This window comes from Pyrgilauda ruficollis, unplaced genomic scaffold (assembly GCF_017590135.1).
Source record: "Pyrgilauda ruficollis isolate IOZ18807 unplaced genomic scaffold, ASM1759013v1 scaffold57, whole genome shotgun sequence".
Taxonomy (NCBI): Eukaryota; Metazoa; Chordata; class Aves; order Passeriformes; family Passeridae; genus Pyrgilauda; species Pyrgilauda ruficollis.
The window spans coordinates 2,319,858-2,464,036 of record NW_024527377.1 but is presented as its reverse complement, the minus strand read 5'-3'; the positions used below and the strand labels follow the sequence as shown (position 1 = coordinate 2,464,036).

The following is a 144,179-nucleotide window of genomic DNA, read 5'->3' as shown; positions in this document are numbered from 1 at the left end:
ATGCTTTATGAGTTTGGCCAGCTTCCTGCTTGCAGATAAAAACTGCCAGATGCCTCAGTGAAGAGAATTCCTTCCTGGGAATGCTGATTCCAGGGTTCCAGGCCATAATATTGATTAGACAGGAAGATCAGAAATTAAAGGCAAGAGGAAAACCCTCAGCACTGCTTCTCCAAATCCCAAACATCCCTGCTTGCCACGGCCACTCTGCTAAGAGCATGTCACAGTATGTAGTTTCACAAATGTGTCCTTGCTACCATAAACTCCCACTTTGGAGCTATTGACACAGAACCTCCATACTTGATAAAGAGCCCACTTCAGGAAGTATCTGGAAATAAAATTAAAAAATAAAAAAGGAGAATGTGTTTCCTGGCAGAAGTTATCACTCAACAACATATGCAATTGACTTTGCATGATTTACTCTTGCAGTTTAATCAAAACTGGGGTTTGAACAACTGGGTGTTCATAGAACAAGAGGACACAGCCCCATGTTGCACCAGGGGAGCTTTAGGTCAAGAGCCCACTTCAGGAAGTATCTGGAAATAAAATTAAAAAAGAAAAAGAGGAGAATGTGTTTCCTGGCAGAAGTTATCACTCAACAACATATGCAATTGACTTTGCATGATTTACTCTTGCAGTTTAATCAAAACTGGGGTTTGGACAACTGGGTGTTCATAGAACAAGAGGACACAGCCCCATGTTGCACCAGGGGAGATTTAGGTATCACCATCCCTGGAGGGATTTAAAAACTAGTGGATTTTGTGCTTAGGGACATGGGCTAGTGCTGCACCTAGCAGTTAGGTTAATGGTTGGACTGGAGGGTTTTAGACATCTTTTCCAACCTAAAAAATTTTATGGCAATGAGTGTAACAGGCAAGGAAATTACCAAGGAAATTCATTTATACAAGGGAACTTTCCCTCAATACCAGGAAAACTCAAAAAAAAAAAAAAAAAAAAAAAGGAAAAAAAAAAAAAAAGGCAAAAATACCCACACAAGTAGTGGAAAAGAAGCATTCTTCCAACACATCCTATAACCATCCCTACCTATTTTTCTTGTTCTAACTACAAAATATTTACAACACATTTCTGGAAAATACATCTCAAAGATTGCTTTAAAACCCTAACTGTAAGAGCCCTGTTAACACCACAAAAGCAAGTTTCTCACACGTTTTGTCTCTTCCAGCCACAGACAAGTCCCTGCACTTATAAAGGATGAGTGTTTTTGTTAAAGTGTGCTTTATTGATTAGCCACTTTAGTCAAGAGCATCATCATAAACTCATCTACTTATTAATTTCAGCTTTATCTGAACACTCTCCCCTAGACTACTTCTTCCTCAGGCAAATCTGTCATTTCTGTCAAGAGTGCTTCCAATTTAGTGGCCAGAGAACCTGGGAAGTACTGACTGTGGAAAAGTGACATTGGCAGGGATTTGTGAATTGCAATAGAGATAGAGAAAATAATAAGCAGCAAACCAGAGGTAAATTGGTGTTCCTTGCACCAGGCTGTATCAGCATGGGCACAAACCTACAAAACAGTAGCTGCAACAATGATAGAAAACATTGAAAACAAACATGGTGTTAACAGAATGCAAAATTAGGCTGAGAGACTCCTACACACACCCTGACGGTGAGGGCAGTGTTGCTATTAGGCAGTGTCAACTAAGCAGAGAAACAGCACCAGGATTTATCTGTTCTGGGAGCAGAAAATGTATTTTATTTTATCTGTTTTATACAGTTGCAACAAACAGAATGAACAGCTCATTAAACACAGTATTATAAAATACAGGCAGGGCCACACAGATTTGTTCAAACCCATTCCCAGCTGAACCACAGGCACTGCTCTTGCAGCCAGGTCAATACTAATACACTCGGTGGTATTTACCATAGTTTCACACTGAAGTCAATTATAAGGGCTGACCATAAGCCAAAGTTCAGTGTTTATCCCAGCTTCTGTGGACATCAGGCTAAGCCACAGAAGACTGAAAGGCTGGGTGGAGCCTGTGCACAATGGCATGAACATCATCACCTCAACGAGCCAGGGTGGGCTGGGACCAGCCTCCTGCTCTCTTCCTTTCCAGCCAGGGGTCCCAATAAACCAAACAGTGGCAGAGATCCAGCACATCCCAGGAAAACATCAGCAGAAACGTGAGGAATGCAGTGGCAATAGCATTTAACTTGCATTACACACTTATTCCCAATCCAGCTCATGTTCCTGCAGCTAATTCATATTTGAAAATGCCATCCAGACTCATGGCAAGAGCTTGAGAATGCCAGAGTGGAGATCAGCCCTGCTCCTGCTGCCTTGGCTCTGCTCCATCTCTCTCTCTGGAAGGTGCAGAGAACAGCTTAGTGCAAGGCAGCATCTGGCTTTTAATACCCATTTTCATCTTAAAACATGAATCCAAGTTACCCCTACTTCATGAATATTTACTATCAAGGAAGTCAGTAAGTTCAATGAATATTTGGCAGACCTCAGTCAGATATTGTGGCTGGTAGACTTCACATATTAAATCATCCAAATACTTAAATACATCTAAAAACACTTGCAAGAGTATCAAAAGCTGCCTTAGGACTATTCCCTGATTGCTATTGAAGCATTTGCAGGTTAACTAAACATCACAAGCTATGGGAGATAAAACAAGCTTTTTGAATCTTTGGAGTCTGATCTTTCTAGATTTGTGATTAACTGCAAAAAGTATTATTTTAATGAAAGTAGTTACACGCTCTTAAAAGTACACCTTTCAGAGATAAGCTTTGAGAATATAAAACAGGAAGACTTTTCAATGACAGCAACAGTAGGAAAAATAAGAAACTACATTTTATATGTCTGTGGTCTTAGTCTTAACTATGAACAATCTAATCCTGAGTATTGGAATAGCTGGAAAGGAGGGAGCAACCAATCTCTCTGCAGAGCTATTGTTGAAAATGCACACAAGATTTATTGTAAGAACTGTGATAAAATCCATAAAAGCAAAAGCAAGGAACAAAACCCAAGGAAAGAATGGGAGATATTTACTACTCAGGGGAACTCTTTAGCCAGGAAATACTCTTCTATATGCATCTGAGTGGTTGGGATAGAAAGATCTAGGGAATTTTTCAATTTTCAAGATCACGCTAGGGAGATCAAGAGGGTTTTTGGGCATACAGATAATTCATATTTGCATAAAATGGACCTAGGATGTCACAGCTATGAGGCTTAAATTACAGCAGCGTAGGAAGGTGCCCCTTTAAAGCACTTGATGGATGAAAACATGTAAGACAGTTGACAGCTGGATAACAATCTTTTCCTTGTGTAGCATCATTGTATCATCACCAGCTGCTTTGTGAAGTAGCTTTTAAAACCAGCTATGCATTGCAAATGCTGTAACACTTCTCAGGCTGTTAACCCTCTGATTTACTTACTCATCTGAGCACCATCAATGAATGCTACAATATTAAAATATTACCTCGAGGCTTTAATAAATTAGTCTATGCTTATGAATACTTCCCCCACTGATACCAGAAAGTTAGTAAAAAAGAAAGCAAACAATGGCTTTTGTAACTCTCATTTTACACGAGCCTGTTAAAATAGGCAAGGACAAGAATACTATTCCATTTAATTTTTTCCCTATTTTGCTGTAGCCAGGATCTTCCATTCCCCTGTTCCTCGAAAAAGCAACATGTGAGCCCAGGACCAAGTGGTACCTCCAAGGCCCTCAGCAGCCAGCTTGTGTTACTGCTTCTATATTAAACTTACATTAAAATTCCTGTTGGAGAGCCCGATTCCAGAACCTCATTCCCCAAAACCCCAAATTCCCTCTAAGCGATGGACACTCTGCTGTGAGCTCCATGGAAGGTCCCTGCCATTGCCCAGAGGGGGAGGGCAGCATTCTCCTCGCTGCTCCAGCCCTTTTCTTCAAGTCAAAGCTGCTGCTGCCTTTGGGCCATCAAAGCCCTGCTTGTCCAGCAGCAGCTCCCAAGGGCCCAAGCACAGAGGTGCAGCTCCACAGACGCCCTTGCTGCCGTGCTCTTCCCCAGCACTGCTCTTTGTTTCTTTAAAGTTGCATTTTTAGTAAAGCAAACAGAATGAAAACCTAGAATTAAGTCACTTTCCAGTTTCTTCATTTGCTGCCTTAAGAAATCCAAACAGCCATACAGACTAAATATAACGAAGTTTGATAAACCTCCTTTTTAATAACTGATCAGCATTCCTTGTTATGGTTAATAAACACATACATCCACCTTGGAAATTTGCATTAATTTGTTGCAGTTTTCAGCAATACTATCATCTCCAAATGACAGGAAAAGGAGCAAAGTACCAACTAAACAAAGTAAATATTTTTTTGCATGAAAATTACTTTTGTTCTCTTGTTGGCACCTGCAATAATTCAGAAACATTGCAGTTCCAAAGCATAAAATACATAAACACCCATGAGAACCTGCAGAGCTAAGAATTTTTATTTAGTTTGAAAATTTGTCAGATTTCAGGATCACATTACTTACTGTCCTCCCACAAAATTTTAAATCAGGTTTAGTAAGACATTTATTTAAAAGCAACACTCACTCAATCACTGCTTCCTGATGGGAGCAGACCCCAGGCCAGCACTCTGCCTTGTGCAGCAGCAGCTCCCTGCAAAGATCAACATTCTCTCAGACTAAATCAAGGATTTATTAAAGTACAAATCAGGATAATTCACTCTTTGAGTAGAGGAAACTCAAGAGAGCCTAAATCAGAAGTAAAAGGCTGCTCACCTCAGCCATGCAAGCAGGTCAGTGCCTCCAGGGAGGCTTTGTGCCATGCTGAGCATCCGAGGGGCTGAGCCCAGTCCCACCCTGCACCACCTAAAGCACCATCACAGAGCTGCCAGAACCAGGGAAAAACCCACAAGCCCTCCCCAGGACACCTGCCTTGCCAGAATTAACCACAGGTATTTCTTAACAGCTAAAGCACATTTTCTGACTCTTTTTGTGGTTTTTTTTTCCCCTTGTTGTTTGTTTTGTCATTTGTCATTTTTTCCCTTTTAAAACTTCCGATTCAGAATATTAAGAAGCACGTTGCAGTATTATACTTTCTGCAATACATTTATGTTGATTTTGGTTTTTTTCCCTGTGGGTGATCGGTGTTTTGTAGATTGTTTCTTGCTAGGTGAGCTGAATGGAAATCCTTACAAGCTGTGTGCAGTATATTCAAAGAAATGTTGAAAGTTGCCTTGGGAATTGTTGTTGAAACCACATCTGGGCAGTTCCTGTGCCATGTGTGCAGGATACAGCTCTGCTTCTCAGTCTGCTCACGCTGAGGCTTCTGGAGGTTTGTCAGGCAGAAGGATAGGGCAGAGTGGTCATTTTGAAAAAAGAAAAGTGCTCTTTCAAGGGGAAAAAAAACCCCAAACTGTTGAATATTGGACAGTTTTCTCCTCCCTTTCCCTAGTGCTGCAGCTGCAGTAGGGTTAAGGAACACAGGACAATCCACTGGTACTCTCAGAGCTGGTTAAAACCCAACTAATCTGCAGAAAGCGTTGGTGCTTTAAGGTAAACTTACAAAAAACATTAGTGCGTATAAATTTGTAATAAAAATTGCGGTATTTGACTTGGAAAACTCCGTGGCACAATGTTTGATATAGAAACACGTCCATGTTGACAATGACTGCTCCAAAGCTGAAATTTTGGATGTTGTTTCTATGGTTCCTTAAGGCTGATAAGGAAAATTTAAATCCAAAGGCAAACCCTTGTGATTTATGTTTATTAGTGGAAGAGGACCCTGGGGCAGGAAAAGCTATTTGGGGGCTGGCATGTGAGTCAGAGGCATTTTCCAAGCTGCAGCAGCTGCAGCTGGCAGGGAATCAAGCCCTGATGTGCTCTGAGGAACCTGTGTAGCAGCTTGGCTGGAGACTGCTCACAAGGCTGTAGGGAAAAAGAATGATAGCTGAAGTTTGGTCTGGAAAGTGACATTCTGCTTTATGGCTCAATTGAACAAAGCATTTAAAGACATATTTAATTCCCAATACTCAGTATTTTAATTAAGCATGTGCTTAAGGATGCTCTTGTCTAATTTGGGATGCCCGACTCTACAAACAGTGGTGTGATGTGAGGGATTTGTTATAGGTTTGGTGGTTGGCTCTTATTGGGGTAGAGGGGGTTTGGTGGAGTCAGGAGGAGGATGAGAAGCTGCAATAAAAGCATATAAATGAATAATTGCATTAACCTTTCCATACCTCCTGGGAAATCATCAGAAAGGTTTTTCCCACTGAGTTTATGGCATGTTTAGAGTCCTTAATACTGACTTTCCTTTCCCTGCTTATTGAAGCAAGGCAGGATATTCAGTTCTGGGCTTTTTCACAGTGTGTCCCTCCAGCACTGCCAGCACAGTAAAGCTGAAATGGCACAGGGAGAGCACAAAGCCTGAGCCCACTCTGTCCCCGAGTGACGCAGGGAACCTGAGGGGTCACTGTTCTCCTGATGTACCATTAGAGCCAGCAGGCTGCAAACAGATGGCTGTGCCATGGTAAATGTACTAGAATAAGATGTAAACAACTTCCATCCAAGCTAAGTTTTGCTTCTGTGTGCAGAAGCAAAAGGAAAAACTGGAACATTGCAAAATCAGGCTCATTCACAGAGTTTTCAAACATTTTCTGGTTGTGATTGCACTTAGGCTATCACCCTGAGGCAGCTACAGGTAATCCACCCAGTCCTGTTTCTGGGCAGGGGGGTAATTCTTTCTCCTGAATTAAAAATAATTCTAAGCTGAGAAAGAAGATATTTTTGCTTTTCTCACGTTGCCTTTATGATGAACTCAACCAGATTTAGGGTTTTAGTAACAAAGCTGTCAAATTATTACCAAGAAAGGTACAAGATATAGAAATAGGACTCTAACTTATTCTCTTAACCCCAATTCACTATGGAAATACTTGTCTAACTTGTAATTGAGTATGAATTATATTACAGCAACATTTATGCTTAAATACTGCTCCCTGACTAATCAAACAGGAGCTGTATCAAGAGAGAAAATGTATGAAATACCCCAGCACACAGGAACGTCATCAGTCATGAACATAACTGCTTGCATTTTGAAAAGCTTTCAACTTGGTCAACTCCTGATCCGTGTTTCTTTAATTGCTTTAATTGGGCTCTTTCCTCTGGTGTATATTGGTGTTTTTCCTGGCTGCCAAGCAAAGTACAACTTGTCATCTCCCTGGGAACAAGTGTTTATCTTGTCCTGCCCCAGAGCACTTTGGTTTGTCTAGATATCATTTTCCTTTCACTTGATGATTAGTCTCCATGTACTGGATTATTTATTCCACATGAGGTGTGGTGGATGGTAACAAGCCAGTATTTTAGGTCTACATAAAGATATGGCAAAAAATCCACTTCAATGGAACCAAAGGCCCAAAATTTCATCTGGTCTAACACCATTTTTTAAATTTTTTTTTTTTTTTTTGGTAGAGGCATGTCTTGAATATAAGAGATATGGCAAAAAATCCACTTCAATGGAACCAAAGGCCCAAAATTTCCTCTGGTCTAACACCATTTTTTAAATTATTTTTTTTTTTTTAGTAGAGGCATGTCTTGAATATAAGACGACACTTGCAAGGAAGTTTCTACAGCTAAGAATTTTTCAGATGAAATATTAAATACTAGTGGCTTTAATATGCAATCAGTGTGGTTTCAGGAACAGAAAAATATATCCTTTCCAGAGTAAAGAACACACATTAATCTCTTCAAAGCCTCTGCTATAGCAGAATGGTCACCACAGGCTTTGAAAATAAATACTTGGAAAACAGTAATAGAACCTACTGCCCCAAGATGATCTGTGTCCTGATCCTGCCAGCTTCTCAAATCCCTTAATCCCAGGAGGGTTGGAGCTGGAAGGGACCTCTGGGGACCCTCCAGCCCAGCCCCACTGCTAGAGCAGGTTCACCTGCCACAGGGTGCCCAGGATCTTCTCCACGTGGCTTTTGAATATCTCCAGGGAAGGAAATTCTATAATCCTTCTGCTCAGTCTCTTCCAGTGCTGTCCACAGTAAAGAAGTTTTTCCTCCTATTCAGATGAAACTTTTTGCACATCAGCTCCCAGGTTCACTTGCTCTGTGGAAGCCACTGAAGTGCAAGGGGCCCTGCCTGGAAAATGCAAATTTGAAGGTTTGGAAGGGAGTGAGATGCCTCAGGGCCAAAGATGTTTGCCATCCTTCTTTCTATGCTGTTTATAAAGATTTGAAATCAGAAGGTAATGTAATTTTCCTCTTGCTTAGGGTCTTGATTTAACATTCATTTACAGAAGCCATTTTCTATTCACAATGGGATGGGCAGAGTATTAATGGATGTTTCTACTCTAATCTATTATATTTTGCTGAAATCTGCTAGAGGCTTCCAATCCCTGGAAACTTTTCTGGGACATCTCCAGTTGTGTAAGCACGTGAAGACACTAATTAATGTAAAAGCTTTACTTTCAAAAGCAGGGCTACTAAAAATCTGTACTGATACATTTTAAAATTTTTTTTTTAGATCTTTCAACTATACAAAGTTATAGAGCTTTTATTTTACTAGACACTGAGGTATTTGGCTCCATGTCAAGCAGAAGTAGGAAAGAAAGGTATTTTTCAAAAAAATAGTTTTTACTACGTAGGGTTAATTCCTTAGTTGTGATAATGTGTTGTGTCTTACCAACGTTGTCAGCTTCTTGGGAGCAGAGAGCCTGAAGAAAAGTTAAAAATTCACAGTTTTCAGGATGTGAGGAGCTGTGTCACTGCTGCAGCCACGCTTGAAGATCTGTGCCCTGAGATCAAGTCTCACCTCATCCCCCCCACTTCAGCCTCACCCCCTGCTCTTGGGCTGTCTCTAATCCTCACTGATCCATTGCCAGAGGCAGCTTCTGCCCACTCTGGATCTCCAAAGGCTGCCATGACCAACCAAGGACAAATTCCAGCAGCAGTTACAGACAAAACAGCAGCTGGAGACCCTGTGCCTTCCACTCATCCCTTACATCTCCAGCAAATTTTTCATCAACCAGGCACTTGATTTGCTGCCACCTCTTTGCAGGAAAGAGATGCTTTAAGCAGGTATTTCTTTTTCTACCCTTTCAAAATCAAACTTTCATTGTCAGAAATTCTCCTCTACAGACCTCCTTTTTTTGTGTATTTCTGTGTGTGTGACTTTGAGACCAATCTTCACAGTTTTCCTCAATTTCATCAACTCTGCTTGATCAGCTGTGTTAGATTTGAAGCAGTCAGCTGTTACCCAACACTGGGATTTTCTCATTATTCAGAAGCTGTTAAAACATTATTTTAGCATAAATATTTATTGTGTTTATTGGTGACTTAAAAAAGAAAAGGATGCTCACTGAATATGTCTAATTTTTTATGTCCTGCTCTCTTCTGGCACATACCCAGCCAAGCCTTTCACACAGCAGAGCCCTGGGAATCAGTCCCTGTGATGAATCACTCTGCTTGAAAGTCCTTCTATACCATTAAATCAGGCTGATGATCCAGATTTCCTGATGTGTGAGTCTGTGCTTCAGATGAAAATTGGTGAAGTCAGTGAAGTTGTCCTGGTCCTACAACAAAGGTGATGTGTCCTGGAGGTGAATCATGACAATGTGCTCTTCCCTAGAATCACAGAATCATAGAGTGGTTTAGGTTAGAAGAAACCTTTAAAAATCATCCAGATTCAACCTCCTGCCCTGGGCAGGGACACCTTCCCCTATCCCAGGTTGCTCCAAGCCCCATCCAACCTGGCCTTGGACACTTCCAGGATGGGGCAGCCACAGCTTCTCTGGGCAGCTTGTGCCAGGACCTCACCTCCCTCACAAGGAAGAAGTTTTTCTTAATACCTGTTATAAATCTGTACTCTTTCAGTTGAAAGCCGTGTCCAATCACTTGTAAAAAATAGAATTTTTCTTTTAAAAACCTGGTCTAGTGGGAAGTGCCCCTGCCCATGGCAAGGGGTTGGAACCACATGATCTTCAAAGTCCCTTCCAACCCAAACCATTCTGTGATTCCATGTCACAGGGAAATATTGTGTCTATTCTTTTCTGTTTGCATTAACAGAAACAAAACTGGAGCTAAAAAGTAGCTGGGATTTATTTTACATGAATTCTAAAAGTAATCTCTGAGCTGGTCAGTTTGTATTGTTTCTTTTATGATTTATCTTTAAATGCCATTGAGCAAAGCACATCACTGCTGGAACTTCTGAGGGGATTGTTTTCAAGAATTAAGAAAGAGGGGCAGGTGAAGGAATTAGCAATTAAAAGACGACTTCTGAAGAGGAATGTACTAATTAAAAATCCGAGGAATTATTTCAGCTGGAGTGCTTTTCTTTCCAGAGACACAAGTGTTCTCTTGAGGGAACGGATGATGAGCTGTTAAAAAGAAATACAGCTCATCTTGTTTTGTGATGTTTTTATTTGTAATATGGTCCCTTTCCAAGCAATTTTCAGAAGCTTTTACATTTTATAGGACGAAGATATAAATTTAAATGGGAGAACGATAAGAAATGGTAAAAAAGTCTACAAAGGGGTTTGTTTATGATTGTGATATACACATGAAATACAAACAGTGAATACTCCATGTTTCTGAGCAGGCTCTGTCCTTCCAAAGAACATATCATCTTCTTTATCCACATCCCTTTCTCACAGGCAGCAATTTGTTCTCACAAATAAACTAAAATGAACAACACAAAATCCATGGGGTTTCCAGCTTTTTTTGCCCTTTGAATGACTGAATTTCATTGTTTCACTTTATATACATGATGAAATGAATGGCAAAAATAAAAATAGAGGAGGAAAAGAGTGATCCAAAGTGGGCAGAAACATCAGGAGCAGGCTCCCCTCATAACCACCCCACAAGCTCTCGGGTCTCACGAGCTGAAAGAGCACATTCAGGTACTGGGGAATGACTCCAGCAGTGAGAATTTTGGGTCTTTGTAGATGCCATTTCATTCCTCTGCCACTCCCACTCTGGTCCCCCAGAAGGCACTCTGGGGTGAAATGGGCCTTCTAAGACTGCCCTAAAGTGGACAACTTTCTGTATCTAACAACAAAAACCTGACCTGTAATTGACTATATCAGGGCATCTCCCAAAAGTTGTAGTGACAGTGTTCTGCTTTGCAGGAGGGAAGGTCCTTACCCAGGGAAGGAAAAGTCTTCACAAGAAGCTGGGGCTGAATGCGAGAAGTTTTTCAGGAAGAACATCCTTTATTGCACAAAGGACCAAACAGCTTGGACAAGAAGGAGGGATAGGAGAAGGAGGGAAAACATTTTCCTTTGCTCCCATCATATTTCACCTACTTGCAGGGCCAGTAACTTCATTATGGCTTCCTTGATCATCTGCCTTGGTAGTTTCTAGCTGGAAAAGGGTTAAAATAAATCTAATGTACAAAGACTTGATGCTGAAAAATTAATTAAGGCTTTGTCTTATCTGTGCCTGCTCAATCTCAGTGAGGTTTAAAAAACTTTTTATTTAATATGGAACCACTGTAGATGAAATAAAATTATTTTTCCTTTCACACTGATTAGAGGGGATAGCATGGAAAATGTATTATCTCACACAGTTTTGTGGAAGCCTGAGACCAGTTGATTGACAGGACTGGGCACTGGAAATAGAAATTACATCCTGCAAATGAGGTTTTCTCCTGGCTCCACATATCACTGAGACTGATATTCATTGAATTAAACAAAATAATCCTAGAGTTTGGGCATGGGGACCAAGAGGAAATGGAACAGAAAAACCTGTGAACAGTGTAAGCAGAACAACAAATAGTTCTGAAAACAGATGGGTAAAATCCATTGCAGCTCTGTCCAGCTGAGCTCTGCAGATCTCCTTAGAGTGAGGATTGATATACAGGCAACATGTTCCAGCTGGATCAAACTGGATAAAACCAGACCAAACCAGATCCAGCTGCATCCAACCAGACAAAGGCAGTTCAAACCAGTACAAATCAGATCTAAAAGGTTCAAACTGCACTGGGCACTGAAATCACCTCTTCAACATGAAAACAATGAGAGTTGCTGATAACCAAACCAAGTGGAAGTTACAGTCCAGAGAAATGCTAAAACAGGTGAGTGGCCAGGCATTAGCTCCCTGCTCTCCAGAGAAATCCCATTCTCCAGCCATCCTTTATTCGTGATCTGCTAAAACAGGTGAGTGGCCAGGCATTAGCTCCCTGCTCTCATTCTCCAGCCATCCTTTATTTGTGTCCGGATGACAAATGGAGTAGAGATGCTGACAGGTTCTTTTCAGGTATTCATGCATTTTAAATGAAAGATGGCCTTTCAGCACTGTGATCTGTGTCTGGGTGTCCTGGCACTGCTGGACTCAGCCTGTGCTGGCCAAGGGTGCTCAGGGTGCCAGGGCAGCTCTGCTCCTCACAGAGCTCTGGGGTCACAACAACCACAGTTAGCCACAATTACAATATTTCTCCATTGTATCATCAGTGAGGAAGAGGAGGGTTTGGAGAAAAAAACAATAAATCAGGATTGCAAATATACTAATTTTTTACGACTAAGTGGGGTAACAAGGAAAAAAAGCCACTATTTTACATCACTATTTTCCTAAGAGATAATGATAGAGAAGGGACTTTAAAATTCCCTGTGACTGGGAATAGGAACTGAAGGTCTCATGCTGGTTCTGAGTCTCTGCTTGACACAGTGGGCATTCACAGGGGATTCTAGTGTTTCACAGAGAAGTTATTATTTCAGGAGAAAAAAAGAGAAAATTGTTAAAAGTGAGGCATTGCATAACCCTACTTTCAGATAACCCTACTTTCAGATTAATTTACAACCTCTGTAGAGGGTGAAAATACTACTTGTTAATAAAGAGCTGTGATGAACAATATTAGCCATGGATGGCTGTGCATGGACATGGACATACAGAGCAACTTCTCATTTTTAAAATCCCTCTCCTCTCCTCTCCTCTCCTCTCCTCTCCTCTCCTCCTCAGAATTTTTGAAACTATTAATGAATGGCTAAAACACAACCATGACAAGTGTTTGTCACTAGAGGTGAACTACTGCATGCTCTTTTTTTTAAACATGAGAAAACAAGTGTCAAGTGATGCAAACCTGACTGTCTCAGGGTTATTTTGAATCTTGAAAAATTCTTCCATTTTCTTTGTCAGGAAAGGCTAAATTGGTAGAAAAGGTTGCTGCTGGCAGGCTGCAAATACATGTTCTCTATCTACAGTTACTGGAGCTCCTGGATCTATCCAGGATGGTCTATCTGAGACAGAGAAATTCTGCCTGGGACTGTTTTGGCAGGTACTGTGAGATGCTGATACCAGCAGTGGGGGAATGCCAGCAGGTGCTCCACTTTGGCAGATCTTCAACCTGAGAACTCTGATTTAGTGTTTGAGTGGCAGATTTAAGTGACTGAGTGAGACCCAGGCTGTGGCACTACTGACACTGACACACTGTGTGCTCATTAGTTCAGTCAGGATAAAATATAAATTGCTATTTTGCCAGTGAGGTACTGCTGTGATCATCTCTGTTATTTACCTGCATTAGAGAACCTAAGTGAGGCTCTTGTGGTCATGAATCAAGTTTGTGTGACTCTGGCTCACTTTTCACTGCCTTCCATTCATGTTATTCCTCTTTTGTGCTGTTCTCCTTGATCACCTACTTTCCAGTCTTTCTTGAGATTTTGGGAAGTTTTCCCTTTATGTTCCCCCCTTTCTTCTCCACACAGTCCTTATCCATTGCATGGTGCTGACTGTACTTCATTAATAATTATTTCACACAATGTCCTCCTTTCCAGCCTCTTCCCACATAGAAAATGCCTTTTAATCAGTCTGTCTGTCATACTCATTTTTCATAAATAGACACATGCCACAGCACTGAAAACACACTATCTGTCTTACTTAAGAGCATCCCAGATCTTAAATAAAAGAGACATAACACTGCAAAACACTTAGGATTTTGGCAAACAAGGGAAAGAGTGGAAAACAGGATCATCACATGAACTAGGGATTTTCCATTCAGAAGCCTCATCCCAAGGCTGGCAGTGAAAAATAAGCAATGATCAGAAGGAAGAAGAAAAATAATCCTATTTCTTTCTTTTGAAATCATCTCATGCTCCAGTATTCAAACCCGTTCCATTTTGGAATTTACTTGCCATGCTGTCAGCTGTCTCAGAGCATGGTTAAGACAAAACCTCTCACATTATTGTGCAGAATGTGATAAAGTGGGTGTGGAAAGCACAGAAAAACACCAACAGAGGATGCAGCTATTGTACCCATAGAAAATGAAAAGGAAATGAAGGCTGCATGGAGGCTTTGTACCAATAGCTTATTTTCTCCATATTTCATTTGTTTCTCAATCTCATTTTGCTACATCTATATTCATGTAAATAAGTCTAGAACTTATATAGACAAAATATACATGCTCATTATATAAAAGATATGCTCCAGAACTATTAATGCTTGAGTTCTACAGAAGAAACTGGAAAAGGGTTATTGACTCAGAAATGGGCTTGCACTATCAGAAAATGATAATTTCTTAAGGATAGCTTCAAATTAAAAGCTTTCAGTATCAGTTTTTGGAATGTGAATTTGGTTAGTTTCATTTTAAAAAAGAGGCTACCCTGAGTTTTGCACTGTTTTTCATCAAGGAAAAAACCCTAGATTTTGGGGCAAGATCTCCTGTCTTCAGATCTCAAGTATACATAAGTTTGAACCACAAAACAAATGCTCAGTGAATGATCCTAAAATGCAAATCTGAATCACCAGCCCTGGTGAAGGGAGCCTGGATGAGCTTTGGTGTCCCAAGGTCTGCAGGTGGAATTAGGGGCTCAGCCATCCCTGTTCCTGCCGGGTTCCCCCAGAGCCACGGAGAGAGGAGCTCTGTGCTGCGCCACAAACGCCCTGCCTGGTGCAGGAGGTTGGGCTCCCCAGAAAAGAGGGATCCCACCTGCAGGTATCTGCTTCTGGGGGCTCACCTGGGCTGTGTCTGAAGGATGATGGCAGCATTGAAGTGCAACATGGATGGCTTGGCCTGGTGTTGTTTATCACTAAATGTGAATGAACACTCAGTTCCAGTAACTGAATTAACTTTCCTGTTTCAAATACATTTATTTTACTTAGAAGACGTGGGATATGTATGGATTCTTATTTTGCTAAAGTGATGGATGAAAAGAGGAAAATCTTACAGTAAAGTGGATTAGGCTGAAGTTCTAATCTTTGCATATGTGCAGACATTAATTGAGTAACAGGAACAAAATTATATTTAACACAGTGAATTGCATGGTCTTTTCAGTGAGGAAAAAGAGGTGCTTGCTAATGATGGTGCTGAATAATCAATGCTGAAAATAAAAAAAACCCTTATTACCAAATTAATCTACTTTATTACCTGTCTGTATTTGCTCAGCTATTGTAAAATACATTAAGAATCCAGCTTGACTAAAGTAGTAATAAAGAAAAGCTAGATACTGATAGAAGATTCCAAAGGACTTAATATTATATGATTTTCATCCTTGGGTTATAAACTGTGACCTCAGGCAAAATGCAGCATTTTATATATTTGAAGAGCTCTTACTTTTGCAGTGACTTTGCCACTCATCTTGTAAATTCATCTGGGAAAAAAAAATATTCCACATTCATTCGAACTCCATGTGTTGCTGTGCTGCTAGACAACCTGATAATTAGATTAATTTGTGCTGGTTGCTGTTTAATTATTATGCCTCACAAGTGTTTAATGTTTTCAAATAAAGAACTATCCACTGCCATGCTTGAAACAATTTGATAACTCAATGAGTTTTCAGAAATTATATCTGTAGTGAGGCATGTCTTCTAAAACAATCAAATGTTTTCATCTCAATTCCCTTGTTCTTGGTCAATTTTCATTGGGATTTCTTCACCTAAATCCATGTTACTGTTGCTGTATTGCCTTCTCATATAAAAACTTCTCCAGTGATTACAAGAAAATCTCTGGGTCTGATGTAACTTTCATCCATTTAGTGATAACACTTTTTTCTTTAAAAAAATTATTGAAAACTGAATTTTTATTTTGAAAATATGGTATTTGGCTTCTGGTATTTGGCTCAACTGTTCTTTGTGTTAAAAACCACAGAACTATACAGGCTGTTCTCATGGGCAAAGTTAGGGTTCCTTTCCTCCTCATTGTTCTCCCCATTTTTCTGTTGAAATAAACTAATATAACATCTCACTGTTACTTCCAGTAATTTCTTCTCTCCAAAAGAAACCCGTTGGAATACATTTTCCAAGTATTAATCCATTTTTTCCAGCTTTATTCTGCTACAATTCTGAAAATACTTATGAGATTAAAGACTTTTCTCTTTTCTTTGTAAAAATAACTGTTATAGTTCCTTCTGTATCTAAAAATCAAAAGCAAAAAATAAGTCTTCAGGACTAAATTCAATCAGTACTCCCAGTCTCAGGTTTTGATAGTGGTTTGTTTCCACAGCCATGGCTCTGTAGCAGGTCACAGGACTGGCAGCTGCACTCTCATTTTTCATGCTGCTTCAACCAGTTTGCAAAGTCAAAAAACTGTACTAGAAACATCTCTGATCCGCAGGGACAAGAAAAGGGAGATTCAATTAGATGGATTGAGAGAGGATTTCCCAGGGTTTTAACCAGTCTGGTGGCAGCCAGCCTCTAGTTTGACATAGTGTTAAGTATAGCTTTAAATAAAATTAAGAAACATGTAGTTAGTTCATCCAGTTTAGGACATGATAACAGGAGGGACTAAAGAAAGTATAAATAGGAATTAAACTCTTTATGAAATGGAGGAATTCCCTTGATTTCAGGATGAAAGTACATTTTTTCAGTAATTCTTGTACACAGATTACAAATCACTGAATACACTTTATGTATATATTTTATATTTGAAGAAAAGCAAGGAAGTTCAGGTAAAACTTCAAATAATTTCTTTGAAATATTTTCCAAGCTGCCTTTGGGTCTGCACTGATCTCCTTGCAGCTTTCCATGGAGTGTGCTGATGGGGAATTGAGAGCAGCAGTCAGTGAGAGCTGCTGGAGCAGAAAGGAACGTTCTCCTTGTGCCATTCCAGGGCAAATCTGCTTAGCACAGAGAGCTGAAAATGAGTTGTGAGCTGAGAGAATTTGATTGAAATGTCAGAGTACTCAGAGCCCTGTGGAGTTCCCACAGAAGAGACTTCTGCACCACAGGTTTGTTTTGACAAAGGAGTCCTGCTGTGTGAAATTTGCAGCTACACCTTGTGATGAGTAACCACACACTCGACTGAGAAAAATTCCTGTCACTGCTTGGATCATGAGACATTAGCAGGGAATATTGCTCCAAAGCCAAAATGTTCTTCCTAAATACAAGTGTGCTCTTAAAATCAATATATTTATATGCAAGGATTGGCCTGCTCTATGAGCTTTGAAGTCCATTCAGGGGAATGAACGCCACAATTCTGAACTTAAAATAAGAAATTCAAATGCAGAATGAAGTAGTACATACAGCAGAAGCCAGGGGCATTATATGCAGCAGAAAGAAAAGCAAACTGAGCTGAGGTCTCTCTGGGACCTGTGGTGCAGCTAATAAAACTAAAGATCTGATAATACACCGTGTCTGCTTTCTGAGAGGGTGACAAACACAGCTGGTACCCTGAATTCGTTGCAGTGACCGTGAAGGATGCAATCAACTGGGAGTTTGATCTTCTCACTGAATCTATGCTTGGCAGAGAATTTTAAAAATGCATTTTCTTAGTTTTGTTCGAAATAAAAAAATGGAAGCAATCTTGACACTGATCAAACAAGAAATACTAACATGCATATGTATTTTCTTGCATGGTGGCTGGTTGGGATTTGGAGCCAGGAAATAGTTTCTTATCTCTGCACTGAGAAGTTGGAATTACACTTAGCATTCATCTTCTCTTTGATTTACAGAAAATGATACACTCAGTACTTCACGGAGAGCATGGTAAATTAATGCATTCAATTTTTTATTTGTTTGTAGATTTTTCCCCTCTGTTTATTGAGGCACCAGCTACAGCAGGCAGCTCTGCTTCCACCAGGAACATGCAGCAAGGTCTCTATTTGAAGCTGTGTCCTTTCTGTTCAGAGAGAAGGCATCTTCCCTGAGGAGAGGAGGCAGTCTGGGGGTCTGTAAAGTAGGGCACACATCACATTGCAGCTCAGGTGTTTTGGGGATTTGGGAGGAGCTGGAGGCTACAGGCTCCTGCCAGCCCTTCACGTGTCCCTGGCCAGGCACCAGGGAGAGCAGTGAGATAAAGCTGCTGGGAGCTCCTGCCCCTGTGTCCCCCTGACCTCCCTGATGGTGCTGCTGAAGGAGGGCTCAGTGTGTCTGACCGTGACATGAAGTGAGGTATGAAAGGAGCATGTTTCCATATTTTCCTCGGGTTGGCAGAGAAAGAGCCAGGGTTCTAAACTGCTTACAAAAAACTAGAAGGGCTTCCAAAGATGGGCTGAACTTGTAGTTTACTCTCAGCTCATCTCTCTGGTCAGATCTTCAGTATCATTCCAACCCCAGGAAAATCCATTACTTCCCTGAGTGCTCAAGCTGCAAGCTGTCACCATAACGAATTGTTTGTCACTTCACACCTTGGCTAGAAGTGTTCTGGAGGAATGAACCATTATTTTTGTGTGGTTTCAATTTGGCACTCAAGGAAAACCTGATAACAAGCTAATATCCAGCTTGCTGAAGGAAAGGCTCTGTCACTGGAATGAAAATGTGAATTACTGATACAAAGCCCGAGTGTAGATTTTCAGCTTTGCTCTTGCCAGTGCATGGCTGGAAAAGCCTTTCCTATGCTTTGGTATCGTGTCTGGAACTTGGAGCCCACCTTTCCTGGGGTAAAAAGGGGTAGCAGCAATTGTTCTTCTTTTGCATATAGACGCATATCCTGTGCAGAGTAGAGATCCCAGCACACAGTTCCCCATCTTCAAACCCTACCTAAATTAATTTTGCCCAAAGCAATGTTATGTGCCAAGGGGTCTGGATTTTAGTAATGTTTGAATGCTTGAACTCGAAAACAATTGGTCAATCTTGTATTTCAGGATCTCTTTATTTTTATTATCTCTGCTCTGCCTGCCTTTAAATGCTTCTAATAAACACAGAAAATATTTGGCCACTTTTTTCTTTCTCAAATCACATCTTGTTGCAGTCAGATTTCTCCAGGGTTTGGTCTTAGCTCGGCTATGAGATATGCCTCAGTTTGGATGCTTTTCTGAAGTCATCAAAACATAGTGGATCAGCCAAAATTTGCTTGAGAACTCTTGAAAACAGGCTGTCTCATGAGCTTTCTAATGTTTTTGGCTTCCAGTCAGACTGGAAATGCTATGGAAACAACACTTATGACAGTCCAACTCCCAGCTGCTCCCAGAACTCATAGTTTGGGAAGTAAGGAAAAATCACAAATTAAATGAAAACAAACTGTTCGAAACTCAGCAAAGATTCAAGCATGGGTTTAGGTAAATTCCAGCAGTTCCACATCCAGTCAGACCTGGTTTATCTGCATCTTTTTACTTTAGGGAGTGGTGACCACATGGAGCTCTTCTACTTCAGGTTTGCATTTTCAAAGGTGTTCCATTCTGGCCTAAATCTATTTTCTTTAAAGCTAGTGGGTAGAGTTTGGATTTCAGTAGGAGTTGAATATTTTGAAAGTCCTACTCTGGCTGCATTTTTGATCAAAGGCACTTCCATCTCATGTTCCTAAAGCAATGTGCATGGATGGTAATCAAGTTTCACTGCACTGCCTGTGAGATGGGCACATTAGTGGGGTATGCTCTGCAGAAATCAAGTACCTCTGGCTACTTAAACCCTTTTGCCTCCTACTGGCATCAAAGGCAAAGGAAATCAAGGCACTGATAGTGCCTCAAAACTCTTGAAAATCTTCAAGTTGAGCTAAAATTCATCAAACTGTAGGTTTCTTTCTCAAAACTTGAGAACATAATCAGGACACACACAAATCTAGATTGTGGAAGTTTTAAAGGATCTGGGAGCTCAAGTAAAGGCAAAGTGATGAGCAATCTCTTTAATAAGTGTTGTGAGACACATTCAATCAATATGGAAGTTGCTCATTTCTCCACTAGAGCTTTCTCCTTCCCACGTGCTTTGCATGGATCTTGGTAGGATGGAGCTGGCACAAACATTAAGCAGATCAGTGTATTTTGCACCTAGCTGGGAAATATTTCAGCTCTTCAGGCATGGCGATGGAGGGAATTAAAGAGGAACACTGTCTTTACAAAACCAAACCAGAACCAAACAAAAAAGCCACAAGCAAAGCAAAACCAAAAGCCCCACCAGGGAATGTTCCAGCTGTGGGCAGAATCAGAGTCAGGGAATCAGAAGCAGGGCAGGGATCGTGTAGGATCTTCCAGGTGCCTCAGCAGCAGTGGAGGTGGTGTGAGGTCACCCATCTCCCCTGGCTTCAGAGGGATTGCTCTGGTTTGCACAAACTGTGAGCCCATTAGAACAAGGAATGCCTTTTCTTTCATGGAGAATGAGACTATTTTGCTTTTTACTGGAGGCTGTTTTGGTGGGGATACTGGGAGGCAGGCGCTGGTGTAAAGCAAACACTCCTGGTGTGTGATTCCAGCAGTGCTTGGGCAGGATCTGGGTGCTGTAAATGAGAACCCTGAGTGGATCTGGGGGAAGACACACACGGAGTTAGCACAGCTCTGCTGGCCCTGGGGCAGGAGCCCTGGGTCAGCCCAGGCTGGCATCGCTGGGCAGCTCCCAACACTCCCTGAGCTGAGCCCGCCTGAGCACCCAGCGCTGCTGCCTCCTTTGAAATGGTTTGTAACAGGGACAGAAAAGCTTTCACACCTGGATGAGGTTTAAAATGTTTAAACAGCTCAAATGTAACATAAACATGGCTTGAAAGGAAACCCAAGCAGTTGAGGCAAAAAATGTTACACGATATTAAATGGTATCTGAGTTACCTAAAGCATTGAAGTTTTCTGACAGCTGGATCAAACTGGGGTTGGACAGCCTTTGCCTCACTGCCTTCCCACCATTTCTCTCTGAGATTTGTATCATATTTTCCTGCTCCTAGGATCTGCAGATTGGCTTCATTCAGAATTTAGGTACCTTAATGGAAACCTTTGCTGTACAGTGAATTTATATCTCTTTGTCTTGTCCCTTGTGTTGCCTGTGTTCATGATATGTAGGACCTGACTTTCAGGTAGGGTAAAGTGAAAATTGCATTCCAAATTTAATTTTGATTATATAATTTTAACAGTGGGGTTTTCTTTTTTCCTTTCTTTGGGGTCATGTTTTCAGAAAAATTGTATTTCTTGGGAAAATGTGAATTAATTTTCTCAATTTAATAAAAAAGTCTTGCAAACATTTGTATGTAAATTTCAATGGGAGAGGTCATGACATCTTGTCAAAGTACACAACTCTCAGCCTGCATTTTTTTCTTCTTTCATTTTTTTTTTTTTTTTTAACCAGATAGATATCATGTGGAGGGAAAAGATGAAAAATGAAGCATCCATGGTATGCTATGATGGATCATTAATTTATGATGTGGTATTATACTGAATTTTGGAACTGATCTTCTCTTAGACCAGTACATTTCAGTCTTCAAAACTAAAATATCCTGTACCAGGCAAAATTCTGCTTGGCGATGTTGCAGGCATCATCTGTCTTGTAGATTTGTGCACATATGCTGCTGCAGAAGTAAAAAATTCTTTGAATACAACACTTGTCAATAATTCAGGAATTTAAATAAACATAGAAATGAATTTTAATTGAAGAAATTCTGAGGTGTCCAAGCTGAAAGAAGATACACTTTGTATTCTAGAAAACTTAGGCTGATTTTTGTGCCATTACAAATCTGAGAACTGCTAAAAAATTATGATCACTGGTTTATGCTCTTTTTAGTAATAATTTGAGGTAGTACTGCTGAAGTGCATAACAATTTTGTAATCTCATTCCAATCCACCTCACTTCCTGAGCAGCCTGGCTGGGGACAAGTGAGACTGAACTCTGTTTATCTGCTGGGCCCTGAGGCTGTGAAATGCTGATTTATGGCCAACACCCTCAGCACCTCCAGGGACCTCCATCCCAGGGATATCTACAGCACTGAATTGCAAACATGCTCAACTGTGACTTTTTTTGGTTTGTTGCTTTTTCTTTCAAACTTTGGTATTCACAAAATGTCTAGTTTGGAAGATTTTTCAGTATTTTCAAGCTTTCTTCTGGAGTTTTTTGGGAAGGTGATTAATTACAGCAAGTGGAAAGGGCATGAAGATTTATTCAGGCATAGTTTTAAGAAGTGCAAATGTCAAAAAAGAAGTTGAAGAAATTAAATACAAGAGCAATCCAAAACAGAGCAGCCATGGTGACAATTTTACAGTAAGATGTAAAGATATTTGTATTCTGCAAACACTGTCCTGTGTGGTGATACCTCCTGGAATCTGTGTGGATCCATAAACTGTTTTCTCTGTAGCTCTGTTGCAGATGAAATCTGTAGTGCAGAATGCATTGAGGAAAATGTCCTGGCTCAGTTTGGATCATAGCTGATGAGTGAAATGGAATTTAATTTTAATTTTATTAATTAATTTTAATCAGTTCTTGAAATTAAGTATTTGGGAGATTCACACTAAAGTGAATGGACAGAATTAAAAAGCCACAGATCGATATTTGAAAGCTGAATTTCAGGCTGCTATCAACAGAAGCATGAGGTTGCTCAGCCTTGCTAAAAAGAACATTAATTTGAGGAAGATATAAGAGATACTGTGAGATCAAGCTCTTTGCTGTTGAGTTTTAACCACAACTTTCCTATAATTGGTACACACAAGACATAGGCCATATTGTATTCAAAAAAATGGTACATGGCAAAAAATCCCACTGTTTAGTTCTGTAATTGTTTTATTTAAATAGAAAGATTTTTTTTTCTTTAGAACATATTTAGCTATTTTACAGACAGATTGTCTGGCTAATTGTTGGCAAACTCAGTGTGTGGTAGGTGGGTGGGTGTCTCTGAAAAGAGAAATCTTGTCTTAAACATTAAATTCCAAGGCAGTTTTTACAGGAGGAAAGCAAATAGTCCGTAAGGAGATTCATTCACAGCCTTAGTAGTTGGGCTCAGCTGAACTGTGGATACTGGGAAGTTGAAGTAATAATGTGTTTCTGAAGGACAAAGTTCCTTATTGGCAATGCTGAGCAGTGTCATATTGTGCATTTTGGAGAGCCTGTTTTTGCAGGTTTCCTTAGTGTGACCTAGCACTGCATCTCCCCAACTCCTTCCTCTGATCCAGACCAAAAACTTCCCTGCTCACAAGGCTTGCTGCATCTTCCATCTCATATTCATTGTAAAGTGTTTCTTTAAAATTATTTCAAGTCCTTCTAAGCTCTCCCTACTTAGAATGTTTACTCCCAAGCTTGGCATAGCTCTGTACTGCCAGCAGAAATGGTTGGATGCCTTTTGGGTAAGAAACAGGCTGATCCTTAGGAAGGAAATGCAGCTAGTTGTGCCCCTTGCTTATTATTCCCACCACTATTCACAGCTGTACAGCCTGACAAAGAGGATAGCAGGCAGGAGGTGGGCATTTTCCATCACTGATCTAACATAGACAATTTAATCTGTGTAGCACCATTTTTGTGTCCCTCAGATTTCCAAGAATCTGCTCTTCAAGTTATCAAGTCTTTAGACTTTATAGCTTGGAGAGCATTAGGGAGAGTCCTGAGAACACCCTTTAAAAGTCAGTTGAAAATAGGATTTCAGGCTGAACAACAGAAAATAATTTCAAATACACTGATAGATGCACTTTGGGATTATTTTTTTCATGAGGGAAGTGTCTTTGATACTTTTATATAGCTCTGAGAAAGTACAAGTTAGGCTCAAGTGACAAGAAGTATCTTTCAATCTTTTCAGCATTATTCTTATTGCAGTGGTGCTTGAGTTAGACAGGGAGGAATGAATCCTCTGCAGTGCCAAGACAGGAAGAATCTCAAAAAGCCATCCTATCTTGTATTCAGGATGGCAGTGAAAGATCAAATTACCAGATTCTGATTAATTATCGTGGATTTCATTGTATTGCACTGTCCTCCTGCTGTGTTAATGGCTGGGTGTTGAGCAGTGATTGCAAATGAAGTTCTCGTCCTTGTGTCACCATATTGTATTGGATACATCACTGAATCTGTGGTGGGTTTTTCTCTATTTAAAATATATTGGGAAGGAGATTTGTGTCTAGCAAATTAAGGAGGAAAAATAGAGGAAGGGAGGAAAAGAAGAGGCTCTGCAGCAAATAGAAACAAAACCACGTGTTTGAAAGAGCTGTAACTCATGAGTGGGCTCATGTTTTGTTCCTTTAGGTTTGCAAAGGACTTGATATCCATCTCCTGGTGTGGGGTGGGGGAGTGCCTGTGTTTTCTGGAAGACAATGCTACCAGGGTTGGTAACTGTATTTACTTGATTTATTTCTGCAAATAATTCCAATGCTGAGGGTTGTGTTGTACTGCAGTTTGGAATAGGTCACATCATTGTGTCTGGTTGGAGACACCACTCCTTACAATTCCACTGCTTCTGAATTCCTCCTCCCAAAAAGAGCAGAAGAAGGCTTAGTAAAATATAGCACAAAGTATTTTTTTAAAAATAGTAAAAGAATCAAAGCAAAGAGCAGGAGCTGAGACCAGAGGGACACTTAGGATGGGTAATACAATTTATAACTTGTTCACTCTGCTTCGCTTCTTGCTAATTTGGTTTAAGATGTTTCCTGATCCTGTCACTGAGATTTACCATGCAGTTCCCCTTTCAGACAAAAAGGAATTTTCCACTGCTGCTGGAGCAGTGGGAGAGCAGATGGCTGAGCTCTGGGAAAGGCAGAGCAGCAAGGGAGGGGAAGGCAGCGTGAGCCGGGGTCCCCAGAGCCAGAATCCCTTTGGGTGGCACACACTGGGGTGCTGCTGCACTAATGCTTAACAAATAGTTTCAGTCACATTAGGAATGGCACTAAGATGAAGGGAAGTATAGCAGCTTGGTGCTAATCTTGTAAAATATCTGATTCTGGGGCTCAGCACACGAGCTCAGAAATGAAGTGCACTTCTGAAAGTACCTCCTGGTCTTCTGCCCTTGATAGAAAGCTCTTCATTAAGTTTTCCCTCAAATAATGCATAAAATGAGCTACATGAGGATCTGTAATTTCACTCTAACACTTACATTCCCTTGATTATTCAGGTCCTGCAGTACAGTATGGCCGTGGCAGTAGATAATGTTTTAAGAGTTTTAGAGCTGACAAAACAGACGGAGATTAGTGGATAGACGTTTTTCCATCTTGGCATTAGTGTGTGCCCCTGACAAAAGAGATGGGATTTCTTAACTGTGCTGTGTCCTGCTTCTCATCCATCCCCACCTTATACTCTCTCCCTTGCAGGGCTAGCCAGATGTGTCAGTTCAGATGCCAAATGAAAAGGTGGGTGCAAGAGGAAAGTAAACATGGAAAAACTGCTTGAGTCTGGTAATAACTCCTTGACAATCTATTTTTTTTTAATTGGAAAACTTGGTTATATTGAAATTACTTTTTACATCAAATTATAGATCTCCAGTTCCATGATCAGCAGAGTTCTTCTCAGAAGGTATGAGAGCTCTCACTTCTACACATTGAATTTATCAGATTGTTCTTTCAAAAAGCCAGCATTGAAAGTGTTTCCCTGGGGTGTGAGTTGCAGAGTTGCACTTTCTGGGTGTAAGTGTAGTGCACAAGAGCCTGGTAATACCTTCTTCTTTTTCCTAATAAAACAGCAGAATTCTTTTTCCTTTTTTTTTTTTTATTTTTTTTTTTAATTTTTTTTTTTTAAATACAGCAGCACATGGTAGAACTGCAAATTCTGGCCTTCAGGGCTCTGCTGAAGGCCCTAGCTGTGCAGTTCAGTATTTCTGCTTCATATTGTGTAATAAACTGTACCTCTGAGAGAAAAAATACACATTTCAAATATAACCATTCATAGAAAATTTTATGTTTCTTTTATTATAAATGAAACCATTCTCTTCATATTTGCAATTTTGATCTTAACACAATAATAATAACTTCAACAAGAGCAACAAAAAAAATGTCTCTTTACTCTATACTAAAGGAAATATAAAGTTAAGGGGATGAAACAAAAGCTCTCTTGGCCAATCTCACACCAGAACAAATTCTAGAGCTGAAAGGAAATGAGTGAATTACAACTTACATTACAATTTCCCCTCAGGCTTTGCCCACGTGATTAAAACCAAAACACTCTTCTCAAGAAGACTGAAGAATGAAGAAAAGAAATATCTTTTTCCAAGAGTAGCAAGGATTCATCTGGTGAAAAGGACAATTGGCCACCTAAGTAAGAGATTTCTGTTGGTATTAGAAATAAGAGGTTTTTTGGCTTCTTATTGCAAACTTATGCTTGTGTTAGTTAAATGGTCATTTAGTAACATTTGAAGAATCTATTTGCAGTTCTATCTGATGTACTCAATAAAACCCAGATTTGTTCTGAAAACCAGATTATGCAGAAAAACTGTGCCATCTCCATCAGCTTTCATAGCTCCTCTGAGATTAAACCACATCCTCAAACCTCTTGCTTGCCTGTGCTTAAGGGATAGAATTTATTTCATCAGGTGAACAATGATCAGTTTAATTTTGTAACTGAATTTTCTCAAATGCATTATTTATGCTCATTACCTCATGAAAATCAGTGGGAGTTCACCTGCAATAAGCTGAACAGAGGAATATTACAATGTTTGAAATGCTCTGCAACACTTAGTTTGGACCTGCACTAAAAGCAAAATAAAGAGCAGATATTTTCCTTTTTATTTGAAGTGCCCAAGGAAGCAGAGAGGAATTATTGGGATTTGTGATTTGCATGCCATAAATCTGAAATAAAAGCTGTGTCTTTGTAGAAAAGACTTTGGATTATAACACAGTAGTTTAATAATATTGTACATACACCATTTACATGTGTATTTATTTTCTGGAAGAGCTGTCATCACTTACCCATATAATAAAGCAGAGCATTCAGCTGCATCAAAAGATAAGGCAATATAGATGATCTGAGTGATAATCAAAGATGGGGATCAGCAGTTTATGTCTTCAGCAGCAGTCCATGGGGAGGTACAGAAACCATCTGCACCCTAACCATGTAATACAACTCTACACATCAGTTATTTACTGCAAGCTCTTCTTTGATCCTGTGTGTGGTATTGCCATTGATCAGAAACCCCAGCTCAGCTCCGCAAGTATTGGATGTTCACTTTCTTCAAAATCATTCTGGAAACTTTCCCAGGGATGCATCTGCTCCTTTAATTTGCCACAGAGATGAAGAATTTGTGAAGAAAATTAAAGCTGGAATAAACATCCAGCATCCTAAATCTTCATGCTGTGGTGGTAGAAAATGTGTGTAAAGCAAGTGGAAAAATCTCCAACAGATGTTCTGCTTTTAACCCTAAACTGTAACTGCTGCCATGCAAAGGGGACCAGCCCATAAGCAGAAATAATCCCTTGTTTCAATGATTTGTTTGTGACAGAAATGTTCTTCCATGAGTGCTACTGGAGGATTATCTGTTCCATTAAATGGGAAAGTATTTACCTATCCAAAGGAAGGTTTTCTCACTTTACTGGTTTTATATTCCTTTCTATTCTGCATTGCATATATCCAGAGGCCAATTGTCTGGACTTTCAGAGGCTCTGCTACTTGGCATAGCCAGGGATCCTCAGCAGCAGCCCAAGAGAGTGTAGTACAAAAAAAAAAAAAAAATTTGGGGGAAAAGGGGAAAGGGGGAAAGGATTTTAAAAAAGTCCCAGGCAAGTAAAATATTCCTTCAGTATTGGATCCCCCCCAATTTTTTTTTTTTTTTTTTAAACCATAACATGCCTTTATTTAGGAAGAGTTCTGTTTAGGTTCCTCCAATCTTACCTCTATAGGTCCTCTATGTTCTTCTGAGGAAAATTAATCATGCAGTCATAGAGCAGCTTGGGTTGGAGGTGACCTCACCGAGAGAAATCCCCCTGCAAAGGGACATCTCCAACTCAGTCAGGGGGCTCAGATCCATCCCTCAGCAGCAGCCCAAGAGAGTGTAGTACAAAAAAAAAAAAAAAATTGGGTGTGATCCAATACTGAAGGAATATTTTACTTGCCTGGGACTTTCTTAAAATCCTTTCCCACTGTAGATCCATCTCCAGCCTGACCCTGAATGTTTCCAGGGATGCAGCACTCACCACCTCCCTGGGTGCCAGTGTTTTACCACCCTCACCATGAAAATGTTCTTCCTTCTATTTAATATAAATTTATACAGGTTTAAAACATTACCCCTTCTCTTCTTCCCTCCCAGGCTTTTTCAGCACAGTGCAAAAGAGACTTAAATGAGCTCTGCTTTTGCTCCTGGTTCAGAGCTGGCTCTCCTGCTCCTGCTGCTGCCATCCATCTTATTTTTCCACAGTACCTCATGGCACTGCCAGCTGGGTTGGCCTGGTGGCAGGTCTGTGATGGGGAAAATAAGTCATCATCAGCTAACTTGAACATTAAATCTGGCTGTGGTCTGGGCTGAAAACTTTCCATAAGAAGCAGGAGAAATGATCCAGTGGGAGCCTGCAGAGTTTTTTAGGCTTTCTGCCAAGGTGTCATTTGAACCTGTGCTGCTTTCCTCCTCTGGAGTGACTTGCTCCAGGCTGTGAAGGGAGTTTGAGACCAAACTGAGGCCAGGAATTTATATGCCTTGAGGTCTTGTTGCTTCACTCTGACAAGGTCTTTTCCCACTGGAACACAGGAGTCCACGCAGGCTGAGATTCTGTCTGTTCCCACTGTTCTGTTTTCCTCCTCTTACCCTTCAGTTTCTCTGTCCCAAAGTCCTCAACACGTTTCTCATTTCCACTCCCTGCAAGGGCCTTGCTGCTGCCCACCTGTAAATCACCAGAAATCATTTCCTCTGGCTCTCCTTTCAGCTTAGCAGGTGCCATGCACTTGCTTTGAGTACGTGAAATGTAGACTTCAGCATTTTGGCTTGTTTGGGATTTTTTGGGGAGAGGGATTTTTTGGTAGTTAATGGCATGGAACCAGGATTATGGAAAATAAATCCTGCAACCTTGTTGCTTATTGCTTGCCTGTAACAAGTACAGAGTGAATGAGTCTCACTCTGAGCACTCAAAGTGAATGTATTTTCACTTTTTTTTTTCTGTGACATCACATACAAAATATTCACAAAAGATCAGGGTAAGAGTTAAGATGCTTTATTGAATTTAAAAGAGAGGGGGGGAAAGGTGGCTTATATAAGTTATTCCTTTTTGGTTTTCCTTCCAGCCCAAAATAGGAGCCTTAAAATCAGTTTACTCACAATGACCATGATGCTGAGATGTAAGTCCATAGATTGGTCTGGAGTGACTGTCCTGGGAAAGTGACAGTTTGTAAATGCAGCTGCTGTTGTCTAATTTAATGAAATCTTGAAAGAAAACAAGGGAAAACCTGCCTTTTTAAAATGCAAACCATTTAACGCAAACCATAAATTTTCTCACAGTATTATGCAGGTGTTTGAAATAGGAAGGTTGAATCCCTTTTTCATTGCTCAGACTCTGTGTGGTGAAAGGAAACAGAATTGCAAGTCGAGTGAGTGGCATGACTAGCTGCAAACCCATAATAAAACCCAAACAAATTGGGGTTGTCTATGCTTTTTCCACCTCAGTGGTCCCAAGAACCAGTTCAGGTTGAACCCTTTTAGGGCTTTTTGACAGAAGAGATCCATTATAGCTGAACTTCCTGAGAAAATTTTAGAGGTACATTTAGGTGAATCAGAAAAAAAACCCCAACATTTCTCTGTAACAGATTTTGGGAGTGGACTAAATATTTCTTGGAAGTCAACTATAGATAGGACACTAGTACTCCACATATACCAGAGTCTGATTCTGCATTTTGAGGAATTTATCTAAAAACGATACCTTTCTGCTCTTCCTCCTGTGCAAGTGCTTTTTCTGGGAGCAGCTCTTGCACCTGTACCCACAGCTGGAGCTCTGAATGAAAAGCAGATCAAACACGTCCTCTTTCTTGTTTCTGCAACAAAGAGGGAGGTAGCACAGAAATGCTTTTATCCAAATTGTCGTGTTCAGAGAACTTGCTTTTTATTTTTTTCTTGACTTGAAGTGTTACTTCCATTTTCACTTTTCTGCTTGAGTGAGAAGATGACTGGTGTGAAGGTGAGCAATGGTGGAACAAGGACTGACACTCTGGAAAAAGAGCTGCTCTGTGCCCATGCTACTGAAGAGAAGACTTTCAAACACAATATTATTATAGGGAAGCAACTGTATGAATACCAGAAAATGTTGACATTGGTCTCTTAAATCTTGGGTCTTCCCCGTGGTTTGATAATGTTATGCTAGTGAATAAATGCTTTATTTAACAGGCATTTTTCACTCAAATTTACTATGTTTAAGTCTGGTTCTTGTGGGGTGCAGTGTAGATTTTACAGAAAGCAAATAAGAAAGAGTAAAGGCTTGCTCTAAAAAAACTTTTCTTGCTGCAGACCTTGTTTAAAGTAGAAGGTATTTCTACTACAAATAAATTACTGACCATGAAGTTTCTTGAACAAAAAAAATGCATCTGAAAAATATGGGTGGAGAAAAATCACGTGGATTTTTTTTTCTATAACAACTGTAAATCTAAAACCACCCTGCAAAGCTCCCTGTGCTTTTTCTGATTTTACATGTGCACAGGGGACACCATGTTCTTGCACTGAAAGACAAAATCCAGGGGCAAATGGTTTTTCTAGGGAACCACATATCCTACAGATGGGCAGGGGAGATGTGTCCTCACCTGGTTTACAGCCAGCTGGCCTGGCTTCATTAGGCAAGGCTCTCTGTTGTTTAATTCATAATTTCCTTGGTGCAATCCTGGTTCTCCTCTTATTATTATGATCTTTTCTCCAGGTTGTGGTTTGTTCCTGATTTATGTCTAATATCCTGTGATATCTGGAAAGTACAGAAGTTCTTCAGACTCCTTCTCTTTCCCTTTTAAAAGTTTTAAAGGTTTGAGTTTCATTTTATGTCTGGATTGTTACAGAAAAAAAACTGCTGGAGGATCCTTAGAAATAGCATTAATCTTACTCAGTGTCATTCACTTCAGAGCTCCATTTTCAAGACATCTTTTCCCTGTTTCTCCCTCCCTGTCCTGTTCTGCTTTATAGTTATTTAACTCCAGGTGTCCACTTTTCACTGGCTCCTAGATTTCTCCTTTTCTTTATCGCTGTCATTCAAGAGTGGATAAACCAGAAGGATAATGAGTCTCTGCCACAGAACTGAAAGCCATAAGGAAGAGCCAGCTTGATGCTTTCTAGAGCCTATGGGAATATGCATGGTTTTGGCTCAGCCCAAGCACTCACAGCCTGCCTGTACCAGCCTGATAAAACCAGCCAGAGTTGGTGCTCCTGGTGCCCTGTGGGCGTGGGGCTCCGTGGCCTGGGGTGCTCTGGGAAGGAGATTTTTTGGGTTTAAGGGCTCTCAGCCTGTCCTCTTAGCACATCCCTCCTGCCACTTGGCAAGGGAAAGGCTTTGCCTCTGGGGACCTTCCACCATCACTGCTGCAGCTCAAAGGGCAAAGCCAACACAGAAAACAGCAGAAGGCTGCAAACCCCACTAATCCCTGGCTCTGGGAGCAGTGTCTAGGCAGCAAACCAAAATTTCACTCATGCTGCCTGTGTAATCCATGGGTAGATTATGATCTACTGGAAAATCCATGCCATGGACAAGTTTAGTATCTTCTAATTTACATCTAAAATGTGTCATGAGGTGGTGAGAAAAAGATCTTCCTATTCTTTAATATCCTTTCTTTAGTTTCTTTAGTTTCTCCCTCATACCTCATTAGGCTCAGCAGCTCTACCATGAAATATTATTTACATCTATGCTCCTACTCTTTCAAAAATAATGTATGGGTAGAACAAGTTGGAAAAATATTACACAAAGAAATGAGGATAGCCTTAATTAAACAAATTAGTGTTTGTCTAGTCAGTGTGATTAACTTTTGTCCCTGCAACACCCTGAAATGGTAGCACTAACAAATATTGCAAGGCATTTTAAAATTAAATTAAATGTTCCTTTGATTACATTAAAGATAATGCATTTTAAATCTAGTCCTTCAGGAGCTGTTGCTCTCCAGTGACAGCACTGATCAATTTGCCTTGACTTTCCCTGCAGAAGTAATCTTTGAGTCTCCTTGAGTCATCATTTGATCAAAGGGCATTTGCAGCTGGGCTATTTGAGCAGTCTGAGTTGTCATCTTAATGTAAAGGTCCCAAGGGAAAGGAAAAGCAGAGAGAATGTGCTTATGCATGGGGTAATAAATTGATCTGAGTGTGTGGATAATTATACACAGGTAGGAAAAAGCAAAAGGTTTGGAGGAAAAAGCAAAAGGTTTGGAGAAAAAAGCCTTGCTCTTTACAGCCTTGATAAAGAGCTGTTTGAATTGTTATTTTTCCAAGAAAACCAAATCACAACTGCCAATTATTGCTACCTGCAGGGGAAAAACAATTCCTGGATTACACATGCAGGGTAGAGAAGTCTGGTGCCTCATTTCTTCCACAAGAAGAAGGTGTGCACTGAGTATGTTCTTAGCAGGGAAATAAAGGCTGTAGGGAAAGAGTATCTTCTGGATGAACTAAAATATAGCATTAAAAAAAGTTGACATAAATATACATGTATTTACTAATACATGTAAACCAGTTTTTACTTAGAAGGATTTTTGGTATTTCTAAAATAAATCATGGAGAGCATACTTCAAAATTATTTATAAAACTTGAAATCTTGATATTCTGTCTTGGACTTGTCTTGGTTATTTTTAAGGTGTTCAACTCAGCTTGGGAATCTTTTTCTTTTAAGCAAGAAAACTGTGGTGACTTTTTCCAATGAAAAAAGTTCTATGATTAAAAGCTTATAAGTCAAAGAGCAATTTCCTGGATAATGGGATATTTGAAAATGTATGCTGCAGTGGGTTCAGATATTGTGGTCATGCAGAGCAGGAGCTGGGTTGCTGCAGATCTCTGTTTTCTTGCTTGGACATTGGCCTTCTTGAAAATTCAATTACACAGATGCAAAATTCTCATTCTAACAGCAGGTACAGATAACACAGGGATAAAGTATTACTGTATGCACACGCACTGTCTTCTTGAGAGAAAACTAATATATCCATGTTGTTTATGTAATTCCAGTGCCAGCTGTAGGGACAGGAATTTGCTGTCTCCAAACAAAGCAGGTACCCCTCAGTCCCTGGCATGAAATCACAGTCCTGCAATCTGAAGCAGGTGACGCCTCCCCTGATAAATGAGCCAACAGAGGAATTACAATCTCCAAACAGCCCTTTTCAGAAGGAAAATAACCTGTTCATCCCAATTCCTGAAATGAAAGAAAACTCTGAAATGTCAGCACCATTCTGCTGCAAAAAAAAATTAAAAACATTTTTGGGAAAAGTAAGGCAGGTTGGTCTGATATGAGGTGCAATATTACTTTGAAGCACAAAGGACTTCCCAGAAATCCAGTATGTTGAACAGAACACCAGCATGGAATTTAGGATGCAAAATAAAAGCCTATAATCACACTTCATAGCTTCATTTGGAATTTGGAGACTGTATTAGGGTTGAAGTTTAGTATTAAAGCTGTAGCTTGACATATCCCAAGGATTTGAAGCCTAAAGCTTGCAGTTCTCATTTATCTTTCTATTAAGCTCTCTGACAAGTTTCAGAAAACTAGGCAGTTGAATCTGCAGTTATTTGTGCTACCTTATAGCAGCTAATAAAGCTGTCCTACTTCCTCGGATGCATGTAAAAATGTAAATTGTTTTGAGAATTTGTTAATTTACTGATGTATATTATCCTTTTGCATTTTTTCTAAATGAGTACCATGGCCTGGAGAGAGGGGAAAAGTCCTGTAAAATCAGACACTGCTATATATATCGAGATTTACTTTCTGGATGCAATTCTACCTAATTATTACTGCTTTCTAAAATTGTTCAGCATAATGCCCAAGAGTCCCAAGACTAGAAAAAAACTGGATATTGTGAACAAGCAAAATTTGCTAATTAAGTTTAGTTTCCTCATGCTACGAGATATTTAAACAAATAACAAGCTTTAAACATCTGAGTAATTCTCTTGAGATCCTGATTCTTTGATAAATACTTAAGAAAAGCTTTTCATTGAGAGAGAAAACCATGAGTTTTTTAAAACTATGCATTCTTCTTTATGTATATGTTGTGGATCATTAAGTAATCTCCTGACTTGCCAACTATAGCACAGATGATATTTTGATTATCAGATTCTGCCTTGTGACAAGAAATTGCAAATTCTCCCCCAGACACGTTGCTGTGGTGCAGGAAGGCTGAAAGAGCTGGGACTGAAGAGGAATTGCAGAAATTACTCAGCCTCCTTGAACATCACAGTGTGGCATTGGAATGCTCATGATGGACAGGGATGTATTAAATATTCCTGTGGGTAAAATAGCTTTGAAAAGAGTATTCTTTGTGAGTTACAACATCTCACATATTTCTTTGGTCTATTCCACACAGGATGTGATTTCACCATTGATACCTGAACATAAGGAACGTAGAGATTGCTCCCACAGTATTTCACTGAATTTCAATTTTAATACTGAAATTTTCCAGTTGCTCATGGGATTTTCCTGATGGGATTGAGTCACATAGTTCCTGTTAAATTCTGAAGTAAGTCCCCAGAGCCAGACTTGCAAAATCACCGGCTTGATGCTGTAACGTCAGTGATGATTTCACTCAATTGGGTACAGCAGCTCCCAATAGAACACATATTTTTATTTTCTGGAAAAATCAAACCAGGTTTGCTTTCCTCTATGGGCTGGATTTTAGGAGGCAGATTTGTCTCACAAGATATGACAGGACACATTGGAAAAGCTTGAGTATGGAAAACAGTAAACCAAATAAACGGGACAGGCTGCTGGGGTTTGGTCTGGGGCTTGCATTCCCTGCTCCTAAAGCAATCCTGGCACATCAGTCAGGAAGCAATTGCATGCTGCGGGGGTGACAATGTCTGTTTCTAGGGTTTTATTCCCCCCTGTGTCCTAGGCACACCAGTGATCAGCTGTATTCGTGCACAGGGATCCTCCCCTACAGGATTCATGGAGGGAAGACTTTTGACACAGCCAATACAAGCAGCAACCAAAACACTTGTTTTGTTAAAGTAGCTCACTCCAGTCACCCCAGTGCTTTTCCCTCACTGCTGCATGAGTGGCTTGATGCTGTATAGAGAAACTCTAAATATTTTATTACATTCGTACCCTGGGGAGAGGTGGATTTTGTTTACAGTCAGCTTTTACTACGAAATGCTAGTACATGTTTCCAGCACCACAATGTATTTCTCTTGGATAAACTGGAGTGAGGGTCTTTTTCAGAATAAAATGTGCAGCTCAGCTTTGAAAGAGTAAAAATTGAAAATACTCTATTGAAGTGCAGTCTTAAAAAGGTAATGTAGTTTTTTTTTCTGGATAAATTCAGAAAAAAGGAGAATTAATACAAAGAAATTTGTAGTTATCTCCTTGCACATAGGGGTAGGTATTTTAGTGTTCATTATCTATTTTGGTGAGAACTGCAAAATTCAGATTAACATTCAGGTTAAATTCATGTATTCATGCAGTTCAAGGCAGTTTTGAGTAGATGCTGTTTCCAGGTGGTTTGTGGCTTCTGTTAGAGGGTTTAACACCAGTGAATTGATGTGCTTTGTTGCCTTCTCTTACCTGAATTATCCCCTTGGTCTTACTGGATTTGCTCACAAGTGTCACGGGACAAAAAAGAGTAATATTCCTGGCAATGCACACCCCACTTTGTGCATGCAAAAAACTAGAGCTGATTGGGGAAAATTAGCAAAAAAATTAAAATATCAAGCATTTTCCTTTTTTACACAGTTCTGCTGAACACTGCAAAGCCACTTTCAATCTGTATTTATAGATTTAATTCAAATAGTAAAAATCTCACAGATTGTGGACAATATTATTGCATTTATGCAGCACCATGAATTTTTGGGTTGGATGCCTTATGATGCAAAGCAATTCATTCTTCATTATTCATGAAATTAATTTATACAAGCAGTGCCTAAACTTGCTCTCATAGAAATTGGAGAAATATTCTCCTTGCCTTCAGAGCAGGAAAGGACAAGCAACTGCAATATTATACATCTGGGGAGCATAGACATTTCTGGAAAACCTTTTATATCCCTATACAATGGGGTAAATGAAAGTCTATGTTCAAACTCAAATGAAAAACCAGCAGAGAAATATCAATTCAGTTGTCTAAGAAGTGAGTAGTATTTTTTGTGAAGGATCAGTAAGTAGAATAAATGGAATAAGAGCTGAATAAATAAGGTTTGTATAGAAAAGAACTCCATGAGGGTATCACAGAGCATTGAAGATGTGCTCTGCCAAGCAGCTCTGTGGGGAAATAAATGTATACTAAAGGGAGCCAATGAAAGGTTGACTGAACACAAAATAATGTCAGTTTTGTGTCTTTACAGACTGAAAAAAAAACATCCCAAAGCCCCCTTCCTGTCCTTACTTCAGATAAATCTACTGTGTCCTAAGTGTCTTACAGCTGGAGATGCCAACTCACCTGGGCTGGAATGGCACAAGCCCCACCTGGGGAAAACCTCTCTCACAGTGCTTCCTGCCATGAAATGCTACACAATTCCAGAGGAAATATTGTTCAAATGTTAAACCTCTCCGCTGTGGGTCAGTCTGTCTGGGCTGTGAATGTGCCTTGTCTCCTTCCAGGGCTCAGGGTGTATTTTTCAGACTTTTAGAGCTTTGGAGACTTTAAACGGAACTTAACAAAAAAACTCAACAAAGTCTTTCCTTGGGTCAGTTATTGATCCAATAACAGACCAAACCAGCTTCATTACATCATTTTCTGGCTGCCTAGAGTCAGATGGAGAAAAAGTTGCTTTCCAGCATTGTGGAATTACAATAACTTCATATATTTCCTCACCAGAAAGTCATCTATTCTCTCATCCTGCAATTAATCTTGCAAAAGAGCAAACAATGACATAGAATTAATCAACCACTGTGACAAAAAAATTGTGATGGAAAGATGAACCCAGCTAAAATTAATTTTTTGAGCGACAGCTTGAAGCTCAAACAAGTGGAAAACATGGTGCAAATTGTACCTAGCTGCAAGAAAGGGATTTTAATGAGAAATGCAATGGCACAGCAATACTAATCAGTTATAAAACACAGTCCACCTTGGGCTGCTGAGTGAGCATCATACCCTTACCTGCATTTTCTCTTTCCTGTGCAGCACACTGGAAGGAGCAAAGATTGCACTGCATCCATCACCCAGGCTGAGGGAAGCGCTGGTGCAGCTGAGTGGGTTTGTGCTCATGTGCAAATGTCTGTGACAATGTCCTTTGGCAAATGCTGCATGAAAATATTGCTGTTACTGAAAACAGGAGGTGTTTGAACTTCCCATGTATGCTGTGTTCTTTACTGGAAATAAGATAGCTAGGAAGTGCCCTGGGAGCTGATTTATGTCTGTCATTTATGTCTGTCACACACTGACAGTGCCAGGTGAGCACTGGAACCTTGGGATCCTGACACAGCTGCAGACAGGACAATCAGCAGGGAAGTTCCATGAGTGCCAGCTGGGGCATTAAGCCTTGGTTCCTGCCTGAAATACAGCAGACACCATCACCTTCTTCTGTTAAGGGATGTTCAGCATTGTATGTTTTGTTTCTTTGGGGTTTTGAGTTTTTTAGAACAGTCTTCTGCCTTTCTTCAGATGCTTTCTCTGAAGCTTCAGAGAAAATCAGGCAACCTGTCCCTCCCAAAATGCTTTTGTGCATTGAGGGAAGTGGAGGAGGAGCCTGGTTAGTCCTCCCACGGATTCCTAGCTCCAGGTAAATTAATTCTCCCTTACTTTAATTGAACTTCACCTCAGGGAACAAAAGAGGTGTGTAGAACCCAGCTCCTTCTCAGGTTCTCATTCATTATTATTTAACTGCCTTTACCTGTGCTAGTATTTTCTAAGTAACTGAAAAGCTGCTGATATAGCAATGAAATATTATCCTTACTTTTCTTTGCAAGTGTTTTTAAAATATCACTGTAGCCTTAGCCTTTTCTCTTCCACATTTTAGGAGTTCAACTGGCATGTACAAGGGTGCAGGTTTTATTCAAGGTAGCTTCCTAAATTTTCCATTTTGGAGCTAAAAACACTGGTTAATTTACAGTTTCTTTGTTCCTTTGTAGTTTTTTGTTTTGTTTTGGGGTTTTTTTGGTTTTTTTTACAATTGGAAGTATAGACCTACTAAATATTTCTGTAGTTGTAGTGGTGATAGTAACTCAGCTTCTCTTGGTTTTCAAATACTATTTTGGGATTGGTTTTTAAACAACAAAACCAAGCTCACAGATTCCCTAGCAGTAAGCTGTCTTCTTATTTAAATTTTGTTGTTAGATTTATTCATTGCAAGAATACTTGGGGAAAAGTACTATGAAATACAACAGCTTAAAAACTTTGTAGGAATAAGGAAGTACTTTACTGATGAAGTGATAAATATGATTGCTTGACTTGAAGAAGGCTTGTTGTACGTCTGTCTCAAATGGAAGGTGGATCTTCAGCTGATTAATGATCCTAAATTTCTCTATGATTCCTTAGAATGGCAAACAATGCACCAAAAATGTACCTTTATATGGAGGTAAAGATGCCTAGGTGTGCATAAAATAGAGATTAACAGTGAATATATTGAATCTTTGTCTCCTTTTTTGCTTCCCTCTTTCAAGTCCTTTGTAAAAATGAAGGAAATTGAATAGATAATTAAAAAAATTGTCGCATGTTGAGTGGTAGGCCTGATTCCCATGCAACATCCTAATTATGGTAGTGAGATTTTGCTCACTTCTAAAGAGATGCCATTGGGTACCACTAGAACAGGGCTCACAATAATCTCTGAGTTTCTGCAACTTATTCCCTTCAATTCTCAACATTCCATTGCTTCCATTGCATCTTTGCAGCCTTTTTCAGTGATGTTTCATACATACAATTAAGTGACAAAATCTATCCCTTCCCCACCTAAGGTGAGATGAGCCATTAGGAAATAATTTCCAAACAAATGTGTCACCATTGTGCTTTATTCAGCTTCTGGTTCTTAAATCCAGATATTTGGGAGGAAATGAGATATGGTTAATCAATTTCCTCTCCTCCTCCCTCCCAAATGGTGGTTTTCTTATTTTAATAAAAGTCACTGTAATCATACAGAAAAAAACAAAAAGTTTGTCAAAACAACACATATATTATGGCTGTGGAGCATGTCATGGTGTATAATTTGCTTACTTCATCTTAGAGCTATTATTGTTTTCCTTCAAGTCTCTTATATTTAAGGCTAGATGATTTCAATTGCTTCAGATCTGCTACAGGTCATGTTTTCTGCTCCTACAGTCATCTACCCTTTTCATTTTAATTTTAAAGAACTGAGATAGATGAAACAATAACTTTCAAACAACTACAGCTTTAACTCCTGGTTAAAATTGGGTGAAATGGAATGCTTTTTTTTGGGTATTTTTTTCTGCTAAGGAAAAATTTGTTATGTTTGTTGATTATTTCTACAAACAGCTTTCAGAATTATATTTCAGGTTTATGCTGAAGCTATAGCTTCTCAGAGCTATCTAGAATTCACCAATAATCATACAGGAGCATGTGTGTAGTGTCTGGGCTCACAGCTCAGCACAGGCACTGGAAGTGCATCCAGGCCTCCTGAAAACTGTAAGGGCTCCAGCTGGCTCATGAATGACCAGAACCTTCCAGGCAATCCTGACAGTGTCAGCACCCTTGGCAGAACATAACTGGAGGAAAGGATGATCAGAATGAGGCGACCAGCTGAGTCTGGAGGAAAAAGTCAATGAATGTTGATTGTCCAAAGCACAAACTACAGAACAACATGCAGCTGTAAATTCCTGTCACTCCAGCAGAGTCAGTATTTTGGAAGGGAGGAGAGAAAGAAGGACAGGGAGGTCCCAAAGGAGCATGAGAAACATCTGCTGCTCCTGTCCCCTGGCATATGGACCCCCCTGAGAACTGGACTATCTGGTCTGCTTTTCAACACTTATCTGAGACCTCTGGGGGTCTCCTTGCTCCAGAGTGCTGCAGACACCCAGCTGCTCTTGTCTTCTGCAGCAGATGTGCTCTCCAGATGTTCCTGAGGCTCAGAAGTACATGTGGAGCATCATCCAGCTTTGCTCAGCTCCAGGGGAAGAGGGTGTAGAAAAAACCAAAAATATGCTCCAGGAGTTTGACCTTGTGCTGGCTTCGACTCATTGTTCTCCTGCTGACATTTGAACACTTTGGAAGGTCCTGCCAAAGGAGAGATTTTCTCTACGTTGTCCTTAAGAGCCTAAACACATCCTTTACACTAATCACCTGAGCTAGTGCAAGTTAGAGGTCTCAGAACTGAGAGCTAGTTTTATAGCTAGTTATGGGCTGACAGGACAGTGATTGAGCACCACATAATTCTTCAGTCCTTGCTGATGTACCTCCAAAAATGTTTTTGAGGGAAAATTTCTAGGACTTAATCATATATAGAACTATAAAAAGGTAATTTTGCCTCCTAAATGAAGATATTCCTTGGCAAGCCTTTTGAAATCTATGGTGAATCCATCCAAACATTCATTTATTAGTAAAAAAACAAACATAGCTTGAAAGGAGTCAGTGCAAGGGTCAGCTCCCCGGGCAGCAGACTGCAGGCCCTTTACCTGGTGTGTAATTCTGAATATGCTGCTGCTGCACTGCACCCAAACTCTTCTTGAAGAGGCTTTACCAGTGCCTCTTGTCCAACCTGTTGGTACTAGAACCTCCTGGCCATGTCTGACTCCTTTGGTTTATTTTGTCACCTATTTTCCATCTCTTTTACTCAGTATAGTCTTCTACCCACCATACTCTGGTGGGGTATGTATGTAGAATATAGATATTTTGAGGATAGGAACAACTGAGTAGAGAAAGAATAATGATAATTAATGGGGGACTTTGAGTGACATTTATTGCCTCTTCTCCAATCAATATATTCATAGTTGGTGAACAATGCAGCAGAATAATTAAAACAGCAACTAGCATTGCTAGTCCTAGTCCTTTCTCACTAGGCAAGGAACTTAATCATGCATCATTTTTCTATGTCCGTCATGACATTGTAGGTGCTGACACCTCTGAGTTGTTAGATATTTTGCTCTGTAATTTTTGAGTATGAAAGCATCCCTTAGCAAAAAATAATATGAATCTAAACCATTGTTCTTAGACTTTTACCTAAAAATTCTTATAAACACATTCCTGAATAAGACAATATTCAAGAAATAATAAATGCTAATCCCAAGCATATCTTTAATTTTATTGTCTTTTTTGCATTCCTCTAACTTCTTTTCTTTTAAGAACAAGTAAACTTGGTTCTATTAGCAGTAATAGACAAAAGATAAGAGAGGGAAAACCACCACACAACCCACATAACTCACACACCACAACTCAGAATGTCTGCACTACAAACAGACAGAGGATGGGTGAAGCAAGGAGCTGGCTGATTTTCTTTTTATTTTAGGATGCAATTTCATATGAGATGACTTACATTCCTGTTGTGTCTAAATGCACCAATAGTTAAAACAAAATATAAACAAAGAAAACACAGTTCTAGCCCAGAAAGAGGAGTGGAGTAAATTTGATTTATGATTGCTACTTTATTTTTCATTGTTGTAAGTCTCCATCAGCCAGTATGACCAATCCTTCCACTGGACCATTTTTCTTGTCAATCATCTGCTAAGAATTTCAGTCTCCCATTTTAAACAGTGTGTCTTTTGTTGTCAGAAATCAGCTTTATCTTGAAAACAGTTATCTCTTAAATTACCATCATGGGAGGGGTGGACTGGAGAAGGTTTATTTTCCAATTTTTTCCCCAAGAGGTTGCCTTTTATGCACAAAGCCTATGGAAGAAAAGGCGTCGTTAACAGAGCATCAAAGAATCCAAAGAAAGGATAACCTTTTCTCAAAGCAGGGGCAACTATTAAATGAACAATTCATTTAATTTTTAGTCACCTTCTCCTTTCAAATGGAAAGCAATAGAAACACTTGTCAAAGAAACCAATCATGGTAAAATCTCTGTGCAATAGGCAGACCCTAATAGAAAGACATGATGGCACAAAGGACTGAAAAAAGCAGCTCTTCTTTCTTCTTCTCTCTTTTGTTGTGAACACAAAGATAAGTGCTTGCAATCAGATGATTTTAATGAACAATCCAGTTGTTTGGTCTGGATGGTATATTTCCAGGTGCAATCTATAGAGGTGTTTGAATATGAACTGGCTCCTTCCTAAATGTTCACTCACCTGGCAGGAGCTGTCAGGGCAGCCCTGTTGCAGTGGATGTGCCTTCTCCAGAGAGTGCAGGCAAAGGGGAGGGAGAGATCCCTTGCAGGAAAACTGGTTTTCAGTGCTTTTCCCCCACACTCACGCACTGTGCAAGGGTTCTGTTCTATTATGTTGTGCAGGACCTGTCTGGTTTAAGTGAGAAGTTCCATCCACTGAATAGAATACCTGTGGTGACTACAAAATCCCCAAGCTCTGGGGCTAAACATTCTGCTGTGTGCAATCAGACTAATACACAAATATGAAGGCATGTGATCTTCTTTGTTGCACTTGTTAGCTTGTTTTGGGAATGTCTGTGTGGGAGGCCTGATGCAGAAGTGAGAGACAGAAGATCACTGGTAGGAGTAATTGAGCATCATGTTACCAAGAGATTCATCTGGTAAGTACACAGAAAATCTTCAATATTCACTGAAACTGTCTGGTAGTAAGATGCTTGGAGAAGTCATATGAACACATTAACAGGTCTCTTAAAATTCCAGGTAAGTTTTGAGCAAGTCAGGATTTGTGGACAGCATTTGCTCCTAGTCACGGGCCTCTTTCCCCACACATTTTGTTACCACAATCTGTTTGATGATATATTTGAAAAATCAGGCCTCAAACTGTGCTTTTTCCCTGGAGTGCCTGCCTTTTCCTGCTTTCCATCTCTTCAAAATCCAAACAAGTATTTGCAACACCTGAACATTACATTTATGCAATCAAGTCAATATTCTCTTTGTAGAGAAGTTGAGATGACTCCAGTGTGTGAAGAACACCCATATTGTGAACAATAATTACAATGTTCCTTTTCTCTCACCAATGGTTCTATTGCTTGTATTATTACTTCCTTTCTTCTAAAATGAATTTTGCCCCTGGAGCTTTGTGAGGGGATTCATATCTACTATCTAGACCTGGGGAGGAGAAGAAAAATTCATATTCACTTAAAACATCTCATAGTGAAGTATGGAAACAATAACTAGTTGGAAAATTAAAGTGATTTCCATGGTTAGTAATTTGTGTGTAGTTTTGACAGTAGCTACTAAGGACTCATGTTGGATCTAAATATATAGCTTTGTAGCTTCATATCTAAATGAAAAAGATTAAATATAGGTTTTAGAGGTCTCCTGGACTGTTGTGCTTAGTTCTCATCTACTGAAAAAGATGCATTTTCAGCACTTGGTTTCAGTAATTTAGTACTGAGGGTGCCTTTCTCTGCTGCACTTTCATGAAGAGCACAAAGAGCACTCTACATTCCATGAAGTGAGGGTTTCTCACTCTCACAGCTGGCTGTATGGAGGGATTGGGCTTGGAAAGAAATTTCATCTCACTGTGGCTTTGCACTGCTCCAGACTACAATGTACATGGTTAGTTCTGCAGCCTGTACCTGATGGTGACCTGCTAGGAGCTTACAGAGATGGAAAATGTTCCATCCTAGGATGTTTTAGGGAATGTTTCCTAGGAAATTGCTGCTAAAGGAAGCTCAGTTTTATAGTATTATTTCTGTTCTTTTGAGAATACATATTTATCTGCCCCTTTACAATCAGGGTCCTTGTTTGACTGTTCTTCACTGTGAATCTTGAACAGAGCATAGTACAGCAGATGTGTATTTAAATTCTTTGTCTTTAGAGATACACCCTCAGATTTCTAGCAGGAAGACTCTAGGGATTGATGTATGACATTTTCTTGAGATAGTAATCCAAAGTAATTAAAAAACACAAGTCAGGAATAAAAAACATAACTTAAACAAAACCCAGAATTAAAATACATATTTTATCCCTTTTAACTAGCCTCTTATCAAAATGATAATGCTTTGTCTATCTTGAAATGTTAATTGCATACTATAGGTAAAGGATCAAGGGAAACAGTGCACATAAAACTGTAGGTTTGCAGGTTATGTATTTCTTGGTAATGTATTTCTTGTATTTCTTGTATTTCTATGGGGTTTTTTGCAGGATCTGTTATTTCCCTGCTGTGAGTGGCACTGGGCCAACACTAGACTTCCTGGGACAAGAGCAATCTTTGCCCCTCAGCTCTAAACTGACCTTGTTCCTCCACCTTCCACAGAATCCCAGAATGGTTTGGGTTGGAATGGGCTCATCCAGTTCCACCTCCCTGCCACGGGCAAGAACACCTTCCCCTAGACCAGATTGCTCCAAGCCCCATCCAGCTTTGCCATCTTTTCTTTTTTCAACCTAAACAAATGCATTTTGCTTTCAGATGATAAAATAAATCAATATTTAATATCAATCATTTTGCAATTTGTCTTGCCTTTTTCTTATCCCTGTTTCTGTAGTTCTCAGTTGAGAAAATTCTGCATTAAACTCCTTGGTCCCTTTCCTAATGAGAGAAATTAAATTCAACTTATGTGACCTGCTGTGAACTCACCCAGGTCTTTTGGAAAGGGGAAGAACACCTAAAATTCACAGCTGTACTGGTCTCTTGAGCAGAAAAAGACAACACCTGCTGAAAAATAAAATATTCCAAGAATATGAGTGCTGGCTATGATGGATGTTGACAGATAGATGAGAGTAAACAAGGTAATAGGAAGATATTTGTCAGTATGACAGGGGCTGATCTTCACATGCCCGAAGGCAGACTCCTATCAAGAGCAAGAAATCTTAAATCTCTGTAAGTCCTAAAAATGGGGGGAGGGGGAGAATAAACAATGATATGATCTAGCAAAAGTTTTGGAGAGCTCCGTAAGGAAGAAGGATGGTAAGCAGGGTGGTGATATGCCTTTGAAATCTGGCATGCAGATGGGCAGGGTCTGGGGATGGTTCAGAGCTGTGCCAAGGGCTCTGTGCCAGAGGGATGAGCTGGCCTGGGAAGGACCAGGAAAGGCTGGACATGACTCTCAGGTTATGCCAGCAGAGGTAGTAGTGGGGAAAGCAGTAAAACATCTGGAAACAGAGATGTCACCAACAGGCCATGCAAGGAAAATGGTCTTTCAGCAGAATTCAGAGCGAACAAAGGGGAAAAAAACTCTGTGGTGAAGAGATGAAAATTTAAAAAAAAACTCTTTGCCTCAGGAAATCTAGGAAAAGTTCTATTTTCTGGAAGACTTTCAGTTTTGGAGTTAAAGTACATAAAAATCTGTGTGACCTAGAAGGGGAAATGAAGATAATGCCTGGGAAGTAGGACTGGATGACTGCTGTCTACAGTGAGAGAAAAGGAGATTTGGGAGGATTATGGAAATTCCTGTGTTTAGCTATACTGGCCTTGAAACAATGGATAAAAGCCATCAAAAGAAGACTCCATAAAGGTTACTATGATGTTTTAGAGAAATAGCAATTAGTTAAACAGCTAGACTTTCTCATTTTTGGGAACTGGATCAACTTTCTGTCTACGAGTTCCTATTTCATATGTACAATGTGCTACCTTGCTTGATGAACAGGAAAATACATTTGTGTTACTGTTTTAAAGTAATTAAAGTTATTTTAAACTCCTGTTACTATTAAAAGCTAAATTTTGTTTGTGTATATGAACGGCAAACCTATGGAAAACTACTTTCTTGCCCTTTCATTCCCCTGTTCCACTGCTCTCTCTTTAATTCGATGATCCTTTCTCTCCCTACATTTACCTGTGCAGAAGAATTTCCAAAACTATTCAAACTCTCAAGGGTATTTAAGGCTACTTCCTACAAGCCATCCCAAGAGTTTTCTCTTTCAGTGTAGAACAATGTGTGTGTCCCTGTCCCAAAACACCATCACCAGGCTTTGCAGCATGGTGTTAGAGAAGGGATGAGAAATGAATAATAACTTATTCACTCTGGTTTTGTTTCTCATAGAATGAACTCTTTGTCTCCAGCTTAAGAAGAGATTCTGTGCTCACATTAAGAGGTCTACAAGGACAGATCTCTACAGTGAAGCAGCTCTTGCTGAGGACTCAGGACATGCACTTCAAATTGTTCAGGAGCTGAAAGCTTTGGTGTCCTTGAGAAGGACCAGCTCAGTCAGCTGCAGAAAACTCTGCTAATGTGGGGATTATGTGTAAAGTGTGACTTTTATTTCTACTTCTGCCAGAGTTGGGTGTGGGAGTGTCTCTTTGTCTTGTTAGTCAAACATCAAAAATATTTCAAGTAACATTTTGTACTAATAAAAGTATTAAAGAAAGAGAGATGTGTTTGATATCTTAAACATTCAGAAATGCATTATAGGTGGGGACTACACAACACTGTGGTGTTCTCCCTTGTGTGGCATAGAGCTGTTCTTACATCAGTGGTTTGGATGAGTCAGTCTTACATTTGTCTCTTGGGGACTGGAACCTTTTGTTTCGGATCTAGACATGGTCATTCAGCAATGTTTATATAGTCAGGTTTTCTATTTTAAGGCAGTTTCTATTTCATTCCTGGCTATATTTACAGAATATTTATTACTACAGACCTTTTCCCCAGAGTAACTGGGGGAAATATATCTGAATATAGCTTTTTTAATATTCCATAAATTAGATTTTTTTTCCCTTTATTACTTACTGCAGCTGTTCCATTTATTACCTTTTGTTGGGGAGAAAAAATACTTTGGATCTTTCATTTGCAAGTAATTTACTGCAGGTTGGTTTGTTTTATTGTATTCAGTTTTAGCTTCCAATATGGCAGTGGAAAGAACTAAAAATTTAAGGAGACACGTTTTGGCATTGCATAAAAATACTGGGTTTTGCTTGGCTCCTAATTTCAGTTTCAGTTCTTGCTGTTGCTGCTGTCTGAAACCAGAACAGAATTGTCAGAATTTCTTCTGTATTAGAGGTCACAGAGCAGGTAAACAAACACTGCTGTATTTCTAAATCATAAAGTTTGCCTAAAAAGGGTAATCATGCAGGCCTAATCTGATCAAAATATAAGCAGTGTCCTTGTAGCAGATCTCTGAGGTCATTTGAGACACCTTGGCAGAACGGAGAGATCCCCTGTGCCTTTTCTGCCTCTGATTTCCAGCACTAAGCAGGAGAGCAGAAATATGACATAGCCTCATGCTTTACATACGGTCAACTCATTTTGCACAGGGGCTAAGTCCTTCTGAAAATAACAGCAATAACTTTTAACTTATTCTAACCTCTCCAAATATTTGTCTAAATGATCTTGGTTTCTGTCTTCCTGCTGGGGGCCCAGCAGTGACAGAGGCAGCCAGGGGCAGCTCTTGTCTTTTATCCCTCTCCCAGGGTTTCAATCCCATCTTGGCTCTTCCAGGCAACTGCTCCTTCTGTGCCCTTTGCACAGACAGAATATTCTAGTGAGCCAAATATCAAGGACAGATACTTGGAACAGAATCTTCTGGATCACTGTGGTCTGGAATCCCAGGTCCCAGATCATTGCTGCCACCTGCTCCTTCAGCTCTCATGCAGTGATGGATTTGAACTGGAGTCCAAAGCAAAGGCTGATTTTATTGAGTCAAGAGAGGTCTGCTGCTGGCTTGATTAGAGCTTAAACTTGATCTTTTCTTATGGAGCCAATGAATGTCTGTCTGGGCCACACATCCTAAGAAGTTTAAGCCTTTTTCTCTTTGAAAAATAAAGATGCAGGAATGCTGAACTTCCATGTTGAGAACATTCAGTTGCAAAGTCAAGCAACAAGTTTAGTAAATGCCACAAGACAAAGCCACATTCTGTGCAAGCCCAGGGATATTTGAGGGATGCCAGTCGCCTTTCATGTACAGGCTGAATAGTAATGAAGGTAGAAATTTTTAAAGAAGGAAAACCAAGCCTTCTCTCAGGATTCAGCGGCTGTGAGTAGAGCCCCAAAGGCTGTTCCTGTGCTGGCTGTGTCAGGCTGCCTGAAGTGTCTGAGCCTGGGGAGGCTGCAGTGAGATTGCAGGAACAGCTTCTTGCAACTCTTTTGTGTGTCTATCTTTAAATAAAGTATTTCGGTGTGCAATTTCCTCTGTTGGTTTGTAAGGAACAGTTTTCATGTCTGCTGCACTACAAACTCCTCCATCTATCCGTGACTCATCTGGCAGCACAGCACAAAGAAACAGCCCAGATTAAAAATGCTTTTATACGTGGAGCTGATGGAGATTTGTCAATGTCTGAAACTTTTTTCTCTTTTCTTTGGCTGCTACTGGCTTACATTATCATTCCTAATCTTTTAAGACTCGGGGGAAAAAAAAAACCCTAAAGAAGATAATTAAAGAGTTCTTAGTGTAAAAGGAATGAAGGAAAGTTACCATCACAGTCTGTCCTTACATGGCTGCCTGATTTTCCTGCTCTCTTTAAACAATATGAATTGGACCCATAGTTTGATTCCTTTCCATAGACTCATTTGAGGCTGTTATCTGTTTCACAAGGAAAAGCCATCAATTCTGACATAATTTAATTTACTTTTATTGGAATACAATAGTAGAAACAGATGCTTTTTTATGCTTTCAGTAAATATGAATGGTTGCCCAATACTTCTCATTTTATTGCTGCATTTTTTATTGCTGCATTTTTCAAACTCCATTTGAAACTAGTTGAATTTTGGTATTTATCTCAAGGTGACAAGAAAACCTGAAAATCCTCTGAGGTTGTTTTTTTTTTTGTTCTGTTGCTTAAGGATGGCTACAGGAGTCTCAGGGATCTAGCTAGCACAGAAACCACAATCTTCTAGATCATTTCTTAAAGAAGTACAATTCTACTGTGTACATCCCAATTACCATGGAAATCAAACCCCTGCTGTTAGAACCTTTCACAGTTCATTTTTCAAATTAATACACTATGAGCTCTTGTTCTTCAAGTGTTATCAAATTGCCTCTTTAAAACTTCTTTCCAGTGGTCACGCACAAACCCAGAATGACAGAATACCCTGAGCTGGAAGGGATCCTCAAGGATCACTGAAGCCCAGCTCCTGGATGGGAACCTGCACAGGACCACCCCACAAATCATACCATGTGCCCATAATAGCAGAAGATCAGTAATATTAATAATTGGAAAATAACTGGTCACTCTGCAAACCTTCTAAAGCCACCTTCTACTACAGGACAGGAATTATAGCTCATTTCTTCCAGAGTCTCATTCACTATGTACAGGGTATTAAAACTGCTCTGTAGTGGATATCAGGTATGGACATTTCTGTTTGCCACTGAACAGCTGCCACTCACCTCTATTCTAATCAAAGCATGGCCACAAAACCTAAATTTCAAAGTGGTTAATGCATTTTAAAAGTAGAAATATTATGCTTAGAGGACACAGATGTTTGTTGTGTTTATTCTGTATTCCCTTTGCAAAGGATAGTCAAGGTTACACAATGACTTTTTAGAAACTTTTGTTTTAGCACTGGAAGCACCACTGGGTTTTACAATGTGACCTCTTTCAGCTATTATGGCAATGTGAGGATCCTGTAGTTCCACTGAGTGGTGACACCCCTCTGTCAACCCCCAGATGTCACCATTACAGGCTCTAAACCTCCATCCTGTTTTCCTGGGTGTATTTACCACTGTGACTAGACTGACACTCAGCAGACAGTGTGGCTGGAGCATTCTGCTGTCACTGAATGGCAAAATGAACATTGCTCATGGTTTGCAGAAATCGTGTGGGAGGCAAGAGCAGCATAAATGACACATCAAGTCTATTAAAGCAGCAGCTGAGGTCGGTGGCAAACTGTAGTTAAATCCTGACAGGGAGAGGCTTTGTAAATTACAATGCCAGGTGTTGGTCTCTTTTACCATGCTAAAAAGTCCTATGGATGATGAATTTTGGGCTAATATTAGCAGGAATCAGGCTGTTTGTCCTTTCACATCCTCCGAGAGCACCCCCTAACCAGACAAGAACTATAATCAAGTAGCCTTGTGACAGGAAGGTGTCATCTTCTGTCTGTTATCAGCCAGAGCCAGCAAGACCTCAACTCACAGAAGAGGCATCAGCTGGGAGGAAACCTCCTACAAAATCCCAAACTTCTTCCAGAGATGCATAAATTTTGACAGGAATCCCCTTGGAAATTTTCTCAAAACAAGGAGATGTGGCTAACAGTTGCCTACAATGATCCTCTAGAGGTGTGAGAGATTCAAACTCTTGGGGTTGGATTTGTGACCTGATGAGTTGCTGACCCTCAGCCCTTTCCTCAGCAGCACCCAAATCCCAACACAGCCTGCCATGGGTCTAACAGGAGGTTCATCTCCCCTTCCTTGCCCCTCAGAAGCTGGGGATCATAAGAAATCATCCCTGGTGGTTTGGGAAAAGCCAAAGATGGTCTCCTTTTATGTTATTCACTGTAATCTCCTATTATGTTATTCACTACAAGCTTCCCTTCTGCAAGAAGAATTTTAATAAGGTAACTTTTTAAGTCCATGAGAGAAATTAAATAACATTAGAAAATAGAGACAGTTCAAACCTTCCTAAAGCTTTAGATGTGATACCTGGTATTAATTCAGTGATTATTGAATTAATTGCTGCACACAAAAAACCCACAATAACAACAACAAACAAAAAGACCACAAAATATCCCTTCATTCAGAAATTGCCTAGGTTTTTCTCTTTGTTGGTTGGGGGTTTTTTAATAGCAAAATTCTGCAATGAAGCATTCTTTTGAATATTCCCATTGCTCTGGTGGTGCTCAACATGATGGGGAAATTGTTTGCTAGGAAATGAAATGCTAATTGTACCTAAAAAAGGCAGCATCTCTTCCATCTGCATAACCTGACTTGTATGGCTGTCAATAACACATCAAACAGACAAGCCTAGTGTTTATGAAAACAATCTTGCCTTGAAATTGTGAATAGAGCAGAGCTTTTTGGTTCTGAACAGAATTTTTACCTTGGAGCAGCTGATCCATTTGCTGGGAACCAGGACAGAAGTGGGGCTGGCATTGCTTAAATGAGACTAAGAAAGGAAAAAGATCTCTGTTAGTCACTAAGGTGTGTGTATTGCACTGGAAACTGTGCAAACTTCATCTTAAATAAAGGGTATTGTCAATTACAGATAATCCTTGGTAATTAAGTATTGATCTCATTTGCTTTTTATGTCTGGCAGCAGGAAGAAAGCCTGTCCCCATGTAGCTGCTCCAGCTTTGTTTGGCACTTTAAAAGGCACAGTCCATTTGAGCAGCACTCCCTCTGTGTTGGTAGGTTGGATGCAGCTCCCTGTGGGTCACTCCACCTGTGCAGCTGTGAATGTAGGTCAGCTGCCTGCCGTGAGCCTTTTCCTTATCTCTAAAAGCACAAGTCCTCACACGCAACTTCCCAGCGTGCTGCATTTGTCTGTCCTGGGAGAAAGCTCATTTTTCTGGAGCAGAGAGCTGATTTCGTGCCAACAGCAATGCTACCAGCCTCCTTATATCTGTCCTGGCCCACCTCTGTCACCAGCCCCCTGTGACACAGCACTGCCAGCATTCTGCTGCTGTGGCACAGCCAGGATGTCCTTAAGGCCAGTGCCCATCATTTGTGCTGCATCTCTGTGATGTGGATGTTTTCTTACACCATTCAAAAGAGAACCATTAAGTTACAATAAATTCCCAAACAATAACTCCTAAAAAAAAAAAAAAAAAAAACACCAAAAAAAAAAAAGCCAAAACATGCAAGAAAAATAAAATTCCACCAACTGGTAATACTGGCGAGGCAAATTAAGTGACTGTGGCACCACTTTAAAGGAAGCAGTTCAGCAAAAGTTAAAAGAGAATTAAAAGCAGTAGCTCCTACCCACAACCCAGTTTTAAATCTGTGTGTAGGACTTGTGGTTGAGACTTACAGGTGTGAAAAACTCAGTTCTGGAAGGGAAGTGCATGGTGAGCTGATTGAAGGTAATATTTCACACCACTGGAATTAAAGACATGTCCAGTGCCAAACCATCTACAAGAGATGCACAATGCACAAGGAAATGAATTTTTGCTGTGAAGGTGACAGAGCACTGGCACAGGTCGCAGAGAGAAGCCGGGGGCTCTGCACCCTTAGAGATACTGGAACATTGTCTGGACACAGTCCTGGACACAGCTGGCTCTGGTTGACCCTGCTTCAGTAGGGGCTTGGACCATATCAGCTCCAGATATCCCTTCTAACCCCAACCAGCCTTTTATTCTGTGAATTCAAAATGTGTGACCTAAAATGAGCACAGCAGTCCTTGTTAAAATTTCTTTCATTAATCGCACGGCTGTTGTGACCAGACTCTCTTGGGTTTGTGTCTTGCCTCATTTTTTGTTCAGCCAAGAAATTCCTTTACTTTCCACCCAGGCTGGTGCTGAACTTTTTCAGTGAGTTTCCTGCCCTGAGCTGCCTCGGGGTTTTCAAACCTGAAGCCAGCTGGGTTTTGTCCTCAGCATGACTCTGCCCGACTCGTGCACTTCTGGCCGCCTCCAGAGCAGACTGTGGGGGAGCATGTCCTAGAAGAAACCCTCCTGTCACTGTAATCACAGTTTAAGAGGAATCTGATCTCCATATTCTTTCTAATCTCTGCATGTTTTCAAATGGATTTTTTCTTTTTGTTTTGCTGTTGCTTTTTTTTTTTTTTTTTTCTTAGGTTCAAGCACCATTAAGAAGCCTCCTGCAGCTTTATCTTATCTCTGTGTCTACTGCTGTGGCTTGTAGGAACAACAGTGGCCTTCCATGATCCATGTATTTATCTATGTGAAACATTGTTATATTTTCTCTTAAAGCACTCATGGATATTTTTTCTCTTAAAGCAGTTAAGTTGTCCCCTTAAGAAATCCATTGACTCTCATGTATCACTCTAAATATCTCTTTAATAGGCATATTGCTTTCACTTTCATTAAATAACTACTTCGCCTTCTCCAAAATATCTGTTTTGATATGAAAAAAGCCATATTTCCTGCCCATACCAGGGGGCTCTGAACTAGGTGATCTTTAAGGCCCCTTCTAACCCAAAACATTTTATGATTCTATGAAATTAATTTGGCATATTTTCTTGCTCCTGTATACAAACCCTTGTGTAGTTTCTCCTGCCCAGTTTTCTCTGTTCCCATTATTTTGCCTCAATAGAAATCCACCAGCAGTACTTAAGTTCAAAACAAAATAAGCTCTAGGAGGGAGCAGTTTTCTTTTTCTTAGGCAACACATAATTATCCACTCCTCAGTTCCTATGGAACTTGTTTTCCTATTAGGCTTACAAGGGGCTGCAGCTGTATTTTTCCCTTCAATCTCCCCCAAAAAAACCCTCATGTTGGATTTTCTTCCTGGTCATTTTAGAAAATCAGTTCAAATGAAAACATCATCAAGTTGCAATATCTGGAAATTGCATCCCAGTGTTTATGTGCCTGCACAGAGTTGGCTCCAATCTTTTGGCAAATACTCTGTTGTTCCTGTGATGCCTTAAGATTTTAGCTTTAGCTACTGTCTTTACATTTTGGTCAGACAAAACAATCCCTCTAGGCCTGAGATTCAAGGACACTCTACAGCCTTCGGCCCTGAAAATTATAAACAAAAATGATTTGGGAGGAAGCAAACTGGGGGAATATGACTTCATCACCTGAAGCTGTAATTGGAGGATTAACCCCTGATATGTAAATGGACCAAACCCATAATTGTCTGAAAAACCCATGACCGTTGTCCATCTTGGGTGTAGCCCCTCTCAGAGGCTCCTGGCTGCCCAAGGTATATCTTTTGAAGGCCTTTAATAAATACTCACTTTATTCTCTTAATCTTGTCTAGCCTCTGTTCTGGGTAGCCTCTCCAAGGCATCCCTTGCTGTAGTGGAAGAGAGGGCTCTGTACCCAGCACAGTGAGCACTGCAGTGCTCTGATCTTGGCCCCTGGAACAGCTGGGGAAGCTGCAGCAGTGATGTGTTGGATTCCCTGCTCTCTGTAACAAGGTGAAATACACACACAAGCTGCTCAGGATTTTTGCTCAGGATTTTTGCTCAAAGACAGGAACTAGCTTGGCAGCCACCTTACAAATAATAAGACTCATATTTGGTGTAACAAGGATTTTGCCCATGCTGCAAAAACATTTCTCTTTGAAGATTTTTTATTTTAGGTTTTGACAGACTAAAGCAATCTTATACTCTCTGCATTTTTATGAGGAAAAATTACTCTTCTGTTCTTTATTTCTGCAGTCCAAACAGTAATATTTGAAAGACTTATTGTGAACAAAGCAGGGAGATTTTCCTCATTTAATTTAGTATTCAAAGTGAGTAGAGACAAAAGATTCTAACCCTTCTCATAGTTAAAGCAGCACAATGGAGAGGCAGGTGGTTTCTCAAAAACAGCTTCTCAAAACTGAAATAAATCTGAAAGCATAAAGTGACCACAGTGACCTCTGTCTGTACAAATTACTCAGGTTGGTTTAGCTAAAAACACTCCCATTTCCTGAAAGAAAACCCTTTAGAAAAGGGTTTTGAAAAGGCATTTCCTCGATGTGAGCTTGAGCAGGACCTTCAGTGTTACCTTCTAAATCTATCAATGGAACCTCCCAGCAGGGGCTCTGACCATGGATAGTCTTTTTCAAAATAAGCACGAAAAAGCATTTTAAAAAACCTGTGCTTGTTGTAAATGTGAGCCAAAATACATAGATCTGTCTCCAGTTATCAACTCAGCATCTTTATTTGTGAGAAAAAATGGGCAGGAAAGCTTCAGGAGGAGCATCATTCACAATGCCTGGATGTGCTTAAGGGAAGCCCTGTGAACTCAGTGCTCTTTCTGCTTACTAGGTTTAGTTTTACTTTAGACCTTTGGTCATTTACTGGTGCCACTGAGCCAGAGATTCTGTTCAATAGCCCCCAGGTTCCTATTTACCGTGTGCACTGCACAGATGGACAAACCCACCAGTCATCCCTTGAGTATTCTCTTAAAATTCTGAACTGGTGGAGAAAATTATGCCGGATTTCCACTAAAACTGTGAAAAAGAAAGATTTCTCTCTTCTCCCATTATCACCCTGATACATCTCTGTAAGATACACCTTCTCACCCTTCCAAGTTTCTCTGAAGAACAGCATAAGGCAAATGGCTTTCATGAATCATCTCTTATTGACAAGACTGTCTACCTGTGTTTTGGGGAGATAACAGTTTTTTATCTGGATGTCAGAGTTGATCGTGGACAGAATGCATATAGCAAAGGTTTACAGAGCATTCTTTTTCCACTGCTTTGAGATGCACAGATACTAACAAATAAAACTGACATAGAAAGATGATTTATTTACACTCATAAATTGCATTATGAGCATTGTCCACAAGCTTTGTCTTAGTACCGTGAAGCACCTCCTAAAGGACAGAGATGAGGTGAAAATTACAGCACTGGTGAAGCCAGCATTTTGTAGGGGTGTTGCTGATGCGGTTGGCACTTTCTTTCAGTGATGATTCAGCCCAGGTCTGTGAAGATGACTCCAAGAGCAACACAGACTTGTTTTGTTTCCTCCAGGAAGCATTGGCCCATTGTACAGTGGCATGTTAGGCTGTGCCAGACTGAAGGCTGTGTTACACTCTCAGGTTATGGATGCCTCCCCAATAATGCTCACTTGGTGTGTGATTATCAGAAGACAAAAAAAACCCTAATTTGGCTTCATTTGAAATTTTACTGAATCTCAGAGATTTCATCACAAAACTGCTGATTCCATACAAAGCACAAAGCCTTGCAAAGATCAAGATCTGACCTACCTATTTGTTTAAATGATCATTATAAAAAGGATTTTCATTCAATAACCTTTATTCCAATCACCACTGTGAAATCATGATAATATAAGCATCAGCCACCACGTGTTATTCATTAAGCTGTGCAAACTCAACTGCAAGTGCAGAATCCACAGTAATTACATTTGGGTAATTTTTTCAGGAAATATTTTTGCACAGCAGACATCTACCCAGACAATTTATTTGCAAAATACTGACTTGTGCTGGTTGGCATAAAAGGAGAGTTAGAACAATCAGGTTTCATGCTCACACAGTTTGGTCTCACTTTTCTAAAGCCGAGACTGCAATTTTTTGACTGAGCTTGAAAGGATTTGGAAGTGATGGGCCAGTGACTCCTGGCTCCAAGAAAAATGAGTGGAATCAGTTTGAGGTTTAAAGTGCAGTATCAGGACAGAGAAAGATTTAGGGTGATAATATTTGAAGGAAAGTTTTCTAAACAAATCTAAGGTTTTGGAGCAAAAGCCAAGGTAAAAAGGAGTGTCAGCCTTGTCAGGGTCAAGAAGACAATAGGCTAGGTAGACTGTAAATTATCTAGCCCTTTTTTTGGAAAGAAATTTAGAAATTAAGCAAAACCACTAAATATTCTGAAGTTAAGGAAGATGAAAGATATCCTCATCTGGTGAATAAATTTACATCTAAAGGTATTCAATTGTTACCTCTTCAGATTCAGGATTCTTTTGTTGGATAGATGCAAGCAGGACAATCATCTTGTGGCAAGTATTCAGTCTGAGCCTCATCCACTGCAGGTTAGGTATTTTATAAATTGTGACTTGATTCTTTCAGAGTGGGATCTGTCCTTTTCGACTCAGATGTCTGTAACTATACCTTAAATCATTGTCTACATTAATGTCTTGTCAGGAGAAGAGTTGGCTGGGAATAGATCTAAGGCATCTAAACAAAGCACATTTCACCCGGGGAGTGCTTAATTCTTTCCTTTGACAGCAAAGAGAGGCTGTATGTCCAGTTCAGACTGCCATTACCTCCTCTCTCTCTGTAAACCCCTGTCAGGTAAGATGAAACCCACCCCCAGGAGGTACAGAAAGGAGGCAGAGATTTACTACAGCCACAAGCTCCTCATGTGGAAGGAACCCTGTGGAAAAGCAAAGCTCAGGCTGAGTGTGGGGGATCAATGGAAGCTCCCTTCACTGGGTGGAAATGACAGAAGGAAGAATGACCTGCTGCAGGTGAATAATTGCTGGGTGATTCCTAGGGGATCTCAGTTAATGGAGTTGCAGCTTAATTAAACCCCATCATTCATAGCTTCCCTTGATTGCTTCTCTTTAACTGTAAATAGAGGAGGGAGGCAAGTAGTACAAACTCTGACAGGTAAGTGGGCTGTTCACATAAATGAGTGTGGATTGTGCAGTGACTGCAGTCAGCAGTGGCATCAGGCTGAGGAGGAAAGGGGATTCTTACCGCAACTCTCCTCCCCAGTGATTAGAAAAGGCCTCTTCAGGAGAGCTTTTGTTTTTAAGCACAAAGTGAAGACAAAAAATTATGCCTAAAATGTTTTCTGAAGGGTTTTGAAAATAATACATAGCATAAGGATGCTCCCAGGCTGGCAAACTGAGGTTGGGGAAGAGCACTGTGCATATGAAGTAGGTGTGATGCTATTTATTCCACTCTTTGAGCTTTGCTTTAATTTGGGGAGAAATTAAATCCTGGGGTCTAATGAGAAGGCTCATATATAATCAAAACAAATTAGGTTAGAGGAATATAAGCCAAACTGGCTAAAAGCAATGACTGATGTTTAAAAAAAAAAAACCCATAATTTCAAAAGTTTTCACTGAAAAACTGGTTCAGACTTCCTCAGACTGTCATCTCCCCAACCTGTGTTTGAGTAAAAGGAATCTTCTTTCACTTTTTCCTGCTCTTACCACATATGGATCCATCCTCTAACCTACTTGTGTAGTTGTGGCACTGTTTGAAGAATAAATAATCTGATCCCTGAGTCCAAGCTGAACAGCATGAGAAAGGAGAAAAGAGTGAACCTACTTTCCACCACTATTTCAATGATCAGATTTTTTCCTCCCAAGTAAATTCCTAATGAAAAAAAGAAGACAATGTTCTCCTACCAATGTCCTTTAGCCAGTACCACCCCTTTCTGAAGGGCAGGGAAGGTTATGTGGAGCAGATTAAATAGCCACAGATGTGTTCCAGAAAGAAACTGGCTGTGAGGGTTCAGTGCATACTATTTTATATTGCCTTATGTGCAGAATGCAATATACTTCAGCAATGATGTTTGAAAAAAAAAAAAAATTAGTGTCATAGTTGATCCTCTTTTGCTCAAATATTTGTATATTTGTTATCTATCAACAATGGAGACCAAGACTCAAAACTCAGTCACCAAATGCAAAATTCTTAAATGTCACTGTTGATCATTACATAGATTAAAATCAGAATATAAACATGAAGTATTTATCATACCAGTTAGATTTACAAAGATGTGACATGAAATTCAGAATGTAAAAGGCAGGAGGGATTTCCAAGTCTTTCAACATTGTTTGAAAGGTATGTTAAGTTTTTACTGCTTTCATGTGTTAATGTAACATGTATCTATTGTTCATAAATCCTGTTTTCTTGCAACCTTCTTTGCAAAATAGGAGCATGTCAAGTGTAACTTTAAATGACTTACAGATGTACTCAACAAGGTGGAATGAAAGACCTATTTCCCTGCCTTTCAAAGATGACACTATTGACATTTTGTTTTCATCATGAAACAAGTATGTGGCTTCAAAGATGCTCAGATGCTGCTGCCTTTAAAATTAAGTGCATATCAAATGCTCTGAGGGAGTAATTCAAAAAACTCATTTTCCAGTATAGTAAAGAGCAAGAATTACATTCTCTAGGCACATGAAGAAAGCAAAGTATATCATGGGTAGTTTTAATGCAATGGAACAGAAAGTTATTTGAAGACAATTGGCAAACCCTGATCTACTGCAGTAGTACATGGGTTACATATGCCCTCTTTTGAACTGCTGTTGAAGGAATTTGCAGTGCTGAACCCCTCAGTTGCAAAGTTGCTAAATAAATGCTGAGGGGCCATGTCTTTGATTTGCTTGGGTACCAAGCAGCAATCCCAGTGAAAATACCTGTGTGGAGCTGATCCTGACTCTTTAGAACTGTAAAATGCCACACCTAATACTCCTGACTAGAAAAATTCCACTAGGAAGTTTCTGAACTGTTATATTATGGTTGAGTTAAATAACTTGCTGTGCTGAGTCTGACACTTCCCATCTCCTGTGCCGCACTGGATTTGTGCTCCAAGTTCATCCTGCACCCTGTGCTGAATCCACCATTGCTGGGAAATGGAGATGGCAACATCAGCACTGCTGGGTGCAGGCCTGCTTTGCAAGGGCTGGAGGAAAGATGCTCTGATTAAGACTGCAACTTGTTAATCCAAATATCAAAACTCACTTGTCAGCTTAAAACTCCTATCTCTGAGCTCACTTCATTTGCCAGGGACTGCACTGAGAGTGATAAGAGAAATCTCATATAATTGAAGTATTGGTGTACAGTACGAGAGATGAGGTAAAGGAATAAAAGCTCTATTTTTCTCGTGAGTTCTTCTTATCCAAGAGGAAGCCAAGGCAGTGGCCAAACTGGTAATAGGCATTTAAGGTAAGTAATGGACTGCTAGCCTTCAAAAAGGATCTGATGTGGGCTTATTATCTGTCTCATTCTTCTTGTAGCATATAATAGAATTTAATGTTGGAAGCCAGGTATCACATATCGAATACTGATAACTATTTCAATTAGTCTCCAGATGAATGTTTATGTAATACCCTCATTCTGTGGGTATTTTTTGAAGAGATATGAGAAATGAACAAATAAACTTGTCCTCGGAAGAAAACCAGACTTTAGTGAATTAGAGAATATGCCCAGAAAGATGCCTATCTAGGTAACGTGTTGCTCAGGCTGATTTTGCTATCACTGGGAGTAAGGACTTTTTTAGGCACATCTGAAGCTTACAGTCTGGCTGGCATGACATGGATATTCTTTACTAAAGCATTTCTGAAGGCTTAACAATTGCCTATTTTCTGTAAACAATTTCTGACCATTCATTACTTGGAAGACGCTCAGAGGACTTGGCTGGGGTTCATCCACTGGCAGGTTCCACTTTGGCATCTGTTTTCTACTATTGTGGTCCTTTAATGCAAGTATCAAATTGGGGCACTTCAATGCAAGTATCCTTTATGATCCTTTAATGCAGGTATCAAACTGGGGAACTCTTTGAAATGCTGTTGAGATCTAGTTTTAGTTTCTTGGGTTTGTTTTTATTTTAATTCTACTATGCTAATCATATTTCATAGCACAACAAAGATGACATCAACACAAATTTTGCTAAAAGGCACTAAATCACAAACGCACACAAAAATATTTGTTTCAGATTTTTTTTTCATCTTTTCTTCTGTGCTGAAAATGCACAGAATAATATGAGGTACCCACAAATCTAAGCCTCATGCTGAACACAATGTTATGCAGAATAGTCTTTCTCTTGTGGATTTTATTTAAGGAAAGAAAAATTGTTAGGGATTAAAGTGTTTGGGATGGAAGATCAAAGAAGGAACAAATTAAATTAATACAGTGTGTGGAGTCTGTTGACTTCATTCAAAGTCCTGTGGATAAGGAATTTACTAGTGGTTTTGTGAACAAAGCTGTCATCTCTGTTAATTTTCTCTTTTGTTCAATCAATGTGTAGACATATTATGCATGGGATTCCTCCAGGCTAAATTTGGTGCAGTTAATAAACCTTTCACTCATCAGCTCTCAGTGGTTAATCTGGATTGCTTTACCTCCTCCTGTTGACTCTAGAGACTGCTGAGAGGGGCTTTATTCTCCTGCATGAAATTTTAAGTTATTTCAGGGCTTGTTTCTCTCAGATAGGGAGACTGATCCATGCTTGTGCCAATCCTTCATCTCTGCCACTGTCTCAAAGCCAGAAGAAAGGCCATTGTGTGGCCTTACTGTCAAATGCTGCTGATCACACCATGCTATTTCCAAGAGCAACTGCTTGTGAATGGCTTCTAACAACTTCTTTGGTTTTAAAACATGTTAAAAGGCTAGTTCTGATTGTTTTTTTTTTTTTAATTTTGAGATTTAAAGTTTTTTAAGTACTGCAGGAAAGTTCACCTTCAGCCAGTTTGCTTTAGCTGATAACTCCAAGAGCATCACATCAGCATCCCTAAGCAGATGGGCTTTAGAGAAGCCTGGTCTGGTGATAACACTGTTTACAAAACTGCTTCAGAGAGGAAGGAAGGCCAAAACCAAGCCAGATTCAGAACAATGTTTGAGATGCTGACTTTCAGGCCCAGAACACAGAGAAGGATGCTTTAGGACAGACAGGCTGCTAAATACAGAAATTCACATCAGTGGTGCTGTCAATGTTGCAGCACAGTCTGAGCTCTCCATGTTTGCAAGGACTTAGATGTAAATTTAATGGAAACACTGATTTCAAAGGCTAAGCTTTTCAATTTGTAGCTTGTGCTTCAGGCTTTTCTAAACTAGAGTGAAATTGAATGAAGCAGATCATCATCTGTCCCATGTTATACATGGTTTCCAGTGCACAAACATTTAGGTGGAAAACCTTCTTTTAGACACACACAGTTAATCTGGGTTCTGCTTCTTGGCTTCTTCAAATGCTTGAAGAAATTGAAAAATTATCCTGAAGCGTTATCTAATTTCTGCTGTGAAGGAGAGGAGTTGGGAAGTGTAGCTGGCTTTTGGGACCTTGTTGATGCCCAAGAGGCTCATGAGGATCACACGTGCCAGAAGGCCTTGGGGAAGGTCCCCATGGGGATTCAGAGCTACCCTTGAGTTTCCCACAGCACTAAACTGCCCTAAATTATCCCTGACGCAAAGTGGGTGAGAGAACAGCAGCGTTGACACTCTCACTGATAATATTACTCCTCTGATTGTTTTGGAAACCTATAGGATAAGCAGGGCACAGCTGAGGGTTTGGGCTGTCATTGGTAGAGTTTGTGTTCATTCCCTAAAAGGCATCAAAAATACAGTTTTGAAAAGGCCAGGAACAGTGGGGAGTGAAAAGTCAAAAAGGCTTTTGTGCTTAAAATTTGTACTAGAACTGAGAACTAAGTGTTAATATATGATTTTCCACTAAGTGGCCATTTCTCTAATATGTGGTTAAACGCTTGCTTTAAAAGCATATTAAAACATCAATATTCTGCATTTTTTGACTTTAAAAAGATGCCGTGTTTACAGATTATACTCTAGAATCAGATAGTGAAAATAGCTATAAAATATCTTACCTTAGAAAAGCAAAAATGTCCCTTTGACTTATAATTAACATAATGTAAAAATAATTTGTGATTTTGTAATTTTCCAGGTTTGTTTTGCCCCCTCCCCCCCCAAAAAAAAACAAAAAGAGAATTTTCCATTGTGTTTTGATCCTTAAATGAAATATTTTGGTTTATTTTATGTCTTTCCCACATTCTCAAGTATTTATGACATAGAAATTTTTTTATTCCAAAAAACAAAAAACATACTCATCTTTTTTGGGGCTCTTGTTTCTGGTGTTCGTGTGCATTGATTCCCATGAAAATGAATTACCTTATGTTGTTTTTTCTTTATGTACAATATTTTAGTGAAGAGTTTTATCAATAATTTTGTGCTTGGGAATACTTTTAAAGAAATGAAAATATTGAACAATCACAATTCTGTGAATTCTCTCTAGTAATCACCCAATTGTATGCAATTTTGTACCTTGTGGGTTTCTTTTCCCTTAAGCAGTTATTTCATTTCAGCATAGAGGAAGATTTGGCACTAACAGATGTAAATGTTCTGTACTATGCAATTAGAATAAAATTATTTTTCCTTGAAATTCTGCCAATTTACAATATTGTGAACAGAGGAACAAAAAAAAAAAAAAAAAAGGGAGCTGAACATTATAAAAAATCCTGAGTAGGTCTGAGAGAGAAAAAAATTAATGAAATGCATAAGCTCTACCTGTACACAGAATAATTTCTTTTTAAATATTGGTGAGAGATATCATATTGTTCTATGATGCTTCTGGAGGGAGCAATATTTAATTGAAATATAAGTAGTTCAGATCACATCAGTAGAACTGTGGAGAGTGGATGGACAACACCATGAGAGCAATGCATCTGCTCTGACATCTAAAGGCAGTGAGAGTGGGATCCAGAAAGTGAAAGTATCACGGGGGGAAATGGCCATGGTGTTTGGGAAGCGTGCAGGAAGTGTTGCATAAAATCTGATTACAAAAGACAGCAGAGGGAAGGGATTCAGAAGGGAAATGGGAAGAGTTTAGGGCTAATTAATGTATGCTCAAGTGTGAGTGTGGCCATCTGGCAACTCGTCCCTAACCTGTACCCTCAGGAGAAAGGAAACTGGGATGAGCAAAGATGAACAAAAATAATTATACACTGAAAGAGAGAAATGGGACAAGGAAAATTATAAAAGCTCTAGAAAGCTTTGGCAAGGGTTGTGAAGAAGCAGTAAAACTGGAGGAGAGCAGAAAAGCTACCTGAAGCTTTTTTTAAAAAAAATATCTGAGGTTGGCAACAGTTCATCTTGTGACTGTTTGGTGGGAAAAAGCAGCAAAACCTCAAACACCTGCACATGCACTTCTGTAAACAGCAAAGAATACACAGCCAATAGGGTCTCACACAGAAAATAAAGAGTTGTCACAGCTGTAAAAATGTGCATCAAAAAATACATTTACAATGGCCTCTGCAGCTGAGATATGTACAGAAGACATGATTAGAAACATCACTGTCTTTGGCCCTGACAAAAACTGCTCATAACTTTTAGACGGAAAGCAGTCTTTAATATCAGGAAGGAAATACTTATATTTATTAAAAGAAAGGAGCAGAATTTCTCTTTCAAGTTTAAACTTCCCTAGCTTTTAAATTTGTAAATATTTTTTTTCTTTATTTGTAACTGTATAATGGCAATGAGATTCTATAGGAAATTAAATGTTTACTTGTACTCCAGAGTTTCTTTTGATTCAAGTGTTAACTGTCCAATTTATTAATAGAAGAATTTTTTATATATGTAAGGATCATGCCCTTATAATGAGAAAAAATTGCACCAGATCTGACTACCATATAAATTGTTCTTGAAGTAAAATTGGTTAAAAGAAATAAGTTTTTGTCAGACCAATCATATCACTGTTAGGATCTTAAATGAACCCATCACATTTGTTCTCTTAATGCTTCCTTTATCTGAGGGTTATCAGGTTATCACTTTTTTTTGATCAATTTTTTCATTCTTGAGGGTAGACTGCTGCTAGTCTTAGTGAAGTTATCCTGAAGCTCTTAGGTCAGTAAAAGAAGTTTCAAGAGAAAAAAAGGCACTAAAGTGAATAAAATTGTCTTTAATATAAAGGTTCACAACTAGACACAGAGTGAGTGATAAAAATATATTCTGCTTATTATGTTTTCTAATTGGAGGAGACTTTGGCATTTATTTCATTTTTTTTTTTATATGGAAGGATATTAGATGAGATTGTACAGCCAACAGGGTTACTATTCATAGATACCCTTGTAAGCTGCCAGTCATCAGAGCCAGTAGCTCTGGAGAATGGAAAATTCATGAGATGGTGGAAGTAACATAAAGATGTAAAGCAATATTTTGCCCTTCAGCCCTGGGTCAAAGCTGGTTCAGGTGGGTACCATTTCAGAAATAATTAGGATTGCATGTCATATAGGTTGGAATGATCTTCTTGAATTTTAAATTACACAAGATAGGTCTATGTACTAATATTTAAAGGAGTATTAGTAGTAGGATGTTGGAACAGCTGGTTCTGTGTGGTCTTTGAAGGAAATTCAATGTGCTTTTGGGTGCCCATGCCTTTAATGAGTTAAAAGTACTGATGAGTTTGAGCCCTTCCTCCTCCCCCTCCTTTCGTCATTGGCATCTCCAAAAGCTCAGCAGAACTTTGCTGCTTCTCTCCTGATCCTTTGGTTGTTTTTCCAGATCTGGGGAACAGGAGCAGGGAGCAGTGCAAAAAAAAGGGGGGGGGAAAGGAAACGGAATCCTACCAACCTTGTTCGTACTCTTAATGTTCTTTTCTTTATTGTTTATATTTTAGCTGATGTTTGAAATGTTGGTGATTAATACATGCATGTGTTTGAAGGAAGGACCAAATCAAGTTTTTCAGTGACTAAACAATACAGAAGTGTCTGGAAAAAATGGTTTATCAATGGTAATGACAAAATGTTTATCAACAGAAGCAAAAGTTCTTCCAAAAAAATCATTGAACTTCCATTTGTCCTCTTGTTTTGTCTGGTTGTGACAGCAATTAAGTGGTGGAAATCATTAAGAGACAAGAGAAATTACTCTGATGAGTAACTGGGCAATTAACTACTCCTAAATCAATAAAATGTTTAATATCACAATTTCTAAACTTTTTTTTCCCATTTGATTTCAGCCTTCTCCCCAAAAATCTTTCTTCAGTCTTTTAGTCTTTAGTGGTGGTGCACGTATAACTGCTTGAAACTCCAGACATAAGCAAACAAAACTAGACTCTTGTTTAACATGAATATGTTAAGAAGTTGCAATTCTCTTCCTTCAGTATGTCTGGGAATACAATAATATTTGAGGATAAAGAATAATGAACCCAATAAAAACCGAAAAAACTTTTAAAACTACAAACCTTGAGAGAAAACTTGAAGTCTCAATATTCGTTCAATGCCATGACATAACCATACAATTCCATGACTTCTAAAATTGCTTAATTGTTTCCATCTTTTGATTCTGCAGAGAAATGTGCACTTGCTTGGTTTTTGTAGGATCAATAATTACCATATATTTTCTTTAGTTAAAGGCACAGGTGAGATGAAAAAAGTAACAACTTGATTCTTTCATAGAAGAATTGCTTTTGCTCCAAGTGAAGCAAGAACATTTTTGGTACACTCCACAAGAGTGCAAATATTTGATGACTTCTGAGAAAAATCCACAAATTTTATATGATTTTTTAGTCAATACAACTTTAGTCAGAAGACTTTTGTACAATATTAGAAATAGATTTCTCAGCACACTCTTTTCATATGAAACTGTTGCAATAGCAAAATGCAAAGTTAATCATGATGAAAGGCAACTTGCAGAAGTTCAGAACCTTCTGCTAAATGCCTTTTAAAAGACCCAAGTGTAAGATTTCTTGGTTCTGAAGCTGTGGGTTTCCACTGATTCTGAGCTGGGCTTAACCAGAAACCTACAACAATACTTAGTACATGTTTAATGTGCATTGATAATAACAGAGTACAGACATCCCCAGTCCCCTTTTTCCCTCTCTTTTTCTTTTTTTTTTTTTTGGCTTTGCATGTTAATCTGCCATAATTAATTGCAATTGGGAGTGCTGTCAGTATTTTATCAGCTGCACATTTATGGAGTGGGTAAGGTGTTGATTATTAAGAAGTTCCTCCTGATAACAGAGTGCTAGATGTTGCTGGGGATTTAGGGGTTTATGGTTGGGTTTGGGGTTTTTTTTAAATACAGGGAGGGAAAAGATATGAGCAAAAAGTAGAAATGGTGAATGTCTTCCAGTGAAGTTACAACTCGAAAGGATCAGGAGATGTAATTGCAACTGCACAGATACATGGAGCAGAAATGCAGTGCATTGATTCCATACCTTGATATTTTCCAGGATATATGTGGGAGAAAGATTACATATATTTAGTCAAATCAATTCCATGCTCAATCCTAAAATTAGTATTTTTCAGATAACCTGGCAAAACTGTGCATGAATAAGATAAATGAAAAAAGTCTGGCTTTGTCTAACCCCCATTTCCCATCTATCCACTTAAAAACTCCAAAAAGTGAACAAATTGATCTTTTGCAAGTATTCCCAAGCCTTAGAAATGAAATATAAAGGAATACTTTTAATATAAGAGCCTATAAACACTTTTGATTCTTAATTAGTTTGTTATGGTGACAGACAAGTCAATGGCAGAAAAAGGAAAGCTGAAGGAGAAAGAGTTTCACCGCCATGGTTTAACCCTTGGTGACAACTCATCCCCACTGCTGCTCATTCACTCCCCTCCTGTGGGATGGGGGGGAAATCAGGAGGGTGAAAGAGAGAAAACTCATGGGTGCAGATAAAGACAGTTTAATAGGTAAAGCAAGAACCACACATGCAACCCCAAAAAAGGGAATTTAATCACCACTTCCCAAGGGCAGGCAGCTGCTCAGCCATCTCCAGGAAAGCAGAGCTCCATCCTGCATTACAGTGACTTGGGAAGACAAACTCCACTCCAAACATCCTCCCTTCCTCCTTCCCCCAGCTTTGTATGCTGAGAATGATGTCAAAGGGTATGGAATGTCCCCTGGGTCAGCTGGGGTCACCTGTCCTGATGGTGCCCCTTCCCAGTTTCTCAGGCACCCCCAGACCCCTCACTGGGGGGAGCACAGTGGGAAGCTGCAAGGGCCTGGACTCTGTAAGCACTGCTCAGCAGTAACAAAAACTTCCCCAAATTATCAACATTTTCCAGCCCAAACACAAAACACAGATCTTACCCCAAGCTGTATTTAATACCTAGAGCAGAGATGTGTGTCTTTGCAGCATCACATAATTTCAAAACTATCTCAACAGCATAAGTGAGTATGTAGCTGTGGAGTTTTTCTTTTGTTTTCTTTCATTTTATTTGAAGCAGTCTGCACAGTGCTGTTCTCCCATGGGCCTGGTAACATCCACATCCTTCTCATATTTGCCAATACCAGCCCTCATTAATTTCAAAGTGAACTTCAGGAAGCCCTAAATGGGGCAAGACCAAAGCCATGGGTGCATTTTATAGAAGAGCAGGTGCTGACAATGTCAAAACAGAGTACAGTGAATCCTGCAGGTCTGGCTGCTGCCCTTGATCCTTAGAGGTTAATACTCTCTCCCCCTTATTCAAGACAAAACCTCTCAGTAGGAAAAGATTTCCCCTCCTCACAGCTGTAAGTACAGCTCAGGCTGGTGAAACTAACTTCATTGCCCAAAGATGTGAGATGAAAGTCCTGCATCAGACACCTTTATGTGTTTCTAAAAGGCATCATCTGAGATGCTTTTCTAGTGCCACTGCAGAAGCCACACCAAGCTCTCTGTGGTCCTCGCCAAAATGGTCAATGCCCTCAGGTATTTCAATCAAATAACATCCTCAGATGATTGCACAGATTTGAGACTGAAAGATGGTAAAAAATCTCCTCCTAATCAGTGCTCTCACTTCATGTAGTGCTTTGAGGGGTGGCAGAAGGAGAACTTGGGGCAAATCATGCCTGTGCCACCCTCCCATGTGTGCTGTTCGGAGAGCCCTGGCCTGCCTCCCACCACCACCTCTCCAAGCAGGGGGATTCCTCCAGGCTTGACCTCCCAGAGACACGGCAGCTGAGGCAGGGTGGCATTATTTGGTAATTGCACGATTAGGTGGGGATCCCTGCATCCAGGTAAGGCAAAGCAGGTGGGCAGGGGAGCTGCACCAGTGGGGAAGGACATGGAAGGTCACGGACTTGGAGAGCCCTGTGTGTCTGGAGCTGTGTGGGAGGCACTGGGAGCATCCTGGGGGGTGACTGGGGGAAGAACACCTGCTGTTACCACTCGGAATGGGATGAAGAACGATGCCCCAGTGCTCCTGGATGCAGCTTGAAGTTGTTCTGGCAGCTCTCCTCTGCCACGCAAGGGAGGGGAGTAATTGAGTTAACTGATTCTCTTGCATGTTGCTTTCACCCTCCCTTTCCCTCCTCTCCTAGCACACGCATACACACAGCCCTTCTCCGCCACTTCCTAAAAGGCAAGGTCTCCTAGGTAAGGGATCAAACAATCTCAGCCTGGGCATGGCAGACGGGAAGAAGCGGCTCCAGCCTCTCTCAGAGAGGGGCGGCACAGCCGGCTGAGGCTGGCATGAGGGGAAAGCCCCCCGGCGCCCCGCGCCCGCTGGGCAGCCCGCAGGCAGCCCTGCCGTCTCCGGGAAGCTTCTCTCGCCACGCCCGCTCCGGGGCAGCCCCTGGGAGGGCTCCGGGCTGCTCGCCCACCTCCCGCTGAGAAAGGGGCGCGCCCAGAACAGCATCGCATCCACACCTCCGGGAGGACAGCGGCGTGCCGAGAAGGGGAGGGAAGACGAGGAGGACAACGCAACTCTCATGCCAACCTCGCAGCCGGCTCTTCCTCCAGGAGGCGAATCCCGGGCGCTCCCGGGGAGCCGTGCCCCGGCAGCGCCGAGGGGATAAGGATGAGAGGCTCCGGCGGCGGCTGCAGCACCGCGGACAGCGGGCGGGCCGAGCGGCACCGCGGCCTGCGCCCCGCGGCCTCGGGCCCGCCCCGGCCCTGAAGCGGAGCCTGCCCCGACGCGCACATGTAAGATCCTGACCGGGATGGGTGCTGCCCCTGCCCCTCTCCCCTCGGCTCCTCTGAGAAGCGCCCCGGCTCTAATGCCGCTGCTCACTTACACTGGGAAGTTTTGCGGGGGTTGGAGAGGTCTCGGGGCGCTCGGGCTCCTGCGAGCCTGGGATGGGCGGTGGGAGCGAGGCGGGCTGGCTGCGTGTGGCAGTGGTTTGGCTTCTCACCCTTGGAATTTGGGTTTGCTTTCAGTGTAACGCAAAGGGCTTGTTGTGTGCTACCTGCCACATGGTTTGGAGCCACGCTGTTGTCTTCTTTTGTAGCTGGGTGAAATGTTTAAGGGTTTGTTTTTTGTGAAAGCAGTGTGGGCAAGGTGAAATTAAAAAAAAAAAAAAAGTGAAAGGGGACACTGTTTCATGCCTGTTGCACCTTGCAAGGTCTAATGGTTGTCAGGAGTCCTTCTCTGCACGTTGTTTCCTGTCTTGAGATAACTACGAAGTGAGCATTGAAAAGGGTGCATCAGGAGGGAAAATGACATACAGCCAGAACAGAGATTACTAGTTCTTTTCAAAGCTTTTCTTGCTCTTTTTAATGGAACTCCTAGTTGAAAATCAGCGTTACACTGCCCCCTGCTTGAACAATTAGAGATTTTTCGTTTCTCTCATCACTAGTAAAAATTTATGAATGAACAGGTATTTCTCTGTTGTGTTCTCTAGTATGATCCAAGCCTGAGTTTTGAAGTACTATTCCTAGTTCTCAAAGCCAGATTTTAAAAAAATAAAAGTAGAACTCATTCTTCTTGTGACAGTTCATTTGGTGGTCAAACATATTAATGCATGAACAATGGGAGAGAATGTAAAAATAGCCTAAATTTTGGTACATCTATCTCAGGTGTTCTGTGATAAATTTGTAATAATTAGCCAACTTCACAACCAGAGATTAAGGGGAAACAAGGAAGGAAGGGGAAAAAAGTAACCTACTGCTTATTTTATAACACAAGAAGAATTTGAGTAAAAGAACAAAGGTGATTATTTGTCAGTCTCTCCAGCTGTAAAAGTCTTGTATTGGTGCATAACATTTCTATGGGATGGGAAAGAAAATGCTGATGATTAGTTTATAAGAAAGAAGAGGGTGAGACAGCTGAAAAGCAGCGGATGTTTTTTTTCTGCAAGATAGCTGGTAGAAAACCAAATTCCATTTCCTTTTTGCTTCCCAAACCACAAGACAGAGCTGACTCCTTTCTAACAGAGACCAGGGAGGATTTGAAAATGTAGACGCTGCTAAAGATTTGGTGGTCCATCCTAAGTGTTTCTAGGCTATTATCCTCAGACCTTATGCCTCACGTCATGAAGACGTTAAAAGTGTTCATGTGTGTCATCAATCAGCATTTTTTAATGGCACCAGAGCCTGTTTTATCTTCCTGAACATTCTCATGCTGCCATTCCCTAAAAAGATTTGGAAAGATGTGGTTTTGCTGACTGCTCCTGTAATTCCATGAGGAGACCTCTTTCCAAATTTTTCTTCTATCTGTATGAGGAGTGGGAATGATGGGGAGGGGATATTACTTCCTGCATCTGGTTTGTAGGGCTACTCTTCAAATGAACGAATGTCTGCCTGCATGGGCTAAAAATTTCTATTAATTACATCTAAAAATCTATTAGTGAAAAATCTTATAATACATCCTAGGCATGTACTCAACTTTACGTGTAGGAGAATGACCACATTGCTGACAGTATTGAATTGGGGTTTTCAATATTGGTCACAATCCAAGAATAAATAAAGTGTCACTTCAGCTTTTCAAAGCATAGAAAAGTTCAGAATAAGCTGCTGCCAATCAAGGCAGCCATCCCAAATTTTACTGAGTCTGTTTACATAGTAAATCAGCAATATGTGAAAAAGGATACTTAAAAGTCTTGTCTTACAGGAGAAAAAGCTTGACTTAAGGTAAGATTTAGAAGGCTGATTAAGATATTTGACAAAAAGGGGGTATCAGAGGACTCTGGCAATACAAGTCTATGCAGCATTTGGAATACCAGAGTAATCTATTGTATATAGGATAATAAATGTAGGCAGTTGTGTTCAGTCTGTGTTCCTTGCCTGAAGTCTGGAGTCAAAATAAGTTGCAATTTTTAATTAAAAGATTAAACAGCTTACTATATTTATCCTGAAAATTTTGAATTATTCTTTTAAATTGATTGATTTTTATATCAGTTTGTGTTTGCTTTTAGAACCCAATTTCCTTCTATTTTGTTCATGTTTATAGCATGTCTTGGCTGGCCAGGTTTTCTGTGTGGAACCAAGGGTTAACAGAGAAAAATGGTCCTTTGATATATAAGAGCTGTGTCAATTCCAAAGAAGCCTCAGGGAGCCTGCAGCCTTTATGTGCCCTGATTCTTTTCAGAAGTATTGATGTAAGTAGAAAGAAAAATAATAAGTAAAGTGTCAATTTGACAGTTTCTGAGGCTCTGTAGGAACTGAGGGCAGTACTTTTTAAATGGCTTTCAGAAACTGAAATTTTCTTTTCAAAAAGGCAGAGTTAACGTCTCATCAAAGCCTGCTCTGATGGGTGCTTACAGAGCTTATGGAGCACAGTAATGGTTACATATCCAAAGTGTCTTCTGTAGTTTTTGGACAAAGGGGGCCATTGAAAGGTCACGGGGAGACTCCTGCAAACCTCTCCCCACTTAGTGAAGGCAAACCCGAAGTGTAGTTACAGACCAAGCGTCCCTAAAGCTGCCTTTGTAAATGTCCTGCTCAATTTCTAGGCTTAAAGACAAGCAAAGGTTGACATCACCTGAGAATTCCAGAATTGCTGCAGTTCCTAATACCTATTGATTTCAATACCTTTCACAGACTTTGGATGTTTTGAAATCTCAAGCAGGTACTATTCAGCCTCTCCTACACACTTTTAAAGCTCTGGTTCAAAGCCAGGTGTGAAAACTCCAATTCAGCCTTTTAAGGCACTTGGATCTTTGAACATTTTGTTCAAGGCCCAGCTCCAGGTGGTAGCCCTACCCTTCCATAGGTTTTTGTGTGGGACTAGAGAGGCAGCAGAAGGTGTTGAATGGCAGAGTCTGGAGCAGTGAGGAAAGGGAGGTCAAGGAGAAGCCATTTGCTGGAATAAGCTCCCTGTTAAGCAGATCAGCTCCTTTGTTGTGTCCACCCTATCCTCCATGTCAGCACTTAGATCAGTTAAAAGAGTGTGGCTGCAAAAAAAGAGAGAGTTTTAGCTTCAGTGTGTTTCTAATGCCTCGACATTAAGAGTGAATCTCATGTTATGCCATGTTCTCCTCTCAGACACTGAGTGCCTCAGCACCGTCAGAGCCAGCTGCAAGGACCTGCTCTCAGTCACTTCAATTAGAAACTGAAATGCTCCCAGAGGAAGATTTGTTACGAGCTAAATCACCTTTCAGAAAGAGCTATTCTTTTCCACTCCCCACAGGAGTCCAGACATCTTGTGGCTCCCTCAGCCATGGAAAGCTGGATGTGATTTGCTGCAAGCAGTGTTCAGGCTCTGAAATTCTTAATTCTCTTTCCCTGGGCCATTTTGTCTCCAAGAGCACTGCATGCATTGGCATCCTTTCCTAGAAAAACACAGTATTTAACTGCAGTGCCTGATGAGTTTGATCACTAGCTGTCTCAATAAAGAATGCAAATACAGATTCATTTCAATCCAAAGCACCTTTGAAGAAAAATGGTAAGATAAATGCAATCAAGTCACAATTACTTTTATTAAGTGAGCACATTACACAGGCTCAGTAAATATAATTAGTTCTAAATCTGCCTGCACATAGCTGAAAAGCAGAGTAGAACACGGTGTCGAGTACAGTCGTGACATTGCAGTAGGGTTCAGTTTCCAAGAGCTTCAGCTACTGCATACTTTGCTCTTTGCACTGCTACTTCTCTTGTCATGATTCAGTGCTCAGGTCAAGCATAATTATAACTTCTTTTCAGAAGGGGGTTTGACAACTGAGGATGTCTAATGAAATTTTTCAAAGTGCAATTTTTTTATTCATCTCTACTTCTCCATAAAGATGATAAAGTGTGATAGCTGAGATATTGATCTTCTCTGCTGATGAGCAAGGGGATGGAGGGGGTCATAATTCATCTGAGGTGAAGCTCTCTGGCTGATGCTGCTCTTGCCCTTAGCTGCAGGGAGTGGAGATCAGCTTTGTGCTGTAGGGACATCCCTGCAGAACATTTATGGCAAGATAAATATTGGATAGTCATTATCTCTGTGAAGAGCAGGTGTTCTTTCCTGTTTCCTCTTTTTCTGATGCAATTTCTGTTGTTAGAAACTGTCTATGAAACCAGTGTTCTCTCTGAATTGAAAAATGAAATGAAGGTCCTCTTTTTCTGGCATGTTTTTACATATACAACAAACAGGTGTGAATTAGCTCTAGGCCAAACTCTAACCTCTTTTTCAGGCAAAAATCTTAACTAGGCCAACAGTAATATTTTATGTGGGTTTATGTTTACTTTGGGTGTGATTACAAGACTATCTGTCCTATCTGTCTGGGTTGTCCTTTACAGGTAATAACATAACTGAAGAGAAAAGTTTTTCTAACAAAAAAGTAAAGTATCAAGAACTGTACTTCTGCATCAGGAAAAATATCTAATAGATTTCTCACTGCTGGAAATTACAGACATTTCTGTGTTGCTTCCAGTACTGACACTTAAATATAACAACAAATGTAAGGTTGCCAAATGTCTTATCATACATGGGTTTTGAATATCAAAAAAGCCCAGTGGAATCCTCCAGCTTGAAGCAGATAATAAAATTAACTGTCCTAAAATTTTCAGGCATGTGCAGTCCTGCTTCACTTGTGGGTGATTATGGAGCACCCACCTGGGCTGAACTGGTTTCCTCTTAATCCCAGCAATGATGGCTTAAATTATCACTAGCTCATCCTTTCAAGTTGCTTAACATTTTAAAAGACTTAATTCAACACTCAGGAACTCCCAAGGCTGTAAATTTTTAAAGTGCTTTCTGGTTCTGTAACTCTCCACTTAACCAAGTCACAGCTCAGAAGTGTTTCTTTGCATGTGCAGTCCTTGCTTGAACTCAGCAAGGTTCCACTACATGTTTAAAATGTAAATGCTGTCCTGAATAGCTAAGGACAGGAGCTCCAGTTTAGAAAAGCATTTGTGCATATGGTTAAACACTTCTTTTTAACCACACGTTACTCGTCCTAGCCTTGCTGGAACTGCTTCTGAGATTAAAGCTAATTGTTGAGGAAAATATGTGTGTATACGCATATATGTTTCCAAAATTTGGACTCCACTGATCAATGAAACTTACAATGTTGACTTCAAAGGGCCCCAAATTTTACCCAGGTATTTTTTGGCTTTAGACAACTCCATATCCCAACTCAGATATGTTAATTGCCTACTTTATTTCTTTAGTTGTTATTTTCTTTTCTTTTACAGTAAACTTCATGCAGTCTAGGGAATTAATTCACTTAACTACGTTGCCTTCATTATTCTTGTATCCCTCATCTCTGTGTGCTTCTTCAACTTCAAACCATACTGGAAGGAAATAGCTTTAAGATTCATACAACACTTTATCTCTCAGTGAAGCCTGGGATGATATGTTCAGTTCCTACGAGCTTTTATTAAGATGTTACAGTGATGCACCAAAGCTTAGGGGGAGAGGTTCTTGATTATGAACCTCTGTTTCAACCTTGTGTGGTCACAAAATTGATTTCTTAGGATTTGTTAAAATTTTAATGTAACTCCTAAAAAATCCTGTAACATTTCTTTGAAAGTCTTCAGTCCATATCAGCACAAAAGTGATTAAAATGATAAATATGTGTTAGCTCCGTAAGAACAGCAACCTTGAGAATTTCAGTGTCCTGGATCTTTAGGTATTTTGACTTTCTGATAATCCTGTGTTTTGTCAGGTTCTTGCTGGTTCCTTTACTCTTTTTTTACCTATTCTTGAAGGCAGTGGACCTTCTCCACTTTGGCTCCTGGCACAGGTCCCTCTCATCACTCCCTGCAGAACTTTCCAACTTCTGTAGTATTTTTTCAGAGCAGCCCATGAACTTTTCATTGACTGAAGGTCAGAACTGACTTGGAGAACAGATGGAGGGTGGAAGGATGAACCTTTGCCACCCACCGAGCATTAACACCTGCTTATTTGTTACATCTGTCCACTGCAGCTCCGAGGCTCCTGAAGATTTTACCCAAGTGATTTAGGACTTGCTATTGGGCTGAGTGCAAATGCTGTCTGTGAAAGAGGTGTTATTTTTACCTTTTTACTTAGGCTACACATTCTGTGGGCTTTGGATGGCAATTAACTCCGCATGCTTAGACTCTAAAAGGCACTGTGAGTGTGTTGAAATGCTGCTGCAACAACATTTTTTAAAAGAGCCACTTTGAGGCAGCTCTGTATGCAAAATATGAATGTTTTAAAGGCACAGATACATTTAGGATTTCCATTTATTTCATACAAAAGTGTGTTTTCTCACCCATGTACCCTCTTTGGGACTTCCAGAGAAGGTGGAATAAGAATAGTTTGTCTTCATCTCACCAGCTCCAAGTGAAGGGCATTTCAGCCACATAATCGGAGGAAATTGGTGACCCTTTTTCTCCTGCCCTCTGTGGTGAGAGATCTGTGTCTTGTATTTCTGCAGTAGCTCTCTAAGAGATGCTTACTTGGGACTGAAGTGACACTATATCAGGAGTTATTCCTGTGTTTTTCTGGACTTCTCCCTGGATTTGGGTACTTGTATTTGAAGTAGTGGTCAGCTGTATTTCGGTAAGAAATTAGACAGCTCATTATTAAACTGCTCTTGATGAGGAAACAGAAAAATGGTATTATGTACCTTGAAAAAAAGCAGGGAATGAATAGGTGGCTTTCTTGTACCAGCTGAATCTTAGCAGAATATGCAATATAATTGTCCTTGTTACCATGTGTTTAAAATTAGAAACATATAAACTTCATGGAACAGAGTTTATTGGCCTGATCCAAGGTCTATCGACCAGGGATAGTCCTGCTAACTTTCTTTAGGGCTCATGCCCTCAAGGAGAAAATTCAAGAAAAGTAGTTCAGAGAAATATTTTCTTGTGTATATTAATCCTAAATACGATGTAATGAAGTTCTAAACAATACAAATGGAAAATTATGTGTACGTCCATTTCTTTTCCTATTTATCAAGTCAAGAATGTGCTGAGCATCCTTGTTGCAGTCAGGAAGGGTGAACAAATCACAGGAGACCTTGTCTTTTGTACAGAAGCTAATCTTTAGTCCATGTGTCCTAAATGATTTTAAGTAACTGGCTCAGGCCCTAAAAAAGCTAGCCAGATGTGGTCATAATGACGCATTTCCAACCTTACGTCAGGTTCTGTGAAATGATGACTCTGCTAGGATATATCCAACCTTCCCTTCTGGTTTTCTGCAGGTTGAGACACAGCAATTCTAAAGACATGCATCGGAGGCACGCCACCCTTCGGGAGAAGGGCCGGCGCCAGGCCATCCGGGGCCCTGCCTACATGTTCAACGAGAAAGGCACCAGCCTCACGCCAGAGGAGGAGCATTTTCTCGATTCCGCAGAGTATGGCAACATTCCCGTCGTGCGAAAAATGCTGGAGGAATCCAAAACCTTGAACTTCAATTGTGTCGATTACATGGGACAGAATGCCCTCCAGCTGGCCGTAGGGAACGAGCACCTGGAAGTGACAGAGCTGCTCCTCAAGAAGGAGAACCTCGCCCGAGTCGGGGATGCCCTTCTGTTAGCCATCAGTAAAGGGTACGTGCGCATTGTGGAAGCAATACTGAACCACCCGGCCTTTGCGCAAGGACAGCGCCTCACACTCAGCCCCCTCGAGCAGGAGCTGAGGGATGATGATTTTTATGCGTACGATGAAGATGGAACTCGATTCTCCCACGACATTACCCCCATCATACTTGCTGCCCACTGCCAGGAGTATGAAATTGTTCACATCTTACTCCTAAAAGGTGCACGGATTGAAAGGCCACATGACTATTTTTGCAAGTGCAATGAATGTATGGAAAAGCAGAGGAAAGACTCCTTTAGTCACTCTCGCTCAAGAATGAATGCCTACAAAGGATTAGCCAGTGCTGCTTATTTGTCTCTGTCCAGTGAAGACCCTGTCCTTACTGCTCTAGAGCTTAGCAATGAACTGGCCAGGCTAGCCAACATTGAAACTGAATTTAAGGTAACTCACCACTGTGCCTTTTTCCTTTGGCTGAGAGTGTTCAGGCTATTGAGTAGTTTACATGTTTGATCACATTTTGGGCTGCTGTTTGAGAGGTGGGGGAGAAAGACTGGCAGAGATTGCCAGATGTGTTAGCTATGCATAGATTCAGATCACTGTCATTCTTCAGTTAATAAATGCTTGGAACTGAACATTGCATATTACAGCAGAAGCTTAAGTTTCTGTGTTACACACTGTGATTGCTTAGAATCTCTAGTTTGCAGCAGGAATAAAAATTAGATTATTCAAAAAATGGAGACTCGTTTTTTGTAAGAAAGGTAAGTCTTTTAATTGAGCAATCTATTTTAGAGGCAGAGTTCTAGAGTCTGTTTTAAGAAACCAGTACATCTAGTTCTGCTACAATGATAAAAGGTATAAATCAAGAAGTTTTGGTTCTGTGTAAAATAATTGAAACTGCATTGCATCTTAATGGTTTTGTGCTGCATCTATACATAATGAATTGCATGAAAAAGGAAAAGAGAAACAATCAGTAAATAGCTATGAAGTTTATCATCATGCCAAACATAAGAGTAGAGCTTGTGGAACTCTATTACAAGTTGAGATTTCCATTATCATGGAAACTCATCATAATGAGTTTGTAAATGTCCAATGCCATTTGAAGTATTTCTGTATGTCATTTACATGATGTAAAGAGCATTGTCTCCCTTTCTAATCTAAATTAGCCATTAAACCCCTCATTTTCAGTGGCTTAGCCATCAACATTAGACTTTTTTCTGACTTATGGCTACTGTGCAGCTACAATCAGGATCAGTGACTCTGGGTAATAAAGTCCATGTTGTGAGTACACTGGGGCAGGATGCTCACCAGGAATCCATCATTTCTAATTAAGAAAACTATTCATGTGTTAAAGCATCTGTTTCAGAATTTGTAGCTCTATACCACAAAGGATTAGGGAGGAGATCAAACCCCTGCACCAGGCACTGGAGGGGCCGCCCTCAATCCCAGGTTCAGTTTTGAGACCCTCACTCCATGAAAGATTTTGGGGTTCTAGAGCAGGTCCAGAGAAGGGCAACAGAGCTGGGGAATGGTCTGGAACAGAAGTGTGCTGAGGAGCAGCTGAGGGAGATGGGGGGGCTCAGCCTGGAGAAAAGGAGGCTCAGGGGGCACCTTCTCAGTCTCTACAGCTCCCTGAGGGGGGCTGTAGCCACGTGGGGGTTGGTCTTTTCTCCCAGATAACAAGCAACAAAAGAAACAGCCTCAAGGTGTGCCAGGGAAGGTTTGGTCTGGGTGTTAGGAAAAATCTCTTCACAGAGAAGGGGGTTAAGCCCTGGAAGAGGCTTCCCAGAGAAGTGGCTGTGTCACCATCCCTGAAAGGATTTAAGAGATGTGTAGATGTGTCACTTGGGGACGTGGTTTAGTGGTGACCTTGGCAGTCAGGTTAAAGCTGTGTCTTAGAGGGCTTTTCTGACCTAAATAGTTCTATGAATCTGTGCTCTCTAATTTAAAAGTAAGAAGAAAACATATTCTCAGGCTTCACAACCCTTTAGTAACTCTAACAGGAAAAAATTCCCAAAGACCTGAGATCTTTTTGGCAATAAAATCAGGATAAAGTTTTGCAAACTCTTTTTCCCCATGTGCATCAGAATGCAAGGACACAATAATTTGAAGGGGAAGTTTTATTTGGATTTAGTCTGACTGAAGCAGCCTCCTTGGGCTCAGTGAATCCAACTGCTTGAGCGAGGGTTGCTCCAGTGTGAAAGCACTGGAGGTTCATGCCCACACTTAACAACAGTAATATCTCATTAATGCTCCAGCTTCTTTTCACAGACAACTGTATATTGAGAGGAGCACGAGCAGCCTCAAGCACTGCATGCCTGTCAGTCCTGATAAGCGTCTGGCTGCAGAACAGTAAATATATTTCTACCAGAATCCTTCCTTTTGTTCCTGGAGCTGCCAGTGGGTCTGTACTGGCACTGGCAGGGGCACACATCCTTCAGGAGCAAACCAACCATCCAATATTGAAGAGCTTCATGGTGGTTATATCTCTGCACTGGCGAATGGATGGGAATAAATCAATACCACAAAAACCCCCAAAACATTAGAAACCATTTGCCAAATGACTGCATTTCCAGGTTTTCCAAGTTCATTGTCTTATTGGAAAGGTCTGTGCAGCACACATCCATACATGTTAGTGAAGCACCTACCATTAATTTTCTTCAAAGATTACACATTCTTTTGGTATATTACTTTTTCCAGAAATAAGAAATTTCTCAAGATTCTGATGTATCCTCACTGTAGAAAAAAACCCTCAGAGCTAAGTATTTATGTAAAAATATTTATTCTTATTAACATAATCAGTGTGATGTGAAATAGGGTATTAATAAAACAGTGGGGGGTTTTTCACAGAACATGACAATTTAAGAATTTATTTTGAGGAAAGAACACAATTGCTGAAAACGTATTTAAGAAGCCCACAAATGAAGAAAATTGATGAAATTAGACAAGTTCTATGAAGCTTTTTTTATGACTAAAATAGAATTTTCCCAGAATCTCGATATGTTTGATTCCTAAAGTTTATAATTAAAATTGGTACTCAACAGATTTATAAAATTACCACTTGGAATTATTTAAGAACATAATTTTAAAATTATGTGCAATTGCAGAAATGCAGTTTTCAGGAGGTACAAAGAGTCCTTGAAACGGAAAGACACAAAATTTTAATAATGTAGGTGGACAAACAGTAATTTAGTAGCCTCTGAAGAAACTGCTAGCATGAGCTAATTAAAATATAAATGCAGTGCCTCTTGCCTGCTGCTTGCTGCCCCAAATCTCTTATGCAATAGCACCTTTCAGCACACCAAAATGAGAAGCCAGTGCATGTGCTATTTTTTTAGAGAATATTATTTTTTTAAGCAAGTTGCCTCTTTCTGCAGAGAAATGTGAAACAAAACAGCCACGTGGACCACTTCTTTCTTTAAAGAAGAAAACTCATGTTACTTGTGGTAGGCAAATTTATCCATTCTTTAGGTTTTTTTACTGTGGTAGAAGCTGAGTAGATTTTTATCACCCTAAATTGCTAAGATTGAGTAATATGCTACAAAGCTGATGAAACAGCTTTGCAAAATGTTGCCAAAACCCAATTTTTCTTAAAAATTGTAGAAAAAAAAATGCTATGAAATATGTAGTCCAGTAGTCTAGAAATAAATAAGGCCCCTTCTCCAAAGTAAAATGAAAAATATGGAATCAGTTGTTTCTATGAAAATACATGTACGAATGGGATGGGTGGGAAACCCCTAAGAGATGGATTTCAGAAGAGAGAGAAGAAACATCAGAGTCCCTGTGTATGTTTGCAGGTCTTTAAGCAATGATATTCCCCTGTATTGGAGGCAGCCCACATTGAAAAAAATAACCTTAATTAAGTGCTTTGTCATTTTTGTATATCCCACTTGAAAGCTCAAAATTAAGAAGCAGTTCATGACTTTCTCTCTCCTTCTAGTTTTAATTTTGTGTTTTGAAAAACCAAACCAACATCCACTGGAGCGAAGGCAGAACAGATTGGGGGCCTCATTTAGTCCAGTGGATGGGTCCCTTCTCCTGTATTGTCCTCGGGAACACAGAGAAAGAGAGGATGCCCTGTGGATTGAAGGGTTCCAAGTGACCATGCCTCTGCAGAGTGTAGGAAAATCTGGGTAGGAAACTGAGGGACACATCAGTTAGAAAATCAAAAGTACAATTAAAACAAATATAAGGCAAAGTTAAAGTGCTTTGTAGTTTTCCACAAAGGGAGGAAAACAGACATTAGGCTAATGATTTATATGTGAAGCTGTTTCAAGGGAGAAAGCATTTATTGTCATCCTAGCAGAGCTAGGATCCCTCTAGTCCACACAGGAAGAATTCTCCCCTCTCATTCTCCGTTTTTTGCTCAAAAAACCCATCTCTGTACATTCCAATTTCTTTAAAAGTTTGCAGATCTTAGACCTCAGCCATAAAGCAGATAATCCCTCTGCCATCTACCAGAGTTTGTTTTGCTCATATAAATAAGTCTGATGTCACTTGCAGTGTGAATAACACGGCCAGGATTTGTCCATCTGAAGCAGTCATCACCCGGAGCCAGGCTGATGAGAACTGCTCTCCTCTTTGGTCCAGAGAAACCCATCTCCCTCGTGGCAGCTCGGTGTGAAAGCATATGCAGATGTCTGCACAGTTACCAGCTGTTCACAGCCAGGTGACTCATTTCCAAGACTGGAATATTAAAAGCAGTGTCAACAGAACCGTTTTTAAATGTCTATCAAAAGCCTTAGGAGACTGAATTTCTGGCAAACAGCCTGCAGGAAATGCCTTTGCAACTGTCTTTAATAGCAGCATCAGCTCTATATTACTGTCCACAATATGGAAACTGAGTGAAACCCAGAATTATAGTTCTGTTTACTTTTCCTAAAGCAGTGACTGTGTACTGCTGTTTCTGGTGAGATCCCCCTCCACAGCCAGGACTGTTTTACAGCCTTGCATGCTCTCAAATTAGACCACATGCTTATGTGTGTCAGGAAGCATCCTTGTGATGAAGTAAATCAGGCAAATCATTCCATTTAGCAATCCAGACAAATCAAATTAGAGACTAGCAAAGGAGGCTTAGAAAAGATCTCACCAACCATAAGCAGTAAATCAGATCTCAGCTCCTCCTGACTAAAATGTTACTAAAAGCAAGATCAAAATCACCACCTGGAAGACATATGGTGTGTAGTCTTTGTTTACTGCTCCCACCAACATTGTCTGTGCAATTACTACAGCATAACATGTTGGTTTTTTTTCCCACTTATATGTTTCTTTCTGTCTCTTTTCCTCTAAAACACTTTCTCTAAAAGCTTTTGGGAGAAATACTTTGAGAGAATGGAGGATAGCAGTGAACTGGGAAAGAGAAAAATACTTGAAAATCCTCAGACTGTAAACCAGCAAGGCTGCACTTATAAACTCTGCTTCCTACCCAGGCTGAACAGACTCTGGTGTTTGTTTGCTCTCAGGACTGACTGATGGGAGCTGGTGCCTGCAACTCATCTCCCATTGGAACCAGAAACTGGCGTGGGAACCTCTCTAATTAGCCTCATGAACATTCCTGTAAATCCATCACTTAATGTTTCCGCTCTGACCCCTTCTTCCTTGAGTGATCTTTTCATCTTTTCCTAATCTCTGCCCTCAACATATTCTCTGGCAGACATCTTGCTTCTGTTATGTTTGGGAATACTTTTTTATGACTCATATTTATTATTTCAGCAAGTTAAAGGCTTTAGTGTGTTTATGTGGCATTTGTTTAAGTTTTCATTTAATTTTTCAGACATTCTGTTCTTTATTTTTCTTCCAGACATGAGTTGCATGCTTTAAAGAGATGGATTTTTTACTTAAGCAGCTTTCTTTCTTTTTCCTCATGTTTCTCTTTGCTGGGTTTTAAGAAAAGAAGGCAGCAGGGAACATCAGAAATTTGGTCTTGTAGGCAGAATGTACTCATTGCCTTTTACTGTTGTTTTTATTTCTCTTGCATGGCTCTCAATCTTACCTGTGCCTGTTTTGAAAATTAAGCATCACCAGTACAAATGAGTATAGGAACATCACTACTCACAAGTGATTTTTTTTTTATATTAATTTTTCCTGGTCAGTCTTAAGTGAGAATATAATTTATTTTTTTTTTTTTAGGGATGGAGTCAGTGATGTGGTTTGGTGGTTTTTAACTTTAAAAATAACTGATCCTTTTTTCTCCCTCTCACCTATAAGCCAATTTTTTCCACTGCCAGGAAAACACACACATTTAGAACCTATGATTTTTTTATTTTAATTTTCCTTGTGCAAAGCAAATGCATAAACAGGTACAACCAATTAATTACACAACTCATAGTACAGGAAAGAATCAAGTCCCAGTGAAGCAGGAAAACAAATTTCCTATTGTTACAAGTTTAACTTCTTGTTGGAACAAATTAGGTATTAAAATAAGAGAGGAAATTAAAAGTGATAATGGAAATAGCCTGGGAGAAGGAGAATGTATTTAAGCCTTCTAGTGAAATCAGTGTTTGGCTCACTGAGTGGGACTCACTCTGGGCAGAAGGAACTCATTCTCTATGCTGTTCTTTTTCAGAGACAAATTCACTAATAATAGCTGCTACACCAGCTTTGTCTTGATAGCTAAATTAATTAATCCTGGTTACATTTTTCTAAGGATATGTAGCAGAGACTGTGCAAAAAGAATATATATAGTCTTTCTGCCCTTAAAACCCACCAAATCTGTGACTCTTTTGTTGCTCTTTACATATTTATAAACTAAGAAATATCCTTTATATTTTGAGAGTTGTTATGGTAAGTGCTCTTTTTAGGTTCTGTGATTAAATAATTTTCTGCCTGGCATATTGCCCAAGAAAAATGGTTTTAAGATGTTGCATGAGAAGAAAATCTTCAAAGCTTTTCAGAGGGGTGTAGAACTGTTGCCAAAGCTGTGATGTCTGGAGCTGCCTTGAGAAATCCAGATTTGTATTTCTGTGTATGAAGGTGTGTTAGCATCTGTCTGTGTCTGCTCACAGTCAAGCAGAGTAGCAGGTGCTGTGGTTCACAGTGAAGGGTTTAACTCAGTCATCTGCAACCCACACCTGTACCTGGGAAAATTAAGACCATTTTTCATGGAAGTTGTAACTCTGTTGGCAGCACAAGCCACTGAGCAGTCTCATAAAATTGGATAATGTCCACTGCCCACAAGGATATTACATCTACCTTAGGGGTGACATTGTTAAAATCTCCCAGCTAAAAGAAAACCTCTTTAAAGTTATCAGAATACTTTATATGCAGGAAAAAGTTTTCTGTACTTTCCTGGGGAACCAGCCCATTCTCTCTTTTGAAAAAGTAAAAAGGGAAAAAAGGTTCTTTCTACACATCAAAGCATGGACAATGCACCAGTGTAAGAAAATGGAATATTTGAACTAATGCCTCAAGGGTTTTACTCCCCTAAAAAAATCTCCAAAACTTGAAGGAAACTTTCAACACTTGAGGCTGGCCAGACAGATGTAACCCTGGAAATACCTGACTCTCCCAGAGAGTATGGCTGGGACACATTTGTTTCCTGTGATGCTACTGCAAGTGAGATTTCTGGCAATGCCAGTGTGCACACCATCAGTGCAATGTTTATTACCCTTTACAGCTCCCTGGGAAGTCATTTTTAGTCCTACTCAGTTAAGGATGAGCAACATTGCAACTGCAGCACTTATATCTTACTGCTTCTGGCTTGATTGAACACGTCCCTGGAGCAGGATTTTATTTTAGGTGAGCAACAGACATGATAATAAAAACATAAAATAACACGGAATCATCTTATAATCATTAATGGGAGAAAACATCTGGGAAGCAGAGAGCAATAGAAAAGTGTCACAAGGAAGCTGCACAGCAGTTGCCTCACCACTGCCAAGCAATTCAGAAACATTTTTACATATAAAGCTTTTGAGCCAATCACTGTGATGCTTTAGCCAGGTAGAGAAATAAGTGTAAAATCTGGAACCAGCTGGAATTGCTTTAAGGTAATTTTCCTCCTGGGATTTCAGTGTTTCCTTACAAATAAGCAGCCCATCCTCCATCAACAGCCACTTTCTGAGGAGCTGGAAAATCCCTATACAAATAGTTTAGAAATACTTTCAAAATTTAAATGTAAAAAGTTCAGCTTACCACAATCTTATTATTGTCACATTTTGATCTTTATAACAGCCTTAACATGGGAGAAAAACTCAGTAGCTGGCAAAATCATGACCCATTTGACCATCATCTTCAGATTTGTTGAAGCCATTATTTCTTCCTCACTCTTTGAAAGAATGACGTGCAGTGAAGCAGTGGGGTGACCAGCAGGTCTGATCCGAGGCTGACCACTGCTCACAGATTCCTCTCTCCATAAAAATGAGGAATAACATCTCACATCTCAGATCCATCACAGCAAGGTGTGATGGGTTGGTGTATCAGTAGGTGGGATGGATCCCTAGCACAATCTCTCCCAATGATCTGGATCTCCCACAGGATGAACCTTTGTCTCTCCAGTGTCTAAGCAGTAAAGGTGAGACAAACCCCTCTGTGCCCCCTCCTGCTGTTCCCTGGCTGCCCTGTCCCTGTGCCGTGGTGCTGGGCTGGAGCATTCCGCATTCCCTGCCAGCTCTGCTGCCAGCTGCTCGGCGCTCTGATCAGCAGGGACAGTGATTTGGCCACTTGCCTTTGTTTAGTTAACAGTGACAGAGTGTTTTCCTTTCTTGCCCACTGAGCGTGGAAGACAAAATGATCGGTGCTCAAACTGGTGCATGGCAGTGCAGTAAGGAGGGTTCCTGCTGCCCTGAGCTGGCTGTTGGAAAGGAAAGACTCAGTGGGCCTTTCCATCCCAGTCACTGGGTCCTCTGCAGGGACCTCAGAGCCCCTCTGACTTTGAGCTTGCCCTTACACACTCACCACTCATCTAAGAGAATTTTCTCAGCACACTTACTGATATAAAATGGCACAGCAACACAATCCCTCTTCTTCCTCCCCTCAGCAATGACTGGTACCAAGAGGGGTCCACCTTAGAGCACCATAGACGAAGATATTTTTCAGAAAGCCGAAATCCAATTCTTGTTGAGGAAAACAGACAGAATAGGCTGCAATCACTACTGTGATATCATTCCAACCCAACATTGGTAAGCTTTGCATTTAATTAGTACCACCAAATGGCCAACCATTCAGCTGGTACCAGCACTGGGTTTTGGGAATAGTTAGGAGCCAGGAGGTTTATGATGAGCGAGATGACTGCTTTCCAAAGAGTGCTGCTCATTATTCACGTTGGGAAGGGATATCTACTGGAACTACAAATGAGCATAATGAGGATGATTGCTCCGAATAGAATAATGATGTTAGATCAGCAGATGGGAGAATGGAGTCAGGTACGTTTATCCAAGGCACTGTAGGGAATCAATATCATATTAATGAATGTAAACGAAGTAACACATTCTGAGGATCTCAAGTCTGACATCAAATAGGATGCAGATGGGAAGTGATTTAGTTTATCCCTCATTATGTTATTAATTGTTGTTGTTGTAGGTAATTATGATGAACTTATCCTCACTGAGTCCAGGCAGACTATTCAGAGAATTGTGGATAAACAGTAATGGTATACAAACAGTTTCATATTCTTTAAAATGGTGCTAGGTACTGTAGTATCTATGTTTTTTTGGCATTTACATGATCAAAAATGGCAGTTTTCTGGAATATAACTCGTTGCAGGGAAATTGTCACCAGTGCAGCATGGAAACAGCTCGTTGCCCACTGGGCATCATTTCATTCTCACTGTTCAAACTCCAGGATCTGAACTCATTTCAGAACAAAGAGATATAATTATGCACTTTTTATATTCATATTTCTGCTCAAGAAGTTCTGCAGCATGACTTCTAGGTCTGCTCTTCTTAGAGAGAGGAGAATTTCCATATAGTCAAGAGTGCTCTGTGCCAGGACTCAGCAGCTGGAATCACATTCTTCCAAAGTGCTTGCTTGCTTCTTATGTGCCATGGGAACCACAATTTCACCTCACTGATGCTTGTGACCAGTTTTTTTGGAAGCTCTCCTTGCTGGGCATTGAGAACTGTGGTAGTTGGCTGTTTGAGACCTGGAAAACATAAGGTTATTTTAATTATTAGTATCACTTGCAGTGGCTCGCAGTTAAGCCAACATTCACTTGCAGGATGGATTTCGGAGGAGTCTTTTTCCTGATATGCATGTGCTGCTTGTAGCCAAAATTCCTGTGAGAGGAGGGACTCATAGCACCTTTGAACTTATAAGTGTGTTTCTTAAGCAAGTTGGAGGTGCCAAATTTACCTCAGCCTAAGGGATAGATGAAGCTGTCATTAGCAAACAATTACTTTGAATTTAAATCCATTATTTTCTCCTGTTTTTTCCCCATCTGATTTTCAGGAAACACAGAAATTTCAAGCAGCTGAGCTGAAAAGAGCCTTTTGAGTTGAGGAAGAGCAGCTAATTCTCAGTTAGCTGAAGAGTTGAGGAAGAGCAGCTAATTCTTTTAGTGCAAGGAACCTATTTCATCTCAAATTGTATAGGAAATAGAAATCTTCCCCAGTGAAGCTAGCAACAAAGAGATCAGGAATGTAATATACATGGGAAAATGTCAGAGAGAAAAAGTATGGATGGCATGAGAAATGAGAAGCTTGGCCCAGAGGTAACTGTGCTTTGATAAATCTCTGACATCAGAGCTGCAGAATGACCTGAAAGGAGGTTGTGGTGAGGTGGGGGTTGGCCGTTTCTCCCAGGTAACCAGTGATTCTCAGTGTCATATTCCCACACGAGGAGAGAGCAAATGTTTCAGTGTCATGGAGAGGGATTTGGAGCAATGCACTGCATCATCATGAACTTGATTTTACTGCTGACATGAACAGAACTTACACTCTTCTTCAACCACAAAACCATCAGAGTGTATTTTGAATTTGTTTGCATTTAAAGAGAAGCTGTTGACAGGACATTGGAGACAGGCCCTCTCCTTGGCCACATTTGTGTATTCCCCGCATTTGGCATGCACATTTCACTAATACCTCTGCCCTCTTTATGAGACATCCAGGGACTTGATAGTTTATCTTCTGAAGACAGGTGTTTCAGCATAAACATTCAAATGAGCTAGGGAAAATCTGCAAGGAAAAAGCCACCTTTCACTTAGCTGAGGAATCAAAAGCTGTGGCTTATTTCTGATGTGTGCTTGAAAACAAGCTGAGATGATAGGAAGGAGAAGTACCTCAAGCATCAAATGCCATCTTATGTTGAAAAGCTGCTATGCCAACCTTGAGACTTTAAATATTCTCATTTTTAAAAAGAATTGTAGGCCAATATAATTATTTCTGTTCTAGGTTAATTAAATATTTTCAGAGACTTGGAAAGGGGTGGTAGCTCTCTCCTGAATAGCACTGATATTCCTGCACAGGGATGCTCAGTAATGGTGCCTGTCAGGCTGAAGGTGACTTTGGGGGAAAGGAGGAGAGGAGATGGAGGTGTTTTTCTGGCAACTCATTAGGTATGAAACGAAAGACTGTATTCTGTTCAGGGTGAGAACTTCGGATAAGTCAAATCATCCATTAATTTCAGTGTAGAGGGAGTTCACATGTACAGGAAACTTATTTTAAGTTTCAGATAGTGAAGAAAATCAATAAAAGTAATACAAAAGGCTGAGAGTGGACTGATTCTGAAATTTCTTATCCTAGAGAGTCTAAAACTTTGATTGAAGAGTTAGGAATCATGCTCAGTCTCAGTCCTTAACTTTCTTTAAGGATTCTGTTTGATTCCTGCTCTTGCTTCCCCAAATAATCCATCCATTAATTTTAGATTTAAAAAAAAAAAACATCCAGACACCTCTTAAAGGAATTGTTCCAAGGGGAGGACAAAGTAAAGTATTTTTCCTTTTCTGTTTTTATTGATGGAAAAACACCTTCCAAGATTTATTCATTAGTTTTGGTCCCACTGAAGCTACATTTATCAAACATACTAATAATTTCCCAGAAGGTATTATTGGTAGAGTTTGTAGATTTGTAAGAGCTAGAGCAGAAAAGAGCTAAAGTGCAAAAGAGTAGAAATGAAACAGGGAGGTACAAACCTGTCCTTTCTGCTGCTTTTTGAAGTTCAAACTTTAAAGTTCTTGGAATGTTATTACTGAAGATTAAACACATACCTGGACCTGCAAATGATGCTGCAAAAGCATGGTAACAATTCTAAAGGATTTTCAACCCCACAACTAGAATTACTACCACCATCTTGTTGAGCTTCTTGAAGGACTTGATGTATCTACCAGTGAATTGGTATAAGATGAATTCCATGTGGTTTGATTGATTCCTCACTGCTCTATCCCTTTGTGGAGGGATATGCTCTCTCAGAGATGAGCTTCTGCAGTGCATATGAGGAGATGAATTGCAGCTAGAAAGCTGAGAAGAATAAAGGGACGCCAAAAAAAATAGCCTCATTGTAAATCAGTCAGTGCAACTGCCATTGCTTTGTAATGATGCAAGGGATGTTATCTCCATGGCTTGTTGGAAGTCAGAAAATTTTTGGTTCTCAACCAAATGATGTTGTTGTTTTCTGGGCTTCTTTGGAGAAGAAAAATGTCAACACAGACACACGGTGGTTTGTCCTTGGGCTTCTATATTGGCCACATCTCTTGGTGTCTCCTGACAGAATCTAAAATCCCCCTTTGCCTGGAGGCCCCTCTGCTCTGCCATGCTGCAGCCTGGCACTGCTCAGAGGACAAAGCACAGCCATGTTCATCTTGGCTCCATTTAGAAGGATCCAAATTGCTTGGAAAGCAACAGAGTCACACTTGTGAAGTGTCAAACTCTTGTATCTGAACAGATTGTTTATTATATTATGCACGCTGGAGATTAAGAAGTCAAGGTCTGGATCATTTTGAAAATGAACTGAGGCACCTGTTCCTACCTCTAGAAACATTTAGCAACCTGCACCTGAGTGGGGAAATGTGTTAAATGAGCAGTGGGCTCTAAATTCAGAGACATGCCCATGGGTATGGCACAGTGCACCCAGAGCTCCAATAATTCTCTGATCTGCTGCCACTTAAGGAGGAAGAAAACATAAACCAACTGGATGTGCTTTCTGCAGAATTAACTGTACAGCCTTGGCATAGACTGTGCACGTAGGCATTTAGTCTGGAAACAATAAGAATGCATTCAGCTGTATTCAAAAGTGTCAGCAGCTGGCAAAGCTCTTTGGGAGGGTGCTCAGTGCATTTCAGAGGATAACAAAAAGTTACATGGTCAGGATCAGTGCAGGGCCCTTCCTCAGCATCTTCTCTCATCACCTTTCCTGCCACAGGCCTTGTGCTTCTTTTCACTCCCAACCATATGGCCAGTCAAAGACACTGTAAGTACTCAGAAGGAAATCTGTTCCACAGCTTTTCTATAAAGGCTTGTGCATATTTCATGTGGTATCTAATTGGTAAAGATTTATAAGCATTTTGAATAATTGACATGATGATTTATTTAACAATTTCATTTCAAATCTTGCATGAAATATTTCTGCTTTTTGTCCCCCTCCTTTCTCTCAGCTGTTTTCTTTCTACAATAATTTTTACTTGGGGGAGTTTTCTGTTCATATTTACAGAATTACCTCTCCATTTTTTTCTTGCTGTCTCTTCTCAAAATGCTAATCTAAGCAATGCAATATTTCTCTTCTTGATATATGTGCTATGTGTGATGTAGAATAAATACAAAGAGCCAAGAGCTCAAAGAAACATAAAAAGAGACTCTGTGCAATGTGCCCACAGCTTTCATTTGCACATCAAATTTAATGCTACCCAGAAATGCCAGATAGGTTCCTAGTCTTAGTTTTTCTCATTTCACTTAACTTTTTTACTCAGACTCCATCCCTCTGACCTGAAACAGCTCTTTTCTGAAAAAATCTGGTTGGTTTTGAACAGATGTGGAGACATGACAGAGTTCATTTAGAACATAATCAACAGATAATAATAGGGTACTCAGAGAAATTGCAGTGAATGACAAGTACCATCAGCCTTTTCAAAACAGCAAAATTAGACATTTTTAACTCCACATGCACAACAGTGTTAGAAGAAGCAGGAAATTACTAATTTGGAATCCTTTTATTACATTCTAGTTTTTAAAAAATGATATTGTAACATTCTCAGGCATTATCCTGATCCTGCTCTGCTCAGTGCCTCTATTGGAAATAAAATTCTCTTCCATGTGTTATTTGAAACAGGGTGGCTCTCTCACCTACTTGGTTGTATCCTTCATCTTCCTCTCTGGGGTTTGACAGCACTCAGCCTGTCAGGATGAGGCCCCAGCATCTCTCGTGTAATTTGCAATTTTCATTACTGTAAAAATCCATCTGGTTTATGAGCCTCTTAATCCTCAGACTTCCATAATATGGCACCTAATTGGGGTGCTTGGGAAGGTTTGGGTTATTGTCATTGCCTTTGTCTGCTTCTGCTGCCCTGCCAGGAGAACTGAGCTGGATTTTGTGTCTCCAGCCCTGAGTTTCTTGTTGTGGTACAAGTCTGACCCTGCTTGCCACCCACTGCCTGTCCAGGCTTGCAGCCAGGATGGTTCTCCACAAAACTTATTTAGACAGCAGGGCCATGAAGTGCCTGGTTCAGGGTTGGTGAAGTGGGGACTGTCCCTTTGCACCCCGAGACACAGTGGCCATCTGCCCCTCTGTGTTCTGGCAGAGCCAGGGGAGTCCTCAGGGCTATGATCTTCAAAAACCTTGGTGTAACAAGAATCACAAAGAATCACAGAGAATCACAGAATCACAGAAGCCTCTGAGTTTGAAGGCACTGACAGAGAACATCAAAGTCCAGCTCCTGGCCCTGCACAGAGCAGCCCCAAGAATCCCATCATGTTCCTGAGAGTGTTGAGCTCCTTGAGCTCTGTCAGGTTTGGTGCTGTGACCACTGCCCTGGGGAGCCTTTACCAGTCCCCAGTCACTCTCAGGGTGAAGAATATTTTTCTAATATCCAACCTCTCCTGACAGAGCTTCAGGCCATTTCACCAAGTTCTGTAACTGCTCACCAGTGTCTGGAAGTATCTGGAAATGCATCCTTGTTCTTCTTCACCTCTTCCTCTCACACCTGGCTAATCTCTGCCCTGGGGTGCAGCCTTCCATCCACTGTCCCAGCACTTCTCCCTGCAGGGAAAGCAGCATCTTGGATGCTTCCAAATGTGTGAAATACAGGCGAATGTGTGAAATAACAGTGCTGGTATGAACACCAATAGAGCTTGGATGCTGCTTGTAAATAAATCTTCTTGGCCTCCTTGGGATTTTCCCCGTGCATCAGAATTCACAATTCAGGGTTTTAGATGCAGGTACAGAATTTCTGCTTGTGTCACCAGAACTGTGCTTTGCAATCCAGGATCAGGAGAAGCTTGGCTGTCAGACCTCTGTTCATCTCAGTTTTTAAGTAAAGAATAATGTGTGCTTGAGAGAAATACCCTGACATGAGGAGAGTCATTGAGTGTGCTCTCGCCATCAGGGTGATCAGGATTTTCTATGATGACTGTGAGCACTAAGGAGGCCAGAACAAAGATGACAAATGATTTTGTAAAAGGGATCATCAGAAGAAACAGCAGGTTCAGTGATCTTTGAGACTTGTCTTAACAGATGAGCAGCCTCCTGAGAGATGTAATCTGCCCACCTGCCTGGCTGCAGAATTGCTGGAGGCTATTTTATTTTATTTTATTTTATTTTATTTTATTTTATTTTATTAGGCTATTTTATTTTATTTTATTTTATTTTATTTTATTTTATTTTATTTTATTTTATTTTATTTTATTTTTTCTACAGTTTGTACCTTGGATAGGATGTATGCCTGCTTGTGTCTACTTAAAAATCAGAGTAAAAAACTTTGAATGAGGAAATCATCCATAGTTTCTACAAATGTACAGAACCAGTAAAAACATTAAGGTTGGAGATGTGCATAAAGTTGGGTCTTGAGAGAGTTTTCCAGCTGGGAACCTGTCATTTGCAGATGCTTTGGAAGCACTTTCCTAGTTGCTACTAAATGTCTTTCCTCAAAGAAAGAAGAGGGAATATAATCTAATCTAATACAACCTAGTTGTTCAGATGATGTAGAAGTGGTGATGACAATTACCTAAAATGTGCTGGTTAAGAGATAAGCTTGTGAACTTTGCAAACAGTACATAGAGGATGGCATTAAAGCCCAGCAGAGTTCTCACCCTTGTTCTGTTTTAAGCTGCTGGGCTAATTAAGCATCTCCATTACCTGTGGCAGTAAGGCATTTCATTCCCACCCTACACATGTTTTCAGATCTATCTATATTTGCTGTCCTTCACTATTTCTGTAATTATTTTGAGGCTGATATATTTGTTTGGCCATCTATTCTTTCAGTGAAGCTTTCAATTTATTGAAATTCATCTTGGTGTGGGGAAGATTAAAGCATGGAATTGATTTGAAAGCAGTGCTTTGAAGCCATAAAGTACAATCTGTCTTTCATTTACATTTCAGACCTTACCTCACCCTGTATTTGTAAACATTTACTCCAAAAATCCTATCTATCTACACAAAATGCTCAGATAGATGCTAGATTTTGATGTAAATGGGCCATCATTTTTTGCCTGAGGCATAAGAACATCTTATATCTTAGTGCTCTAGCCTGGCACATTTATGGAAGTGTTGGTGCCCCAGCTTCTGCACTGGGGCATTCACCCAGATAAAGATCTGCTTGTTGTACTCTCAGGTCTCCTCTTAATGAAGATTTGAAGTTCTTGCTCCTCTCCATTAAAAACACAATTAGAACACCTTGTCTGATTACAGCACTCAAGGACAAAGAGAGGAGCTCAGATCTAAACTTTTTTGGTACATAAGAGGATGTAAGCATACAAGTTTCACCTTGCAGAAGGTGTCAGCAGTAAAATCCCCACTATCCCCAGTGTCTTCAGCCCCTTCTCCTAAACACAGATCAGAAATGGCTTCTTCCCTTTCCTCTCGGAATGCCCCACTTGCAGCCCTGAGGGGCTTCCTGGGCCCCTGTGATTATTATTCTGTGGTTATTCAATTATTCTGTGCTCTTCCCAGCTCTTCCATGCATGAAAAGCAAAGTTGGGACACGCACACACATTCATGATAGAAGTAACCTCAAGCCTATGACAATGTCATTAAACCAACTGATTTTAAAAACTCATTATCATCTCAGTTCTGAAGGGTTAAAACTGACCAAAGAAGTTAAGCCATCTCTAATTAAGTATCTTAGACAGTGCTGTTCTAATTAATGAATGTTTGTACAGTGCTTTGAGATCTTTGTGTAACAAGGAAGGCTAATATGTTGCTATGTGTAAATGATAGAATTGATAATTTAGAAAAGAGAGAAGCACAAAGCCAGGTTACCTTTATCACTTCATCAAAGCCAGGTTTAACTATCTTCTTTTGGCTGCTGGCTTAATTAGATAAGGTACTGAACTTAATTAACTCATCAAACCTAATTTGAAAAAACATCTCAAGTCAGTTAGAACTTGTCTTATGCTTATTGTTCCTATTTGTTGCATGGAGCCTTTAATATCAATTTTGTTATGATATGAATGGTAGCCTTAATTGTAGTCTAATTTACAACATTTACTCAGATGGTGGCACTTTCCTCGTTTTTTTAAGTGTCAGCACATGAAAATCAATCACAATTTAATTTAAGGCAGGGAACTTGCTCTTCTAGTCCTCTGTCAAGTCAGGTACAGGTTATCTCTTTCCCCACAAGTGTAATTTGAGTTTTCAAAGTGAAATTATTTCACAGGAAATCATGTTGAGTTTCTGAAGTTCCATTTCTTGGAGAAGTGTTGTGACAATGATCATCTGGATGCTCTTTCAGGAATGTTTAACTAAATTCTAAGGTTTGAGGCTGAAGTTGGTATTGCAACTGTATTATTCATTTGAACACATCTGTGTGTGATGCTTGTACTAGCCTAGAACTTCTTGAAAGTTAAGAAAGAAAGAATTACTAGGAAAGAATCTAAGCTGAAAAGTTTGCTGTATATTTTAACCAGTTAGTAGGACTTTTTTTTTTTTTGCCACATTTTTACTTCCTGAAGATACACCATAAGGAGAGCAGAGATCAACTGATTGCTTAAAATTAAAATTTCCCTAGAAATTATTTACTTGTTCTGTAAAACCTGTTCTATTATCATGCAAACTATGCTGCTGATAGAGACATTGCTAATTAAGTCTGGAGGAGTTCCTGTACTTTTGTGAAAAGCCATCAACATGCTGTGTAAATCAAATGCTTTCTTACTCTTCCAGGAAGCAGTTTTGCAGAAGTAACCTTGCTCACAATTGCTCTCTCTTCCCTTTTTCATTTGCTGTTTGCAGCCCAGCTTTCCAGCACACAAATAAATCATTTTTTTCTGTTCTCCCTCAGAACGACTATCGGAAGTTATCTATGCAATGCAAGGACTTTGTCGTGGGGGTGCTGGACCTGTGCAGAGACACTGAGGAGGTGGAGGCTATTCTGAATGGAGATGTGAACATCCACTTGTGCCCTGAGCACCACCGGCCAAGTCTGAGCAGGATTAAACTTGCTATTAAATATGAGGTCAAAAAGGTGAGCTCTTCCTGGGTCCCATATGTCTTCACATTTAATTGTGCTTCCTTGATGCAACCTGAAAAATAAGCAAAAGATAGATTTTAGTGGGACAAGGACTGTCCCTAGAATTTTAGCAACTTGTGGCTTAATTTGCATTTTCTCACATCCTTTAATATGGAGAAATTTATCTGCAAAGTGAAAACTAAATTTTTCTAGAAGTATTTGAAACAACTAGTCAGCCTTACAGAAGTGTGTTATGTGAATGGAAAATGTTATTCTGGCAAATTCTAGGCCTGGGTGGTCCCAATTAATTGCTCCTACAATATGCTTTGATGGAAACTGGGCTCCTGCTACAGGACTCAATGAGCATTCCAAATTTTTTGAGCTAACATCTGCTCTCTCATTCCCCTCCCAGACCCACCACCTGCTTCATTTTTCCTCTTGACTGTGCTGCTGTGCTGGCTGGAGAAGGTCTTTTCCTGTTATGAAAGCCATTAATTAAAGAGAATCTTAAAACATATTTGAAATTAAATGCTTTCATGCAGGAGCACGTAGCACGGAGCCAAATATTCTCTCCTAGGATGCTGTGTGTCTGCTTTGTTCCATCACCAAGACCAAGCTGAACATCTCAGTTCACTCTCAGTCTGATGTTCTACAAGCTGGGTCAAGCTTAGTTGTTGAAACTGTTGCTTTGGTAACGGGAGGCCAAACTTGCTCTGGTGCTCTTTCAGAAAATGAACTAATCTAGAAGACACAGATAGTACCTCATCATGGAACAGAGCCCAGTGATCCATGACCTGAGAATCATCAGTCACAGAATCACAGAACATTCTGAGCTGCAAGGGACCTTGAGCCTTTTCAATGTGTGAATGCTCCTGTGCTACTTTGCTCACTTATGCTTCTCAAAATTTGTGTCACCCTTTTGATACCAAGACCAGGAACTGGAGCTGCTGTGCCGTTCTGGGCACTTCCACCCTGGCTCACCTGGTTCCGTAGGGGCATTCCCCATTTCTGACCCTGTCTGTATGTGCAGCTTTTCACAATGCATGAACATTGAGCTAAAGCACCAGCGGGAGGTCATGTATAGTTGATCTTTTCATGTATAAATATCTTCCTAAGCCCAGGAAAGCTGAGCATCCTTTGTGGATCACAGCAACTTGTTGCACACTGATAAAAACTGTTAAACTAATTGCAGGACATGCACAGGAGCATTCAGCAGTCTCGTGATGGCTCTCAGGTCAGCACTTTTCAGCACATTCTTTTCAGCAGCTGGTTTGGTGTGTGTTTATGTGTCAGATGAATATTTAACTGCTAACTCCAAAACAAGACAGTTCAGTCTGTGAGAGACGCAGACACACAGAGAAATGGTTTTGGCTTTGGCAGTGACATGATAATGGACTGATACTGGTCACACTTGCTGAACAAAGACATTGTGTTATGGCATCACAGTGATTAATTCCTTGAGAGGCAATGCACTTCAGGTGCAAGCTTTTTATTCAGTTGAGAGATATTTAGGTTTATGTGTACAGATCTTGTGATTTGAAATCCATTTTCATTTTAAGGAAATCCTATAATAGAGAGGGGTCAGAGGGAGGGTGAAGTATTATGCATATTTAATAAACTGATTCTTGGACAGATTCTGTAAATTTCAAGTAACTTTTTCTAAGCTAATGACTCATCATGACTAGACCTTGTCCACTTCTGAGCTCCTCAATACAAGAGAGATGTGCTGCTCCTGTTTTCTGCTCCAGCAGAAAACAAAGTTAATTAAGGCACTGGAGCACCTTTCTTATGAGGAGAGGCTGAGGGAGCTGGGCTTGCTCACACCTGAGAGGAGACCCCATCAATGTCTGTCAGTGCCTGCTGGGAGGGTGTCCAGAGCATGGAGCAGGCTCTGCTCAGTGATCCAGCTAGTAGGACAAGAGACATCAGACAGGAACTGATGCCCAGGAAGTTCCACCTGGATGTGAGGAAGAATTTCTTCTCTGTTCATGTGACCAAGAACTGGAAGAGATCACCCAGAGTGTGTGGAATCTCCCTCACTGGGGATATTGAAGAACTGTCCCAACATAATCCTGTGCCATGTGCTCTGGGATGACCCTGCTTGGGCAGGAGTTTTATACAAAAGAACTTCAGGGACTTCAGAATGGTCTGACCAAAAAAAAAAAAAAAATGAACAAGGGGTTTGTGGTTATGAGTTATTTTTTCATTAAGTTCATATCCAGACTAAATATTTGCACTCGCATGGGAAATTTTAAGAAATATTTGATGTTTAAAAAATCTATTTCTACCATTAGCTTCTTAATTCACATTTCCATATTAATACTCAGTGCCTACAATAGGCTTTCTGTGATGAAAAATTGCAGAGAACCATGAAGCACATTGAAAATTATTATTTAATATCCATTACTTTACTTTTACAGCTGCTGATGCAGTCTGTATTTCATCACATTTTTATTTCTAGAGTCTGGGAAAGATGTCAAGGACTCCCACCTTCAGACAGAAGAGCAATTGCATCTGCAGAGTTTCATCAGGCCTTTGCAAAATCTTAAAATCTTCCTAGTTCTTCCAAATTTCTTTGTTACATCACTGTCCTCATACAGTGCAGTTACTGCAGTCACAGTGTCTGAGGAAAATCTGTGTTCACATCAGAGCTGAAGCCTTCTTACCTCCTCTGCTCAGTAAATCTGCACCTGGTACCTACGCAGGTTTTTGCTCATATTAATGGAAATGTCTCTGCATTTTTCCTTCTGTGCTTCCAGTTAAAGTCCCCTGTTACCTTGTTCATTTTCAACTTCAAAAAAGCAATTCTCTGCTCAAGTGAAAGGACACAGTTTTATTGATCATTATCTTTTTTCCTAATTCACAAAGTTTGAGATGAACCTTGTAAAGGTTCATCTCAAGAAAGTCATTCAAGAAAGCATCAACAATTGCAGGCTTCACTTGTTGGTCTCTTTTTTCTTTTCTTTTTTTCTGCAAAGCATCCTACTAACACATATGAGAAGATGGTGAGAAGCTTAAGGCTCTAAATCAAGGACTTTCTGTAAAAGGTTTTTGAAGAATTAAGAAACTCTGCTTTTACATATTTTGCATCAAGGAGAAACCCAAAATTACAGAAGTTTATAAAGTGTTCATAAAAATGGTGTAGTACTGTTATTCTTCACACTTTTTGAAAGAACTAAATAATCACTCTGTACTGCAGGATTTTTGGAAAAAATTCACTCAAGTGTCCTCTGACCAAGTTTTCCAGAGGCATTTTTCTGTTTAGATCAGCTGTCTTAATGGTTCCTTGAAATTTATCAAAATGGAAGCAGTTTGTCAAGAGCAAAACAAACCACTTTCAAACACTTAAGCATTTACTGAATCCTGGATTCTTTCCAAGAACTGAACTTTTAGCCCATGTATGGGACTGTTGCAAATGTACCAATGTACCCCTGGTTTATTTAGTGATGCTTTGCACTTGCTCACTTCAGCCAGTTCGAGATTTCTTTCTCTTCCAGCACTGCAGGGTCTGGGGCACAGGGAGGAGGAGGGTTGGGTGCAGGAGGAGCAGCCAAGCACTCTGATGATGCTGCACTTGTGTTCACCTGGACACTGGAGCAGAGGCTGGGAGCTCTCACAGTGAGAGAAAACTCTGGTGGGGTCCAGCAGCTGCTCGTAGAAGAGGCAAAATAAAAAGCAGCATTAGGGTGGAACAGGCGGCTTTGGTGGATTATAACCAAAAGTGGCTTGAGTTGCTAAGTTGAAGTTCTGATCCCAAGGACCATGATCTCTGTGGCCATGGATACCCACATGCTCCTCTTGCAGGTTTACAACACCTGAAAGCCTACTGTGCTCTTGACTGAAAATTTTATAGTAATGGTTTTTTTCTTTTCTGGAAACATTCAAACAAACTTGTTTTCACTCAGGTACTTGCTATGTAGGGGTAGCACACATTTTTTCCCTGTGTGAACTCATTTCTAATTAAGCCAGAATATGATTTCTACTTTTGAGAGGCAGAGGTACAGAGGTTGGAACCACCCTTGGACAGCCAACAATGAGAAAATTAAAGTTTTGATGTCTCACAACAAAACCATTTTGCTGCTGTATATCAGCTGAAGGGATGCACATATTTTATGTTCTCATTTTAGTCTGTACCAATATGATCCTTTCTTGTTTCTCTTTAATGTTGGCAGGGGACTTGTGTCAACATTTACCTTTAGGTGTAAAGCTGTGGCTTCTCTGTAGGTGTAAAGCTATTGCTCCTCTGTAGGAGGTGACATTCATTTCCCTTCTTTCCCAATGGCAAAATTATCATTATTCTTCTAATTTCAAATGTTGAATGCCCACCTCTGTCTTCTCAGCAGCTCTGTCCACAACCACCACAAAGCCAGAGCACCTTTCTCTTTCACCAGTTTTAATTTAATTAACAGTAAGACACACAAATTGGGTTGGGAAAAAAAAAATAAGAATTAAACAGAACACCAGATGGCTGTGTAAATCCTATTTAAGAGAGAGCTGGAACAGGAACTTTTTTCATAACTATATTATTAATAATTAACATATGGTGGATGCTCTGAACAGAATACTCATGGCTGCATTAGATTATAACTTTTCACTGTGTTGGTCACATGACTCAGAGACTTGAGGGCATGAGAAGTCCCAGCTCTCATTACCTGCTGCAACAGCCTGAAGGGAGCTGGGGAAGGCTAGGAGAGCCAGCCCTGCCTCTGCTGAAGAGACAGTTTTGCCCCCCAAAACGTGCAGTTACAGACACTGCCCCAAACAAGCTCCACCAGAGCATCCTTAGGGAGGTTACCTGGGACAGCTCGGGTTTTTCTCAGGAAGCACAGGAAAATAAAGTGGAGAACAGAGGGCAGGAGAAACCCAGAAGTGACCAGAAGTTCTGGCAGTAGGAGGGCAAGGAGTGTCTCTGTGCCACATGCCATGGTGGGTGAGATCTCTCTGCTCTCAAGCTGCAGTTTTCCTGCAGGGAGAGCCCTGGGGCAGGACTGCTGCAGGAGAGAGGGCAGAGGGCACACCAGGGCCACACCTGCACACCAGCCTGAACACCCATGGAAAACTACACTTGGGTCACCCAAATGAAGTGATTCACATCCACAGCTTCAGTGCAGGAATTTCTCACAGGACAAACATTGACCTTTCAGTGCCCCAGTGGCTGTAACACACACAGATATGGCTTGGAACTGGACAGGGTTATGGTTTGCCATCTGATGAGAAGCCTCAAGGGGAAGAACTTCTCAATCAAAAGGGCTTTCAGAAAGTTGTATTTTTGTTTCTGCAATCCCTCATTAATTCTTTTTTCCACTTTTTAGTTTCAGGAATATGTAACTGAGGTCTTGTGAAGTCATTGATGGCCTGGCAGAGGTGGTGGGAAGAAAAGCTTCTCTTGCTTCTGTCAGGGGAGAGCCAGTGAATACTGTAAAATGTAATTTAATATCAGTGGAAACACTGTGGTCATTCTGGACTCCAAAGCTTATCCATACAATTTTTCTTTTTACATTTTTAATTGCATGTTGCAAATGTTTTGACAGAGATTGGAAAGGGAAGGAGTTACTTCCCTTCCCCAAAGAATGCACTTCTATATCTGAGTATTTCATTAGCAAGGTTCCTTCCTCCCACTAAAATCTGTGACTCTGATTATTTCCTTTTTCCCAGATGTTTTAATTTCTTTTCTTTTCCTTGACGAATCTCATTTTGTTATTTCCTGCACATACATCCATCCTCTTAAGGTTTCAATGAATCATTTCTCCATCCTGAATATTGTCTGCAATATTCCCAGTTTACTGTAATATGCAGACTTAATTATTTTCATTTGCAAAGTGTCACAGGGTCTTAAGTGTCCATCAAGATACAGACAAGTGAGCACAAGAACACATCAAAACCATTGTATGGATGTGCATCACTGATGAAATGGCTTAAAATTACCTTTATTAATAATTAATAATAAAATTCCCATAGAAAAGGGCAATTTTTATGGTTTGCTACAAACGTGACCTTAGCTGACTCCAATTTTGACTTTGCCTAAATCCCCATAGGCAATGTTTTAAATCTCTCCTTCTGTGCCCTCTGTGGCTGTTTTTTATATACCAAAAGGACATTGTTGTTTGGTAGTTTTTTATTGTGGTATGTTTTTAGATGAATAATTCAATGGTAAGGATTTTCAAGTGGTTTTGATTTTGCACAGATATGAAAATCCTGGAATGTTAAAGGCTGGGTCTTGCAATTCAGTCTCTTGTTTTCAGATAAAGAATTCAGTGATAAGATTTATTCATATATGTAAAAAGAGGAGAAATCAGACAGTAACAATAAATCTCTTCAGAAAACATGCAGCCCACTAGAAGAAGAAACTGAAGTTTTCCAAGAGCCGAGCACCTTATTCCCTACCCTAGAGGAGAATGCTGAGCCCGAAAAAGCCCAATCTTTATCTCAGAAAAGTCAAATTTATATAAAGAAACTTAAAGGCAAAGCAAAGTTTGAACTGAACCAGTCAAAGAATTTGTGTAAATTCTACATTTTCTTGTTACACACATCAAACAGATCAGGCTTACCTTTTCATTTCATATGGTCTAAAATTTATAGGAGAACAACAAAAGTCCCTTCCGCTATTATTATTAATTTTGCCTTTCCAGTCAGTGCTGAAGAGCATTAGTGTCAGTAGGCAAATTGCATTTGCAGTGCTCTTGGCAGTTTTATTTACCTCATTATTTTTGTTTTCTATTAGACCAATTTGTTTTTAGTGGGTTTAAGTTGTTCCTGATCAAAGCCTGTTTCCACCGCTGTCACTCATCTAACAGGATCATGCCTTGCCCTTTCCAGAGCTGAGCCACACGGGGGCTTTGGGGCCATCACACCAGCACTGGGGTGACCTTCAGTGCCCTGCTTCTCTTCCCTGCCACCTTTGCCAAGTGAGATCCCAGCCCTGGTAATGCACTCACAGATTTAGCAGGGAGCAGATCTGCCCCAAACCCTCTTGTTTTCATAGAGCAGAGTGAGTCACAGGAAGGAGATGTGGCTGTAAACTGGAGCTATGCGAAGGTTTTCAGTGTTCAAAATTATAATTTTGTACTGGATAACTCAGGTCAACCAGCAAGTGGATACAGATATTGGATTTCAATAAAACTGGGGGAATGAGTGAGTATCCTGGGATTTGGTGTGAGTATTTGCCCTCTGCCAAATGGCTCTAATAACAAAGATATTTTGGTTCAGAAGGAAACAATGTGAAAGGTTTTGTGAAAGGTGCAATTTATTACTAAAACTGTTCTAAATATTTGTGGGTTTATGGCCTAAATGTAATTCAGAGGCTGAAGCTGCACAATTAGTTGGGGATTTTTTCCCTCATAGTCCTGGCTCAGCTGGGCCTTGCTTACAAATACAAACCTTTCCCCTTTGCTTAGGTTTAAAACCACTGAAGTTAGACTCCAGACAGCAGGTCTGAATATTCACCAAGCCTGTCACAAAGCTCATCTGCAGGATGAGCAAGAACCTCATGAATATTTGTGTGATGCCATTAGACAGTCAAATGAGCCCCAGGGACAGAGGGAGAGCTGCAGCAATCCTCAGGGCAGGGACATTGCCTTGTTCTCTGGCTGTCTGCAGCAATATCTCAGAGGACCCTTTGTCACGTTCTGTTTCCTTTCATGCTGTGGTTGGATCCCATTGAAATGAGATTTGGTCAGCTGAATTTTCTCTCATCCATGAAAATCTTTCTTTTGCATCTGGGCTAAGGAATTTGGACCTGTTTTTACACTCTCTTGTAAGGTCAGTCTGGTGCAAAGTGTTTTTTTTAAAACAGGGCTTGTGGCCATGGATAGAATTTATCTATAAATAGAGCAGATCTTTTTTTGTGAAAAGGTTCCAGTGTCACAGCATGGGTTTGTTGAATGGGACTTGTTATTTTTAATTCATTAGCTGTAGGGTATGTACTTTTCTATTTCTTTCTTAAACTTTCTGCAGTTTTATTTGCCTCTCTTGCAGCCACAACAGCAAAGAGTGAACCAAGTTCCAGCCATATTTACCCTCTGACAGAATTTAATAGCACATGCATTTGCTAAAGACGATTTTTTTCACACTCCAGAGCATGAAATAAATACATAATATATAGAATATCCCACCTGCATCTGCTAAGGTCTCAGAATAGTTTCTGTAAAACAAAGGGCTCTTTGTTCACTTGGAAGTTCACAGAGCAGAGTACAATGTGGAGATAAGGGAAGGCTTCTGTCTGTGCTGGTCTTTCCCTGCACTGTGTGTTTTCCAGCTAAGTTCAGTAATTCCCTCTGAGCTCTGTCATCTTCTGCTCTGCATCAAGTGAAACAACTCTGTAACGGGTCTTTTACTGGACAAAAAAAATATTTTGAGACATTTTTCACCTATTTTCCTGCCCCCAAAAAAGTATGTTTCAGTTCCAGAAAAGTATTTTATTCAGTGTAAATGCAGACCCTTTATTTAGGCTTCAAGTCTTAAAAGTGCCTAAAATATCAAAGGAATCTTCAAAAGGGAGAAGTGTTATAAAAGCAGATAAACAATGGGTTTTTTTAATACACTCAGTGATTTTTTTTTCCCTCTTATTTGCATGTGGGCATATGTTTACCTCTTAATTCATGTGATCCTCTTTGGTGAAATGGCAGGGTACTTTTCACCCTTCAGGGGAAGAGCAGCAATATCCTGCTTTGACCTTTCCCTGAGTTTTTTCCACCCCTGCCAATGTTTGCTGATACTCCCACAGTGTTCAGCGACCTGCTGAAAAGGGATGATTTCATTTCTCCTTTGGTGAAGGCTTTGCTGGGAGAATCATGGCACTGCCTGTGCAGCAAGCCCAGCTTTCCCTCCCTCCCTCCCTCCCTCTCTTCCTCCCTCTGGTTTTGCTCAAGCACAGCAAAGCTGCCAAGGAAGCCTCAAGTCCCCTTCCAAACCAGCCCTGGCTTTGGTCCTGCTGGGAACACGAGCATGGCAAGCTCAGCTCAGGCTGTGTTTGTCTCTGAGGTGTCAGGAAATCTTTGTGATTATTCTGATGTACTTTTAACTTTCCAGATCACACAATGTGTGTGGTCCAGATCCCACCTGGTTTTTCCAATGTGTGGATCCCTGCAGGAGCACTGCTCCTGTGTTCCTGACACCACAGAATCACAGAATGGTTTGGGTTGGAAAGGGACCTTAAAGATCACCCAGGGCCAACCCTCCTGCCATGGGCAGGGCAGGCAAAAGGGGGAAAGCCATGTATGCCACCCATTTGCTGCCCCCTTCTTTTTCACTTGTAATTCGGGGGCACAATGTGCCGATTGAAACCCTTTGGATGACTCATTTGAATCAGCATTTTCCCTCAGATTTCTGGCATTTGAAGCATTACACACCCAGCTCAGGGTTCCTGTGAGCAGGTGCTGCAGCCTAAAATGTGTTAATAAATGTAGGTTTGCGGAAGCAAAGAGCTACATCAAAAGATAAATGCTTAATAATGAACCCAGAAAGGTTGCTTCAAGGACATGAATGCAGCTACATGATGGAAAGAGAAATTGCTCATCCCTGCCCCTGCCAGTGTTTCTTGACATCCCCTATGTTCTCCTGAAAGTCTATTTATGCAGCTCCTTTTTAGCTCACACTCAGTGATTAAACACACTGAAGTCTGCCATAAGGCTGACAGGGAAGGCACAAGCTGAGAGGACACGACAGGAGCACCTCAGGACTTTCTAATCCCAGGTTCATGTTGTTAGTTCTGATATGCAGGGTTTTATCTGCTTTCACTGCTTCACTGATGAGTTTGCCTTCCTAGCACAGCCCCTGGCTATTCAGTCTAGGGTACATTAGCAAAGTGAGGTGATCCTGTCTGAGTGGTTAATTCTTTTGCCTCAGTGGTAGATTTCTGTACTTTTAAGGGAAATAGAATTATTTCAGTAATAAAAGAGATACTGGTTTCTTTCTGCACGATTAATTCCAATCATCTGAGGCTGACCTCTGTCTCTTAGCTGTCTTGCCATAAGTTTCCTTATTTCTGCTGACACCATTTTTCTGTCCAAGATAGAGACTCTCCTCTCCTCTCCTCTCCTCTCCTCTCCTCTCCTCTCCTCTCCTTTCTCTGTTAAATATAATAGAAAATAAAAAATAAAAGTCTTTCTATTGCAGTATTTTCTATCAGAAGTAACTTTCTGTATGTTTATAAAATACAAAGGTACTTTATCATCTGTGGAGTGAAACTCCTGCTTTCATGAGCAACTATGCTAAAGAAAAAACCCTTATTCTGTCATAAGAGCTCAGAAGTGTTTCCCCACAATGCATATAACATGTTAAGCTACCAGAGAGAGCTGCCACACATCAAATTAAATAGAAATGTGGACAAGTGATCACTCAGTGTGGCATTCACAGTGTCTCTGAAACACCCTCTTTATTCCTGTATGTAAAACTCTTCCTTTGGGTCCTTTCAATTCTCACTGAAGTCTTCAAGAAACTTTTTTCCATATTCCAGACAAATATTCATGTCTCTTATTTAATCCTCTGTAGCACAGGACAGGGCTTTTGGAGGTGTCAATACTTACCTGAGTCTTCCACTGCCTCTCAAAAATGCTGCTTTGGTGGCTTCATTATTTGAGCTCATTGATGTGTGATTTTATTATGGATTTTTTAACCTTTTTTAACTTAAAAAGCTGTGTGACATAGGCTGGAGGGAAGAACAATTTCCTTCGTGTATCAGAGGTATGCACAGTAGCAGGAAAAACCACTGCCATCTGCTGGGATCCCAGGGCCCTGGGGCCAGCAAAGCTCCCACCGTGGTTTCTGAACGCAGAAGCACTGGAAAACATTTTGCTTGAGCTCACAGATCCTGATGCATTACCTTAGTGACTCTGCCCAGGAGATAAAGCACTCAATGCTTTTAAGTGGCTGGTTTTGGAGCCAGGCAATCCCCTCCACTGCCAGCGCTTCCATTTCAATCAGAGATTTCCTGCCCTTCTGCACAGGCCTGGTCACACTGCTCTTTCTTGTCTGCAGCACAGGAGCATCCACAGTTTGTCCCTAAAAGCCTCCTCGCCTCATTTTCCAGCACTGAGGAAGGAAAAGAGCATTTAATGGGAACATTGAAAAAGCACTGCAGCATTCAGTCCTCTGAAATTCAATATCACACATCAGCATTTGTCATTATGCTTTGAAGCATTCTGCCTTGAAGCTTTTGTCTCAAGCTCTGTCCTTCTCCATGCCTAAGTGTCTAACCAAAGCATTAGTGTAATCTTTAACTTGGTGTCAGTGCCCATGCCCAGGGAAGAGAGAAAGTTAAATGTAACATCTCTGAGGAGATCTATGATCAGTGTCTGAAATGTTGATAGTGAGAGGGCTGGCAGTGCCCAAGGGGTCACTCTGTGTTTCATTAATGTCTGATAGCAAAAACAATGAAAACTGTTCTGCTTGCTGTAAGCAAATAGCAGATCAAAACTCATTCATGCTCTGATCTTCCTGATCCTTAACTTGTTTTACCCTTATAATCAGAGTAAGATGATGTCCTGGGGTGACTTTATGATGCTGAATTGTATCCCCATTCATCTGTTTAGCCCAGAAATAGATTTTGTGCCTTTAAAATTAGATCCAAGAGCAAAGAGGGGGAGAGGTAAAGCAGTGAATTTTTTCGTGGCTGTATTCAAAACCAAAGAGCTTCAGCTCTGTGTGTTGTCTGTGTTGTCTGCACAACGGACAGGGAGCAAGAGAGAGCTCTCCTTGGATTTTAGTTAGGTTTTTTTAGTTATCTGAGGCTGGAAGTTTTTTTGGAACTGTTCAGCTGTTGTTCAGTCTGAGAACACCAGGATTATCATCCAGGCCCCCCCCAGGCTGCACTGCAGCTGGGACACCAGACCTGAGCCCCAGAGAGAACAAGAAAAAACCAAGGACATACCCACAAAAAAGACTCTGTCTCTCTCCAGTCCACAGAAGGACTTTCTGAATTTGCCATCTCTTCAGAACAACAGGTTCCATTGTTCAATATTATTAATCTTTTCACATATGTGAGTATTTTGCTTGTTAAATAAGGAGTGTTTTCCACTTTTCCCCGAGGAAATCTTTTCCCAAATCAGTGGCGGGGAGGGGCCACTCGAATTTGCTTTCTAGAGGAACCCCTTTGGAGGTTTTTCCCCACATTTGCCCTAAACCAGGCCAAAAACTCTTTTGGCGCCCAACGTGAGGCTTGAGAAAGTGGAAAAAACCTGCACTGATTGCGTTTTGGTTGTACTTACTCTGTACTGGGATAAAGCAGTCAGTAGCCATGCTGCTTGAATCCATAATGTCTCTCTGGGTGGAGGCCTTCATGTGGTTCTGGTCTCTAGGCTTTTTTGAGGTTTTAACACTTTTCTGGTCCCTGGGTTTGTTTTCTTACCTGGAGACAGCTCCAGTATTGTGCCTACATGTAGCTTTTACAGTAGAGGGACATGGATTAGAATAGCTATTGTGCTGGGCTCGAGGATTATCATCCAGGCCCCCCCCAGGCTGCACTGCAGCTGGGACACCAGACCTGAGCCCCAGAGAGAACAAGAAAAAACCAAGGACATACCCACAAAAAAGACTCTGTCTCTCTCCAGTCCACAGAAGGACTTTCTGAATTTGCCATCTCTTCAGAACAACAGGTTCCATTGTTCAATATTATTAATCTTTTCACATTTGTGAGTATTTTGCTTGTTAAATAAGCAGTGTTTTCCACTTTTCCCTGAGGAAATCTTTTCCCAAAAGATGGCGGGGTGGGGCCACTCGAATTTGCTTTCTAGAGGAACCCCTTTGGAGGTTTTTCCCCACATTTGCCCTAAACCAGGCCAAAAACTCTTTTGGCGCCCAACGTGAGGCTTGAGAAAGTGGAAAAAACCTGCACTGATTGCGTTTTGGTTGTACTTACTCTGTACTGGGATAAAGCAGTCAGTAGCCATGCTGCTTGAATCCATAATGTCTCTCTGGGTGGAGGCCTTCATGTGGTTCTGGTCTCTAGGCTTTTTTGAGGTTTTAACACTTTTCTGGTCCCTGGGTTTGTTTTCTTACCTGGAGACAGCTCCAGTATTGTGCCTACATGTAGCTTTTACAGTAGAGGGACATGGATTAGAATAGCTATTGTGCTGGGCTCGGTGATAATGATTTATAGGGAGTTTCCAAAGGTACTGGGGTTTGTTCAAGGTATGTATGGTTTGTGGTTTCTTCATCCTAACCCATGTCCTAGTTCCATTCTTTGGGGGTTTATAAGTAATTGCACCCAGTTTGTTAGAGGAGGAGCAGGGGACGAGGGTTTTCAGCCTTTCCTTTCCTTCTTCTCCTTTGAATCTGTTACATCACTTTTTTAGACTGTTCAGTTCTCCTGAATGTTAAAGAGACCACTTTCCTGGTATTTTATCTGGCAAGCTTCCTCTGCATGGTCTGCAGCACGTCTAGAGTGGGCTGGTATGTCCAGAGGGGCTGATGAGACCCCTGACCCAGGAGGGGACCCAGTCATGGGAAACCCTGAGTGGTGTGGGGAATGGGAGGATATGGGCCAACAGATGACAGAGGAACACCACCTAGGCTCTGTGGCACTCTGCCTGTCTTTATTGCCTTGTACAAAATAAATTGTTCCACTGAACTGGGTTTTATGGCAATTCCTTCTCAATTTTCCGATACTTGTATTTTTATTGTAGCTGTTTCCAGACACATTGAAAAAATGGACAGATTAAAATGTCTGGTGAAGTCTCTGAAATACCAACCAGAAGTCTTTGACTGTCTCATTGCCAAGGACAACTGAATTTCTTTGTTCAAATCAATCCTGAACAATTGCAACAGGAGGAGGAACTCTGGATATTGCTTGGGCCCTACATCCCAGAATTCTGCACATTCACCAGTGTCATTTCCCTTCCCATGAGTCACTATAAGTGTTGTTGAATTCATGATATCTGAAAATAAAATTTGCAAAAGGGATCAGCTCTCTACTGAGCTTCCTTCCACTTCATTTCTTTTGTCCATTTGCCAGGAAGATAACAAGCCCAAGCAGCATCAGGGCAAACATAAACACCAGGCTTTAGGAAATGCCTTCTTGTACTGCTGTCATCACCTCAACCTTAAACTTTAAATGCTCAGAAGGACTAGGACTCGTGATTTATAATTACCTTTTTTGAAAGCATTCTTTTTCATGAACGCAGCTTAAAAGAAAGCATATTAAAATGTTAATATCTCCAGGAAAAAAATTCTAAAGACAAAGGAGGTTAAAAGTACCCATCAATTTTCTTTGTTCTGATTGATTTATTCAGTGGAAGGGGCAGAGTCTCATTTTCTTTTTTTTTTTTTTTTTTGTCTTCTTTTTGAGAAAAGTAGACCCCAAAGCCTAATTCATCTCAAAAGCATATTTTAAACAGCTGCTAATGTGCTGTTATTGAAGGAAAAGTGTTACTGAAGAGCAATCCTAATTACTGTGCAACTGTATTTCCTCCTGAACAGTAAAAGTTCTGTTATGCAAACATCTCAAAAAGAGTCCATTAAGTTCCCAAATCGATCATCGTTCACAGGTAGTGAAGATGAAAGCACAGTTAGGATTTTCTCTGCTTTTCAGTCCCGAGAAAACTCCAGATGGCAGCTGAAATCCTCCAGCTGGGTGATCCAGGGCGAGGGGTGGCTGCCAGGTCCTTGTCCCTGTCCTTGTCCCTGTCTCTGTGGCCCCTGAGCCCTCAGCAGTCTCTGCTTTCCTCCTCTCTTTTTTTCTTGACCCCCTTCCTCCCCCATTCACCTCCAGAAAGTTCTACTCTTTGAAAGAGCAGAGCATTTTACGTTTCCCTCCCAGGAACATTTATTCATCCACAGAACTAATAAATGAAACCCTCAGTTTTACTTATGAAATTAGCTGCACCAGCAACATATTTATTTCTCATTTTTTCTTTCTATTCTTTTGCATTTTAAGTATCCTTCTTTGTGATTAAAATAGCCACATTCTAAATTCAATCAATTCAAAGAACAATATGAACTAAAGTTTAATCTTTTATTATAAAACTGTTAGGTAGGATCTGGTGGTGCTGTAATTTTGCCATTAAGAAACTGCCCTTTTCACTTTTCTGCCACTCACATTTTCTTTTACCTCTTTTATTTTTTTACTTCAGAACAGTAAACTGAAGAGTCCCAGTTACAGGGTACAAAACAGATACTTTCTGTACCAGAGCACCACAGCTTTTCCTACTGCTTTTGAATTTGTCTTTTTGTCCTATCAGTAAAGAATGAGCTGTCATATTTTGAAAGGCACTCAGAGATAAAGCATTTAAAGTAGCAAAATACCAGCCAGATCACATAATTTGCAGGAGAGCCCTGCAGAATGGCTCCCTTTGGGTCTTTACAAAGTGAATAGAACAATATAATATCAGCTGCTGTGTCAATGGCCTTGGCAAAGTCACCACAATGTTTTTCAGCTTGACTTCCAAGCCCCTCTCTGTGTCTTTTCTGAATCTCAGGGTACACTGTCTTACCCCGAGAGATAACTTGCTCAGATGCATTTTGTCAGTGCTAACCACTAATGGATTTTGGGGTTTGGCTCAGACATTCTGCTTTTTAGTCATACAAAAATAGCTTTTCTCTAGAGAAGACAAGGAGCAGAAGTGATGCACGTTCTGCCACCACCTGGGGCTCCTGTTTGCAGTTTTCTGTTTGTTTGTTTTATGGACAACAAAGACATGACCTGTCATGTTCCACGGGCAAGATCAGAAGGTTATTCCCTGAAATCTCTTCCTCTTCAGACAATGCCACTGATGTCTCTATTTCTGCTTTTCTTACAGTTTGTTGCTCACCCCAACTGCCAGCAGCAATTGCTCACCATGTGGTACGAAAACCTCTCAGGCTTACGGCAGCAATCCATAGCTGTGAAGTTCTTGGCTGTTTTTGGGGTCTCCATCGGGCTGCCCTTCCTTGCCATAGCCTACTGGATTGCTCCCTGCAGCAAGGTACAAACTCCTGATGGTCTGGGGGGGTTACAGGCAGTTTTACCCAGGGCCTGCTGGGTGAAACCCCAGATTTTTCCATAAAGATGTTGGGAAGTGATTCGTGGTATTCTCTAAGATTGGCCCAGGGGAGAGCAAGCTTGGGGTGTTGCTTGACAGACACAAATGAAACTGTCATGGTTTGAGGTTCATCTCTACAGAGAAAGAAGTGGGGTGGTGGGCAGAGAGGGTGAGGGAATGGGTGACAGTAAAACACAAGGAAAAAGTAATGTGTAGGAGATAACAACATAGGGGTGAAATGAAGAAAAAATAGAAGAGCTACCAAAACTGCAAATAACTAAAGGAGGAGATTCTTGTTTTAATTAACTCTGATGTTTAAATTCTTCTTTCATGCACTTTTTGTTATGGGTTCCTCCTTTCTTCAGGGCTCCTTTGTTACCTTTTCTCCTTCTTTCTGAGCTTGTGGTTTTATTTAGTGGAGCATTGTTGTGGGTTTAGTTAATGCAGCATTATTGTGGTTTTATTTAGTGGAACATTATTATGACATATGGGCCTGAAACTCTGGCAAGCCCCAGGCAACTTGTTACTGTTGCAGCAAGGACTAGACTTAATCATAAAATCTTTATGGTTTTGAGGGAAGAGATGATGCAATTTGGAGTACTGCTGTATACCTAAATATAGATTAAACTCTCCTGTGGAGGAGAGTTTGTTGAGACCTAGAGGTCAAAGGACCAAAGCCAAACATTAGCTTAGGTAAAATCTTGAGTTGTTTGTGGTATGAAGTCTGTAGGGGTTTCATCCTGAAAGAATCTGCTCAAACGTGGAGATAAATAAGTGTGTGGCTGAGTGATAAAGAGCTTTGTCACTGCTCTTGCCACAGAAAAAGGGGTGGCAGGGGAGAAGACCATTTTACATTCAGCAATAGCCAGCAACATCATCCCTTACAAGGCAGATGTCTTCTGCAGGAGTCTTGTCACAGATACTTAAACTTGATAAAAATGACCTCTGGCACTGGTATTGTATTCAGTCTTTAAAGCATCTTCTTCCACTTCCTCTAAAAACAGTGAGGAATCCTTTCTAAATGTATGAAACTCAAGTAGTTATAGTTCCATCAATTAGTATTGAGGAAGGACTGTAATTTGAAATACATATTAACACAATCAGAAAAGGTCCTTCAGTACATCTGAGATAACAAAACACGTTTAAGACTCGGTTTCCTCCAAAATGGTTCCAAGAGGAGTACTTTGTGTCAGAGGATATGAGGATGTAACTTCATCTCCTCGAGGTCTGTACCAACACAAAACCCCTCATTTTTCATGGGTACCAGCCAGGACTCAGAGGTGCTCACAGAGAAATTCATGCCAAAGCCAGGCTGTGCTGTGGGTGTTTTTGGCTGGGTCATAGAGGGAATTATTGTGTGGAATTATCACCTTGATTCCTTCATGTCAAACCGCAGTCTAGCCAGGATTTATGAAGCTGTTTAATTTCCTTCACCTCTGGTGAATGTGTTGGGAGTTGGCTCACCAGCCAAGAGCAACATTTGTGGTGCAGTCTCAAAATTAATATGGCAATAGTTGGGAAGAACAATTAGACTAGAAATAAATGGAGAATTTAAAACAAAAACATAAAAACTAAGAGGAAAGAAACTGAGACAACCTCCTGCTAAAACTAAAACAGTGTTACAGCAGAAGTAAGAAATTATTGAGAAAGTTACTTGGTTTTAATTTCTTGAGGTAGGTGTATTAAAATTTTAAAATGGGGGGAGGGGAATAGTTAACTTTTCATCAGCTCTGATTTCATTATCCTAAACCTTTCATGCATTCTCATTTTTCAATGTTCCTTCCTTTTCACCCCACTCGACTGTGAAAAACCACATGTAACCTTCTAGCACAAAGGCCAATTGAAATTTCTTTCAGACAGGTATTGTCTTTTAATGCATGGATTTGCCTTGATCAGAACAATATAGTCTTGATTTTTGATTGGGGCCTGTGATAGAAATAACTGAATCACAAACACAATTTTTTCCCTAAGAATTGGTACCTCACCCAAAATCATCACTGTTAATTTCAAGGGCTGCAGGTTGATCCAAGAGCCTCCTATCCTCTCACAGTGTAATTGCAGAAAATTCTACACAGGCAGCATATCCACTCTGAGCAGCCCAGTTTTGTCCTGGTCAACTTTACAAGTTTTTTATTTGGTTTTTACTGATGGAAGCAGTTGTGAGGTTTCACAATTGGGCAAAGAAATAATTTTTCCACAGTAATAATCAATTAAGACATTTAACTTAAATCAGGCCTGTCTTCAGAGACTCATAGGTGCCCAGGCATGAGTCAGGGGCTCATTTCTGGAACAAGGCAGTGAGAAGAATGGAGGAAATTTCTAATGTGGAATACTGCAACAGGAGCTGTCCTGAGCAACACTACTATGTGTCACATTCTTATGATGACCAAATTCTGCAGTTTCACATAGAGTAATAGAGGCATTCACATTCAAAATTCCTTCACTGATGTATCTTAGCTAGGAACATACTTTAATGCCTGTCCTCCCCAACAGAAAATTGTCTTTAATAAAGCTCTGTGGGGTTAGAAGGTACCGTACCAAGTACTACCAACAAAAAATTGGTGCATAGTATTGACTGGAGTTTGTACCTCAACCTTACATATTTTTAAAATTCAGTTTCACAGAACTGATTTATTAAAACCAGTTTTAGTGTCAGTCAGTCACTTCATGACCCATGAAATTTAAGCCTATCCTGTCCGGAAATATCCTTGCTGACTCATCCATGTCCTGGAGGCCGTGACTCTGAAATAAGCTGTTGCTTTTGATGCTGGTCTCCAAAACTTTTTTTTCATTGGTAATGAAAAGAGAAAAGACATTGGATAGAAAAATTGCACAGTCTGTTGCCTGAAAATGTAATGACAAGAGCAAGAGGGGCTGTTTGGATAGTCTGCTGAGCTTCAAGGTGTGTTTTCTTTCTCGGGTTGGTTGAAGTGCGCGTTCAAACATCACAACGCCGAGAGGTCACTCACACACAGCCCGCTCTCATTTCCTGAGACCACACTGGGGGTTTGTGGAGTGCAGCTCCCACTGCAACAGGCTCTGCACTGTTGAAGCACTGGAACTTTAATGGTTGCCTCTGCCCAAGCCATATCTGTACCTTTTGACCCCTAAAATACATGAGATCACTACAACAGCATCCTTCATGCTTCTGCTACAGGCACAGTACTGAGCTTAGTAATGGATTTTTCTTTATGCTTCTAGCCTTTTTTGTTCTCACCTCCTCAAGCTGAAAAAATTTGTAGTGATACCACACTATATATTTTTGTTTTGACATGAATGTATGCTTCATTATTTTTCTATCATAGAGATAGGATGCTAAGTAATGAAATTATCTGCTCTCTTAAGAATGAACCTTTGTATTCACACACTGTCAGTGTTTCTATCTTAGCGGTAACAGCCAGACACTACCCTGCAATCCTGGTTTGATGAAAGGTGGTACTTTGATTTTCTAAAAAATCAAGAAATTTATACACTCATGCAGTTACACACCTTGAGTTTAGCTGTATCATGTTGTTTGAAAAATCTTATTGTCATAAAGCATGAGACTGGCTGGAGGAATTGACACTTCATAATTTATTTATTTTTAGAATATTTTAGTCTACACCTTCTGTAGCTCTTAGCTAAAAATTAGATTTCTGAGAAGATATAGAAAGCGTCAGCTCAAAAAAATAATGGTAAGCTTTCTGCAGTAATAAATGGGACAAATGGCTGATGTTACATTAACTAAATGCAGATTTCTGTTAAATCATGAGAGAAGTAAGGAAAATTACCCACAGAATTCATTTGGTTCTGTAATACATGGGATTATTTCTCTGATAACTGAGACTATGCTACTTTAATCTAAGGTATTTTTTTATATTTCTATAGACAGCAGGAAAAGTCTCTGTGGAGACTCAAAAGGTATTGCTTTTCTTCTTTTAGTGAATTCAGGGTAGAAATGAGTCTCATACAGATTGCAAATGCACTTTCTTAAAAACTTCTTGCTAAGGATCCATGGCTGATGTTCCACTTTACTCTTGCAATCTGAACTCTCTCAGGTCATAGGAGGAAAACTGTGTGATTTCAGACCTATCCTACCACCCCCTGCAGCTCAGTACTGAAATTATAAATTCTACTACAAAGCAAAAATCTACACATCAACCATAAAGAACTGTTGAGAATGACACCAATGGTGACAGCACAGGAGGTGAACCAGAGCTGTAAGGGTTGAGATTGGTTTTAACAATTCACCCACTCCTATGTCTGCCATATTATTCCAAGAAAATATTAAATAAACTTGGGTTTCAAGTCAGTGCAATATCTACCCAACTAAACATGTTCTTACTGACCTCAGAGAATGTTAATAAGGACCTCAGGAAAGAGCAGATATTTTCATTTTCTTTAGTGGAAAGTCTCTTCAGTATTTAGAAGCATGCACATTTTCCAATAGGATTTCCTATTCTGTCAACTTTATAAAATATTTTATTGACATTTTATAAACTCTAATAAGAAAAACAAATAAACCCCAGAATCCTAATACTTCCTTTGAATTTCTGCTAGACCTAGACACCTCTGCTTTTGAAATATTTCCTGTCCTGCCATAAGCAGAGACCAGGGCTCCTTGGAATTAATCTGCTATTGGAGATAAATACAAAAACAAATCATTTTCTTTTTATGTCCTTTTTCCTATGAAGTTTTATTATCAAATCAGTGGATATTAAGAAAAAATGGATGATATCTTGGCATCAGTATGAATCAATGAGTAATAAACTGAAAAAAAAAACCCAATTGGCTTTGAGGAGAGTTTGGAAAGACCCCATCCAGGCCAGCTTTTCCATTGCTCCCTGTTGTGTCCAACACTACAGGCTTTGACCCTACTGCTCCTGAAAATGCTTCTACTCTTTCCATCATTCTGAAGTAATGTTTTCTTGGGTCACAGAAAATTTAAAATTTAAAGAGTGATATTTAAATTCATTAACCAAGAAAGCTTGTCAAGAAGAGCAGAACAATTATCTGTAGTGAAGAGACCTGCTGCTCTTGTTCTTGGCTTAGTGTCTTGAAATAAATCCTTGTATTCTGGGAGTAATTCTCCAGCTTTGGTACTAATTATGAGAGAAGACTATCATAGCAAAGATTTGAAAAGCATTACTAAAGCATATTTAAACAGAAGGCTATTTCTTACACATTGATAATGAACCAAGACTTCACCATTAATAAAAGATTCTAACATGTAAGGATGAGAATTGTGTCCATCATTAGGATTTATATTGACACACGAGTGCATTCATATAACACATGCACAAACAAACATCTCCCAAATAAATGTCCTGTCTCTTCATTTTCCACTCACCATATGGCCAGGGCAATTAGATATTACATGTGTAATAAAGGGTTTAAAGAGGCACTGTAAGACATTGCCATGCATAGAAAATTACCCAATGCATAATGTCTGGTAACAGCAAATAACAACTTGAACAAATCTAAACCCGATTTAGCTAATGATCCAAAATCAATTACTGAATCCTTTTCACTGTGGGCAAAAGGTTTCAAATTTTATAGTGAAAAAACGTCTAGGAGGGTAAATAAAAACCTTATGACTGTGTATGTTCCATTGCAGCTGGGACGTACCCTCCGCAGTCCTTTCATGAAGTTTGTGGCTCATGCAGTTTCTTTCACAATCTTCCTGGGACTGTTAGTAGTGAACGCCTCAGATCGCTTTGAAGGAGTCAAAAATCTCCCCAACGAGACCATCACGGATCATCCAAAGCAAATATTCAGAGTCAAAACAACCCAGTTCTCATGGACAGAATTGCTGATCATGAAGTGGGTATTGGGTAAGTAAAACCAAAATGTCCACAAGTCCTCTGTGGAAATTCAACCTCATTAGGAATAGCATGATACACAGTGACAAGACAGAGAAAAAAGAACAATTAAACAAAAACAAAAACAAAACCAAAACCAAACAAAAAACCAAACCAACCAAACAAAAAAACCTAACAAAACCCCAAGCTAAACAAACAAAAAAACCCAAACCAAGAAAACTCCTCAAAACTGAAACAACTTACTATGAGTCTAGAGGTTGATGTCAAGAGTTTTGATTAAAAGAGGAGCAAAGAAGACTTTGATCTTGGCCACCACTTTTGAAAACATTGAATGATGCTTAGCAAATTCTCATTTACCTGATTTTTCCACTTTCCACTGTAAATGCTGTACATGTTGCCTATTTCTCTCTGTTGGTTTAATCATTGCATCTTAAAGAAGGTAATATTATAATAGGAACCTGTGACTTCACTCTGGGACAAAGTGAGCAGAAAGAAGTGTGGTGAGTCTGTCTGATTTATTACCCTGCTATGGGATCCTACTGTAATTCACTGAACCTCAGTGTCTTTGTCTGCAAAATGAGTATGACGTCATTTGCTTTTCTTGTAGTGCGCTCCAAGCTCTAGTGATGAAACCTAGGCAAGTAAGAGCTAGATTTTATGAAATTCATGGTATGAAATTTGTACTGGTGAGAGGACAGTGCAGTGCTCAAATCTTACAAAAGAAATTAAGTCATTCAGCAATTACAAAGTAAGGATTCTTGTGGGTGAACCCTTTGAGTGTGAAAGTGTGCCACATGCACAAGTCAAATTTCTAAGGAGTTTCAGACTAATTCAGATGTCTCACTTTTCCTACAAGCATCATTTACTCCTGGCAGGTCACTTAATTTGAACCACTAATCTAAACAAGTTCAGGAGAATTTATTGGGAATTTGAGCTTATCAACTCTGTAGAATCTTTGTCTACCTCTTCCGTAGCTATTTTTGTTCACCACCATGATTTTGATTCTCTTCTTGCAGAAAATAATTCCACTGTTCCATAAGTACTGATGGCATTAAATTCCCCTGAAAAATAGGGTATGGCTGCTCTATCTGATGACTTCCTGGCCAATGTTTCTTTGTTCCCTGTCCCTGTGATAATCAGAATCCCATACAGGATATTAGGCTAGAAAATACTGAATAGATGCCAGACTGGATATAGTAAGACTGTAAGATATATTTTTTAAATTATATTAAATCAGTTGGACAAGATGATTAGATTTTAAACTAGGTATTCTTTTCTTATAGGCAGTAGGTATCTGTCTGCTTGTTGAGTTCCTGAGAGATGAAGAAGAAAACATTTCATTTAAAGTGAAGGTTTTCACTTTTCTGGGAGAAGAAAGATGATTCATTGTACAGACTCCTGAATATAATGAGATTTTCTAATGACTGCCTACATCTGCACTGACAATCTTCTCTGGCCATTTTACCTGTCTGCCTCCAAGAAATGTTTCAGAATACTGAGGTGATAGTTTGGTGCACATGGCCTGCAAACACCTGCACTTGTTGAGCCCCTTGTGTGACCCTGAACTTCAAGGATTGTAAAAGCACTAAGGGTAGCAACTTTTGATGCTAAAATCTTACAGATATTATAAATACCTATATGCAAGTAGAAATACAATTAAAGTGGCCAACATAGACCTACCTAGTGGCCTTCTCTGATGGAGTGACTGTGTAAGTGCACAAGGACAAGCTGCAGATGGCATTTAACTGGACTTCTGGAAAGCCTTTGGCATGGATCTCCACAACATCCTTCTCTCTAAATCAGAGATAGATGGATTTGATGAGTGGGCTGATAGATGTGTAAGAAAGTGTTGGAGAGTTGTGTGGCCACTGGCTCAGAGTCCACTGATGGACCTTGGTGACAAGTGGTGTCCCTCAGGGGTATGTGGACCAGTGTTATTTAATACCAGCATTGATGACAGAGACAGAGGGCTCAAGTGCCTCTGGTAAATGCTGAAGCTGACACACCTGCAGGATGGGATGAATTGTCCAGACAAGTTTAAGGAATCATGGGGATCTCATGAGGTTAAACAAGACCAACATTCGCTTTGTACATGGTGCACAGCAGTTTTGGCTCATGCACCCAGGGCTCATTACTTGCCTTGGCTGCCTCTTCCCTGTGGCCAGGACTTCCCAGCTCTTGCCTTCAAATGAGGAAGGCTGGCATTTTCCTCATGGACAGCATGGACTGAAGTGTGTGCTGAAAGCAGGGGGGTTTATTTCTAAATCCCTACTGCAAAAGCAGCCAGGGTAGCAGTTGAACTCTGGGTAGATGCAATCTGAGCACTATTAATCTCTTAATCCAACAGCCTTCAGTGGACCAGGAAGGCTCAAAGGCAGCATCTGCAACATCGGCTGCTCCTGATTTACGTACCAGGCCAGAGGATATAAAAATCTGACAAACTGTTCCTTTTTGTGCACAGGTGGTGAACAACACTTCTTGCACACTCCCATTTTTCTTCCAGATGGTCTGTGCCTGTATCTTGACTTTCCTTCCCCTGCTGAAACCAGAATTGCCCATCGAGGTGACATTTGTGATTATCCCTGCTGTGGGAACAACAGACATGCAGAAGCTGGAGCCTAGAGCTGCTCATATCCCAAATATCCCATATCCCCTGCCAGAACCATTGGGGGCCTCAGAAACAGCACACTGCAATCTGGCAGAGCTGCTTTGTCTAACTACTTCTCCTTATTTCTAATACCTCATCTTATGTTACATCCCCTGAATTTTAGCTGATTTTTCTCTTCTCAATACTTTTACTAAAGAGGAGCTTTGAATTACTCTCTCACAATGTATATACAATTACCCAGCAGTACTGACCAAGTAATTACTGTAACTTTTCCACTTGTCCTGAAAAGACATTTTTAAAAAAGGATTGCCACAAAGTTGGGGAAAAGAACAGTGGAAATTATAGGCCAATAGCACGTTACTTTCACAGAGGGGTTCTAATTTTAGTCAGACTCCTCACTTTTAGACACTTCTTACTTCATTAATTTGTGACTTAGGTATATTAAGTGAGCAAAATTAGAAATAAATTTGGATGGGAATAATTTCTGGTCATCAGTGAACAAGTGTTTTGTTGGGCAATGCTAGCACGCATCTGATATTTCCTTAAGTGCTTTAGTACCTTTATAAAGCACACATGTGATGCACAGGGCTAATGGCTCCTATCCATCATTTCTGGAATGCTTTTTTTTCAAGGCAGAAATGTTTCTTTAATATTTCATCCTTGCTCCAGGAAAATTCCTGAGAAACCAATTCTTCCACCTTCTCCCTTAGGCTATTTTTTACTAAATCTCGCTCATGGTGAGTGACAGTGTGGGATGAAGTTCCTGCTTTTACACAGCCAAGCACCATGGAGGAGGAGAGCTGGGAGGCTCCTCTCCTGCCCTCTGCTCAGCATTCTGCAGATCTCCCTGGACAGACCTAAATCAGGGTACATCTCCAGGGCTGTGGAGGTTACAGGCTCGCTGTGGCCTTGGCTGATGGTGCTATGGATAGTTCAGCTTTCCTTTATTTCTTTAAATCCTTCCCTGTGCACAAGGACTGAGAGCAGCAGTTCTCCACTCCTCCACCCTCGGGCTAAATTCCCACTGACCTGTTTCCCTCTCTGTAACCCAACTTCCCCGTGCACCTCTGGGGACACCCCCTGCTTCCAGGAGCTTCAGAAGTAGCCAAGCAAAAGCATTTACATGCCACACCACAAGAGCTTCCAGCAGAGAGGATGAAAGGAGTTCACAGAAAGGAGAAGATTGCAGGAGGTCACATGGAAATTGGCAGGCGCTGCTCCTTGATTAAATGTGAATTTTGCTGCTGCTATGGAAACAGGACTGGGTAGAGTGCAGGAAATATTTATCAGTGGGTTAAATATTCCAACACTTTAGCTATTCAGGAGTAAGATTTTGGCCCTGGAGCCCTGCTGGAATTGAAAGTTGGGCAAATTGGTGAATCTGACCTGAGCTCTTTGACTGAATTCACTTGTCCACTCCAGCTCTTCCCAGTAGGACATGGATGTCAAACATTTCAATTCACTGGGTTTGGCATTTAGGTTTATTTGTAAGTCTGTTGTCAGAAATCATAAATTTGTGCTAAAAGTGTTTTCAAAGTGGTACTTCAGACTTTAATATATTGAAATTCATTATTTAATACAGAAAGCTTTATGAAATTGGAAGGACAGAATTTCTGCCTTACTCTTTTTTAATCATACTAAACTTATTCTTGAACAGTTCTGTTTGCATTCTCAAAATGGACACATCCGCTATCTTAGGGAAGGAGGAAAAGAGCAGCAGAGCAAGCAGTGTCATCTTCAGTGCCATGGTGTAGGAAGGTTATTCTGGGGACAAGAGAGAAAATCTACATTTTTTCTGACTATATAGTAGAATTTTCTGCTGTCATCAGAATTTCTGAACAGTGGTTTTTCTGTCATCATCAAAAATCAGCTTTTCCATTCACTTATATAGTGACATTTTGGATTTCTGCTTCATAAGCAGAAAAGGTTGTATTAATTTTTAAGAAAAGATGGCACGAGTCGTTCTCAACTAATTTGTTTAATTAAAGAGTCTTTTGCTTCAGTGTTAGAAGCCACTGCAAGCAGGAAACAAACAGACCTGTCTGAATACAGAAACACCTTCTGTGTTTGCCAGTTCAAGATGCTCTGATCCCTCCACAGGTATGATATGGTCAGAGTGCAAGGAGATCTGGGAAGAGGGTCCACGTGAATATGTGGTGCATCTCTGGAACCTGCTGGACTTTGGGATGCTGTCCATCTTCGTGGCATCATTCACTGCCAGGTTCATGGCTTTTCTTAAAGCCTCTGAGGCACAACAGTACGTAGATCAGTACGTTCAGGATGATGACCTCAATAATGTCACCCTTCCCCCTGAAGTTGCTTACTTCACCTATGGTAAGATGCTTTTTGCTCTCTAATACTTCCTGTTCTTTTAGGTTAATGTGTGGCAGTACTGAAAGCAGCTTTCTTTTTGTGATATTTATATAGTTTTTTTCTAAATAAAACAAATTTTCCCTGGATCTACCCATTCCAGCCATCTTCCTAACCAGTCGGAAAGGACCCGAACCTCATTCAGCCTTTGCTCTTGTGCTATGGCTACATTCAGGTCAATCACATCCTAAAAATGTAGCTTGAGCAACAGATAATCAGGAACTCTGAGTGAGCAGAATGGAATTTAAATTACATATGAAATAATCTGCTTGGCTTTCCAAATGAGAGAGGAGGGAAATGTGTGAACAAACACAGAATCTGAGGCTGCAGTAACTCTGCATTTCTGTTACATCCAACACCTCTACAAAAATAAATAAGAATAGCAATAAAAATAGCTGCTGCTCATCAAAACCTACATTTTTGTAGAGCCTGTATTGTCTATAAGTGCTGACTTTGGGAAATGTAAACCGCAGCAGTGCCTTGAGAATGTTCTTTTGGATGGCTGAAATGGTTTTCCTTCGCTATACAGAAATGACCAGAGCTTCACACACGTGTGGGGACTGGAGACACTGCACACCTCTGTAAGCTCTAGACGGCACCTGGGCAAAACCCACGGGGATTTTTGCTCACAGGGGGCAGCAGGAGCTCCAGAGCTGGGCACCAAGCAGCACCAGTGGCTCCCCAGGGCTGTAAGGTGGTTGTTCTGGTGCTGTGCTTGGGCTGGAGAGGAGAGCTGAGGCAGCACCTCCTCCACTGCAGACCCACAGAGCCGCAGAGCCGTGGGCCTGACCCACAGACAGCCGTTCAGAGCCACAGGAGCTGGGTGGCCCCACCAGCTCAGCCTCGTGCCTCCCTCTCTGCCCACGCAGCAAGAGGCCAAGACGAGGTTGTGGCTTCTCCCCCTCTGCCTTGCTGCTCACCCATTTAAAGTGAGTTCATGACACAAAGGTGCAAAGGGTCCAGAACAGAATATCCCAACAAGATCCTGTGAATTCCTCCATCTGCTGCTTTTCCTTTGGTTCAGATTACTGCAAATAATGCTGTGGCCCTGAAGATGTCACATGTTTTAACTGTGAGTCACAATCTTTCCATCAAGAACCTGAATTGATGCAAGGACACTTATAAGATGTATTAATATAAATATTTACATTTCAGCAGATTAGGTAAATGACGCATATCTAGAGCTTTCTAAAGTAAAAATATTAGAGTAACTAGACTTCAGAAACTGGTTTGAATTTAGAGATAACATTAAAATGGTACACAATGTTTATACCTGCTTTATCTGAACAAATCCTAACTTTCTTATGTAATGGTGGGGATGGAAGATCTTGGTCTCCCTAATGCTTCCTTTCCAAATACTGACACAGTGCCCTGTATCCAAATCTACAGCTATACTCCACTGTGTTGTGGTTTTGGTTCTCCATCTCAAGAGCTTCAAATGGAGAAAGCACAGCACAGCTGATATTCAACTAGGAAACAGAAAATATCAAATTTGTTTAAAGCCATGCTGTTTTTTTCACTGTGTAGCTTCAGTAAATCCCAGTGATTTGGTAATTTCCTGCCTTTACCATGTGAAAAATACAACTGATTCACCATATTTGTACAGCATGTTGTGGTCCATTGTACAATTGCCCCAAAATTGGTTTTTTTCCTCTTTAACTCCCACCCAAACACAAGACTGAGTCTGGAAAAGGGTCATTTATCATAGCAGCTTCCACCTAACCCTTTTTGTTACTAACACCTAGTGTACATGTATTGTTTTAGCCAGGAACAAGTGGCTCCCCTCGGATCCCCAGATCATTTCAGAAGGCCTGTATGCCATAGCTGTGGTACTCAGCTTCTCCCGCATTGCTTACATTCTTCCAGCCAACGAAAGCTTCGGCCCCCTGCAGATCTCTCTGGGGAGGACCGTGAAGGATATCTTCAAATTCATGGTCATCTTCATCATGGTGTTCCTAGCCTTCATGATTGGGATGTTCAACCTTTACTCTTACTACCTGGGTGCAAAGTACAACCCCGCGTTTACAACGTGAGTACCCAAAACCAAACAAAAAGAGGGAAGGAGAGAAAGAGGGAAGGAGGGAAAGAGGGAAGGAGGGAAGGAGGCTGTTCTGCAGGGCTCGGGCCCTTCTGGGGCTCAGGCGGTTCCTGCTGCAGTTGTTAGGGGAAATCACACCCAGGTTTTTACAGGGAAACTTGTGCCGCAGCCTGCAGCCCTGGCAGCCAGCTCTAGGCCTGAGTGCAGGGACAGGAGCAGTTCAGAACCAGTTGTTTCTGAAAATCAAAATAGCAAATCAGGGAAATTGTTGTGAGATGTTCAGTTTGATGTTTCAAGAGAAGCAGTGGAGAAGTTAAACCTAAGATTACTGTTCTTAAACCTGTAAGATGAAATGTATGTAAAATAAGGAAGGCTTTTGCTTCTCTGAGAGACAGTGTTGTGGGTTCAATTCCCATGGGGGCCATTCATGTAAGAGTTGGACTCAATGGTCCTTGTGGGTCCCTTCCAACTCAGAATACTCTGTAATTGTGTGGTCTGTTTTAGGACATCATCTCAGTACAGCTGTGATTATTGGGTGCCCTTCTGCAGAGCCAGCTGCTGGCCATGGTGCTCAAAACAGAGCAAACCACCCAGGGTGCCTGGGATGTGGGGTTTATGCCCTGACTGGGAACTTTTCAGCAGAAGCCATGTGAAAGCTGCACAGAGCATCACACCAGGCTCCTCCCCACAGTGGGTCAGCCTGGGCCATGCTCCCCTGCCAGCACTCCCAGCCCTGCAGAGCTGTCTGTGCTGGGGGTCCCTCCTTCACCTTGGCAGGCATGTTGGGAAGAGAAAGAGGTTGGCAAATTCCAATGGAATAGGTTCAGAGTGAGGCTGCTTTTGACTTACAACCCTTTGGTGTCAGGGCAAAATGCAGTCTCAATTCTCCAGGACACCAAGAACACAAGTCCCAATCCTGTAGGGGACAGCTGAGGTCCTGAAGGGGTTTTCAGAGCAGGGGACAGTCCTGCTGAGTATGAGGGATGTGTCCCATGCATCCAGGGGAAAGCCTCCTCCCTCACTGCAGTGTGGCACCAGCACAGCACTGGGACAGTTCTTTTGTGGCTCCCAAATCCACTTGACTTGCCTTAGGGACACAGGGGGAACTTTCCTTCCCACACTCCTGTCTGTGTGGGAAGCCTGGCATGATGTTTTCCCCTTCCCCAGGAAGCCACTCCCAAGCCGCAGTGCCTGAGCCCCCAGTGGTTACTGTGTGCACAGCAGACATTTGATGTGTCACTTCGGGAACGTGTCACACAGTGAGCCTGGGGCTAAGCTCATCACTCCTCTTGGAGAAAAGACCTTTCCAGCATCATTTCTGTCCTGCAAGTGGCTGTTGCCTTACAGTTTTACCACACCACCCTCTTGTGCCACATGTAACCTGTAACACAGTGTTTACTTTCCCTTGTTGAGCCAAATTGTTTGAGCCTTGTTTGCCTTCTAGACCTCTCCTGGAGCCTCAGGGTGTATTTTAATGGAAGGATTTTTGAGACCAGATGCATTTACATCTATCTGTGCTCAGTAGTTAGGGAGAAGAGAACTGAGTGTGTGGGATGGGACTTGCTTCAGATTTGAAAAGAAGAAGATGCCCTTGAAGCACAAGAGTTAATGAGAATCAAGGCAGTACCATCCCTGACTACCTGGTGGCACAGCAGCCCTCACTTGTGGCATCCCCCAGGCACATCCCTGGAGAACAGCACTGACAAATTCCAGTCACTGGTGCAATTCAGCCCAGTAGCTCTCTTATTAGCACTCATTATCTAAGTGCATCTTCCAGTAGTTACTGTCTTTTGATTGAAATAATGATCAAACATTCACTAAAATGATGTCTGCTTACTGGAGTAAAAATTGCTTTAAATGCCCAAAAGATATTTGGACTGAGGAGAGATCCTCCTTAACTTCAGCCTGCTGACTACGTATCCTGGGGGAACTTCATATTGTTATAAAGCAAATTTTCCATGAGCATAAATTTTCCTTTCAAGAATTTGGAAGAGACTTTAAAAATACTTACTTTCTTCTGGTTATTTAAACACACAGGAATGGCAAATGATGATCAGTGAAAATGAGCCCTTTCATCATGTGAAACAAAGAGAATAGATTTACATTCATTCAAAAAATCCTTCTTAGACATTCCATGCAACAAACTAGAAGCCCTGAGGTAGAGAGTCTCAAACAATATTAATAAGCTAATTACAAGGTTGTTTTGGCAGATGGGCAGACACCAGTTGTAGCAATGCTTCCTGCTCTATTTTTGGTGGCTGCTTGTTGGCCTTGCTGAAGGTGGTGGTCTCCTGCTGCCATCAGCTTACTCATGGAAAGGAGGAAGATTTTGGTACTAGAGCTTGGGTATCACAGCTGTTCATTCCCTGAAAAATCACTGGGGCAAAAAGGGGTCATGCTTACTTTGGTGTCCTCATAACCCTTCTGTGACTGCAGCAATATCACAGAAGACATTTCCTGGGAGCGTGCTTCTGAATTTTGATGAGGATGGATAAAATTTTACAGCGAGTTTTGCAGTCAGAATTGTGACTGTTTAACTGTGGGACCTGTTTCTCAGAGGTCACTTGGATGGACAGTTGTGACAGAAAAAGACCCACTGGATTGGTGCTCATAATTGACTGTGGGCAGTTCCAAACAGCATTGACAGCTCCCTGGATTGCCTCAGTGGGAAACCTTAGACAAACAGCTGCTTACTAAAATTCAAATTACACATTTAAGAAAAGCACACCTTCCCAGGGCAGTATTTAAGCAGGAAAAAAAGAATGTACACTGAGGGGATTGCTTGCTTAGTTCTAATGATAATAGTTAGTGAATATTTGGTTTAACTTTCGCCCTCCCTTGCTACTGTACTTTGAAATTGTGTACTCAATTTCTTCTCTGTTCATCTACAGAGCAAGCACATAGCACCCCAGTGGCCTCTGATTTGAGTTATTATACGAAGTTTCTGTCATTTCTTTCCTTTTGATGTTCTGGAAGCAAAGGAAATAAGGGTGCAGTTGTCTTTACTCCACACAGTTAAATATAGAGATTATTTAACTAAACACACTTTCAAAATTTTTTGGAAGTTCTTCAGTGTTGAAGAGCAGATCATTTCCACAGCACCACACCAGCTATGTTTATCTGTTTATCAGATGCTGTGTACAGCACACAGCTCTTGAAACAGCCTGTAATTAAGAACATGCTATGCAAACAAAATCGAAATGGAGGCAAGGCTGATTGTGTTCATCTTGCTTTCTGCATCAGAAATCAGGCCGAAGGCTACAAGGCAAGGTTTTCTGTCTCACTCTCCCCAAAGGGGAATGTGACTCACTGTTCAGTGCCAAAGATACTTCGAGGCTTGAAGGCTTTTTTCTACTTGTTTTGTTTTGTCAAAATGTGATAGTTTTGTAGATTACATTGACTGCATTGCTTTTTTTTGGCAGGGTTAGTTCTCAAACTCATTTAAGGAGATAAATCTGAAAGGATGCCTTAAGGTTTTTTAAAGAGGAAGGCACAAGACTGATATGAAATGAGAGCCTTATGATCCTTTTTGATGAACAGCACACAGCTGTATAGAAAAGTGAGGAAAATCTGCAAATAGATAATTGGCTATGGTCTGTTAGGAAGCATCACCTTCCTCAATGAAAAATCTTTAAATTTTACTGAAATAAGTGCAATGAAACAATCTCTGTGGTCTCCCCGGTGCAGTCAGCTCCACCACAGTAAAGGGTGATGCTGCATAGCCACCTCCACAGGGAGCATCTGCCAGTCTGTCACTGCCAGACCCCCCTGCTGCCAGGAGCTGTCAGTCTGGGCAGGACTCCTGACTTCCTAAATCCTTCATTTGTTTGCCTTTGAGAAGGATAAAACACCTGCTGACCTTGCAGGAAGGGGGTAAATTGCTTAGCTGGCAACAAGGAGACACATTGGCATCTTGGAATCCTTGAGATCTTGGCTCCCAACGTCCTCCTCTCGTGTTTTAGTGAGATGTTCTTGGAAAAAAAACAAAAGGCCCAACTGATGTTCCCTGTAACCTGTGCCAAATCTCGTGCAACCTGGCAATAATCTAAAAGGGAGAAGGAAAGAGTCATCCAGCCTTTTTGAAGGGTAGGGATGGACTAGTACAAGGTCTCCTTAAATCATTTCCTCTGACAGAGAAACCTGCATCTGCCTGGGGGCACTGCTAAACTTCGTTTTGGTGCTACAGGTTAGGTCAGCCTCTCCAGCAGTCTCCCAGTCCCACCACCACGGGCACTGGTTCCTTACCTGACACTGGAAATCCGGTTTATGGACATGACAGAGGAACCTGGCACCCCCACCCTTGCCTCTGGAGCTCAGAGTGGTCAAGGCTGCTTGCAACTCTCAATTTACTTTTCAAGGAGAATCTGGCGCTGCTCGAGTATAGAGGTCAATGCTTGAGCTGCAGAAAAGGAGCAGAGCTGACACATTGTATTAAAATCTGCCAGCAGGGTGGAAAACTGAGGGAACCTTTCTAAATTAAAAAGGAAGGCTAATAGCAGGGTGCAGCTGGGCTCAAGGCTGGAGTTATGGTTTTTTATTAGTTTGGGAAATCACCTCGGTGGTGGGTTTCAATGCCAGAGATCATTGGTGTAATATGTGTTCCTTAACTGGAAAATACAACATCTATTGAAGAAGCAGTGGCCAGATTGCCACTGCGCAGTGCAGGGAGTCTGACACATTAATGCCAGGTCAGCTCAGCGGCAGATGAGGGCAGGAGAACAGAGCAGAGTGTTACAGGAGAGGAAAAGCAGGAGGAGAAGTGATGGCACCTGAGTGTAGCATGGTCAGAGATCCCCCAAGGGTATTTCTGCTCCCATGCAGAGCAGCAGGAGTCAGGGTGTGGGGTATCCATGACTCTGGGGATCCAGGAAGTTGTGCAACATTTATTGGAAACATCACTCAAGGTTAGTCTCCACAAAACAATATATAGAGTAAATATTATACTCTTTACTGCAGTTTTACTACTGCTTGTAAATGAGCTATGGAGTACCACAAATTATGATGGGAATTAAAAACCAGTTTGCTGCAGCAGAAAGGAGCTGTCCAGGAATCTGCACCAGCCTTTCAAAGGGTTGAAATTAATTTCTCTTGCTTTTATGAATGGTGTAATTGATGCTGGAATTGATGTAAAGTTTATTTTTCCTGTTGAATATGCCATGGTTTGTGTCTGTAAGCTGTTTTTATAAACAGATTTAGCAGGATTAGTAAGATGCCACCCTAGTAAGAAACATTTCATCGAAATAATTTTTATATGGCATTGTTTCATTTGAAGGTGCTACCTCCTGGCAGGCAGGAGGAGAAAGGAGGCAATTAACTGCTAACAGGCTAAGGATTGCTCAGCAAAGGCAAAATGCCTTCTAAGTTAAATATTAGGCAAAATGCTTTCAAAATGTGCCAGCATCCCTCCTCCTCCTCCTCCTCCTCCTCCTCCTCCTCCTTCTCTTCCTCCTCCTCCTCCTCCTCCTCCTCCTGTCCTTTTCAGCAGCTCACCTCCCCTGTTACTGCCCTGACTCCTTGGATCAGACTCTCCTTTTGACCTGTTAGTCCAGCTTCATTCTTTCCAGCACCACTTCTCTTTGTCATTGGCTCATTCCCCTTTTTCCTATCTTTCAACCTTTTAATTTTCCTCTTGCTCCTTTCTACTTTCAAGCAAGAATAATAATCAAATTGAAATGCCTCTTTGCAACATCTTCTACCCCTCCTTAAATCCAATTTCTTCCTACAAATGCTTGGGTGTCTGACATGTCTGGAGTCCCAAAGCAGGATGGGAGGAAAATCAGACTATGGTCTGACTATATTTGCACTCGGTGTTCTTTATATTAATGCCACAATGCAGAACTTTTCAATCCCTTCTCCTGGGTAAAAGACATGCTTCTCTTCTGCCCTGGAAACTGCATAGAAGGAGGTCAGACTTGGTTCTATCTTCTTGGGATGAAAAGAGAGTGAGTGAGTAGAAGCAAAAGCCCTACATAAAAAGTTTCAAACTGCAAGTTGCCCAGGGATTTGTCATCCCTATTAGGGACACAAAATCCAAGTGTAATGCACCTGATAAGAACAGATGGAGCAAATCAGGGCACACTGTAACTTTGTAGTATTAATCAGAAATCATATTTCTTTATCAAATCAGGAAATGTGATTTGGCACATCCCTGGGTGATGGATAATAGGTTGCAATAACTGTGCCAAGATATATTTATATTTGTGGATTGCTGCTTTTATTATTAGCATGTGGCCTGGCTAACCCAGTGTCAACTCTATCAAGAGATTGTTTGCTTTATTTTTAGGGTAGAAGAAAGTTTTAAAACCTTATTCTGGTCAATATTTGGCTTATCTGAAGTGATATCTGTGGTGCTGAAGTACGACCATAAATTCATTGAGAATATTGGATATGTACTCTATGGAGTATATAACGTGACTATGGTGGTTGTGCTGCTTAATATGCTAATAGCCATGATCAACAACTCCTATCAGGAAATTGAGGTAAGATAAATCAGATTACAAACTCAAACTGAATTATTACTGATAATGAAAATGGTAAAAATGCAAGGAGGCTGTAGTTTACTTTACATCCAAGGTTAGAATCCTGAAAACATCATACATCGTATAACAGTTAATGCTGAGTCTGTCCCCAAATTATGATTTAATTAATAATAAACAATGAATCATTTCTATAACTATTTCAGCTTCCTTGTTTTTAATGACCCTCTGTGGGTAAACCAAGTTTTCTTTACATGCATTTAATGAAAGTGGTTTGTGATATTTTTTATTCCTTTTGTTGGCCAGGCTAATTTATCCATGTGTGTTGCCTTAACTGCATTGTTTGCTTATGACAGAGGAATATTACTTCTGACTTTTTCTCTACTGCTTAAACACTCCAGCCCATGTAGATCTGAAACTCATGTGCATCCATGAAAATGTTTAGAAATTCCATATTGTCCAATTACCAGGCATAAAACTTGATACAATTTTTTTGAAGAGTCTTTAGAGTCTGCAAAACATGACTTTGTGGACATTTGCAAAAACTGTCTTTTAAAGCATATAAACAGAGCCCTCAAGGAATATTAATAGGTTTCTGCAGAAAGGCATTTGCAGGGTTTACCCAGCCCTGCTCAGTAGTGTGGCTGTTAGCAGAGTGGATTTGCTAAATGCTTTGGACATAAACAACTCTCTGCTAATCTAAATAAAAGCAGAAAAAAATACATTATTTGGATAATGTTAATATTGAGTCACCTTTTACTTCTGATTTGTTAAATGTCAACCTTCTGCAGTTGGGTTTGTAGTAATTACTTGTCCTAATCTCCCCTCCAAACCTGACATTGAAAAAGGCCAGGGCTGAAAATATTTTCTCACTGTAATGTCTGATTCATCCATGAACTGGAGTACAAATATAACTCTATCCTGTGCATGCTGTAACTGAGTCTAAATGTCAGAGAGACCTTACATAGGCTCTCTGCCCCAGAACCTTTCAGGATTGCAGGAAGCAGAGTCATTTCTCCAAAGGTTTCTAATCACATAGGATCAAGCAATTCCCTGAATCCTATTCACCTGAAACAAATTTTACTTCAGAAGGGGTCTCAGCCTCTTACTGCATTTTCTAGTTTATTGTAGTAGACAGAGATGCGCTTGAAGAAAAACAATCTCTGAAAATATCTGAATAGATGGCCTAAATTAACTTTCCAGTTTAAACTTTGTGAAAGTCATTTTCTTGGCAAAATGGTTTGTCATCCTTGATTGCATGGAAATTTTCAAAATTTGTTAAAGATTACTTGTAAGTATCAGCAAGCAAAACAAGTGTGAGTGTTTGGCCCAGGTCCTCCTAACTGAGGAAAAACTAGTTCTTCTCATAGTAATTAATTTCAGTACTCAAGTTCTTCTCATAGTAATTAATTTCAGTACTCACTAGTGTGAAATTTCGTGAACTCTCTGTGAATCTCTGTGAAGATTAAAGAGAGTTGTAGAATCTGAGTCATGTAGGTTGGAAAAAACCTATAACCATTCATCGAGGTGGCCAAGGCCACCACTAAACCATGTCCCCAAGTGCCACATCTACACATCTTTCAGTATCCCCAGGGGTGGTGACTGACTGCAGAGGAAGTCCCTATTGCCAAAATGTTTGTCTGACCAGAGCAATGTCAATTTTGTCCTGGGATGGACATTACTTAGGAATTAAATTCCATTATGGTCAGTGGGCAGATGGTGTGCTATTAGCTGGAGTGACAAGACCATATTTTCCTGCCTTGCATTTAATATCTCTCTTTGCTGCTTCTGGTTTTCCTCTGTTTATGCCTCAAGTATTGGTGCTTCCTGACAAATTTGGATTTATGGAAAGAAATCCTTTTGCTAGCCATAGAACAGAACTACTCCCATCAGTAGTACTTTTAACTGCTTAACAGAAAGGCATTAGAACTGTTCACTAGTGGCTTGTTGTGTAATTCACCTAAAGGATTCTGTGAGGTGCAACCCCAAACCATGAGAACAGCAAATGGCAGAAGGGAATGCTGCTGCTCTGGTGAAGACACACTGCTGTAGCTGTGGCAGAATTAATCTCCATGGTGTCATGCCAGTTCCTGAGGTTATGGATTCCAGCAGAACACAGATGTACACAAGTACAGGGCGCTGGCAGATCTTCACCTCTGTTGCTGCTTCTGCCCTCCATGTAAAGCACAATGAACACAGTGGTGCAGCAGCTGTATCTCATCCTTTCTTCTGCCTGACAAATGCTCCTGGTACATGGCCCTGATCATCCTCCCATATAAATGCCAAGTGAACAATTTCCTCCATAAAATATTTGCTAACCTTGCCCTGGTTACTTGGAAGTGATCCTGGCCACTTTGACAATTCATAAAGGACATTCACAGACACTGAATGATGGAGTTTTTCTCCACCTTCATCAGTGGCAGGAGGTGAATCGTAGGAGAATTAAGGTGTATAGGGATACATGGTGGTGAATACAGGCAGGACCCAAGAGGAAATCAGCTGATGACAATAAAGCAGTGTCTGAGCCTCCCTAAGGGGACTCCTGGCCAGTGCAGTGGTAACAGATGGCACAGAGCACTGCAGTTCATCACAGACAGTCTTTGCTGTTGTGCTCCTAAAAGTTTCTTCTGCTTTCCATGTCTCTATGTTCTGACACATCCATTTATCAGCATAGCAGATAAACCATAAAAAACCAGATTGTTACTGAGACAACCCCTTTGATATACAAGGAAATAGTCTAATATTTGGAACACACACGTGCTCTGTTTATGCATCACTTTGTTTACATTTTTCTTGTTTTGAAATTACCACAGAGAAGCCTACAAATACACATTTTGTGCAGGGGCCTTGTTCTGAGAGGCAGAATTTGGTTGTACTTAATTCCTACCTCTATGTTTGTCCTGGTCAGAGCAAAACTCCTTCCTATTTACTTTTTTTTTTCCTATTTCCTTCTTATTATAATTTTAATTTGGGTGTTGATTTGTTTTTCCTTCTTCCCTTCCCAAGGAGGACGCAGATGTGGAGTGGAAGTTTGCACGTGCCAAGCTCTGGCTATCCTACTTTGATGAAGGAAGGACTTTACCTGCTCCTTTTAATCTAGTGCCAAGCCCTAAATCATTTTATTATCTCATACTGAGAATAAAAATGTGCCTCATAAAACTCTGCAAATCTAAGGCCAAAAACTGTGAAAATGACCTTGAGATGGGGATGCTGAATTCCAAAAAACGGGTATGTTTTATTTCCACTTTTCAGCTTCTTTGTGGAAAGGATTCATGCCAGGGAGCTTTTGGAGAGGGTTGCAGGGTACACAGAGACTGTGGGGACAGCACAGCCTCTCACAGGACTTCACCACTGCACATTGTTCTATGACATTGCAAGCAGAGGGTCCTCCAAAGGTGTGGCCTCATTGCACCAGGCACCAGGGAAAGGGCAATCTTTATAAAAGCAGGCACTTTTCTAACTTTTGTAAAAGCAGACACTCCAAAGCCAAATAAGCAAGGTCAGAGAGAGGGGCAGAAGCAGAGGCACAAACAGGCTCAGGACCTGTCTGGCTCAGGGCCATTGTTCCAGGCTCTCCCAGCTGAGCTGTGTGACACTGCCCAAGGAGGGGACAACAGGGTGGCACTCTCCAGCTGAGATGTGTGCAGCCCACCCTCACCTGTAACCTTGGAAGGGAGACTGAGGAGAAGGGAAGGGAAGGAAAGCTAGAGGAGGCTTTGCAGAATTTGGCTTTGGGACATGTAGGCTGCTTTAAGGGCTGCCTGGATCTCTTGGAGGAGCAAACAACTGAGCCCTCCAGATCATGGTGAGCCCACCAGCTCATGGTGAGCCCCCAGCTCATGGTGAACCATCCAGCTCATGGTGAGTCCCCCAGCTCATGGTGAGCCCCCAGCTCATGGTGAACCATCCAGCTCATGGTGAATCATCCAGCTCATGGTGAGCCCCCCAGGTCCTGGTGAGCCATCCATATCCAGGCAAAGCTCACAGCCTCCAAAAAGGATCATCCTCCCAGGGGTTTGAGAGAACTGCTCAGGTCTGGTGCTCACCCACTCTCTGCCAGCACCTAAATTGAAGGGAGAAGTCTGTGCAAGGGGTTTACTCTGTATTATCAAATAATTTAACTATCAGCATGGGGAGCACTGCTGAGATAGACAAGCATGTCTACAAATTCACTTATCACTGCTATTGATTATCGGAAGAACCACTAGAACAGTGGAGTCTCAAAATGAAAGAAGTGTTTCTCCTTCAACTACCTCAAATAATCATTTTAAAATGTTTTTAAAATGTTATTTGAATTAGACTGCACTAAGCTCGCTTTGTTTGAAATTTAATTTCTGCTTCAAAGCCTAAAACAAAGTAATAAAATTTTCTCAAAGCCTCTCCTTCCCCAAGCCTGATGAGGGAAAGTGTCTGGCTTGCCCTTTTTCATGGAACTCATGCAAAATTCATATTTTCCATGGCTTTAGCATAAACAATTAAGAATATCAGTCATTTCTTGCTTGCCTATTGATTTTGTTCACATATCATCCTCAAGAGTCTCTGTAAGCTCATGATACACCTGATGAGTAAGAAAGAAATTTTTTTTAATTACCCTATTACTTCAGACTTTTAATCTAATCATTATAAACATCCTGATTTGAAAGAAAAAAAATAATCAGGATCTCTGGTTCAACCAAGGAAGAAAAGCCCTTATCCAGGGCCTCCCCTCTACATATAATTGCATATAGGTGCAGAAGGCTATGATATTTATTCCTCTGAATAAGTGATATTTTTTTTGTTAGTATTGGATCAAAAACCTCAGAGGTGGATTACAATCAAAGAAATCTCCAACAAATATTTGTGTAGTGTCCAGAAAAGTCTCCTTGGAAGCTTCTAGAGCTGTCATGCCTCTGATAAAAATAAAATTGTCTGTTTAAAAAATGCATATTTTTCTTGACCCGAAAGAAATAGCAAAGGGTACTGCTATTTTAAAAAGGACACATGCAAATCAATTGTGTTTCAGAATTTAGTTTTGTACCACAATCTTGTTCTTTCCAAATACAATTAGTTATCTTTCTTGTGTTCTGAATTGATAAGCATGAGCCTCATTAAGATAAAAGTATTTCGTGCCTCTTAACACCTTGTTGTCTAAAACTTGTGTGTGGATACCATTTCTGTCTAGATAATTTAGAATCCAGATTTTCCATTAATTTGTGTATTTTTTTTTTGTTTTTTCTGTCTTCCAAAAATTTCCTTTTTTGGCCTGAATGTTCTGGCTTTTACTGTACATAGAACATAGAACCGTTTCCTACTGTTTTTCTAAAGCTCTGCTTAGTTTGGGCTGTCTGGGTATGAGAAGCTATCATTGATTTAATCATGTCATGATGTTTTATAATTTCAGAAAGTTCGTTTTCACTCTAGCATTCAAAACACAGAGAGTTTTTCTGTGAAGAACGCTTACACCAAGCCCACAAGATACCAGGTAACCACAGCATGAAAGCAGGAGCCAGGGGAGAGCTCTGCCGGTGCCCAGCTCTGACCTGCAAGAATCACGTTTGCCTTCTCCCAGCCATGCTGTCCTGGCATGTGCCAGGCTGGGGACTGGCACAGGGCTGGGCTGGGGTGTTTTGGAAACAAAGGCAGCCTGTACCCCATGGAAATACGCATGGTGTTAGCATTTGTCATGCTAATTAATGCCTCTCGAGGGTGTTTAACTTAACACACATCACCCAACCTTTACTCCCATCTTGCATTGACAGCATTTCACCTCCCACGGCTCAGCCATCTCTCCAGCTGCTGCATTAACACTTGCATGTGCTTCCTCCGGCAGTGGCTCGTCCTGCCAAGCTAACCCTGCAATGTGCTACGGTTCAGAACCCCCCTGTGGCTGCAGAGCTGGCACAGGCTACCACAGCTGCCTGGCCAGCACCAGTGTTGTGCCAGCAGATGTGTCATTTCTTGTGCCCCGCAGGATTTTTGCTTTCTTTTTTAGCATAAAGTGGAAAGGAATCTGATGGCAAGTGATGTGTCTGAAGGGACTGACATTAAAGACAGATGAGGAAAATTATAGTTAAATTGGCTAAAATGTACAAGGGCAATTCCAGAAGTGGTTTGTCTTGTGTTGGTACAGCTTCCAGCACAATGGGCTCCCAAGCTGTTCAGCAGCCCAGTAAGAAATTTCTACTGGTTTTAAAATTTTTTCATGCTTTTCTGCCACAATAGGAGAGGTATCTAAAAATCTAAGTTAGAAATGGGATGCATTCACTCTGGCATCTGGAGTTAGTTGTCTTGATTCTATCAAAGGAAAAGGGATGAGAGATTGTGTCCTGCTCAAAGTGGTATTTCAGCACTTCTGACACGTCTCCATCCATTCAAACCCACAAGTGATGTGTCAGCCTCTGCTGGACTGGTTCTCTTCCTGCAGCTATTATTTCTAAATGAGACCACCTAGTGTTTGTGGTAAATTAGACCTTTATTTCCAATATTGAAAAAGTCAAAGGTGACCATGAAAAATAGATAGAAAAAGATAAGTACCTGTTATTTTGTTTTAATAATGCCAGTTTTGTCTTCAAACTACCCTAGAACATTTTGGTTACTGCAGAAAGAAATTGCCCAAATAATATAAGGAGAATGTAATAGTCTTGATTATCTAAAAATAAAGAAGAAGGAACAGTGTAATAATCTGGCTGGAAAGCTTTTCTTCTACAACTGGGAAAACCTTTGAAGCAGTTGCTTTTAGCTTAGCAGTGTTTATCGAGGGATGTATCTGCAGTGTCTGCAGTCTGTGTACTTAAGACTACATATGAACAGTGCTCTAGAGGGATAACAAAAATATACAGAATTCAAACATGCAGTATTTTGAAAAGCATAAGGAACAAGTCAATACAGCTGTCATGATTTGGGAATAAATTTGTCTAGGAAAAATGATACCTTTATCAACGAGAACATGGGAACTGGTGTAAGGAGAGGTTATGTATAATTTTTTTCCAGGTAATAAGAACCCGTGTTCTGATTCCTTGTTTTAGTCTAAATCTCCTCTGACTTCTGCTCTGGAAAAAAATACTTATTTTTGGATCCAGGATTTCCCTACTTTCCCCAAACATTACTTCATTTATGTTTTCTCAGGTGACAACCCTACTTCCCTCTGGATTCTACTACCTTGGCCATCTCCAGCACACCGTAGGTGCACTGTACCTCATCTCTGCTGCCTTAGTGACTCACCTGCTTAGCCAGATGCCTCTGACAGAAAGGACAGTCTTAGACATCCCATATTCCATGGCTGCATGGCATACACAAATGACTGGATCCTTCTTTGATCTCCACAAGCCTTTTGCACTGCTACAATCTTCATTTGGCTAGTCAGAAAAAAGAGCAGGTGTACTGTTTTCTTAATTTCACACTCTTTGTAGCATTTTTCAGATGTTCCAAGCAGAGATGTGATTGCTCTGTGAAGAAGTGAGTCCATGCTGGGAGAGGCTTCTCTTTTAACTTTGGACATCTGGTCAATCAAAGACACTGAGCTCTCTTGTGTTTGCAGAGGATGTATGTAAATCTCTGTCTCTGAGAGACCAGTTCTTTTTATGTTTATATATTGTTATTCCTTTTTTCCTTTATATGTTTTTATTATGAGATTTTTTTCCCCACTGGGGTGTCTTTTCCACAGTGAAGATGAAGCCATCAGCTGTACCCCAGTGCAGCCCATGACTGCCAAAGTTACTTTCCTTCTAGATAAATGGAAATAGACATTCTTGGAACAATAGCACATTGCAAGCTCATATCCATAACTATCATCTGTTTCCATACTTACTCTTCCTTACTAACAATCATCTTCCATTTTGTAAGTTTACATGGCTTTATATTTTTCACCATATATGTCTCTTAAAATCCATCACTTCCATAAGAAACTTTTCTCCCTTAAGCCAAGTTCCCCAGCTTTGTTCAGACTCTCTTTTCTCTGTCCTTCTCTAAATTTATCTTCTCTTAAAAACCCAATGACAAGGCTAACAGAGTCCTTCTGTGAACCTCAGGTCAGCTGCATTGTGAGTGAGTTTGCTAACATCATTAATTAACAATTTATTTTTTCCTGTAAAGTACTATTACACAGCAACATGCTAGAAGAAGGCTCTGGAACCCATTTCCTTAGCTTTTTACTGGATCATCTGTGTTTTCTTTCTGTCTATGGGACATGCCCTATATTCACATGCATCCCACAAAGATGTGCTTCATATGTGGGGTCATGATTGAGTGGCTGTCAATCAATTACTGTAGTGCAATGTTCACAATATAAAATGTAGAATAAATTAATAATAATAATAATAATAATAATAATAATAATAATAATAATAATAGTATCCCTAGTGAAACCAGATGTTTGAATTGCTCATAGTAAGTCTGGCATGTGGCCAGTCTCCCACTAAAGGGGTGTTTCTGCTCTCCTTTCAGAAGATAATGAAGCGTCTGATTAAGCGCTATGTGCTGAAGGCTCAGGTTGACCGGGAAAATGACGAGGTCAATGAAGGCAAGTGGAATTTTATAATTAACCCACCTAACGAGCGTGTTCTGTTATTGCTGCTGATCTGGCCAGTACAAGGGATGAGCTTAGTTAAGATGCTCTGTAGAGAGAGCTTGCTCATGCTCACACTCAGGTGGGCAGTGCTGACTCTGAGCCACCCTTGTGCCCTTGAAATTCCAGGTCTTTGTTTGTCCTTAGCAGAGCACACATCTCACAGGATTGTCACCCAGCCCTGCTCACCCCTGTAGCTCTTACTCTCCTTCCTTTACCACCACCAGGGTATTGCCAACACCCAAGCTTACCTTGGTGTCTACATGAAGCATTTTCTGACTGCCCTGCCCAGGCCTGCCCCAAGGACCCTGTTTTGAACGGGATCCAGATCCATATTGCTGTGGTGGCTTGTGGGATTTGTGTGCAGATGGAAAAGAACCTCTGTCTCCTCTTAACTACACCTCCCCTTACCTACCTCCTGTGTAGGTGGAGATCAGTTTGTGGAGAGAGAACAAATTTGAGAAAGAAACATGAACTCTCCACACGTATTTGCTGTTGCTGTTAGTATCACTACTGCAAGTACAGGTTATTCCCTATAACTACAGATATTAAGTGCATAATGCAGGGAGATGAAATGCAGCTTCACACCTGTTCCTGACCAAACACACTGCAATTATTGCTCTCTCAGGTCTTGGAACCATAGGGATTCCTGACTTGGTTCAGTACGGCTAACAAGAACACTTTCCTCTTTCAGGAGAACTTAAAGAAATCAAACAAGATATTTCCAGTCTCCGCTATGAACTCTTAGAGGAAAAGTCCCAAGCTACTGGTGAGCTGGCAAAACTAATACAGCAGCTGAGTGACAAGTTTGGGAAGACCTTAAATAAGGACATTTGATGGAGAATACAGAGAAAGACAACTTGTTTTCTAAGCATTGTTCATTCTCAACCAGCATCTTAGGAGGGCAAAAAACATGTGAAAGATGGGTACTGCACACTCAGCTTTTGCTGACAAGCAAGTGTTGGTAGGAGCACTTTGCATTTCTCCTGCACTTGGTGAGTGACCAGTTAAATCTTTTCTGATACAAAAGTGACTTAATGGTGAAAATCTATGCCCCTCGACATCAGAAACGGATGCACCATAGAGAAGGCACCTGCAATTAAAGGCAGAAAAAGCCAGATCTTCATTTATCTGGCTCCAGAGAAGACAATGTAACTGTGCTCATTAACAGCAACAGAGTCTGTACTGACCAGGAATGGGTGAAGCCTGAAGAAAAAATGTGCCAAGCATATTCCCTGCAAGAATTTTTTGACTCCTATTCTTGGGTGTGTGCTCTCCTTTTATATTTACATTGGCAACCCTGAATATAACTTTGGCAACCCTGAATATAACTTTGATCAGCACTGTGGCTAATGAAAAACTAATGAGAAATCATCTGTTGAAGTGACTAAGGCAGTGAACAAGAAGTAGACACTGACAGCATTGGAAAAATGAAATCAAGCTAGTGGGGTAAATTATCCTTAACCTGATGAAAGGATTTCCAGCCAAACACTCCTGTCCACCTTTTCCAGCTGTATTAGCTAGTCTGCTGATGGATATGGTCTCTTTGTATGCACTTAGCCTCTCTTTTATCTTTCGTCGATCCCATCTCCGACAACAGTGTACTGAAATATTCGTAATGATGTGAAACTCACTTCCCAGGAATACCCAGAGATAAAACACCTTGTGCTAATGTATTCAGTTCAAAGAACAATATTAACCAGAGACAGCAATGCAACTGAGCTCAGCTTTCAGATTCTAGAGGTCAAACTGCAAGCCATAGGGAGAGATCAATCACGAAGAACATTGCCCAGTAGTTTCCAGACTTGATATTAGTACAAAAAGGTTTCAATTGAACATTCTGACCAAAAAAAAAAAAAAAAAAAAAAAGAAATAAAGGAAGAATCGTTGTAGAAATTGTTGTCATGTTTTTGGCTCTTACAGAGGATGAGAAAGGGATTCAAACTGTTCTAAGGCTGTGGTAATAGAAGGATCGCACTGTTTCAACAGGAAAGTTATAAGTCTGTGCAACAGAACTGCAAACATGGATGGCTTGGGTTTTCATGGTTGGCTACATGATTTCAACTACTTAAAGCACACCTTACTACTTGGGAACCATGGAACTGGACTGTTTGTTTACATGAGACACCTATAAAATGAACATGACATCTAGGTTTCAGCTGAGACAAACAAGCAGAGCCAGAAGGTGACCTGTGATCAGTTCTTAAGTGCCAGATGAGAATACATATAGCCTATTAGAATAATAGTTATATTTGTACAAAAATGAAAGAAAACAAAATAAAAAAGTGTACTGTACGTAGATCTGTTTAGAGAAAAAAATACTGTATTTTTACCTTTAATAAAATTATCTTGTATACGGTAATATTTTTACCTAAAAATGGAAACAAAATAAAATTACCTCATAATATTTTGTTGTACACTGAGTGAAATATTTGCTTGATCTTTTGACTGCCTATTACATGGTCTCTTTTTTTTGTTTTTCTCCAATATGTGAACAATGAAATCATTATTCAAAGTAATTTTACCATAGGCATTCTGAAGCCTGAAAGAGCCAAAATGCAACTCTTAAACTAAAATATATTTTAAATGAATAAAACTAGGGAATGGTATTTACTCATCACTTTGGGCTGGCTCCCACAGCAAGTATTGCCAATATATATCCAGTTTTCTCCATAAGAAGAAGGAATATATTTCATGGCAATACTACTTGTCCCCTCCCCACCTTTCCAGCCACTGTGTAAAACTTTTTTTCCATTTGAAAAACCAGCCCTGTTATCATGGCACTGTCTTGAAATTTAATCTGATTACATCTCTACGCTGGGCTCCTGATCAAAGTATTCCTTCACCCTTCCCATTTAGTGTTTTAGGGATTTAAGGAATATTGTTCTAGGTAGAACTTACAAGGACCACTATAATTTAAATTTCTCATGATATTGAATGCAAGTCCTGCAGAAAGGTTTCATTTAAATGCTATGATGTATTTATGCTTTATATATTTCAATGCAGCTCAGCAAAATGCCTGATATACAGTACAGCAACACCTACAGGAATATTCTTCTACTGCTGAATATTGCAGTCAATGCATGCTCTGGTCAGCACAAAGAACTCCATACTGTGGATAACTTTGGTGAATTTTTGGGTCCCAGGTGGAGGTGCAGCTGTGCCCATCAGCTCCTGCCCTTCCAGCATCTGGAAAACAGTGAAGCAGGGCAGTCCTGCCACAGGGAGTTAGCATGCTGCTCTCACTCAGGAATCTGCCAAGAAAGAGCACAGTATTCTCCACGACTTCAAAAGTAGACTAAAATATTTAAAATATTGTTAAATAAAAAAATTTGCTTCCTCCCCTTTTGCATTTACACTCTTGAAAGTATCAAAGTACAGAGACTTTATATAAATATTCATGACAAACAAAATCCCACTACATCAGAGCACTTTTCTCATCTGGTCACAGAAACACAACCAAGAAAGTTGCTCCCTGTGTATTAATGGGCTGTTGGCAGAAGCAGAGTTTATTCTCCAAGGTCAGTTTTATAAGACATTAAAACTAAGAAGTTTCACTGAAAGGGAAGCCTGAGAGAACTTAGAGTTTGAAGAGGAAGGATCAAGGCAGGTGAGTGCCAGATTGGATGAGACCTGAGCCATGTGGGTCCCCTGTCCCACTTCCCATCACCAGGGGACCTCCTGGCACAGCAGTGTCACATCAGCTGGGTTGGATTTGGTCCAGTCCGTAACACCTCTGACCTTTGGCTTTGTAGTGAAGGTCTTGGACAAATTCCTACTGTGAAGGGATGGAACTTTTTACCCAAATTATTTGTAGATACAGAATTATAACTTTTTATGGGAAATGAGGTCACATAAAAATGAAACTGATCTGGAGTCCTCCACACAAAGGTGAATATTCTCCAAGAGATGGTCACAATTCCGCAAATACCACAGGCCAATGAAAGTGGAACTTAAATAGACACCCTGAGGAGGATCAGAACAAAGTCATTCACTGGCCAGTATTGATTTATTGACTGCCCAAGTCTCTAGACAGTTGTTTCACACCTTGCAAAGGCCAAACCAGTCAGCTGCTGCCAACAGAGAGGGAAAAAACCAGCAGGACGCATTAACAGGACTTGATATTTCATGGGGTTGAACTGCCTGGTGCTAAGCCAGGGACCCAGAGGTGCAGGTCCCAAAACAAAGGAGCTGCCCAGGGGCATCTGGCACCCTGCTCCAGCAGCAAGGGACGGGCTGTGCAGCCCCAGGGCAGATGTGATGCTTCATGCACATCTTTGCTCTCCAGCTGGATTAATTCTGCCTGTAACTTTGTGGAGAATGACTAACAAATACCGTCCTCAGCTCCTGAAAAACATGGTTTGAAAGTAAATATTATGAAGGATATGAATGGTGTAATGAATAATGGCTTACCAGACTGCCTGCATCCTGACCAGAGCTCATATTAAATTGTCAGAGCTAGGCTTTATTTTTAATTAATCCATATGAGGAAAACATTTCCAGCAGGCCAAAAGAAAGTGCCCTAATTAAAAGATGCAAGAAATGAATGATCACTCAGTGAGGACAAGCCAGGACACAGTCCATCACCACAAAGGCAGGAGAGCTGAGCAGCGTGGAGAGGGTTCCAAACACATCTCTCTGCACCATGGCCAGGTCTGGCTGCAGCCCTGGGAGGAGAAGGACCAGCCCTGCACGCTGCCACCCAACAGCCGTGCTGCCTGCCAGGCCCAGGCAGCAGCCTGACACACAGGGCATTCCACCCCTCAGCTGGCTTCCCTGGGTAACCCACAGGCAGGGAAGGGAGCCACAACAACGGGAAGGCTGGCAGGCTGTGCTCAGATGGGCAGGCCAGGTGCTTGCTCTATCCAGACTCTATAAATACTTCCCTTGTGACCTGAAAAACAGTTCTGCCCTTGCTTTGGCCACAAGTCTCTCACCACGGCAGTGTCAGGTGCTGCAGGCAGCAGGTCCCGTTACTCCCATTTCACCTTGGCTCTGACTGGGCTGTAAACCCTGCAGGTACCATACCTGGTGCTGGACAGCAGCCTGCACAAACTACAGCCTTAAGGAACTTACCTTT

The 144,179-nt window shown here is 40.6% G+C and overlaps 1 protein-coding gene across 1 annotated transcript; it reads left to right on the top strand.

Annotated features, from left to right (window-relative positions):
* Positions 1 to 76,458: 76,458 nt before the first annotated feature.
* Positions 76,459 to 139,936, top strand: TRPC7 (transient receptor potential cation channel subfamily C member 7). The gene is made up of 12 exons (XM_041482042.1): positions 76,459 to 77,229; positions 95,144 to 95,326; positions 111,043 to 111,207; positions 116,861 to 117,077; positions 121,774 to 122,007; positions 123,808 to 124,072; positions 130,365 to 130,560; positions 133,564 to 133,785; positions 135,938 to 136,018; positions 137,662 to 137,715; positions 138,979 to 139,054; positions 139,794 to 139,936. Exons 1-12 carry the CDS (start codon positions 76,477 to 76,479, stop codon positions 139,934 to 139,936), a joined length of 2,589 nt encoding a protein of 862 aa, XP_041337976.1. The 5' UTR covers positions 76,459 to 76,476.
* The last annotated feature ends 4,243 nt before the right edge of the window (positions 139,937 to 144,179 follow it).

Bases quoted from the DNA above. Each gene is read 5' to 3' on its own strand.
- TRPC7 (XM_041482042.1), top strand. From the start codon at position 76,477: ATGCATCGGAGGCACGCCACCCTTCGGGAGAAGGGCCGGCGCCAGGCC. The intron at 117,078-121,773 runs GTAAGTAAAACC...ATCCCTCCACAG, and splicing joins GATCATGAAGTGGGTATTGG to GTATGATATGGTCAGAGTGC. The intron at 133,786-135,937 runs GTATGTTTTATT...TTATAATTTCAG, and splicing joins TGCTGAATTCCAAAAAACGG to AAAGTTCGTTTTCACTCTAG.